Here is a 129526-nt window from a genome sequence, read left to right as displayed (position 1 = left end):
GAAAATCCTCCAGTGAACATTTTGGGAACTTCCCAAGCTGAGTGATACTGGGCTTTGGCTGGTGTCCCGCAGACACACGCCCCGTCACACCTACCCACCTGGTACTGCCAAAATGTCACCAGCACTGCTCAGTGCAGACTATTTAGGGCAGGGGTAAGTTAGTTCAGATATAAACATCAATCAAGATAAGCTTGTCCTTCAGCTGCTTAAACCTGCCACCCCTGGCCTTTGAATGCCATTTTTACTTCTGTAGCCACTTTGCACAGCCTGGTTTTGCCCAGAGATAGACCGCAAATCCTGCTCTTACTTCTGTGGGAGCAGGTCTCAGCAGACCTTTTGGGAGGTGTCTGCAGGCAAGAGAAAGTCAAAAGCTTTGTCTCAGCAGCTGCAGACATCCCTCATTGAGTTCCTCAAGTAAAAAATTGGTTAAAACTTCTCATCCCCATTCAACAGTGGGGATGCTTGCAAGATTTTACATCATTAAGTCAAATGAGAGAAATAAAAGCTGGCAGAAACAGCAATTGAGAGGGGACTGTCTGTATTTCACACATCACAGGGCGCCTTTTTGTGCAGGAAGGAAAGTGCTTCTGATGCCTCACCACAATCTATCTTGCTGCAGGTGGGCCAGGTGTTGTCTGCAGTACCTCCTTCCTCACAGAAATCAAGTGTGTCTCCAGCTTGACAGCACAGATTCACCAGCAGCTCTGTTCCCTGTCCACCAAGTCTGCAGAAACCAAATAAACACAGGCTCAGGCTGCAGACACTCTGGCACTAATGCACCACTGCAGGAACCAAAGCCTCCCTCCTTTTCCCTTCCACCCTTCGGTGTGCCCCCAGAGGTACTCCCCACATTGCTCTTGCATTTTATCTCCTGTGGAGGAGCTTGGATGTGAGTTTTCCTCCTGTTCCTTCCCCTTGCCTACTCCTCCTGTTGGTTTCCCCCTGAGAAGTCATGCATGTTACTGCAGTCATCAAGGAGGAGATGATGCTGTTGAAGTCAAAACATAACTCCATATGCCTTTTAGCTTTGCAGTTAAGCATTTTCATCCCACCTTGAAGGGGAAAACTCTGAGGTCTAGCTCATATTAAAAAAAAAATACAACTAAATCTCTTTAGTCATGGAAGAGCAAAATCCTTCCCTTCAATGGATTTGTTCCCCCTGAAGAGCTGATGGTGCCGAAGGCAGAGCCCACAGTACTGCAGGGCAGGCTGGCAGTGGCTGTGAGCTCCACGACTGAGTCCCCTTGGGGCCATGGCCTGGAGGGAAGCTCAGCCTCACGTGATGGGCACCATGGAAGAATGGGCTGAGCTACTGCAGGTTCCACAGTTAGTTCATGGGGGCTTCCCAAGCAGATTGCTTCACTTGCTAGCAGACCAGTCCCAAAAAAATGCTGTAACCTGAGTGTCCATGGCTGTGACTCACAACTTCCTGTCTCTTGCTGAAGACTCTTAGTCCTTCTCTACCATCCAGCTATGGTTTTCTCCACCAGCTCTCTATGGATAAGAATGCAAGCCAGAAGACCCACATGAGAGTTGAGAAGGATGGGGATGAGCAGACCTGTCTCCCAACTGGGATGAACAAACTCCATCAGGTCTGCAGGACCCAGGGAGCTGGCAGCAGCAAGTGTTCCTGGCCCATCGCCCCTGCAGCAGCAGCACTCCAGGCAATGCCAAGTGGATAGACTGAATCAGCACTGATTGGGAATGTAATTTCTTGTGAATTCAGTCCTCCCATCTATCCCTTCCCTGCAGTTTCTCATGTTGCTTCAGGAACTCTTCCTCAGGCTATTTTTAGTACCTGGTTACATCACTGCCAGCATCTTCTGCTTTGAAACAGGCAGTGGCTGCAAACATCCAGGCATCAGCAGTCGTGAGCTGTAAGGTTGTAAGGATGGGAGCTTTATCACACAGCCAGCAGACAACCAGGCTGCACCAGCCAGCTGCTGGATGGAGCCTCTCAATCGTGTCCAGCAGGGAGGAGGAGCACCCTGCTGCAAGAGCCCCCGCTTCCCTTGGGACCAGGGGATGGATGGAGCCTCTCAATCGTGTCCAGCAGGGAGGAGGAGCACCCTGCTGCAAGAGCCCCCGCTTCCCTTGGGACCAGGGGATGGATGGAGCCTCTCAATCGTGTCCAGCAGGGAGGAGGAGTACCCTGCTGCAAGAGCCCCCGCTTCCCTTGGGACCAGGGGATGCTTTCTGACAGCACTGCCATTGCCTAGCTCTGCAACACCAAGCAAGTTAATTAATCCTCTGTGCTTCTCCTCTTTCCAAAGAGAGTGTTTATGTTGACCTACTTCTTATAGAGAAATTTGCAAAGGGTTTCAATGCCCATGATGAGCAAGTGGCACCAAAAGCACTAATTATGCCAGCTGTTCACAGAACCCAGACCACTGCTGAGCCAAAACAAGAACATCATGGCTCTGGGGCAAGTGAAAGAGAGAGCTGCTACAGCAGGGAAGTCATGATTTCCAGCCTGGCAGCTGGCTCGTGCTTTTGGGCAAGAGCAGTTCACGAGCTGACTGGCCACGTGGAAGGGTGGCTCAGCTTGTAAGGTGTCACAAGCAGCCACGTGGCAAAGAGGAAGCTTCAGCTGACACCTCTTTGCAAAGAGGACATGGAGGTCCCTGCAGCTCCTGGGTGGACACCTGTGGGCAGCTTACCCAGGGCAAGTGATAGAGGCCTGGGGCAGCAAGGAGGGGTAGAGGATCTCCATGAGCTCTCAGCATGCCAGAGAGGCTGCAAATGCTTGGCGTGCCTTCCCAGGCACACTGACGATGTCACCATGTGTACCAGCACCTCAGGGGCCCTGCAGGGGCTGTCTGAGCCACAACGGCTTTTAACCTCTCTCCCCCACACCTTTCCATCTCAGAACTTCCCTGGTAGCCAGCTACAGAAATCTGTGCCAGAGCCATTAGCAGAAATTAGGAAATAAGGGGATCCAAGCTCTCAGCACCCTTACCCAGGGACATCCCGTCCCATCTGCCCTCCTCCTGCTCCTCCTGCATCCCAGCTGGCCAAAATCCCTTTCCCAGAAGCATCTGGCCAGAACAAAGGCTGAGCTCTTAAGGAGGAAATTCTGAGTTAAATTCCTTTCTCCGGAGTCATTCGCAGAAGGGAACAGCGTGTTCTCCCAGAACAGAGATGACAAATTATTGGCCTCCTGCTGCTCTCCAGCTGCCTGTCACCAAGGGGCTAAGGCTCTCCCAGTGAGGCAGCAGGAGGGGTTGGCCAAGGGGGAAGGACTGGAGGGTGTGTCACCGTGCCTCTGCACAGGGAAGGGCTGGCAGGGGGTGCATTGTCTGTGGCATGGGGCAAACACCTCACCAGAAAAGCTCAACATCCCCCAAAGGGGAGAGGCTATAGAAGGTCATCAGAGAATTACAAAGATCCTCTCCATCTCCCAAAGGAAAAGGCACAACAGGAGATTACAGATTATGTGTGAGCCCAACATAAAGCAATTATCACAAATTCATAGAATAATAGAATATCCCTGAGGAGTGGACCCACAAGGATCATTGAGTCCAACTCCTGATCCTGCACAGGACAACTGCAGAAAGTCACACCATGTGCCTGAGAGCATTGAGAACTTTGTGATCTCTGGCAGCTTTGGTGCCATTACCACTTCCCTGGGGAGCCTGTTCCAGTGCCCAACCATCCTCTGGGTAAAGAACCTTTTCCTAATGTCAAACCTAAACCTCACCTGACACAGTTCCATGCCATTCCCTTGGGTTCTGTCACTGGTCATCATAGAGAAGGGATCAGTGCCTGCCCCTCTGCTTCCCCTCGAGAGGAAGCTGTAGATAGTGATGAAGTCCTCACAGTCTCCTCTTCAGTTATTAGTGAGGGATCAATAATCAAACTCAGAATTAAGCAGAAGAACTGAAGCCTCATTCAGTTTAAAACCACAGCTATATGAAGGCTTGACCTCCATCCCAATTCATACCGAGTTCCTCTGCAGGAATACTGAAACAGTTAAAGCAGCCCAAGGAAGCTGTTAGTTCTGAATTTACATTGAGCTGCTTAAAAAGTAAACACGGCGTAAGGGCGTGCAGGCTAGCCAGCAGCTGTCACTGACCTCAAAATCAAAGATGCTGTGGGCTGATCCAAAGTAGGACAGGCTTCATAAGCTGAGTGAGCGCAGCAGCCGTGCCGGAGATGGGAGGAATGCGAGTTGTGTCTGGCATGGAGCAAGGCAGCTGCCCCCCTTCCTAGGCCAATCTGTCAGATGGGTCACGGAGATGATGAAGTTTGCTGAAAAAATATTCCTGATGGTTTTCTCTGTCTCTCATCTCAGAGATGAGGCAAATGCTGCCCTGATCTGGGCAATCTGTGCAGGGATTATTAAACCAAACTCTATCTGAGCCAAGGTTAATGAAAGAGCCTGCAAAATCCTCCTGGCTGCTGTGTTTTGGTTCCCTCGTTGCAAGCAGCTTGGCTCTGTGCCAGTGGGGAGGCACAAGACTGGTGGCGTGCACACGTGCTGGGAGCCACAGGGATCTGAAGGGGCTGGCACTGGCTTTCCCATCCTTGGGAAGCTGACAAGAGGCTCACTTCATGCTTGCTTGTGAAGCCTGTGGCACACCTCTGCTGACAACTGGCAGGGATTGCTGTCACCTGTTATCACTGTCACCCCACAGGGGCACAGTTTGTGTGGCTCAGCCAGGGCTGCTGCTCCAGTCCTATTTGCCCTATCCACAGGCTTTTGGAGCACAGCTTGTGCCACCCTGCCATGGTTGGTGCCACAGAAGCAATCCACAGCCAATCAACACCACAGACAGAGCATCTGTGTCACATGCAGGTACTCATCCAGGGGAATTTTCCTTAACCTCCTGAAGAGTCCCAAATCCTGCATCTCTACTGGGGCAGCTTCAAGGCAGCCTCACTCTTGTGGGCTGCCCTGGGGAGGATGGGAAAACACACTCAGGCTTTTTTGCCCCTTATTTTAGCTGAACAGAGAAGTTCTTCAAAGTGTGAATTTGTGGTTCTTCATTTTCCTACCTTTCTTATCACTGAGGGCTTTGGAAAGGGTGAAGTGGGGACATCACTGTGTAAGCAGGAGCTTACACATCTCTGCCCTGACAGACTCCTTATCACTGGAGCAGTTTCCAGCATCTCAGTTAAAACCAGTACATCTGTGACCATCAATGAAAAGCAAAACTAGGAACAATGGCACAGCAATCATAAAGACAATAAGGAATTCTGCTTCTACCAGCTTGAGGCTGCCCTGATCCTGCTGCCTAAATCTGCTGGGAAACCCAGGCTCTCTGGTCCCAGCCTTTTCCCCAGGGCTCTCACCAGGGTGCTTCCCTTCCAGTGCCAGCACCTCAATAAATACTGGTTGTTCCGATCAAATTTCTCTCACATTGGATGGTGACGCCTGTCCTGCTGGCAAGTGATCAATTCCCTATTCACTGAGTCATGCAAATTCGTCAAAAGTCACCCCAGATCCATAGAGACAGGTTCCTCAAAGTGTTGTAGGAGGTTCAAGGCAGAGCTTCAGTGGTGGCCCATGGCCTGGAGATGCAGCACCATTCTTGGTATATCAGCCATCTGCCCTCATGCATGGCAGGTCCATGAGGAGGTACTGCAGTTGAGATAAGCAGAGCCCATACCCCATCTTTTGTCTCTTCAACATCCTCCCTTCAATAAGGCACAATTATCTGTTTACTTAAGAGCAAGGGTAATTAACCACCCAAATGGTGACCAAGGAATGCAAGAGTCACAATAGTCCCTATTATGGAACACATGCACTTAATGGATTTTTTTTCTTCCTGGCCTTAAAAACCTGGCAGTACACCCCAGAATTTTCACCCACTGAGACTGGCATCAAAAACCCAAGGGAACTGGTATCACTCAAGGACAGTGCTGGGAAACAAGGCTAGCTGGTCCACACTTTCTGTGGCAAGACCAGAGCAGGGCAAAGCCACCAGCTTATCAACATTTCTGTTCAACATAGGAATCGGTGCTCAAGGTTTCCCAACGTGGCAGATCACTGTGCTAGTTTGAATGCCGTAAATATTTGACTTTCATCTGCAATTTAACCCCGCCTGCATGCAGCTGAAAGTAATTTCTCAGTAAAAAGCTGACTTCACTGTGCCTCAGGCTCGGAGCTGCACCATCAGCCCCCAAACTCTGCAAAGACTGCTACCAAGCAGATATCCCTGGCACCACAGTGCTTACTCTCAAGGTCAGCTCAATCCCTGCCATCATTTTCAAGGTCCTTAACTTCCCAGGTGTGGATTTGTATGGAGGACAAGGAGACCAAAGGCCCCATAATCTCTGCTAACTCTGCCCTTCTGTCAGAGCTGTGGGCTTTGCTCATCCTGCTCCCCACCTCGCAGCCATGCTGAGGATATTTATGTCACTGGGCCACACTTGTGAGATGCTGGTGGTGTCATTGAGCTGCATTTGGCGGACACAGCAGCCACCTGTGTTTACCCACTCCCGTCTCGTGCTGGCACATACATGATTACAGCTTTCACTTTGAGCCGCCCATCTATTTATATCAAATGCCTTTGAGCAATGTGCTGATGCTTCCTGGGACTGTTGCTGTGCCAGGCCAGCCAGCCTGGCACCTCCTCATCAGAGATGGCTGCAGGGTGACTCGGTGCACCTACACAGCAAAAAAAGCTCCTGTGATGGTCTTCCTGCCATCCATGACACACTTACAAGGCTTTGAAGCCACGCTTGGGAAATATGCTGGATTCTGCAACTGGAGCATGGGGCACCAAGTGACTGCATCGTCTCTGTCCACAGGACAGGGATCTGCCATGCTGCCCAGCTGCTCTCAGCTACTGTGGAGCAGCCTGAATGGGTCTGCTCTGCAGTTCCAGGACAGTGGGAGCCGGGCAGTGGGGCCTGGCACACAGCAGTGGGATTTTGGGGTCAGCATTTGGTGGTCAGAACAGATGTGAGCAGCAGAAAGGGATGCTGTGATGAGATTTGGTCAGAGGCACCCTCAGAGCTATTGCCATCAAAAATAAAAGGAGGAGACAGCCCCAGACAAGCTCACCCACCCTCTCCCATTCCCAGAACCATAACGAAATGTTACACAACCATGCTGGGAGGCTCTCTGCTGACGTCACACCTGGGCAAGAAACAGTAAGAGCTGGGCACATGTAATCAGGAGCAAACCCTATTTATAGTGCCATATAATAAGCTACATCTGAGAGAGAAGATGAAAGGGAAGATGAGTCAACAGGGTAAACAGGAATGAACTTTCCTCCTAGCGGGGCAGTCAGATCATGTAATGAGAGACATTACCGGGGGAGCTCTCCCCAGCAGCATTACTTCCAGTGGATTAAAGCTGACAGCCACATCCTGCTCAGGACACATCCAACTCCCACAGAGGCAGCCCTTGATGCACCCCCGGGGAGAGAGGCAGAGGCTGGAAAGACCCAGCTATTCAGTTATGGCTCCTTAGCTTCATCCTGCTCACCAGCTCCTAACGTTCTCCTTTCCGGAGGTAGAGAGAAGGTGGGGGCTTCAGCATCCCCTGATTAGCCCTGCCTTGTGCACCCATGCCATTTGCAATGTTCCTGTGGGGATTCTGTGTCCTCATCCAGCCATCAAGAGCTCACACAAGGAGAGGGGATATCTCAGGAGGACCACATTTCAGGAGAGGGGATGTCTGCTCCTAATGCAGCATAACCAAGGTTAGCTCCAGCGAAAAGCAATCCTGAGCTTGGCCGGTGAACCAGCCATGTGCTCCAGTGAAGCAAGGGTTAACCATTGACAAGGGTCTCCTTGGACACAGTCCTGGGGACCACCAAGTCCCCTCACCAGCTCAGCAAGCAGCCCCTGCCCAGCCTAGTCACTCACGCAGCTAGAGGCTCACACGATGCTATTTTTAGCCTTCTCACTCAGCCTTTCATTCTAAAGCCACCCATGAGAAACATTTCCATTTTATCATGAAAACAACTTTGCTGCAAAAATAAATTATGATGACATCAAAGTGCTAAAATAAAATAAGAAAAGAAAGGCCTCCTTACACCAGGGAGCAAGGAGAGCAGAGGGGTGGCTCTGTTTCTTCCCAGCAGGATGGGAAGAAACAATCTCCTGAAGTTCTTTCAGAACAAAATAACAGTGTAGCAAATGAGGAAAGCACATTAAAAAGAGAGAGGAGAGCTGCAGGATGAATGGATACACTGGCACCAATGCAATGAGCCTTCACGGGGCAGATGCATCTCCATCCAGGCTGGGGTGGCTATGCATGGATTTCACCAGGTTGCATCCCAGGGTAATGTCTGGCTGCACATCACCCCTACTCTGAATCCCCAAGAACTAATGAGCACCAGCCCTTGGCTTCTTGCCCCTTTCCAGGTCACGAGGAAGATGCTCTAGTTAATGCCAGAACTATTGCTAACCCATGGCATCGGGAATGCAATGTTTCTGGGCTGCAAAAACAGCTGGGATCAGGGAGGGGTTGCAGCCAGTGCTGCCATCCTGCTGCTGTGCCAGCTAACAGCATGTGCCACCTCCCTCAGCTGGCAAAAATGGGAACACCCCGAGCATGGGCTGCCACTGGGGTCACCCCGACCTCTGTACAGTCCCCCATGCCTTGAACTGGAATGCTGGGGGATGTCCTGGAGACCCTCTGTGTTCTTTCACCATCCTTGAGACCCCAGGAGCAGCTGCTGCACCACAAACAACCATACCACGCATGCCAGTCCCACACCCTAACACCTGCCCGTGCCAAGCACAGAGCAGGCAGCAGAGATGCTCTTCTGCCCTCATAACAGCCCCAGGCAGCACAGCCCTTAAATGAGGGCAGGGCATGAGCCAAGAGCCTGATCTCCATTTGATCTCACAGTGGGTGAAACCAAAACCTCAACCCAAAGTGTCCATTACCTAATTAATGAGTTATAATATGCCTGAGGAAATACATCGTTCCCAGTCCAGTGGCAAGGGCTCTTGCAGGGGAGAGGAGGCAACTGCCCAAGTCCCCACACCAGTATTCTCATGTACACACAACTGGGCAGGAGCAAGTTCTGGGTTCAACTGTGCTGGTTTCAGCAATTCAAAGCCTTCAGCCCTCTGCAGAAAACACAGGGGAAGAAATTCCGAGAGGAGCAAGGCGCACTGCCTGGGCCCCCAGGACATACACCTCCACTCTCACAGCACCCAGGGCACAGCAGGGAGGGGGAACAGACAAAATTGCCTGTCAACTGCCAATGTTCTGGGGAGAAACCACAGAGAAGTCACCCCCTGGGCTGGTGACGCACAGAGCAAAACCCAAACCCTCTGTCCCCACACACTCACAGCTCCACCCGGCGTGGGGCCTGCCTGCCCCGAGCTAAGCAGGCGAAGCAGGGACCACTTAATTGTGGTTTGTGAGACATCCCACTGTGCTGATGCAGTGGGAGGCAATGGTGTCCCAAACAGGCTCGTGATCCCAACAGATGTGATATCTCCTCCCTGCTGTGCAGCTCACTGGGGACCAGGCTGTGCTTGCTTCTCTCAGGGCAACTTGAGTCAAACATGTAATGATTTTCCAGGAAAAATCCCTGCAATGCTCCCCCTCCACAGCCATCTAATGCTGGAGCCAGCCAATGGCTCTCACAGGAACTCACCTGCTACAGGGTGCTCTGTCCTGGGCAGCCCTGTAGGGCTGAGTCACTTCTTTTTGGAAAATGTTACAAATTTACCTGGATGGGAAGGGAATGTCGAATTACCCAGGCTCCCTCCTTCCCCCTGCCCCTCCTCTATGCATCAGGGCTGGCACCCCTCAACTCCCTGCTCCTGTTAGCAATTAACTGTACTTAGTGGAAGGTCATTCCTCAGTCCAATTTCTCAAAGAAATGCCCTTGGGGAAAATGCCCATGTGTTGTATTACTAACAATGACGTCAGCCTATATTCACCCCAGAGGAGTAGGCTGGCAGCGACACGGGCATGGACAGCCATCAGAGCAGTGTATGCAGTTCGGCCTTGAAAAATGTCTGCGATGAGACTGCTGAGGGGCACTGCTGCAGCTTGGGGGGTATGTCTGCACAGTTCTCCTGTAGCCCTCTACTTCAGGACTGTGCCAAAGAGAAAGTGAGAAACTGCCTTGGTTTTACTCTCCTTGTGTTAAAGAGACATGCTATCTGGTTATTTTAGGAAGCTGGCGTGGTCAGATGTACATGTGCTTTCTCTGAAGTACTGACCTGTGCCAGCTGCCCCCAGAACCATCCAGCCCTGTCATTAGCAGAGGTGCTGATCTCAGGGTTGTGGGTAGCTCTGTTTGCTTTGGGTGTTGTACATGCTCCTGTATTCCTTGGTATCTGCTCCTGCAGCTCAACCAGCTACCCCTGAGGTTCTGACCTCCCTGCTTCCACATTCCCCTTTGCTCCAGTTTCAGATAATTTCAGACTATAGTGGATAAAAATGTAGACAAGCAATTAATCCCTTTCTGAGAGGTGGGACATTCCCCACTCTGCAGAAAACAGGTGAGGATGTGAAGCCAAACCCTGCCAACAAGAGAAATCCTGAGCAAGTAAGGTCAGACTGACAGGTCCTGACTGGCAAGGCAGCACATTTCTGCTGGCAAACACAGGGCTGAAGTTCACCCCTTCCCAAGACAAGTCCTCTGTAGCTCAAAACCCTTTCACCAGCCGGATCCCTGTCCCTGCACAGCCAAGGCTCAGCTCCAGCATTAACTCAGAAACAGCAGTTTCTAGTGCTTGATGACATGGGGCTTCTGTGGCCCTTGGTGCTGGTACCCTGGTGTCCCACCATGCAAAATTACTTTGTCCTGCTGACCATCCTGTTATGAAGTACTGACCCCAGAGGCAAAATTTCAGTTGCTTTTGACCACAGGAAAGCTGCAAAGGGGCTTGAGCTGAGCAAGACTGAGCACCACACCTAATGGAGAATATCCCAGCAGCCACACAGATGCAGCCCCGGAAAACCTGCTGGCTGGTTCCCATCCCTGTCCTGCCCCAGCAGGCTCGACTGGGTTCCATCCTCTCCAGCACACTGTAGGGGCTTCTGTCGGTGTTTTGCAGCACTGGGGAATCCCCTCCTGGGAGAGTTGACGCTGGGGGCATTTCCCAGGTGCCCCTCAGAGCACACAGAACCTTGCCAGAACAGGTTTGCAGCCCAGGACAGCCCGTGCTGTTCCCACAGCAGGCACGGATGTGGCACGCTCCTCCCCGCTGCCCAAACATCGCCGCCCTCATTAGAGCAGCTGGTTTCGTATCCGGCTCCCTGTGGTCACATCTCCGTGGGCGGGTGCCAGTGGCACGGTGACCCGCCGGACGCCTTTCAGCAGCCTTGTGGTGACGCTCAGCATCAGTCGGAGGTGGCACTTTCTGCCAGCTCACCTGGCAGCACCGGGAGCTGGAGCCACCTCCGTGCTCTGAACCACGCAGCAGCATTGCCCTGCTCGGGGCTTCCCTGCCTGCCCGGGGCACACCAAGGACCTGCAGCAGAAACACAGCTCAAGGGAATGTCCTGCAGCGGCAGCACCTGGACCCCTTCTACAGCATGTCTGCTGCCAGGCCAGGGGCATCACCACCCCACATCCTTCTGCAGCCTTGGCAAGGGGGTTCCCAGGGTGTGCTGACCCCCAGGTTACACTACCAAGGGTGGTGACACGCTACCAGTGCCAACATCCATGCTGGGGACAACAGCCCTTTAGGGTATCATGAGAAAGGTGGGAGGTGACACTTCTCTTCCTGCAGTTCTGGCCACACATATCAGTTTTGGGGGTCTGTGTGTCTCCCCACACGGCCCATTTGGGTCCCAGCATTCAGTCTTGAGCACAGTGGGCAGACACACAGACATGTAACCCCCCTGTAGAGCACACAAGCAGATCCCTCCCTGCAAGCACCCCAGCCATGCCCACCCAGGATGCAGGTTGGACTCGGCTGCTGGCACTGGGCTCAGCACAGAGTGAATTATTGCACAATGTTGGAGCGCAGTGGGTTTCCTCCCTCCTGCTGCCCTGGATTTCACCCCTCCCACCCAGGCCTGCCCCAGCTCCTCCAGCTCCAGCTCACTGGCGTTCCTGGCTCTATTTTAGTGCACGAGACCAGTTGTTTCCCTGTCAGATGTTCATGTTTTTATTTGACTCCCTTTCAGCTTCCCAAATTAGCACAGACAGGGCCCTGCACTGTTTGCCTTGGAAGAAGATGCATTGCCACAAATTATTTTTGATTCAAATAAATAAAACCTTTTCTCTCTTTTTTCAACCCCTGTCCTCTTTGATGTTGGTGGTTAATTTCAGTGCTCAGAGAGAAGCACAAGGGCGCTGGCAGAGGCCCAGCATGAGGCACTGGGGACACCGTGGGCTCCCTGCCCTGCCACTTTTGCAAGGCCCAGCAAAGGCCCAGCCCTTCTGCAAAGGGCTGCTTGCAACCCCAAGCCCCGAAACAGTCCCAGGCTGTAGTATCACTCCAACAGCAGCACCTGCACCTCTGGTTTCCAAACCTACTGGCCAGTGGCACAGCAGCTGGTGCAGTGCCAGCCTGCTCTGTCCCTCCAGCACTGCTGCTGCACGCGCCTGCTGGTGCCGGGGCAAGGGCCAGGCTCCCCACTGGCACACTGCAGATCACTGCATCATGTCCCTCACCCAGCACGCCACCACAGGCACTCCACAACCTGGAGCAGCTGGGGAGAGAGACAAGTGGGCAGACCTGTGGCTGCCACTGCCATCAGGCATCACCCAGGTGGGCCAGAGGAAACCACACCTTGGAGCTGCTCTAAAATGAGCCAGCTTGACATCACTGCCTGGTGACATGTATGAGGACAGATGGCCATACTGTGAGGGGACAGCACCCATTCCCAGCAGGTACATACAGTTGTAAAAGAAGGGATTTTTCCCAGTTTGGCTGTTCCAATTGGCTAAGCTAGGAGATTAGCCTGTGTATCAATTTCTTCCTAACCTGGAGGGAACAGCACAGGTTCCTATTCCAAATGCCCAATTAGTTGCTCACCCACTTCACTGACCCACCCAGCCCTACCATGTTCCCCACAGACAGTTTTTTTTTTTTTTTTTTTTTTTTTTTTTTTTTTTTTTTTCCTGCCTCCATCCTAAAAATTATCTGCATTTGCAGCCAGGAGAATGCACAACTCCCTGGGGATAGGGACAGTTGGCACAGGGGAGTGTCAAATTCTGGGGTGAAAGTATTAAATTATAGGGTGCCGGGAGCCCACCCTTGGTACCATGGAGCACCGCAGGGGCTGCAGCAAGCCCTGGATGGCACAGCACGGCACAGCACATCAGTGTGGGTGAGACCATGGGCAGCAGGAGGCCCACACAGCAGGACCCACACAGCAACCCCTCCAGGCCAGGCCCTGCAGCTGTAACGGTGCCAGAGGATTTTTGGGTAACGCGTTGGGCAGGCCCCATATCAGAGAGAGTGCATGGCGTAGTGTTTATCCAGCTATTTCTGGGACCTGTTTTGCAATGGGACAAAGAGCCTCTGCCCCCATTGGCATGCAGCTGCCTTGGGGGCACAGCCCTTCTCAGCATGGCCAGCATGGGGGGTGCCAAAGCAGCAGCTCTGCAGCCTGGTGCAGAGACCCCCCCTTGCAGTGGGGTCAGCCCCAACAGGGGACAGTGCCCCCACCGTGCTCCACACCCTGCAACCCAGCTCAACATGTGCATGGCTATTTATAGCTGGGACTGATGTTGATTTGGATCAAGTGGAAGATAACAAGGTTATTTTTAGTTTTATCTCTCAGCTTGTGAAGGGAAATAGGCTTTGCTGGCTCAGACAGGTGCTGCCCAAGCTGTCGAGGCACAGTCAGGTTCTGGGACAAGTGACCCCAATGTTGGGGTTGGAAAAGGGGCACACTCCAGATACAACGAGGGCACAGAGGACACAGTAGAAGAGGCTTTGATGCACTGGTCTCCATCGTGCCAGCCTGCCTGCCAACTTCACTGAGGGAGCAGCAGCACAGGGACCCCACAGCTCCAGAATCTCAGTTGTCAAAAAAAAAAACAAACAGAGCCCACCATGTCTGTGCCCCTCAAGCCCCTCCATCCCTCCTGACAGGGTGGGCAGGTGCCCAAGGGGATCCTGTCCCTCCCAGCATGGCCATCCCCTCACTGGGACAGGACGCTGGCATTGCACATACTTCTGGGAAGACGGTTTCAAACCAAGAGCTCCAGCTTGGCAACATCCAACTGCCAAAACAGTTCCTTTAATTACAGAGTCCTGACACCAGGCTGAGAGGCATCTGAGGCATCTAAAAATATCAAAAAATACTAACTCACCCTGTAAGGCGGCATTTAGCAGAGACAGCCACCAGAAAAAAACAAAGCAACAGCAAGGGAGGCTTTTTCCATTGGGAAAGCTCATGAAGTCACCATGTTCTCCTCTAAAATGCTCCAGTGAAACCACAGCTTTGGAGTGGGGGCCAGACAACTTCTCTATGTCTGCATATTCCCTTTGCTTCAGCTCCCTGCATGAACCCTGGGGGCACAGGGTCCCAGCTGAACAGGGTCTGGGAGAAGCAAAATGATGCCACAGGTCAGGCCAGACTCATCCCACAGGGTGTCAGTAATGCCATAATATCTTATATTTCCTTTTAGATTTTAGATTTCCTTTCTGATTGTGCTGAGGTGATGATGTGACTGGGTTTGGCCACGTATAAAATGATTTCAGCAACAACTGCCTCAGGCAGTGACCTGTCTCATATGCTGCCAGCCCTACAGCCAAGATGGGCAAAAGCAAAGGGCAGTCGCAAATAAAATTTCAAAAAGGCAATTTCTGGGCCATTGTAACACCACATGGTGCCAGTCAGCCCAGCCTGGGGCAACAGGATTGCTTTGCAAGTGCTGGGAGAGATTTAATGGTCAGAATTTGGTCACGCTGAAGGCACACTGGCAGGGCTGCAGGGGGATGGGTGTCCGTCACCAGGTGTTGTCAGCTCTGGCATGGGACCTGGAATTACTTTGGGGCAGATTTCTGAAGGACATGGTGATCATTAAGGATGGGAGAGCCTGGAAATGGGGAACCAGCTCCCACTGGTGACAAAGCTGGAAGAGTCACTCTAGCTGCAGAAATGGTCCCAGCAGTCTGATCCCCACCCCCAATGACTAAATCTTACACAAACTGCTTCTGATTTCCCCAAAAGAACTCTGAGAACCTCATTGCTGCTGGTATCTGGGAGGGAAAGAGGGAGACCCCGCTCCCACCACCCACCAACCTTTGTCCCTCCACAAAGAGAAGGGGACAGGACACCAGCTGTCCTCAGCACAGGGAGAGGTGTGTGTATGGTGGGACCAAGCTTTGACTACAAACTTGCTGCAGAGGAACACCAGTGTCACATCCCATCCTTGCAGCCTGGGACTCAAGGGCTCAACATAGGAGAGATCCTGGTTGTGGTTCAGCTTTTGATTTATGGCAGCTCTTATCAAGAAAGCTTGCTGTGCTCTTTAGAATGGGGAAGACACAGATAGGACCGTACAAAGGTTCCTGCCACTTTTTCAGTCCCTCCCAGCACCACCACTGAGAGGCTGGCACTTTCCAGGGCTATCCTCACAGTCATCTCCCTAAGGGTTTGTGCTCTCCAGAGCAGTGTGATGTTCCCATCCCAGGAGCTGGCTGAGAGCAGTGCAGTAGTTTGCTCCCTTTCCTGGGGATCCCTCAGTTTCTTGAAGCAACGTGAATAACTCCAGCTGAACCCACTGGCACAGTCAATAACCTTCCTGTGTGTAGGAGCCACTCACTACCCCAGTGCTGACACACAGAGTTTTAAATACATGGTCTCACCTGTGCAGCCCTGAGCAGGCAAGAGCATGGTGCCTGGGCACACTGCCTGTCAACCCTTGGCGGCCTTTTGTTCACCAGCCTCCCTCGGTCATCAGGGCAAGATATCAGGCTCCCTGCTTCCCTGCCTGGCACAGGATTGCACGCAGGAGATCTGGAATGACCCTGAGCTGACTGTTGGCAGGCACCTCACTCACTCAATTAAAGGCAAACCCAGAGAGAGCAGTGTCCCAGGGCTGTGGTGAAGTCAAGTGACAAGTGTTTGGTTTGTGGCATGCCCAGCGCATGAGGGCACAGTCACCTGGCTCTTGGGGACCCTAGGGATGACCTAAAAAACAGCCTGAAAAAGCTTTTTGCAGGCAGCTACTCACTGCCTCATCTGATCCACCATTCCCACAGACACCTCCCAGGAGCTGCCTTGCATGGTGGGCCACTGGCATGGTGGGAAGGGCTGGAGGTGGTGAGAGGGGAGCACTCCTTCCCTGTGGCACCCACCCAAGAGCAAGAGGCCAAGGAGAGCACCTGCCCCATCTCACAGCCCCTCAGTGCCAGCCACACACGGGTCACTCTCTGCAGCTGGCGATGCCACCAGCTCTTGGTGCCCAGCACATGGAGATGGGGAGAGGGTTGCCCTACACCTCACTGGTGACAGAGCACCCCAGCCCAGGGATGGCGCATGTGCCAATGGCACCATTGTGGGCTTTACCCCTCAAGGGCCAGGATACCAGGCTCCTGCCAGCATTAGCAGCCTCTCCAGGGGCTGTTTTCCCAAATGCTGCCCATGCCCTGATGCCCTCTGAACCACGGACAGCATGTCAGCCACACATCTCTTGCTCTGGCCTCTGGGTTTTGCAACTTTTCCCTGTTTTCCCCCTACTCATCACAAACAGCTTCACCTCGGGAGCTCAATGGCCACACCCTACATCCCTGTGCCTGCTCTGGGAACCACAAGCAGAAGCACAGTGAAATCAGGGATACACACAGAGAAAATGCCTGAAATCCAGTAAATATGGGTCTTGATAGAAAGATGCTGGTTAGAGCACAGTGCTGTGCCTTACTCCTATCTCCAGCTTCACCCCAGGACCAGCGAGGAGAGGACCAAACTGGAAGTGGGGAGTAGGGAAGTGGCATTTGGCAGGTTTCAGAGCAGAGTGGAGCTCACACCTCAGTCCTGTCTGACCAGGAGCCTGAAGCCACATGGGCAGGGCTCACATGGGGCTCTACACCAATGGAATGAGATCAGCTGTCCCTTGCCTCCAGCACAAGGTCTGGAGCAGGGGTGCTGGTACCCAAAGCCCAGGGCCCTGTGTGTGTAGGGGATAGATGCAGTGAGCTCATACCCTGGGCTGAACTATTACATAAGAGCAGAAAAACATGCGGGCTGCCAGGCAAAACTGTAAGTGATGTTTGTGCCAGAATCCCAGCTCCAGAGCCAGTGGGACTGGGGAGTCGTGCTCAGGAGAAGCCAGGGCTGGGCAGGTGAGGGCAGCTGGGGTGGGCACAGGGAGCTTCTGGAGCAGGACACAGCACTTCAGGGCAGGCTAGGCAAGGTTCATGCCCCCTCTCAGCCTGTACTATTTAAATTCCTTGTTTGTGAAAGCAAGACCCAAAACAAGCAAATAAATATTAACTGAAAAAACAAAAGCCCTGACAAATCTCCCAAAAATTCTCTACGTGGGCTGTGCAGGAGTTGCACAACAGGAAGAAGCTGTTGATCCCATTTCTGTGTGCTGGCGCCGCACTGGCCTCCACCCAGAGCTGCCTGCTCGGGTTCAAACACAGCTAAACCAAAGTCAGGCACAGACAGAGAACACTGCCAGGTAACCTGTGGACAGGTGTGTCTGCCACTAACTGAATCCAGGTCGGTAGCTCTTGAGCACTGCGGGGAAAAATGCAGGAGCCCTTCTGACCACTGAGAACCAAGTTCTCTGGTTGCTCAGATAGGAACTGTTGGCAGGGGAGTGGATTCTGAAGAGAGATGCAGAGAGGAGAGGAGAGGAGAATGCTGCAGGTGCTCTCCTGGGCCATGTGGGATGGGAGGCCTGGCATAATTTCGCCAGGGACAAAGGGAGTAGATACATCACCTCCACCTCCTCCAATCCCCCTAGAATGGGATGCATGAACTGACACTATTCCCAGCAGTGGTGGCCTGGCTCAGCACCACCTAATTTTCTTCTTTCACATCCCTCACATCACCCCCCTCTGAGCCAGAACCCACGACCAACATTTGTGAGCTGGTGACAGCATCCCCAGGAGCACAGAGGGGTTTGCTTGCAGGCCAAATTGAAGCTCTTGCAAAACAGGTTAATTATTTAACTTCTTGCAGGGGTGACTTGCCCTTAAACTCCAAAGTCTGGTCCTCTTATGGAAGGAGAGAATTTGGCCCCAAGAGCACTCAGTTCCAAGCATGAGACAGGAATGCTGGGCTTTGCCCTATGGACGGGTCACACACGGCTTGGGGACGCAAACAGGACCCAGCTCCTACAGAGAGAGACCAGACCCTGCCCGGACATCAGCCCAAAGCAACGAGCTGGACCCCGTCTGGGGGCAGTTTGGAGCAGGGGGAGCAGCATTACGGCTCTCCCTGCTCCCCCCAGAGTGCTGCAGCAGCTCCCCATGCTGGTCCCTTGCTGCCACCTTGTGCCACCTCGCCACAACTGCTGGGGAGCTGGGATGCTGAAATTTGGGATGCCACGGGCATCGAGGATGAGAAGCCCCTGGGCACAAAAGCACCGGTGAGGTCCCCATTCTCTACACCCATGGTTCCAAGCAGCCTCGTGTCCTCCAGCCTTCACCTGGATCTGCAAACAAGCCAACGACCTCTCCTGCCTACGGGGTCAAAGGCAGGACTCCAAATATTTCCCAACCTCATGGACACCACCAAGGGTTATTTACGCTAAGGCAAATACGCTGCAGGCATTGGATCTGGTCTCCATGGCATCCCCGAACAGCTTGGGAACGGAAGTGCAGAGCACCCAGAAATGGTCAGGGTAGTCAATAAGAATTAGTCATGCTACTCCAAATCAATTTTCTTTTGCAATAGGACAACAGGTCCCAGAAGCAGAGAGAGCATCAAGGACTGTATTTCTTTAGTAGGGTTTTTGCTCAGTAAGACTCTGTCATTCCCACTGGGAAAACAAAGAAGCTCAAGATTAACTCAACCTGCAAGATGGTTGCAAAACATGCAGCAAAATTATTTTCATTAGTTACCCATGGTTCCCTGTGGAAGGAGAAGGAGGTAGTGGGAGATTCTCCACAGCTCCATCAGTGGCTCAGCTGAAACTGCCCCAAGGGGATGTACTGGAGGGCTGTGGTAGAATGCAGATGATCTTGGCAAATAGACCGAAAAAAGGGGTGGCCAAAGGAGGATGTAGTTTTGGAAAGACTTCTGCAGTATTCTGCTTCCAGGTATGAATTACCCGTGTGCAAAAGCAGGCTGGGGATCAAGGTTGCACGAAAGGGTGACTCATAGGCTGAGCCACCTCATTTGAGGTGGTGGAGGGGTTGTTATTGTTACTATTTATTTATTTTAAACCAAACTGACTGGGATGTTTGCCCTTGAAACACTGTCGCAAGATGCCCGCTGTTTGAAGCCAGCAAAGTGTAAGCCCAGGTCTTGCGCCCAGCTGCCTGCATTATCCCTCCAGGTACAGCAGCAGCTGGCAAAGCCTGCAGGGTTTTATTCTGGACACAGGACATCTGTGAACGTGAAAGAGGGAGCTGCAGGGAGCTGTGAACACTGCTAGCATCCAATGGGAACAGGAGAAGTAATAAACTTAAATTTCAACACAGTTTCAAGCAATTCATTAGGATGCCCTCTGAACCCATCAGCTCCTGGGGAACTGTGGTGGAGTGTCCAAAACCAGTGGGATCATTCAGGGAACTCCAGGGATGGCCTGGATGGTCTTGCAAAGATTTCTCCCAGCTCTACATTACTACTATCCCATGAAATGGCTTTGGGGCAGCATGGGCTGCTCCTTCAGTGCACAGACACTGACCTAGTACTCAGGCTCTCCTGGGCATTCCCAAAGCTTGGGTGGCAAAGGCAGAGGCCATGGCAGACCTGAGTGAAGCCTCCCTTGCAGCTGAATGTGCCTGTTCCTTGAGAGGACTTTGGATTATCCACCCGGGAGCACAGGTCACCTGAACAGAGGCGAGCCAGAGCCGGGCCAAGGAGCTCTGCAAACCCAGGGGAAGCACAAATCCCGGCGCAGTTTCCAGAAACCTGCCCGCTCCCCCAGCGCCCCCGCGCAGCTTTCCCGGAACACAACCAACCAAACAAAATCAGCAGGGCAACACACCAGGGCTGGCCAGAGCAAAACGGAGGTTTCTGGGAAAGAGCGGGGTTCTGAGAGGGTGACATGGCACTGGCTGCTGTGTGCTGACTCCTGGGGACCGCCGGAGCCCTTGTCACCTCGTCAGTGCACCCTGCTCATGGCTATTTGCTCCCACCACCTCTGTCCCTCCACAGACCTGCATGCTCAGACCCGTTTGCTCAGAGGCAGTATCAGATTTTTTTTTCGAGACAGCCCCGTTGTGTTTAGGAACCTCTTTCCAGGATATAGTCAAACAGCCTTAGCAAGAGTCATATCAACCCAGGAGCCTGTCTTTGTATGAAAGGAAAGCGGAGGTTTGCTCTCCGTGTCTGGAGCTGCGGGCAGAGGCAGCAGACAGGCAGCGCTGTCGGGCGGGGAATGGCAGGGAGAAGTCACCGACTGCCAGCGCCTCAGCGAGTGTTTGCTGAACAATCCCAAACCGCCCCCAAGAGGCTCCTGTTCGGAAAACGACCTCCCAGAAGGAAAAACAACCAAACCCGAGCCCCCTGCCAGATCCTGTATGTTTTTTCTTTTTCTTGTATTGGCTGCAAGTCTCAGCTGGAGGGTCCTGGCAGGGGACCCTCGTCATGTCACAAGGCAGCACAGGGAACACGTATCTCCACCACTACAGGGACAGGGGTTTGGGGCTGCCGTGCCCCCTCTGCAGTGGGTGAGGGGAGCCATGCTCCACGACAGCAGCCAAACCATAGTGCCAGACCCCCTGAGCATCACTCTGCCCTTCAGAGGGTGCTCTGTGCAGACGTGTGCTGGTGAAACCCTCCCACAAGGCAGCAAATGTTAATTAATCTCCTTTGCTAGTGGAAAAATGCTTTTCTACTTCAGACAAGCATCTGTCTGCAGCCGTGTGGAACAGTACCCAGCCCAGGGTTCCCTGAATATTCATGTTTCAAGCCCATCACATTTTCCCTTTCAGCATCAACTGGGCACACACCAATTAACCAGGTACTTGGTTGCCACCAGCTCTGTCCCTCCTGCTCCCAGTGACACTCCAAGAGCAGGTACCACCACAGACTTGGATGATCAGCAGCAAAACAGCTTGCTCAGAGGCAGTATTAGATTTATTTCAAGCCAGCCCTATTGTTTTGGAGCCTCTTTTCAGGATACGGTGCAACAACCAAGGGCCTACTCCTCACTTAGCTTTTGTGTGAACCTGTACCTCCATGAGCCTCATAACCCAGCCCAGCCCCACTACAGACCTGGTTTAGCTGCATGGTTACAAGGAAACTTGGTTACTTGGTTTAGCCACATGGTTACTTTTACATCGGGCAACAAACTAAAAGGACACCTCCCTCCTGCCAGGCCAGGATGCCCAGGCTATGTGCAGGTTCCCAGTGCCTGGGCTCGCCACACCTGGGATCCAGTAGTTTCCTTATGGTTCCATCAGTTCTGCCCTCAAGACACAAAAACCCACCAGGAGCAGCCAAATCCTCTGCCCCCTCCCAAGCCCCATAACCAGCCTAGAGCCACATCTGTACCTGGATGGTGACAAGGACTCACTGGGAGCTCAGTGCCAAGGGGACAGCAGCCAAAACCAAGGGAGTAAGCCTTGTTTGGTGTGGGGCTTTTCTGGCTCCCAGCAGGAAATGAGGGCTAATGGGAGCAGCAGCCAGGTGAGTTTGCAGGTGCAGGCAGTTTACATCCCTGCCTCTCCAGTAGGCTCAGCTGCTGTGGGGGCCCCTCCAATACAACCCCTGAGGGTTTTTATTGCTGAATTACAAGAGGCTGCAACACATGATGCAGATGCCCTGAACTGCCCCTACCTGTGGGGGAGAAACCCCCTCCCACCTCTGTGCTGCGATCATTAATAGGGTCACCTTGATGCATGCATCACTGCAGCAGTGGAGCAGTGGCAGGGCACAGGCAGGGGGGGCAGAAGCCAGGAAGATACTCCTCAGCCCTCCCTGCAGCTCCTCTGGCAAACAGTGCAGATGCTGAGCCTCAAGAGCCTCCTGGGGAAAGGAGAAATGCAAATACTTTTGCCTGCAAATTGATGTAATGCTAGTCCTAGCACAGTGTATGAATTCAGTAAGACTTGCAATAATAGATGAAATTGGTATTTAACATGCTTGCAAGGGTTTTAAGAGGAATCTTGGTGCTTAAAACCTAATTCTCTTGCCTGTTGAGGTTATATTTTCTTCTTGAGTGTTTGGTGCCACCTTCTCCTGTTAATATGAAAAAAAGGAAAATGTGTGTTGTCATTGAAGAAATGAGACTTGAGCCTTCTGTGTGTTCAACATCTCTTTCCATTATGAAATATTCCTTGAGCCAAAACCTGCATCTAACAGAAATGTGGGGAGGAAAGAAACAGCAGAGCAAAATCCCTGTGTCATCCCACACCACAGCCACCTTCTTCTTCAAAAGAAAAAATAGTCATTGCACCATGGACTCCTTAAATCACTAGATTTTAATAGCCATATAAATCCTTTGCGTACAGCAATCTGTGGCATGAGAAACCATATAGATACTAAACAAATTTTTCTGGCTTTTACCACATAAAACTACCAGCAATTTTGTTCTTTAAATCAACTCCTGTAGTAGAAACAATACCAAGCAATTAACAGCAAATTTCTATTTTTTCTAAAAGATCAATGTTTCTTCTCTTAAAAAGAGCCAAGAAGCTGACAGGGAGTTTCAGATGTATGTACAGATCTGGGTACCTCAGGAAGCTGTCAGCACCGCAAGCCCGTGTTCCCAGTCAGGGGGGGACACTCTTAACAGCACCCACTGTCACCCCTGAGGAGGGCTGGGGGTGACTGAGGGGTGACAGCCGCCTGCTGCTTTGCCTTTGAGGGCACCACACACTGCCTTGCCCTCCAGCACCCACTGGTCCTGCCTGAGACCTGGGCCAGCGCTCTGTCCCTGGACAGGCAGGGAGGGACCATGCCTGGAGAGGTGCAGGATCCGTCCCTGAACATCACCTTGCAGCCTGTAAAGTGCAGCTTGCCTGTATTGCCTGTTTCTCCCTATAGCTTCGCTCGGTCAGGAGTTGTAATCATGGAGAGGATGCAGAAGTACATTGTACCTTTCCTCACCACGGCCCAGCACCTCGTGGGTGAGCTGACCCCTCCTCACCATTCCCTGTGCTGGTCACACACAGCCCCCTCCCACCCCTCACACCTGTTCCTGGTGGCATTGGCTTTTGCAGAATTCACAGAATTCATTAAGAAAATCGTTATTTACATCCAGGTGTTCAGCAGCACGATGTGATAGAGGAGCCGAGACAGGAGTTCACCCTAAGTGGCTGAATCACACCCTGGCCATGGGCTTATTGCTGACTCGGGCTCAGGGGCTGGATCACCCTGGGTGGTTCCCATTGCCCCAGTTCCACAGCGCTGGCAAAGCTGCTGCCTGCACCCCGTTGCCACTGGCTGTGTTCACCCTCAGGTAGAACCAACCCTGGGCAAGGTGGGCTGTGCAGAGACACCACGCCCTGGGCAACGTTAAGGCATTACAAATACACAGGAGCAATTCAGAGATTTAGAAAAACCCACTCAGAGTGTAAACATTTTTGCACATACGGTCATTGGACTTCCACACATGAAGTTTTTTGTTGTTTTCTGGATAAATCATGAGATAAGGAGCTACACAAAGAGCACTCAAGCAGATGCCTGGAGCACTTGGGGGTTCTCTTACAGCACAGCAGCATGCAACACGATGGACTCTAAGTAGTAAAAATATTGTTAAGTCTCAGTCCAGGATTCCAAATATCTTCCTACATTTCATATATAGTTTATGTAAATGTGATGAACAACTATGTGCTGGTAACCCAGGTAAGTTGGGTGGCTGTGTGACGAGCACTGGGTGATTTCAGCTCATTTCTACCTTACCTCTAAGTAGAAAAGGGAGATACTCTGCTTCTGTTCCTGCATCTATGGAGGCTGCTCAATGACCCCAGGTTGCTGTGCCAGTGGTGCTATAGGTTTAGGTATCAGTGATTCTGCCTTCCTCAGGGACTTTGGCACATTGACCCCAATTCGTACAAGATCCCTGAGAACGTATCAAAGCTTCAGTACTTTACAATTTAACCTGGCATGGGCACTTGGCTCCCTGCCACGCTCACGCCTGCTTCTTGTTGTTGTCTATGCTGTGCAGCAGCGCCAGGAACTCCAGGATGAGGTTGGCTGTCTTGCGGGGCCGCTCCACCACCACTGAGTGCCCACAGTTCTCCAGGATGTACACGTGGCAGTCTGGAATAGCGCTTGCTAAAACACTGGCACCAGAAACATCCAGGACCTGGGTGGCAGGGGAAAAAACAGTCACTGCCACAGTCAGAGCTGGGTTTTGCTGGACACTGCAGAAACCCTGTTGGGGTCCAACCGAGATGTGGAGCAGGGATGCAGACACAGTCCTGCCTGGGGACAGGGCAGGGAAGCTGCAAGGTGCCAGCCTCAGCATGCAGCAGGGAACTCTCCTGTATGCTTTTCAGCTGCTGTCTCAATGCAAAGGTACCATTGCAAGCAAATACTTGCATCTTTGCATTTATAGAGCCCTCTGCATGCCTGCAGCCTGCTTCCTCCCACATCTTCCCTCCTACTCCTGCCTTTAAAAAAACCCTAAGATTTTACCTCGAAGCCTGCCCACAAACAGCACATCTCTTCCCAGTTGCCAGGACAACTCTTTTCACTTTATTCTTCTTCCCAGCCCTTGCCTGCTTCAGTGCTGGCACCTACCCCCCACCTGCCCCCTAGCACTCCCCAGCCCTGGCACTGCCCTCTCCTCCCTCTGGAAAGCTGGCTGTCAGCTTTCTGCCCACCACCCTGCTGAGCTCCTGTGTCTAAACCCACTGGGGACCCAGGCACACGTGCCAGCTCCCTGCAGAGCAGTGCACAGCTCAGCAGCACAGCCCCCACCGTGCCTCCGTGGGTGGGCACAGGCAGAGATGGAGACAGGTCTGTGGGGGATGTGCAGGGGGCTGCCTACCTGGTCCTGCTTTCCCCAGATGACCTGTGTCGGTGCTTTGATCTTGCTCATGTTCTCGTGGAGAGAGTGCCTGGACTTTTCATCCACGATTTCTAAAAACACTAATGGGGCAAGAGAAGAGTCAGTCCTACAGGGAGATGTTTTGCCTTCCTGTCTCAAAGGGGGCCATGTGGGCCAGTCCTGCTAGTATCCCCTCACTGGGAAACCCATGCAGAGATGATGGGCTGTCCTTGCCCTGCCATCAAGCCCAGCTGCAGCGGGGCCCTGAGCCAAAACATCTCCTTATAGGTACTTGTTAACCCAGATGAAAGGGCGAGGCTGAAGCAACAACCCTGTCACCAGTGGGGGTGGCAGTGCATTGCTACTGGTGACCAAGGTGTGTCCCCATATCTGTTCCCAGCCCCCTCCCACCCTCAGCAAGAAAGCACAGGGATGCTGGGGCCCACCCCTGTGCCAGGGAGATGGGGGCTGGGACCAGCTGGTCCCCAGGCCCCGGGGATCCTGCTGGAAAGCCTAGTGAGGAGGCTGCCACCGTGCACTTACGTTTCCGGTAAAATTCATTGTGTGGGATGCGAACGTCAACAAGGCCCTGGAGGATCTGCAGGGAGAGCAGAGGAGAGCTGCTGGAGGGGACCCATGCCCTGCACAGGGCTGAGCCTGCCCAAGAGCACTCAAGAGCAGCCCTTGTCTCCCCAGCAAGTCTGGCCCCAGCATGAGATTCTTCCTAAGCATGTGGGGCTGTTGAAACCACGCTTAAGCAACATATATTTCAGCAACAAGTAATATTGTCTTTTATGATGCAGACCCAATTTCTGCCCCTGGCCAGCAGCCACCTCAGCCATGACTGCACTTTTCTTCCTTCTTGTATTCTTTTGCCAAAACCACAAAAGGTCTTGGCACTACCTTACATTTTCTTCTTACTCTCCAATCTACTCACTCCAGACTTCCTAAGGAAAACTAGTTTAATAGCCAGCCCCTCACCAAGTTCCTCTCGCTTGACAATGATGCAATTAACATTTCCATTACTTTTACTTAAAAGCAGCGAACAATCTCCCTCCACATCAGACAACAGCTGCCTTAGTTATTTAATGCTTCCTGCCAGCCATATTTACTAAAAACCCTTCCACATCCCAGCCTGCTGGCAAAAACTTCATGGGAGGAGGAATTACAGCAGGGACTGCCAGAGGGAGCTTGGAAAAGAGGATTTGAAGGAAAAGTGCTGGAAAAATGCAGGGAGTGAGGCTGGGTGTGTCTCACCTGGGTGATGGCAGGGTTGGCAGCTCTAGCTCTACTCCCAGCATTGCCTCAGTTGCCACCATGTAGGCTCAGGGAGAAGCAAACCTTCTCACCACCTCCAACCTCCCCTTTCCCAGCCTCCACAACCAGTGCTGGCTTCTCACCTGCTGTGGCACCTTGAAGCGAACGTAGGAGCAAAGCTTCAGCATGTCTGCCATCTCCTCGGGCGTCGAGGGGATTAAAGGGATCCTGTCAATGCATTTGGACTCTTGCAGCTCCCGGAGCTGCTTAATGAACTTGCTGTCAGTGGTACTTGGCAGGCCTGGGTGAAATGAGAAAGGGTGAAATCCAGATGAGATCCCCCAAACAGACCAAATGAAAAAGCATCCTTGTACTGACATCCCTCATCCCTGCCTCTGGCTTCCTGCCTGCTCACTCTTGGAAAAAAAAATGATAAAAAGAGGGGAAGAAAACATCTGCACATACAGCCACTTCACTATGCATCCAGAGGTACCCAGCCTCCCTCCTGCTCCAGGGCTTGGCACCCCCACAGGCTGGCATGGCACGAGGTGTAGACATGCACAACTACTTCAGCAAAAGCTATAGTGCTTATTTTTATGTGGTCATCAGATGCAAACACTAGTGCCCAGGCTGCCACTGCACTGGCTTGGACAGAAAATTTCAGCAGCCCCATCTGCATGCACCACTGAAGAAAAATTCCCCAGCAATTGAATCCTAAACCTTTCTGCAGCCCCCACACAGAGGTTTCACATCCAGAAACAGCCAGAGAGGCAGTCAACACTTCTCCCAGAGGGGAGTGGGAACTTGACGCCCCCAGAGCCTGGTAGCTAGGTAACATTTGCTTTGTTTCATTCCTTAGTGCTTATTTGGAAGTCACTTTCCTTGTGTGGGAGGGGAAAGGAGCTGCTATGACAACTGGGATGCTGGGATGCAGCAAAGCCTCCCCGGCAGAGGAGCTCTCTGCCTGCTATGCCTCCTGCAGCATATCATGTCCAGGCTTTCCTGAGCCCCCTGTCCAGGGGATGCTGGGGATGGAGGGGATAAAGGGGACACCCTGCTGACTGTGCCCAGCCCTGAAGTGCTCTTCCCACTGCAGGCACCCAAAGGTGGGAGGTCAGAGCTCTCCAGTTCCCAAAGCCCTAGGCCTTCAGCACACCAGGGCTTTCAGGAGGCCAGAATGGGGAGGCCATTCCTGTTGCAGTCTTGAATCCCACTCCTGAACTGAGAGGCTGCAGACATGCTGTGTAAAATGCCTGCCATCCCAAGGGAAAAGGCATTTTCCTCCAGAGCAGAACTTGTCCTATTTTCCCTAGTCCTGACTCTAACCAAAGCACAGTGGGGCAAACACCAAACCCCTGGAGAAGAGTAATCAGCACAAAGCTGTGATTTTCTCTTGTGTCTTGCCAGAGATTTCCAGAGTGTAAATACAAATTATTTCTAAATGCTTTGCACTACACATCTATGCTGCCTCCAGAACTGCCCTGGGCTTTTGCACCAGCTTCTGCTTGCCCTCTGTCTCCCCTCCTCTGCCTTGCCCACCTGCAGGACAGATGAGGGTCAGGCTGCAAATATCTTCTGGGTACTGAGCAGCATAGACACCAGCAACATTTCCCCCCATGGAAGTGCCAACCAGATGAAAGGGCTTTCTGTTCAGCTTGATGCACTCCACGAACTGGCAGGGAGCAGAAGGAGCGTCATTAGGAGAGAGAAAACAACAGCATGGGGTCAGGTCATCAGAGAAATTCAACTCAAAAGCTTGAGGCTGGCAGCTCTGGCTGCCTGGGAAGGGAGAGAGTGAGGCCACACAAGGCAGACTCACAGGGCTTAGCATCCCTCTCATCCCCACGTCCCTCACGTCCCCACATCCCTCTGCAGAAGTGATGTGATGCTGGAGCTTTACCTGGTGTATTCTTTTAGCTTGCCCACTAATGGAGTAATCATCCAAGTCTGAGCGGGTTGTACCCTCGTGCCCAGGCATGTCCACACATACCAAGTGCAGGTTCTTTGGCAGGAACTGAAGAAACAAACCAGGAGTGGTTACAGTGCAGGGAAACTGCTGCAAAGCTCAGGCATGGCAAGTGGGAAGCCCAGGTGGGAGCGGGGGGGGGGGTCACTCTCCTCCTGGCAGCCCTGGTTGCTCGTGCACCAGAATAAGTCAGCTCGTGTACCAAGGATGACATGAGGAGAGAGCATGGCCAAGACTTGCTTCCCATGGAGGCAGCAGGTGTGTACTGCTCTTCCCCTGCAGCTCTGCATGTTATAGGGTGAAGAGATGCAACAAGAAATGGGCATGGAGCTAAGCAGTGTGTTCCTAGCGTGTTACAGCAGTCATCCCCTCCCATGCATGCAATTATTGGGGCCCCCACACTGCCCCCAAGCCCAGGACCATCAATTCTCAGTAAGGAGCAACATGATAGAAAGAGAATCCCACCTTGACTATGGACAGCCACATGTCTTTGTGGGCTGAGAAACCATGTAACATCAGGATGGACGGTCGGTATCCAGGCCTTCCTCTATAGGAGTAACAAAACTGATAGTCATCGTAGTTTGCATATCTAACCTGCATGCCCAAGGCTCGGCGCCAGTACCTGGAAACAAGGAGAAAACACCAGTGAGAAAGACAAGACCAGGGCCCAGCCATGATATAAGCCAGGTGACAAGTCTGAAGGCAGGCACAGATTTTTTGGCTTACTAAGGCCAGTTAGGTTGGGCTCTCACTGGTGCCATAATGGGACTACTGGAATTAACCCTGTGCATCTGGTCCCTGGAGAGGTGTAGTACTGGCTGCACTGCAGATGGTTTGTGGAGACACTCTTTCTGTTAAGAACTTTAAAAAATACCCTAAATAACTCATTAAGCAATGGAAATGGGCCAAAATAAAAATGTTAAAAGAGAAAATGCCCAAAGGCTGGTATGAGGACAGAGACTCAAGAGAGAGGGGCAGCACACATGGCAAGGCAGTGTACAGGATGGGCAGGCCAAGGGAGACAGTTCTCCCAGGTGGATCTGTCACAGGGTTATTTGGACACAGTCCTGCATCAATGGGAGTACATCACCCCACAGATAAGCACATCAGCTCCCAGCCAAAACAACCGTGTCATCCTGGAGCACCACAGAAACCCAATTCCCATTGACCAGCTAGGCAGCCTCTGAAAATATATTTATACACACACAAAAGACTGGAGTGGACCATCCTTACACTGGGTTTAGCACCCCAGAAGATAGCAGGTGAACCCCAATGCTGTTCTTCTAAAAGCAGAGGCAGACAGTCCTGCCAGCATATGCTTGCAGCCTGCTCAGAGGATGCAGCAAAACTGCTGGCCAGAGGGACCTGGACAGAGATTATCGGTGACACTTCGGACACATGATGTGTACGTGCAGCCCAAGGCAGAGAATGGGGCTGCTTTGTCTGCAATTCCCCTGTGCTCAGATACAACCCTTGTCAGGACAACTGCTGGGCTACTCCTGGTGGCCAAGACACTGGCAAGTTCTTTTATATGCCGCATCAGAGTTTATTTAAGACACAAGAGCAAGGTCACCAACACTTCTGGACTGTCCTACCTCTCTGCCCACTCAAAGCTTATGCATAGTGAAATCCTCTTTTAGCATAATCTCTTTTTCGAGGGAGTTAGTGGGACTTAACAGTATCTCAGCTCTGTGCTGGTCCTACAAGGAGAGGTGAATTTCTCCCTAATAAGTGTCTTAAGAGTCCTTGCCTCAAAGGCACTGGTGTGAACTACCGATGGGCAAGATGATAACATTTTTAGCAACTGATCCTAATGGATCAATTCAGCAGAAGGCAAAATAATCTGTGCAAAGCTGAACTGATCCCTCACAAGGTGTTAACTCACTTAGTGGCAGCAGCTAAACTGATTAACTCCTGTCACAGCACAGGCAGAGCAGTTCCAGGGCTGGGGTCAGCGGGGCAGCCCTGGATATCCTGCCAGGCAGGAAGGCGCATTAGCGGCAGGGAAAGCAGTGAGGCCCTGGGTGAGGGGCCCAGCATGACCCTTGACTGCGCCAGCTGAGGACACAGACTGGCAGGGAGAAGAAGGAGGGAGCAGGGAATTATGGAAGAAGGGAGAAGCTCCCCCCAGGATCTCCCAGGAACAGTGCTGCAAAGCTGGAGCTGCACGGGGCTGAAAGAGGAGGGCAGCATGGCATGCTTGGATTTGGAAACACCTCTGAGCTGAACTGTAGGAGCCACCATCTACCAGCAGCACATGAGGGCAGCCCGACATGCTGCCTGCTCTGCCTGTGCTGTCTGCTCCACGCTGGGGGATAAGACTCTGCCCTGACTTCTGAAGGGAGTTACTCCAGCTTTTCCTTGCAACAAACCCAGAGAGGAAAGCTGCCAGTGGGCTTATCACTGATTTCCAGGGACAAAGGAGGAGTGAAGGATTTAGTGCTTGCCTCCTGGTATCAGAAAGGACAAGATTCAAGGGGATAAGGAAAAACATCCCTCCATCTTCTTTGATGCTCCATTCCAGAAGAAAAAGAGAGGATGAGAAAAGCCTCATCCATAACTACTAATGAGGGACAAGTCCCTGCCTGCTGAGCAGGCTGTCAGCTGGGATGGAGCATGTGAGCCCAGGGACACCCACACCACAGCCACATTGATGAGGTGGGAGGTCACCAGACTGCCACAGCCGCCAGGCTGGTGGATAGGCTGCAATGGCAGTGCTGCTCCCAGTCTCAGTCCTGTCCTTGGGGAAAGCAACCCAAAGAGGTTTGAAGAGATCTTGCAAGCTGACACTGCAATGGCACCCTGGCCAGCTGCCCCTTGGCACAGTCAAACCCCTGGGACAGCAAGAGGCCTGACAGACATAGGCCTCCGCAGCAAAAATGCAATAGGAAAATGCCATTTTCTTCTCCCAGACATGTTTAAAGCTGCACACAGCCTCAGGTCACCTGCTGCTATTGCCGTCAGGGACAGGAACACCCAGCTCTGTCCACACCACTGTGACCCGTGTGTGTGGGGACCCTGCTGGGTACAGGTTCCACCCCACCACACCGAGAGGAGCGGGGCTCATGCACTCACCAGTAGTAGATGCGGATAAGCGCCGAGGGCCAGAGGAGGAATGAGGCCACGAAGGCCAGGATGGGGATAGCCAGGGTGCCACCAGCGATGACAAACATGTTCAGCATATCCAGGTCCATGCTGCTCTTTACTATTCAGCCTCACCTGCCTGCATTTAGGGAAGGTTCAGAGTTAACCACCAGAAATTATGACAAGTCATTGCTAAATGAGAACTCTGCTGCCAGATGAGGAGGAAAGCAGCTCTGCAAGAGGCAGATATCCTTCAGGAGCACAGCAAAGTCTCATTCAGTTTTAAAATCCACCTATTTCTTCTGCCTCCTTAATGGATCTAATCACTGCAATGTTATCTTCTTAGGAGAGCACATCTCAAACGGGCAATGAGCCTCCTAACAGGCACGGAACACGCCCAGGTTGACAGGGCACAACATGAACCTTGGCACACTTTGCAGACACAGGAAGCACAGCCCCCCAAGGGGTGCAGGCAGCCTTTCCCCTGATGGGTGCAAGCAGGGCCAGCTTCAGGCAGGCTCCACGCTTCTTTTTGGAGGCAGGCATCCAGCTCTGTCGCCCTTCACTCCCCCTGCCTGATCCCAAATCCCCAGCACACAACCACTGACCTAGAACTGATGGGTTGAGCCCAGCTCTCATTACCGCTCTGCACAGGCACCAACTAATCAAGGAAGCAGAGCCTATTAATGGACTCGGGAACAGAAGGAAACAACTTGGCAGGGCACTCTTTAGTGTCCAGCCCTCATCAGAAACAAATTTATCCCCACCCCCACATCCTCACTTCTGCCCCACATTTTGCACTTCCTGTGGATAACAGGCTCCCATCCCTGCTCCCCAGCATCCTTCAGACAAGGCTCAGGGACAGCAGGTGGAGGACACTCGGAGCAAGGGCAAGCTCTTGCACAATGTCATGTTTGTCCCTGAACTCTCCCTACTACAGGCAGCTGGGATATATATTTCTCATTAAGAGATTAAACGCTGCCACACACACATCTCCTCTAATTCCCCCTGCTAACCAACTCATGGCTCCCTCTTTCCTCGGCACACACTTTTGTCCCACATTTGTAAAACGAAACCTCCTCAATGCCTGCTCTCCCACCAGCCACTCACCCCCCATCACCACCTCCACATTTCTCCGTGTCAGGACAGACAGATTTTTTCCAGCTTCCTGCAAGACTCCCAGTGGTGCGTGTGCGGTATGTGATGCCATGAGACAGAACACAATCACCACAGTCACAGCGTCCCGCCCCCAGACACCGTCACACTGGATCACACTGGACCCCCACGGTACACACAACCCGGAGAAACGGTGTACAGAACCTCGGAAGCATCAGCCAGAATTGCCCTCTTCCCCCAGGGAAAATAGGAATAACTGAAATTTGAGGAATACTGTAAATATTTCCATCAGGCACCTCCTTAACAAAGCTAAACCTCATTTCCGTCTTCAAGCCTCAACAACACGTCGTTAGTCATTTAATTAACATTTTGTAGAAAGATCCTTGATGTCAGCATGGCTTGTTCATAGATAAACATTTTATGCAACCGATAAACCTCATCCATGCGAGCAGGGCTGCGAGGGAGCCCACCCCAGAGCAATCGCTGCCTTTTGCTATGCCACTAAAACAGGGCAGAAATTAAGCACGGGAAATCGCCATTGTTCCCATTGGTGACCCGTAACGAGAGAAGGCTACAGGAAGCAAAAAGCGCGGGATGGTGGAAGTCCCCGTGACACGGGATCACCACCTCCGCCTCCATCTCCACACCACTTTTAGAAAGCTAAACGAGGAGAAAGCCTTTAAAAAGCTCGGCTTACCTTGCAGAGTTCCCCTCCTCCTCTCGGCACAAGTCCTGCTCGCTGTGGGCAGCGGCAGTGTCTGAAAACACTGTCAGAAGAGGAAAAGAACACGGTCAAAATCGCAGTCCTGCTGCTTTCACTCCTCCCTTCAAGCTCGGCGGCCCGGTGAGTTTGGGGTATTTAAGCCACCAGCTTCCCTTCAAGACGTGTCATATTCACCTTCTGACCACCCTCTCCCCTGTTTATGTAAATATGGTCTTTTGTACAATAAAGCCCGCTGAGTGCACTTGTTCCAAGCAGGAGCAAAGTGCAAGCTGCCATCGGGGAGGAAGCGAGAGCCGCGGCGGCGCGGCGGGGAGAGCCGAGCCCAGCAGCCCCGGGCAGCGCTGCGCGGATCCAGCGCCGCGGGCTCATGCTGGCCCTTCAGGTGATTACTGCTATTAGAACAAAGCCAGCTAAGCTGCTTCTCATCCCCTTCCTCTTTGTCTTAAAGGTAATTTTCCAAGCGCTCTCCGTGCCCCTCCCCTCCCCCCCCGGAGCCTGCCCTGTGTGAGACAGGCTGAAGCGGAGCGCAGCCGCAGGAAATTACCGGGGAGGCAGCAAAATTCTGGCCTGAACTCGCTGGCAGATTTTGGCTGTGAAATTCACGGGGAACGATCAACAGGTGCACCGGAGCCACGCGGCATGAGTTCTGGGGGCTGCTTCAAGCCAGAAAATCCCTGAGAGGTCCCCTTGCCACGGCCGCAGGTCCAGGGGCAGTCGGGGGCTGCTGTCCCCATCGCGCCGGAGCATTTCAGCAGGGCCATGGCAGCCACCCCTCACCACGTCAGCCCCGGTGCCCAGTGCCGGCCACGCACACCCGGCAAGCCCCGCTCAGGGCCCCGCTGGCCACGGCTGCCTGGGGAGGTCAGGATGCGCAGGCAGCCCCATGGCGCTTCCGAACCCCCTTCTGCGTGGTCAGAGCATCGTCACTGATTTCCATGGCTAACTCCAATGCAGGAGAATGTCAGCAGGCTCAGCTATGCAGGCAGGGCCAGCCACCATCACCACAGTTCCCAGCACCCGCTGCCCAATAAAGCCACCCCTGCACCCATCGGTGCTGCAGGGACACTGGCTCACCAGCCCGTGGGAGCACCCACAGTGGCAATGCCCTGCTATGGTGCTTTGCCCATCCGGGAATGATAACTCTCCCTGCTGCACTGAGACCAGGCACCATCACCCCAGGCCCCAGCACAGTTCTTTGCTACCAGCTAGAGAGTAGATTTTTAAGCTGCTGTGGGTTTAAAAATAAAACAAGCCCTCTGGTAACAGTCGTAAGTCTTCATACCGCAGCTCATCCATCATTCTGAGGTGCCCTGTGACCAAGAGTCACAGCAAGTGGCCCCAGGCGTTGCTACTGCTTCTCAGAAGGATCTCCACACACTTCATAAATTAACTTGGAAACATCAATTAGGCAACTCTGATAAATGATGTGTGATCATGGTGGTGGTAACGCCGAGCACACTGAACACATGGCAGGGCATGGGATGCCAAACCAGGAGCACTGGATCCCATACTGGCAACAAGCACTAACCACCACAGCCTTCATCCCACCTGGGAGGTTCCCCAGAACAAGGCACCCCAGGTAATGGGATGGTCCCAGGACAGATGCTAAGGGGAGGCTCCACATCTCCATTTGCTGCTTCCTCCCCTGTGTCAGATTCAAGCAAGGATCTCAACACCTGCAAAGAGAGGGGCCAATAGGTGGAGGGGGTCTGTGGGTCACTACAGAAGACAGCATGTTGGGAACATTCCTGAGGCCATGGAACAAGGATATTTTTCCTCTTTCAAGCTCAGTGTGTTGCTCCAGGGAGGCTCCAAGAATGCTGCTCAGGTGTATCTTTAGTTTTTTTCCAAGCCCCACATGAGAAGCAGCAGCAGCAGCACAAAACCCACCCCAAGGCAGAAGGCCCTTGGGTTGGAAGAGGAAACTGGCAGCTGATGCACTGGGCAGCCCTGAGAAAGGCCAGGCAGGGATTTCACAAAACAGGAATCACATGTATGCTGTCACTGCCAACATTCAGGCACAAAGACTGTCTTGGGCTGTGCTCATTGATACTGGGCTGCACAACTGCTGTTGCACCCAGGGTTTTGCTCAGCCCACCTGCACCCAGTGCAGTCCATGCTTCACTGATCACTGAATCACTGAAAGCTAAGCAGCACAAAAACATGTTTTTGGCTTTTTTTTTAAAGATCTGAAAAGGAAAAAGCATCAACCAATTTCAAGATTCCATTGCAGAAATAAGGGGCTTTGAGGGACCTTGATGACCCCTAGAAGCCCTGACTCACAGCACTAACCATGTAAAAAGAAAAACCCAAAACATGCAAGTGAACCCTTTCCCTTGGAAACTCCCTCACCCTTGCATCATCTGCAGCCAGAAAAATAATATTGACTATATATGATGACATAACAACTGTTATGATTCCCAGTGGTGTAGTTTGCTATGGGATCCTTTAGGTGCTAATCACAGTGAAGTTGTAATTTAATATCTATTAATATTTGAAAGATCTCTGTCTGTCAGCCAGCTTTCAGTCTTAATCCGGCCTCCGATGAGCCGAGAGTGGGAAATGTGCCCTTTCACCTTCATTTATTAATAGATGGCAGCAATGTGATCATTATTTCTGCAGCAGTGTTTCACAAAACGTACATCCCTGAGCCTTTTGTATCTGTGCAACATGGCTCCAACATGAGCCAGTGAGTCTGGGCTGGTCCCTGACCCTGCTGCTGTACCCCAGGCTTGAAATATGCGGGCACAAGCTATCAGCATCACTGCTAGCCAGCCTGGGCACAAGGTGGATGAAAAGCGTGACCCGAGCAGGCTGTGCTGCCAGTCAGCTGCTGGTTTGGAAATTCATAACGTGCCCATCCTCCTTCCGGACCCCGTCGCCATCCTCATCCTGCCGCACACGCACGCAGCAGAGCATGCACGGCACATCTGATGTCACGAGTGCGCTCGGACTCAGCCGTCTCCTGGGGAGGGGGTAGGAAAGAGTTGGGCAAGGATGAGGTAGGGGTATCCAGGGGTCACATCCTGGCCCCTTTTCTCAGCACACAGCCCCCCTAGCCCCCCCCCAAAAGCATCCTCCTCCGGCAAAATGACAGCATCCTCCGAACAGCAGCAGCTGGGACCACAGAATCCTTTAGTCATAAAACGGTTTGCTTTGGAAGGGACCTTAAAGATCATCTTGTTCCAACCCCCTTGCCACCAAATGATTAATTGTTGGAGGAGGGGGGGGAAATTAAAAGCAAATTAATTAAATCTTTGAATATATAGTTTAATGTTTTTCTTGGATTTCGTCTTTGCTCGCGATCTTCTGCCCACCCCCTGCGGTAACACAGTTGGGACTGGGGAGACCCGGACGCCGGAACGGCCCCCCCTCCGGTCACTTCCCTCCCGGTCCTGTCATTGCCACCGTCAGCCCCGCATCCCGCCCCCCCGCCTCTCACCGTGCCGATCCGAGCCGTGCCTGGCCGTAATGGCAGCGCCGGGCGGCGGAACGCGGCGGCTCCGCTGCGCCCTCCCCCCGCGCCGGTGCGGCTCCGCGGGGCGCAGCGGAGAGGCGGGGATGCGGCTCCGCGGGGCGGGATGCCGAGGGGTATAGGCGGGACACCGCTGGGTGAAAGGGGGGTGAGAGAGGGGCGAAAGCGGGGCTTACAACGCGGTGAAAGGGGGGGTGTGATGGGGCTGCTTTGCCGATGACAAAGGAGACAAGCGGGAGACAAGGACTGCAAGACGGCTACAATGGGGCATGTAGAGGGACGTCAGTGGATATGCAAGGGGGGGATGCAACGAAGCTGCAAAAGGAATGCAGGGGAGAAGTAATGGGGCTTCCATGGGGATTGCAACAGGGGTGCAAAGGGGATGCAGTGGGGGGATTCAGTGGAGCTGTGATGGGAATTCAGTGGGGTTAAAGCAGGGGGTGCAACCGGGCTGCTGTGGAAGTGCAAACGGTATATACGGTATAACACGGGTGCTAGGGCGACAGTGTGGGCGTACAGGAGGGGACACAGATTGGCAGCAGAGGGATGTGATGTGACTTTAGTGGGGTGTAAGGGAGCGGTGCAAGTGGGCTGCAGGGGGTGGGCAGTTACACCAGGGTTTGGTTTACCTTAACCCTGGGAAGATGATTCACCCCGCCGAGGCAGCGTGCAGTCACTTGTAGGATTGCAAACAGCCTCCCCACGTGAGATGTAAAAGGGGGTATTGCAAGGGACACACAGCAGGGAGCCAAGAAGGATGCAATGAGGCTACAGAGCTCTTACAAAGGGGTTGCCATGGGGATGCAACAGGGATAAAAAAGGGAATGTGATGCTGTAGCAACAGCGTTACAACAAGGAGACACAAGGGTGGATACAACCGGGGGAGGGGCGGGGGGTTTACAGCAGGGATGTCAAGGGGATGCAATACAATTGCCACAAAACTGCAAAGGAGAGTGCAGTGCTACACCCCACAGAGAAACCTCACAGACCCCTTGCATGAGGCCTGGGAGCAAGCTTGGGGTGGGGGACAACTGTTCCCAGGTCTGGGGTGGGGGGGCTGTGGTCAGGGATGTTCCCATGGGAAGGACACAAAGGTTGAAATCAGAGCATCCCACTTATAAAAATCCCATTTCAGGAATTAAAGTAAGTCTGTCAGGTTACAAATCTTTTACCTTCCCAACAGATTAATGACACTGCTCTCAGGAGCTGCATTTCAACTTGTATTGTAAAATCTACTCCGATTTTTCCTAAAACTGCCAATTGAATCCTTTTGCTATAAGCAAAATTACTTTCATTCCCCCTGGGTCACATATCAGGCTGGTGTGTACCTTTAAATTATGCCAAAAAATTATGAGAAAACTTAATTAAATTGGAAATGAGATCAGCTCCTGAGTAAATGCAAACTGGGTCAAATCCTCACCCCACCTGCGCTCTGATAAAGGCTGTCCCTTTGATTTGGCAGGCTGGGGAAGGTGAGATAATTTGTGTAAAGGGCTTTCCAGGTCAGAGTTTACTACAATAACCATAAGCTTTTGATAACATGAACTTCAGAAGAGATTTATAACCAAAAATCAAGGGGTTTAGGTGGCCTGGTGAAGTTGAGGCTCAGCCTGTTTTGGGTTTTCTTTCTCAGTCAAGCTAGGCTAAACAAAGCTGAGTTTCCGCTAAGGTGACCTAGGTGGACATTAGAGGTATTTCACAAGCCTTCAAACACTGTTTGTAGTTAGAGTTGTTTGTTCAGCTTTCTCATGCAGGGCCCCAGGCTGCCCGGGGCACCTGCAGGGCAGTGCTGACTCAGAACAGAACCATGGATTACCCACCCGATGGTTATTCCAGGCCACCTGGTGGGGAATGCCCCTGCATACAGTCACAGCAAATGATGGCACTTAAAATAGAGAAGCTGAAGTAGAGGCCTGTGGTGGTTTTGTGTCAACATGGCACGAGCTAAGCAGGGAGCCCAGTCCTGCAAGCTCAGTGTGCAACCACAGGGAAGAGTCACTGAGAGTCTCCTTTGGTGGTGATGGGCTCCTCTGATCCAGGCACTACCAGGACACGGCCACAGGTTCAACAGGTCCCAGCCCTGCTGAGGGAGGCAGTCTGCAGTGCCCTGATCACTGTGCCAGGCAGGGGCTGAGGCTGCTCCTCTGTCCCAGCACAGCAGAGGAGATCTTGGGCACTCGAGATGGCACAGGGGAACAGGGGAGAGTGCAGGGCATGGCTGGGCTCCCTGTGCCTGCAGAGAGCAGATGAGCCTCAGGCTACAGAGGAAACCCCAGCAGTTCTGTGGGCACCTCCTTAGGACCCTGCAAGGCCATGTTTGGGATGGCTGCAATATGGCAAGCCCAAATTAAAAGCCAGTGCCTGCACTGACCTGCCCCATGAGTTTTGTTTCTTTTCTCAGCCCACAGACAACTCATCACACAGCTGTGGCAGCTGGCAAGGACTGAGTCACCCCTTGGTCACCCTCTGAGGCTGCTGGCACTTTGGAGCCCAGCGCCAGCTATGCTGGCCCTTAGCTGAGAATTACTCATTCCTAACGCCGGTGTCAGGAGCTGGGCTTCCCACTGGCACAGGAGCACAGCTTTGATGCTGTGAGCAGGACAGACAATGACCACAACGATGACTTACGATCCAGTGAGAAACAAAATGTATCTCTAAAACAGAGCAACCACGTGATAAAAACCTATTAAAAATAATCGAAAATAGCTGTTGCATGGCCCCAGAAACCAGGACATGAGACTTTTATGTAAACAGTCTTATTTTCCATAGGAAGGTGGAAGCTGTGGCTGGATTCAGTCCAGGATGGCTGTGGAGAGCTCAGACTCCTTCCTCACCAAGCCGAGAATCGGCATTGCTCCACTAGGTGAAAGGTTTCCATGTTTTTTTCCATTGCTGGGTGAGGAATCCCCAGGGCACATGGTGAGGCTGTTTGCAATCATAACAAGTGACTGCACGCTGCCTTGGTGGGCTGAATCATCTTCCCACGGTGACTTGTCCCCGTCTGTTTCCACTGGCACGGTGGTGGCCCTGTGGCATGATCCATGAGCAATGCCCAGGGCACTGTGGGCATGGGAGTGTGCCAGGGCAGGTGGGTGCCCCAGAGCCCACCATAGGAGCTGCTGTTGAGGAAGGCCTTGCCATGCCCTGAGCAGTGCCACTTTAATAACAGAGCTACAGAAATTCATCCCCCAGGATAGGGATAAGATCTCGGCTCACCTTGGTTGCAAACCGCAGCTCTGGGTGAGCACAGAGGTAAAAAACTCCTCGGTGCACCACCTTGAGCAGCCACCCTGTCACTCTTCAGGGGCTTCATTGCACAACCTGGGACAAACACAGGAACGATGCTCCTGCCATTTAAAACATTATAAAGCAACCCCTGCTTGCCTAATAACAGCTTTAAAAATGCTTTGTTAACTCTACTCAAAGTTAATGCATATATTATGCGTATTTTAATTACATCTTTAACTGCTAACAATATGGGTGTACTTATTGGCACAAAACCTTATTTGGTGGCTGCAATATCTTTAAAGAGGATTAACTTCAAAGTCTCATCTTGTTGTCATGCATGAAAGCCTGTATTTCAGATTACCTCCTGCTCTTCTACAGCTCAGCCAAGCAGTGTCCTTCAAGAAACAGAAACATCACAAGGCATTTTTCCTTGGACTGCCTTGTAGTGGGCAGGCTGTTATGCTTCAAACCACTAACTGAACAATACTGACATATTAAGTTGAAAAAGAAAAGCCTGTCAGAGTCCTGGACCAGCAAAGGAATTGTGCCTTGACAGTAACGAATTAGGTAGAATACTTACCTTCCAGAATTATAAATAAAAATTGAGTATCAAAGACTTGATTCAAAACATTCCACGTATCTTGCACACCAAATACTTTTGCCCTGAGTTGCACTGAAATGCCTGAGAGTCACAGCAGGACAATATTGCCATTATATTGGCACTGAAACCACTTCCCAAATGACCATATACGGCCTGCAGCACAGCTATGAACTTTAGCAATCCAAAATGGCTCAAGTGCTTTGCTACTTATTAACTTGAAAACCCAGGAGACTGTGATAAAATACTCTGCCTGATGGTTGTGATGAGGTCACAAAGAGCCCAAAGGTCATTTCATTTGCCCAAAGGAACCCACTTTTATGGTGATGGCATCTTTGGGGCTGGCCCTTTATGGACCTCCCCCCATCATAGCAGATGTTGTCAGAGAAGCAATTTGTGTAAAAATTGTAAAAATTAAGAGATGTGCAACACTTTAAAGCCTGCTACATGGAAGTGGAGGCCACTTGTCCAGAAAACAGAGCTGTGCTGGCTCCTGGGGAGCACCAGCCTGCAGGTGTTGGTCCCCACACTGCCCCTCACACCCAACATCACCTCTGCCCGTGCTGCCCCTGGTTCCCTGGAGCCAATCTCCTCTTTGAGGGAGCAGGCTAATGGGGATGTCAAATGGGGCAGCAGGCACACCCCGACAGACTGGGGCTCAGGCAGACCAGGCCAGTCTTTGTACCCTTCATTGAAAGGCCACAGCAGCACTGGTGTCCCCGGTGCCAAACCCCTGAGCGGCACACAGACACCACATCTTTCCTACGGAGAAGAAATGAAGCTTCAGCCAAGCCCCAAACACCCCATGGGTGCTCCCCCATCATGGAGCATCCCGTGAGTCATTGCTGCCCTTCAAGCCCAGAACAGGCTTCCTCTGCCAGAGCAGAAGGGGATGTGGGCTGACCCTGCAGTGTCTCCCTCCAGCCCTCCCAGGGAGGCACAGGAAACCTCAGAGATCCTCTCAGTCCATCTCTGCCAACAAAAACAATTCTGTATGTTCCCTACAGGCAGCCAGGGCTGCAGCCAAAAGGAAGCAGCTGCGCTTGAGGGGAGAGGAGAAGCTCCCACATGGCTGCAGGACCCTGACACCCTGCTGTCCCGTGGGCACCCTAAGCAAGCATGTGATAGAGGGACACATCTCACCCCAGCCATCCCACAGCACCTTCTGAGCAGTGGGAAGAAGACAGAGGGCTGAGCTGCTGCTCCAGGGGTGGTGACACACCAGCCACAGCCCCCATGCACCCAGGACAGGCTTCACCAAAGGGCCCTGGGCAGCCCCTACTCACTGCTTGGGGCTCTTGCCCAAAGTGGCTTCTGCCTTACCCTCCGCCTCCTTAGCTGCCTCCAGTGTCCTGGGATCAGGGAGAGGCTCAGGAGGGGCTTTATTAATGCATGTTCCACAGGTGCTGCTCAGCTGGACAGGGTGTCTCTCACCTGCCATCGTTCCAAGTGGGGACAAGAATCCCCGACTGTGTGGGTTTCACCAGCAGCTTCTTGTGCAAGAGCAGGGCAGCCCTGAACTGTCAGTGCTCGTGCACTCACATCAAGCATGTTTTATGATCTGATAAGGAGCAAAGAGGACATGCACAGAAAGTGCAGTAAACAGGGAGTAAAGTGCTGCAGAAAGGAACATGAGCTCCCTGTGTCACCCCCCACAGGTCGACTGGCTGCTGTTTGTCCCCCTGATAATGCCTGGGGTGGAGGAGAAAGGGGCAACTGATATGCCAGGAGCCCTGAAGATAAACACAGCACTGACAGCCATGGTTCAGGGTCAAAGCTTTCATGGGCACCACAAAAAACACTTGCTCTTTGATGCCAGGGTAGCCAAAACAAGTCTGATTTTGGGAAGAGCTCTGGGTTTTGATGACTCTGACCCTGAAGCTGCAGCTGCTGTCACAAGTGCTTGCTCAGGGTGAGCTTTTAGCAAGGTTAAGCTGGAGATTTACACCCCTCCAAGGCTGTCACTTTCCCTCCTCTCTCTCTTTGTTTCTTCCAGAGCCAGTCCTGTCTGGGGACAGCTCACTGGGGACCCAGAGTAGAGGAAGCACCACCTAATCCCTGTTATTTTGGAGGATGGCCTGCCCACTCCCCAGGTAGCTCTGTTGGTTGGCAAACATTGGAGTAATGTGGTGACACGTCCCTTGCTGGCAGCCAGTGCTCCAAGATCCAACAATGCCAAAAGGGATTTGTGGTGCCTATTCCAACACCTGCAGCACATTCCCTGGGGAGCTTGCCTCCCCAGCAAACCTAAATCCCACTGCTTTCAGCTGTGCCATGTCTTTGGGAGCCCTTCCACGTGCTGTGCTTTGTGCTGTCTCCATCTGAGCCTGTTCAGTTGGTTCAGTGTTGGCAGCCATGTCCTGGTGCCTCTGGATCTAGAGGCAGCAGGGTGCAGGCAGGCTGGGTGTTCCTAGAGAAAGGAAGGAGGATAAGAAAGCACCCTGTAAGCACAGGGAGAAAAATTCAAGACGCTTAAAGATGTCATTTAACTTGAACTCTTGTTACACCTCCTGCCTTTGTAGCTTGATTGAAGGCCAACAAATGTGTCTCTGGCTGAGGGCTGACACATGGTGGAGGATTAAGAGGGTAGGGGGTGATTTCCCTGCAAAAGCTACCTCAGGGGACCAAGCCATCCCACCTGCAGCATCCTCACTCAGGTGTTGTTTTAGCCAAACTCATGTGTCCCCTTCCACCACACAGCACCAGCCAGACTCACATGCACAAACCAAGACTCCTGTGCTGGGGACACTTGGCCAGGAGTTTGAGGGGCAGTGTTGGGGCATCATGTATCTTACCATGGCTGCCTGGCAGTCCCTTCCAATGGGTTTCTGGTGCCCTCCAGAAATCCCAGTCTTCCCCCCTGCTGCTTCCCAGACCCTTTCACCATCTACCTCATCCATGTCCTGGTCTTGACTGCTGTCCTGGAATGGCCCAGGGAGCCTGGTCCTAGTCTAGCACAGCCCAGAGTGCTCCCAGCTGGTGCCCACTCATGGCAAGCATCTCACAGCTGGTGTCTCCCTGTGGGGAGGGATAGTGGGTTCTGCTGGAGCCTTTGCTCTGCCAGGATTCCGAGGTTGGCTCAGAAGAGCCTGTTTTCCCCTCAGGCAGAAATTCAAAGTTTCCATGCTGCTTTGTGCTGGGAGATGGAAGTGAGGGAAAGGAGGAAATGGTGATTCCTGTTCATGATTGACACAGCTGACTGCTGGGTTTGACCTCCCAGCCATAGGGACGGAAGCATAAACACACACACGTACTTCTTTATAAGCACGCTCGCAGCAACTCATTTTGCCCAGGTCCATGAAGATGCTGCTCTTCTTCTTACTGTTACTCTTCCATTTCAACCCATCTCTGAGCCTAAAAATCTGCTCCTTCAATGTGAGGTCTTTTGGAGAAACTAAAATAGCCAGACCTGAAGTCGTCAATGCTGTGGTAAAGGTACGTTTGTTTGCTGGGATGAGACAGACACTGAGCTTTCTAGCATTTCTTAGATGCACAATCTTGCGCTTTGTTTATCTTTCACAGTTAAATATAAAGCAAAAAAAAAGGAGCTAATTATTTTAAAAAATATCGTACTCTCGAAGTAAAAATCAGCCTGAACAGTAAAAATCAGTTTGAACAGAATGTATGTTGTTATTTTAGCCTTCATGCAATATAACTGAAAAAATATTTGCTGTTTCCTTTGGAAATTGAGTTACAAAAGGAGGAAAACCTCAATGCACAGTAAAAATAATTTTCACTTTGAATCCACAAGACTTTGTTTTGTGATACATTATTTACCTTCCTTATGTGTTAATTATTCTCAAATATTCCTGTCTAATTAAACCTATTCTCAGGACAGCAAATAGTATCTGTCAAATTAGAGTCTGGTAGAAATTTGAAAAACCAGTTTCTGTAAGCAAACCCTCACCATCAGGCTGCCTCCACAAAAGCTGAAGATAACCCTGGTTTTAAAAAGAACCACCTTTAAGACTTGTAGCTTTGCCCTCCAAGATGCCACAGTGAGGGAGGACAAGGGGCTTGGCATCAGTGAGGTGGCTGTGTGTGCAGAATGGCACCAACCAGGAATGGCACCATATCGCTGGGTTGTATTCCCTTTATTGCAAACTGGCAGAGAAGAGTGGTTTGCTTGGCTTTGCATTCCCAGACCGTTCTTCCTGTACTGTCATCACTGTGGGCAATACATACTAAACACATATTTATATATGTAAATATATATACTGAATTCTGAGGTCACTTAGATAATTGTGGGTCAGTTTCAGGGGGCAAAGAGGGGCTTTTTTTCCTGACAAAAATCAACTGCAAGGTTTAAAGAAAAATGAAACCAGGGGCAGAGGGAAGCCCCTGAGAATGTTGGGCTTTGGGCGAGCGGGACTTTCCCACGGGGAATCCCAACAGCAGCTGTGGGAGCTGAGCCTTCAGTCTCTCTGAGGTGTGCAGTCCCCTGGTGTCGGGTCTCCATTTTCAGGCAGGGTGTTTCTTTGGGCTCCAGGGGCTATTTCAGAGGAATCTGCTACAACCTGAGACCGGTGAATGCTTACCGTGGGGAGGGAGTGGGGCGGGGCAGAGGCAGCACCCTGCAGTGGTGGTGATGCTGGACTCAGGCTCACGGCAGTGCCTTTTGCTGCCCCTTCCCCTCCACTCTTCCTCTTCAGGGTCAGGTGCCGAAGTTCTTCGCTAAATCTGAAACTCTTCTGCTCCCGGGTTCCCTCTCGCAGTTCCTGCTGGGGAATGCAGCAGCTCTGAAAGCAGAAAAGCTTCGCTCCAGCCCCTGCTCCCCTCCCACGATCCCAGGCTGCGTGCCACTTCTTTCTCAAAGGACTTCCCCATGCCTGTAACCACTTCTTTCTAACCCCTTCCAAATCCTCTAAACCCAGGCGTGTGCAAACTTCCTCCTACTCCTTCCCTTTGCAGATCGTTTCCCGCTGTGACATCATGTTGCTGATGGAAATAAAGGACAGCAAGAACCGTGTTTGTCCTCTCCTGGTGGAGAAGCTCACCAGGTAGGGTGGCCATGGGCAAATGGACAAATATTAGGAAAGCTGCTTGGCAAGAGCCTGTGCTCTGCCCAGTGCCACTTTACTGGGGCAAAATCTGAGGCTGTGGGCTCTGTCCCAGTGTCAAGAAGGACCAAACTCTGGCAGTCTCACTGAGGGACAGGAGCAAGGGCAGCTCCAGACCACTGTAGAACAGGTTTTTAAATCAGTATAACCAAGTTAAATTCAATTTACTACAGAGAAGCTCCCGAAGGAGAAAAAGAATAAGGGGAAATGCCCTCACCGGGCTGGCATCAGGCTGCAGCAGGACAGCCACCTTCCTGCAGGACTCGGAACTGCTTTCGTTAGGGATTGCTTGCCTGGACAATCCAGACATCCAGAGGAAAGAGCCGTGTTCAGCTGGCTGGACATGATAACCAGCTGAAGGAGAGACAGAGGCTGCAATGAGCAGGGAGAGGGTGAGGAGCACATGATAGAGCAGGGGTCCAGCTCCTGAGAGGGGTTTAGTGTCTGTAGCCACCTGCTTCTGAGGTCAGGCAGGCAATGCCCAAACCCCTGGGCACAGGCAAAATTATCTCACTCTCAGCCCCTTGTGAGTGCAGAAATAAACTCAGGAACATCCCTTTCCTCCCAGTCAGCTGAAGGGGCCAAAGGAGGAGTACAGGTGTGTGGCCAGCAAGAGGCTGGGAAGGAACAGCTACAAGGAGCAGTATGCCTTCATCTACAGGTGGGTGACCCTCCCTGCTCCCTGGGGCACAGCTGCTGGAGATGGGCTGGACATGGTGGTGGCTTTGCTGTGAGAGAGCCAGAGAGGTGCAGACTGTGCAGGTGGGCTGGGCTGTGCCTGGATGTGGGGATCATCCCAGCACAGGCACCTGTGTGTCTGTATCCATCCCAGATTATGGCCCGGGGCCCAGGTCAGGTCACGGAGTCAGTGTTAGACACATCTCAATGAGCCACGAGTGTGACATCCCCTATCCCGTTCATTCTGCTGCAGGCAAGATCAGGTATTGGTGAAACAAACCTACCAGTACCCTGACACCCAGCCTGGGGATGAGGATGTCTTCTCCAGAGAGCCCTTCGTCATCTGGTTGCAGTCTCCCAAAACCGGTGAGGTGTTTCAGAAAGAAGTCATTGTTCCACTGTGAGCCAGCACAGCAGCACTGGCTGCACCCGAGCACGTCAGAGGGCAGGCTCCAGAGGCTGCATCCAGACCCCACACTGCTTTTCCTCCCAAGAGCAACAATTTCCCTTCAGGGCTGCTGCCTCTGTGAAATCCCACAGCCCTGCACATGCCCTGCTGGGAAAGCCTCTGCTGCTGCCATGGGCAGTGGGTTGGTGGATGCATTCCATGCTGCTGCCATGGGCAGTGGGTTGGTGGATGCATTCCATGCTGCTGCCATGGGCAGTGGGTTGGTGGATGCATTCCATGCTGCTGCCATGGGCAGTGGGTTGGTGGATGCATTCCATGCTGCTGCCATGGGCAGTGGGTTGGTGGATGCATTCCATGCTGCTGGCATAGCCTGGGAGCAGTTCCTGTCTGGGTGCTGGTTCAGGATTTGCCTGCACTGGCACAGCTCCTCAGGCCCAGCTGAGTACCTGGAGGAGCTCACTGTGCAGCCTCAGAGATCACCCTGGCCTACAGTCACAGCAGAAACTGTTTCTCCCTCAGAAAAAAACCCTTGCTTACAAGTCAGTAAGCCTTCCTTTGTGACTCATTCTCTGTTTAACCATACCTTTTTCTTGTTCTTCTGCTTGTTTTGAAGCTGTCAGTGAGTTTGCTATTATCCCTCTGCACACCACACCAGACACAGCAGTGCGGGAGATTGATGAGCTCTATGATGTGTATTTAGATGTCAAACAGCGCTGGAAAACTGAGGTTGGTTGCCACATCTGTGTCACCAGTTGGGCTTTGGTACTGAGTCACTGGCCACGTTATTCGCTATTCAGAGCTGAAAACCTTAAACCCATTGACAATGCGCCCCAGGTTTAAAATATCTCTTTGGTGTATTTTCATTGAGCTCTCCACATTTTATACAGTAAACTTGATCACCTAATAAAACTATTACCAGCATGCCCTGGTGTGCCCAGCAGAAAGGAGAAGCCCCACTGCATCCATGGACCATAAAAATCCTCAGTGGTCTTCTTTTGAAAAGCTGTCCTCATGTTTACATTTGGAAACCCTCCTACCTTCCAGAACTTCATCTTCCTGGGGGACTTCAATGCTGGGTGCAGCTATGTTCCCCAAAAGCAATGGAAGAACATCCGTCTGAGGACTTACTCTGAATTCCTCTGGCTAATTGGTGACAAAAATGACACAACTGTGAAGAACAGCACCAGATGCCCATATGACAGGTAAAGGGCTCACTGCCAAACCACACACTGGTTTTGACTCTCTGAGAGAAAAATTGTATCAAGAGGTGTCAGTGACCAGCAGAGGAAACAAATGAACATGAGGCCATCAAAGACAAAACAGTGTCGAGGGGAAATGTGATCCAAATGCTTCTAGTCAGGAGCACAAAGCCCGTTCCAGACCGGACTAGGCAGGATTTACACAGAACCAGCCATTGCTGTGGCTCAGGTGGGGACAGAAGACAGGACAGCCAGCAGCACTTCTCATCTGCAGGGAGCCCTGCAGACAGCTGGCAGGAGGTGCTGCTGCCTTCTCCATGCCAGCTTTGCACCATGGCTTTTGCTCTTGTGTTTGTAACTTGGATTGACAAATGCACAGTGAGGCTCCGCTTGGAGAGGGGACACCTCACCTTGTCCTGGACATGTGGCAATCCTGCTGCCACTGCAGTTCCCTTGGCAGGGACAAGAGTACCTCTGCTATTAGAGCCCAGAGTCCTCTTGAAGGATGAGTTTCTAGGTGTCAGCAAGCCTTCACTAGTACCTCAGTCGTTGTCCTGTGATTTTTGCATCCAAAGCAAGGCCTTGAAATTTGCAGCATTGTTGGGGGGGATTCAGACAGAAGTCATTTCATGTTGGCTTCCGAGGCCAGTGCACACCAAGATATTTATGTGCCTCGCTGCCAAGGAGGCACCTAAAGGAGCTGACATTGCTGGGTGGGCAGTCCATGGGTAAGGACAAACCACACATAGCTGTGACTTCATCAGAGTCACCTCTCTGGCCACCAGCTCGGTGCAGTGCAGCCACCCTGGGTCACACACCCCATCACAGCACCCCATTCTCTTGCTCCTTGCAGGATTGTGGTCAGGGGACAGAAGCTCATCCAGGCTGTGGTGCCACACTCTGTGAACATCTTTGATTTCCAGGAGGAATTTCAGATGACCGAGGAGCAGGTAGGCACAGCACAGCCTCTGCAGCAGCAGGGAAGGGCTAACACAGGAGCACAGAGCCAGCAGGGTCCGGCAGTGCTGAACACAGACCTGGCTGTGAAACCAGGTCACTGGTGACCATCACTCCCCATCTGCAATGCAATGCTCACGTGCCACCACCCCACATCCAAGCAGGGCTTGCACAGATCACAGGTGGCTCCCAACCCTCTGCGCTGTTGTCTTGCAGGCGCTGGGAGTGAGCGACCATTTCCCGGTAGAATTCGAGTTAAAAGCAAAAGGTGGCTTTATCAACTGGCTGAGATCAAAGTTTTCAAGGAAGAGGAGACCAAGAAAGAGCCGCTCATCAAGACCATGAGCATGCCGAGTCCTCCTATTTGGCACAGAGATACACAGATCCCAACAGAGCTTGTAGAAGACTGGTATTGAAATGCTCACAGCAAGTGGAATATTTAGTGGGTAAAAAACCACAAATATTTCGTTAAAGTTCAAATATTTTGAGTGAGAAGGCAAATTAAGACTTCACGCTGTTTTTTCTTCATTGTATACAGAAAGAAATCAGCTAGAAGCAGCATATTGTACTTGCTGTACTGGTCACAAATGCAAGGAGCTACTGCGGGGCTAAAATATTTCTGTGTGCTTTACCTGCAACACCTGAAGGGCAGGGAGCTCCACATGTTCCCATGGGCTCTGGAGCTTTGTCATTCCTCTGTAGGGGCAGAAGGATTAAAAAAGACCTTTTTGCATTGTGTGTGTGTCTGTGTGTGTGTGTTAATGCTTCAGAGCTGCAGCCAGTGGGCATGATGTTGTACCTGGTGGTTTGCAATGTGGAATATTGCTGAATTTAGAGATTTCTCAGTGCGGGGTTTAAATTGGTCACAGCATCCAGGGATATGGGAAAGACAGAAAGAAAAGACAGAGGGGCAGGCAGTGAGAGCCCCTTTTCTGCACTGCTCAGCTCAGAGCAGCAGGAAGCTGAAGGTTCTCACCCCTGCCCACCTGCAGACCTCAGGTGAGACATCCTTAGGATCCCAGGTGACACTGCTGCCAACAGAATGTCATAAAATTCACACAAAAATCTGATTTCAGCATCCTGGCATGGAAGTGAACTGCACCCCCCTTCGAAAAAAAATCTCCATGGCAGCCCAAAGTCCTCTGATAAACCAGACTTTAATGATGATTATTTAATGTAATGGTGCAGCAATCTGTTTTCCTAGTTCAGCCCACAGGCAGTATTTAGTGCAAACCAAACCCTGTCACACAGATGCCATCTGGAGAGTGGGAATGATCCAACTGTTAGTAGAGACAAATATTCATCTCCCTTCATCAGTGCACCCCAGGTTGCCTGCTGAAAGGGCAGGGAGGCCAGGTGAGTGAGAGAGGCTTTGTGGGGAGGAAAACAGCATTTGTGAAACCCACTGTTCAGGGCGAAGAATTTGAGGAAAGAAACTAAATTAGGAGAAAATTATCTCAGGAGGTTGTGTGCAAGGCAGACAACAAATCCTCCAACTTTTAGTAGCAATTAAAGTAGAAATGATACAGCATTTCGTATGCTCCCTCACACTGCAGTCAACACAAAGGAAAAAACCTGATTTAGAACTAATATTTACATTGGGATTTTTATAGAGATGCCACTGTATGGCGGACATCAGTGATGGTTCACATGGAGGCTGAAATCAGTCTGAGTCTCTGGCCTCACATCTTGCTTCTATGTAAGTACTTTCTGTCTCCTGGCTTTCAGAAAGGAGTAGTGCACAGAGAAAGAAATCACCCTCCAGAAAAGCAATAATGGACACATTCAGTCATGAAAAATATGTAATTACAACTAAGTTTTACTGGAAATATTTGTCCTTACTTGCAATATTTGGTATAGCCCTTTATCCAGCACTTGAAAATAAGAGATGTGGCCAGAGGGCAGCCTCAGGAGTGATGTCAGCGGCTGTTGGTCCAGAGCAGTGTGCTGGGTTTGGCTGGGATAGAGTGAATTTTCTTCACAGTAGTTGCATGGAGCTGTGTCTTGGATTTATGCTGAAAATTGTGTTGATAACACAAGGATGTTTTTGTTGCTGCTGCACAACACTTACACACAGTCAAGGCATTTTGTGTCTCTGACCCCATCAGTGAGCTGGCTGGGGATGCACAAGAAATTGGGATGAGATGCAGCCACAGCAGCACTGACTCAAGGGCTATCCCATACCAAATGGAGTCCTGCTCAGCACTCAAACCTTGGGAGAGAAGAAAGGTTCATCTTGCAGAGATGCTGAGCTTCTGACCAACAGAGAGACATCTTAATGCAAAATGATGCTCCTCCATGGAGAGCTGGGACAGTTTTGTGGGATTCACAGCAGAGAGCGTCTGCACTCACATTGTACATTTGATAGGGGCTGGGAGGTGTCCCAAACTCCTACTGTCAGCACAGTCTGTCTCTCTAGATATTCATTAGACAATATTATAATTACATTCTAAAATATTTAACAGCTCATGTTGTCTCTAGATCCCCCCCACCCTGAGGATCATTACCCAGCTGTGCCAATTGCAAAGGGGTTTTAAGTTGTTCCAGCCTGCAGGAGCCTCAATATATTCTGCAGCCAGAACAAAGTTTCTCTTTTTGATGAATAAGGCTTCTTGAGCTTTATTTATGATCAAACAGGAGTTTTTCACTGGGAATCCAAAATTCCTGGAGAGACTTTGTCTCATGCAAGCCAGATCTCAGATCACGGCTGGGAGAGAAACAAAGAGGCTCTTCAGAAGCAGAAAACTGTTTCCTCACCAGCAGCCCTGTTCACAGAGAACACAGAGCAGGGGGGGTCAGCTGAACAAAAAGTGCTAAGACCCCAAATCCCTCAGGTTGGGGTCCTTGGGAAGCCCTTCTCCAATGTACGGCACCTGGAGGCATCCTCACTTCCCACAGACCCAAGGTCTCCACTGCCCCGCAGAGAAACCCCTCCCCAGCCTACAGAGAGCCTAAGGTCTCTCTGCTCCTCACCACACAGAAACCCACACGAGGAAGGGTTTTACTGCCCTGGCTGTGTAAGTCTCCTGGCAGGGAAACCCCCAGGCACCCACAGCAGCAGCCCAAAGAAGGACTGCCTCATCTCCACAGCCTCAGTCATCGCCGCTGGATAGGTTTGTCCATCTGCACCTCCACCTGAAGAGGGCTCCTGGCCTCTTCCTGCCGTGGCACTGCTCCCCACTAACCCACAGCCCTGACACCTCTGCCTGTGCCACAGCGTGAGAGACCCTTTGGCCCAGAGCAAGGCTCTGCCTACCTCCTTTTGCCTCTTCTGAGCCACTGGCAGCAATGAGGACACAGGGGAGCTGGTACAAAACCCCACAGGGACCCACCTGGCTTCTTCCTTCAGGGCCTGTACCTAATATCCAATCTAAACCTTCCCTGGTGCATCTTGAGGCTGTTTCCTCATCCATCCCCCACCTGGCTACACTCTCCTGCCAGGTATTGTGAAGTGACAAGGTCCCTCCTGAGCTTCATTTTCTCTAGGCTAAACAACCCCACCTGCCCCAGCTACTCCTCATAAAAGTTGTGCCCCACACCAGATGTACACATGTACAGATGTTTGGCCACATACAGATGTGCAGCAAACAACTGAGCTGCAGCCCCCAGAAGGGCTGTGTTGTGCCGTCACACAGCAGGGCTGGTGGCACTGACAGCAAAGTCAAAGGCAGAAAAATCAAAGAGCTTACCAGCGTGATAGCAGCAGCTGGTCCAAGCTCGGCTGGTTCATGGCCCCCTCAGCTTCTGGAGGGATTGTGAGGAGCACTCGTGGCCCAGGCTGGAGCTGGCCACTCACTGACCAAGCATTTGCCACGGAATAGGACCAGGAGTGGAGCAGGGGCTTCCTGGGGCATGAGTGCTCATGTGGCACTCTAGGGGAACTTCTCTCAGTGCCCCTGTAGCCCAGAGCTCAGCGGTCCTGTGTGGGCTTTTCTCTGCCAGGCAAGCCTGGGAGATGGAGAGAAGGAGGTGAGGGCAGCACTCACCTTTCTCTTGCCTCTAGTCAAAAGAAAAACAATTTTAAAACCCACTTTTCCCCCCTCCATCTATGGATGGTTAAAAGCAGCTGCAAGCTCCATCAGCCCCCTGCCCAGGGTGGCACGGTTTTGCCTCCCTTAGGGCTCCTGCCCGGCCGGCCGAGCCAGGCACACACGAACATCACCGGGGCCCCCTCTAGAGGCATCGCTTTCGCCCCAGATGTCCGGGGGATTCCCAGGGAACTCACACCCACACCCCCAGCACGGCCAGCAAACCCAGCCACGGCGAGGACAAGGAATTTCACCCTCCTCAGCTGGGAGCTCATGGGTCTGCATCACCCCACGTTCTCCACACAGACCTTTCCATTCACTGCGGACAGCCCATGGCTGACCCCAAGGAGGCCCACCGTGTTCCTACATTAATTTTGCAATAAAAAGGGAGCACTTTGTTGGCTTGAGGTCTGGTTATTCATTGCCCACAGATATTTAACCAGGAAACATGCTGTGATGAGCCTCCCGAGGTGGCAGCAGCTCCCAGGACCAAGTGCTGGCAGGTTACGGGACACATCCACCCCCGGGACCCCTTGGTGTCCCTGCCACACCTGCACCAGGAGCACAGGGGCAGCTGGCTTGGGCCAGCAGTGACCACAGCCTTTCCTGCCTGTCCAACCCCTTGAGATGTCTCCTAGAGACTGTGCTTCTGCTCTTTGGTGGTTTGTACCTGGTTTTGGAAAGATGTGAGGCTGTTCTGGCACCAGTGCCAGCATCCCCTGTCTGTATCAGATGCCACCAAGCCCCTTTCCAGTGTCAGGGGAAACTGCAATCAATTTGGATCAGATGCTGTTTCTGCAACCACAGAATCACAGAGTATTCTGAGTTGAAAGGGACCCACAAAAACCATTGAAACCAACTCCTGACCCTGCACACAACCCCAAAATTCACATCATGTGCCGGAGAACATCGTCTGAAGGTTTGTGAACTCTGACAGAATTGGGGCCATGACCACTTGCCTGGGGAGCCTTTTCTTGTGCTCATCCACCCAATATATGAAAAAACTTTTCCTAATATCCAACCTTGACCTCCTTGAGCTGGGTTTAGCTCACATTCCTCTCTATCATCCTGACGGTTCAGGGACACAACCTCTGCACTTTCACCTAGTATAAAACCACAAGTGCCCTTTCTCTGCAGGCTGGTTTTCCAGCCACTGTGAAAAACAAGGTTAAATACTTTGTGTGTAATTTTATATATAGAGCTGTCACTGTTTGCAGGGGCAATTTTCTGGTAGAGAGAAGACAGATTTATAAGAATTAATTTCCATATTGGCAAAGTAACAAAAAACCTTCCCTGAAAAGCTCTGCAAATTCTGGCATTGAGATATGAGGGCTTTCTGTGCTTCTCTGTTGGGAGGAGAACCTGACCCCAGCCATTTTTGAGGAAGCCAGATGCAAAATCCCACCCCCCAAACAAAACACCCTAGAGCTGGACATCACTGTCAGAAGGAAATATCCACCCTGGCAAGGCCAGCTCCTCCATGGGGCCCAAAGGACTCAGCCTTCCAACTCAGGAGGGATGTAAATATTTGCAGTACCAAGGTCTTGCAGAAAGGGAGCTCAGCACAGGAAAGAACTGTCAAACATACCTCTAGGTCCTGCTAGATCATTTTTTCCTATTATTTTTTTAAAATCATATATACTAGCCTTTCATTCATGCCATTTAAAAAATGTGCTTTAAATCTCAGTCAAATTAACAGCAACAGGAGCTATAAATCCAACCTGATTTAGTGACAATATTTCTTCTAAGCATGCAATATAAATTCACAACTATGAAAATTAACTCCCAAAGTCTGAGAAATTCTGAAAAGCCATTTAAAAGGCTTTTCTCAGGAGGCCCTGGGGAAACAACCCCACACAAGAAGGGGGGCCTGGCAGCAGGGCTGTTTTGATAACCTTCAGTGAAAGGGACCTGAGAATATTAACCGTTACTGAAGGCTGTGGAGGAAAAAAATTCTGTAGCTCTCCCTACTGCTTTTTCAGCTCAGATGGAGCTGTGAAGGTACGGTAGCTGGGATAGGAATATCTCCAAGTTACTGTAACACAAGGAAAAGTTACTTTTAAAATAAACATTTGTCTAGAGAGTTTGGGAGTTTGATGCTGAAATGTTCAGGTACCCAGTGGGTTTTGTCCCAACAAGGCTGGATGCTCCAGTGCAAGTTCTGCACCGCTGCTGCCGGCAGCAAAATTCCAAATACTCCTTTCTGCTGCTCTGGATGTGGACAGGAGATGCAATAAATAAGGGAAAAAAGTAAGAAATAGAAGATCCTCCGAGCACAGATAAACACCTGGGGATGCTGCCAGCAGCTGTCCCTGACCTGGCAGAGGACAACCGGGCAACCAGTTTCACTTGGCTCATGGGAGAGCATGGCACAGCCAGCTGTCGTAATAACAAATGGTTTGGAAAGTCTTTCCTCAAACAAATAAAAAACACTGTGTAAAAAAGTATTGTGCCATTCCCTGAATTAAGTTTCATGCAACTCCTTCCCAGTTTCTGTCAAGCAATGTCTGTAAGCACTTTGGATAGGCTTTTCCATGTGATTTACACATAGTTTGTTCCCCTTTTTTTTTTCAGGTGAAAAAAAGTGCATTGTCTGCACTGCAAGTACATTTCAATGTGGAGTAAAAAATTAGTTAGAAAAGAAAAATAAAATAAATAATGCAGAAGCTAAAAGTGAATAGTGGAAAAAAAAAGTTTCTGGATTAGAAATGTCACAATCTCACTTTCAATAGACAATTAGAGGGAAAAGTAATTACAGGGTTTGCATAATCTTACCAAACCCAGAGCCCTGCTAAGCAACAGCCCTAGCACCCACTCTGTCAATGCACCTGGCTGATGTCAGAGCAGGTCAGGGCTTTTGGGGGGTGAAGAGAGATCCAGCTTGGACACACAAAGTGCTCTGTACAGGCTCAGGCCTGGAGACTGACCACTGCAGCAACATGGACAAAAAATTTAAGTATATACTGGAACACCTTTACACATATAAATATATACACACACATATATATAATGATTAAAGGATTAATTATATAAAAATTTAAAGTAAATATTAATTATGTAAAGATTAAATAATTTGAACTATTAAATAAATATAATATTTAAATGCTTTAAATAATATTAAATATTTTAAAGTGAAAGTTATTAAAATAATTTAAATTCATATATTTAATTTATTAGAGATACTCAGAGCTGCACAAGGCAATATGCAATTATCAGTTTTGCATGCAACACCCCAGTATATGAGGAATTTGCCATGCTGGCTGCAGAGATGGCCATCAGAAACACAGAGCCAAGGCTATGGACAGCCAGAGTGGTCTGAAGAGGGAACTCCAACAGCTCCCCAAAGCAAAGGACAAGGCCAGTGGGCAACCAGTGCGATCCCAAGGTACGGCAGGAACAAGCACAGCCCGGGGTCAGGGATGGCTACAGGGCAGACTTGAGCTGCAGGATAAGGACAGGCTGAATGTATGGATTGTGAGGAGCTCCAGGACACCATCTCCAAAGACCCCTTCTCTTTGGCCATTGAGACGTACCAATGCATCCCACCAGCACCAGGCAGGGGGCTGGAATGCTCTGGAGTTACCATCCCATGGCAACTGCTGTCCTGCAGGGACTTACCTTCCACCACCCACCAAAATACCCAGTGAAGCTCCCAGACGTGCCGCGGGTCCCAGCATGTGCTCCCATGAGGCAGTGCCCTGCCTTGGGGCTGCCCAGGGTCACTGCCAGCAGCAGGCAGGGCTCCAGCTGGCTACCAGGCACCGCCAGATCTAGTGCAGCGCTCGCAGGACAGCACGGGCCAGTTCAGGAAGGATGAAGTTCCAAGTGACACTCACAGGTTCTAAGTGGCCAAATCCTACTGCAAACCACCACCAAGGAGAGAGACTATGAACAAAGAAAAAGAACTTAAGGTCAACTGAATTGATAGAAAAGCACTTCCACACCTAAAGGCAAAATACGGATGCTAGTCCTCTTCCTATACTGAAGAAAGCGCATCTTGTACCATTCTAAGTCTGCCCAGCAGGAGGCACTGGGACACCAGGAACACGTACACGACACCCCAGCCTGCTAAGGTAGCTGCTGCACTTAGAAACCTTTGTCAAGGTGCCAAAAACAGAGCAGAATGTCACCCAAAGCACGGATCTGTGCCCAACACAGTCAGCTCTCAGCTGGCAGAGCTGCTGGAGGTAGCTGAATGTTCCAAAATCAACCCTGCCAAGCTCTTCTCATCCCCACCACTGGGGGCTTGCTGTCCTTGGCAAGGTCATTTTTGTGGCCACTCCACAGCTGTCAGTGCCCAGGCCAGGCAGAGTTGGTCACTTGAAGCAGAGCTCAGCTTTTACTGGAGGTAACCCCAGCCACAGTAGCAACCAGGGTCCATCAACTTCACAGACAACTCCTGCTAATTTCAGCCAGTGTCATTAAACCAAGACAAAGGGCAACAGGCAAGAGAAGGCCAGACAAGCACAGGGTGGACTGGGACATAGGAGTTATGCAGGTGAGATGCTCTCAAGGTTTACTCACACCAACAGCTGTATCCAGGCTTGTTTTGTTTAAAAACATTGAATAGGAGGCTCATGCTGACATACCTACCACAAGGCTAATGAGTTAACTATAAAAAGGAAATAATCTGATAAGCCTGGGGCAGGAAAGTCCTTGGCAGCCACTGCATCTCAGGTTTCACAGGGGCTTTCAGCAGGAGAGTGTTTGGGAAAACATCTGCTGGTTTCCATGGCTGTGCCTGGAGGTGCTGGCCCCAGGTGCAGGGAGACACCTCCTGCAAAGAACCCCAAGGATCCCGGGGGGAGCAGCGGGTGCGGGAGTGCTCCGGGATCGCAGCCCAGATGGCAGCTCCAGGGACACAGCGCTGCCCCCGTGCCTGGGGTCTGCACAGGGGTGAACCAGCACAGCTGTGCAATGCTCCATCCCCACTGTGCCCACTGGCTGCACATTTACTGGCTTAAAGTTCTGCCATTTTGTTTTCAGGAAAAAAAAAAAAAGTTTCAGGGGAAAAAAGTTAATGGTGTTGAGGTTCTGCCCAAATTTCCATGGCTACCTGCACAGTCCATAGGCTATTTGGTCTGCCTGAAGCTGCTGTGTGGTGTAGTTTCAGCCTGAATTTTACTGACTACATATGAAAAGAATCCAGTGTTGTTTTTAACATGCACATTTTAATGAAGCAAACATTTCTATTTAATAAGTTATAAGATACAATTTTACAATCCTGCATTTTATTCCAGTTTATTTTATTTTAACTTTCTAGTTTACAATGTAGTGAGCATTTCACATTAAGGCACTAAAAAAGCACAGTAAAAAAAAAAAAAACCCAACCTTCCTTTTTCTCCCAGTAACTGTGCTGGAGAGCAGTACACATCCACACATAATTACAGAACCGTAAGCATGAACTTCTCCCAAGGGACAGTGACATGTCAACAGGTTTTCAACAAATCCTACCTTCTCCAAAATGCAGAGTTTGAGCTCATCAGGAGAGTTTACTAAAGCCCCAGCAGCTGACAGCAATTCAGATATGCACCTGGGAAGTAGTATGGAGTAATCCGGGACAAACAGACAAGTTACAAGGAAGTTTCCACTCCCTAACCCTCAGCAGCAACGCCTGTTGCAGCACAAAGGGGATTTCAGGGGTGAGTTTGCTTCAGGCATGTCCTTGGACTGAGATACAATAAAACACTTTGCACCAAAGAGGGGTTTGTTCATTGATATTGCTATTATTGGTATTGCTATTACTGGTAACTTCACAGACCCACCCTGTGTCCCACTGCAGATGTGGGTCCCATTCCCAGGATGGCTTCTTTGCCTCATCTCAGACACCAGCCTGGCCTGCAGCCTCCAGGGAAACCAATGGTCATCTTCTCAACGCATCTTGGTGCTCCGGACCGCAGCGACTCTGGGTCACACAGGTGACAGCCATGCCTGGCTTGGCAAGTTCAGGGGCTTTATTTAACCCAGCCAACCCAGGGCTTGTTCTTAAATCAAAAAGAGTGTGTGGGGGGGTTACCTGTAAAGTTGAAGAAACATCACCAGCATCCCAAGCTCATTAAAAACCGCATTACTAGCATTATGGCCAAAAAGCTATCTGTCTCTAGAGTTACAAAGCATTAACATACAGAGGCTGAAAGCTTACAGGTGAAGTAATTTTCAATCTGCTTTTGGTTTGCTATAAAAGATAAACTCTTCCTAAATGTAAACCATTGGCAAAGCATTTTCAGAAACATTTTAAATTTGAGTGGTAAAGCTACTTCTAATAGCTTTTTATAATGTTAAGCATTAAAATTGATCAAGTATACAAAGGCACCTACTATAGTACCAGTTTTACCTCATTTCTTTACAGAAAAGAATTTGAACTGGGGACAGCCCAAGTCATATTCCATAACGAAAATGTAAAGTCTCCAGTCAAATAAAATCAGTAGTTAAGATACCCAATTACAAAGACAAATTCCAGTTTTTAATTAACATCTAAAGTCTTTAACATCCGCAAGGGAAATTAGTGTCTAGTCATCCACATGATTCTCCAAACATTAACAGTGACCCAGACAGTACTACAAAGGTACAATTTGAGGAGATATTAAATAAATTGACATTAGGTTGGTAAGTAGGATAGAAGTGAAATGCTTGTAAAAACAGTTAGAATTTATGTCTGACTATTGAAATGTGAGCCGTGTCTATCTAGAAACTGCATTTTGCAACACGGCCGCACCCAGTACAACTCTACGTCGGAACTGCGAACGCAGAGACCACCCGACAGCGCGTCTATGGAACGGTGACGTGGAAGGGACTCCCAGGAATGTGCTCGTCACCCCACTTCACTGCCAGGACATAGTCCCCCCTTTCCTTGACGACATAAGTGACATTGTACTGATGGCTGCCCAAATGCTTGATGGACACCTCTTCGCATGGTATTGTAGGTCCGTGGACACCAACTAACAGCATGTTGGAACCTACAGCGAAACACACAACTGTAAATATCCCTGAGCTTAAACAAGGCAACGTGGTTGTATCATAATATATTCTCTCTGTAACACATGGACTTTGTTATTTTAGTTCACAGAGTGGTAGCTGAGCCATACCTCAGATTAATTTGGTATAAGAAGGAATTTTATATTAAAAAGCTTTCAACCTCATAGAGGTGAGGGTTTATCTGTGCTATTTGCCAGATCTGACAGGTTACCACTAAGTAGAGCACAGGAGCCATCAATGCTGCTTGTGAAAACAAGCTGGCATTGCTTTACAAGTACTTCATCAGAATAGCAGGGGCCAGTGGACACAGCTGGCCTGTAATCCATCCACCAAAGAGCTCCCAGATGGTGATGATGATGAGCATCAAAAGGCAACAGGAACACCGTGCATTACATGCTACAATGTACCACAAGGGTTGCTTAAGTTCAGCAACCTGTTTGTTCTCATGCCATAATCCTGCGGCTCTTTCAGGTGCACCTGGCTCAGACAAAGCCATTTGGAGAGGAACTTTATGGCCTCTGTATTAGGACTGACTTGGTGAGCACAGTATAGTATTTAGCATTTTTCTTTAGTACCAGATCATTACCTCAGGCTCTGAATTTTAACTCTGCAAGTTAGTTTAGGGAAAAAAACTCAGCTAAACCACTGATCCTGAACACCCATCTGGTTCCTGCACCCATACCTGCTTTGCTGCAGTCCACAGAGAAGGAGCTTTTCTGACCCACAAAAGCCTTTGAGAGTCCTGCTCCCCGGGAAACCACTTTGCTGGCATCCGAGGTGGATTTGGGAATGGCGCTATAGCAAGTTTCAGTCGACGACCTTGTCACTGACTCTACCAGGATGGAAGAGGTTTCGTTGGCACTGCCTGGACTAACCAGTCGCTGCCCTGGAAACAGAAAAGGTTTCTGACATTCAGATTTGCCCTATCTGAAAGACATTCAGAAGGAGGTTTCAAAACCCTCCTAATGACTAGCACGCATTCTGCATCCAAAATGCATTTTTGGAGAGGAGCAATTTCCTACTTGGGTTTTAAGATGACATCTTCCAGCACTGCTGGCAACAATCCCATCCCAGAGCCCACAAGTGGCTAAAGGACCACAGGAACTTCAGGATTCATTAAGCAAAGCAGGTTGCTTAAGAAGAGTTAATTGTGCTCCAATCACCAAATGCCAAAAATGACTTGAGTTGGCAGAAAAGCAGGTGCAATTTTGCAATAACCCATTTTGAAAGCAGAGCATGTCCCAGCCTGGGGGAGCGCAGTCCTTGCCACCCTCTCCCGAGAACATCACCACGCTATGGGCACCACAAGAGGGTTTCACAAGCTCAGGGGGAGGAGTAAAGATGAGCTTCAGCCTGTGCTTAAACACAGTGCTGGAGAAAGAACAAGCTTCCTAAACCAGCCTTCCTGACTTCACCTAGGAGCCTCCCAGACATTACTGACCTTTGGCTAGGTGATACCTGCACCAAAATGAGAGGCAACACATGCTACAGGTGAGCAGGTTTCAGGCTTTGAGTGTGGGGGGAAATGGGTAAATAAGCCGTATTTCCCTGCGACCCATGCAAGACCCTAGCACTAGATCAGGACTTAATCTTACCCCATAAAGCTGTTTTATGGCCCATCACTGAGTCAAGCTGCCAAGCTCTGTGACTACTGCTTTTGTAGTTGCTCCTGAGACCCCTCATCTAGGCTTTGGAGGTGATGGGGAGAGATGTTTTGCTTCTCATGGTTTTGGGCATCTAGACCAGAACACCACATTGTCTCGGGAGGATTTTTTCACTGAATGACATGACCTACGTCAGGCACAGAGTAAATACTAGTTAGCTTTTTACCTGTAACCTTTGCCTTGAAAGGGCTGCCCACTATGTGGTTAGGTCCACCATATTTAACTCCAATTAAATAGTTTCCTGGAGCCATGGGTGTGTACATGACTTTGTAACCTTCTGGAGTTTCCTGGCAGTCCATTTTCACCTTTGATGGCCCTTCAATTGTAACAGAGAGGGTACCTGGACCAGCCTTGGTCGTGTTAATGAAAAACTCCGACTGCAGTCCTAGAAAGACGTAGCACAGTGAGACACACTCTTCCTCACACCCGACGTTACACACGCAGCCTCAGGCATTAAATACGGGGTAATCCGGCGCAAGATCAGTCTGCCCAGGGCTGCAGGCAGGGAGGGACGCCACATCCACCCCAGCAGCCTTGCTCAGGCCAGCCCCCAATGGAGCTCTGCACCCCTGGCAGTCTCCCCAGCTTCATCCTGCTCCCTCTTCCGGTTAAGTTACATAACTGTGTGGGAGAAGGGGTCATGAGAGCCCTTCAGGACTCAAATGGAAGTAATTTGGTATCAAAAAACTGGCTTAGAGAGAAAACAAGAGCTTTTCTGCTGGGTATCAGAGTCCACACCCACACAGCTCCAGCATGGCTAAGTTTGGGAGAGCTCAGAGCTGTCTCACTGCCTGGACTGCAAATCAGCAAGAAGGCAGGAAGGACAAGGGGCAGGAGATGGCCTGGAGGAGATGTGTGTTTGAACTGCTCGGCAACAGCACTCCAAGCAGTTTGTGGAAACAAAAGCTTGTTTAATTATAGCATCTGGTTAACACAGCTGAATTATTGCTGCTAATACTAAGCCAATGACAATGCCAGCAACAAAAGAAAAAATTAAGTAAGGCTTTCAGCCCCCAAATAATTTACTGTCAGACTCTGGCCTCAAATATTTATGATCTTTGGGCTGTTGCATGAGACACTGTTGAGGCGGAATAAAGTGCTCAGGCACACTCAAAACCAGGATGGCCATGGGAAAGTTTACTGCTGCTGTGATGGGAGCATGAAGACGTGGGAATAAATTCAGGAGAAGTTTCTAGCCTCCCCACAAAAGAGGCTGCTGTGTTGCAATGCTGGAAGAGCCCAGCTCCCACAGAGGATTATGCCATTTTCCAGTGCTCCAGCAGCCCATCCCCCTGGCACCACTGGCCCGGGGGGCCAGGCCTCAGCCCGCAATGCCCTGCTCAACTGGAGAGAAGTTAATTCCCAAAGCCAGCAAGCTTCACAGCTTCTCGCTAAGAGCTCTTGCTCCAGAGGCACTGCTCTTTCCTGTGGCCCAGATGAAGGCTCGCATTGTTGGAGGCTGCAGACGCTCAGCCCTCCCAGGGGGACGGTTCAGGTGCTCAGCCCCTGAAACCCCTACACTGGGTCATTGTTCTGAAACGCTGCTCAGCAGCTCCCAGGGCACTGCGCTTTTGGCAGGGGCCAGGATTCAACAACGGGGCACAGAGCAGCTTTGCTGAAATTTAACAGTCTATTTAGATTAAAAACAACCCCAAGCACCTTTACAGATGAAGAAATATTCCCCTGTCCCTGATGCATCACTGGTGGGTATTAATGAGTGCTTTTGTTTCCACCTATTAAAGGAGCTCAAGCTACATCTTTATTTTATAGAGTGTATCTGCATGTTTCCAAAACCAACTGCTTGGTTCCTCCAGAACAGCAGAAGCTTTGACTGAATAACTGCAGTATTTTTTTTTTTTCACAAGGAGAAAAAGAGGTATGAGATGGAATCCACAGGAGACAGCAGTGGATAGGACAAAACGAACTACCTATTCCCTTACACTACAAAAGGAGAGAAAAATAATCATTTTACTGTGCTATTTACCTGTGTGTGTGGCCTGAGCAAGAACACAAATAAATCAAAGTGCATATCCTGGAATGTTTTCGTACTTACTAAGGCCACAAATCATAGAAATGAAAAAACAAACCCTAAAGCCTACATTCTTGACTTGAGAACTATCAGATGGGACAGCCACAGCAGACAACGAGGTGCCAGATTTCCAAGAGACTGTTCACACTGCATCTGGAGCATGAATAGCACACTTCCAACAGAACAACCCACCTCCTCCCTACTGCATTTCACTTGAGATTTCTTGGAGGTGCAAGCACCAAAGGGAAGCTAACACCCTCATACCCATTTAATTAACACAAGATAAACAAGATTCTTTCATCTCTAGACAGCCAACTCAGACATCGTGTTCATGTGTGGAAGGGAGCCAGAGCATCTCTGGAGCTCGAGGGACCACTGACGTGGAGCTAAGCTAACCAGCAGAGCTGTAGCCCAGCTGCTAACCAGCAGTTCAGTGAATGCATGTTGCAGTTACTGATTTACAGAAGTTTTAAGTGTGTTACGGCTCAGTATAGGCTGCAGACTTGTGAGTGATGGTTATAAGACATGAGCATGCTAGAAAGCAAAATTAGCCTGCACTCAGGTCAGCAGAGAATGTGGGTTAGTTCAGCTGCCTTAGCAGGTGAAGTCATGTAAAAGTATGCCTAGAAATAGGTTCTGTACGTCCCAAAGCCCAAGTGCAAGCAGGTCTGCAGGAGAAGGGTTACCCGTGGTGCCGCTCTCCAGGCCGGATCCGTAGGCTGTGACAAGGGCAGGGTTGCCCGCCTGGCCAGGCTCGCCCACGCGCACTTTGAACGGGCTGCCCACCACGTGGCTCCCGTTGAACTTCACATCGATGGAGTGGATGCCGTTCTCGTGGGGGATGAACCGAACGGCGTATTTATCTGCAACAGAGAAGGGGCTCTTCTGACAAACCAGAGGCAACAATCCAACCATGAACCACCAGCTAAACCCAACGCAGGGCTCATTAGCAATCCGAGCTTCTGAAAGCCTTTGACATATTTTGGCCCCAATTTAAGTGAACTCAGCTACATGAGCTGCTAAACTTGTATTTAAACAGGGAAATGCTGTATGTATCACAGAAGGTTTTACAGCTTGTGCTTTCACCTTGTTCACTAGGACCTGATCTCAACTGTCATCTAGTCTGAGGATTATTTGCCTCACTCACACACTAAACATGAAAACTGAATCACAGCCCAATCTGTCGGCAGCTGAGGGAGCCGTGTGTAGAAGAAAAGCAGCTGGTCAGAGCAAGCCAAATCTTACCAGCAAGCTGTGTGCTGTTCTGACACCACACCTTTATCTAATGAAGTAATTTAGCAATTTGCTGATATTACACATTTTTGATTGCGTGTTAACTCAGAGGCGGGACTGATCTCCCCCAGCTGGACAGCTGCTGTTTGTTCATAGTACAGACCATAACTCATACAGACTTCAAGTGAAAAAGAAAAGCTCATTGCTGAAACAGGTGTTGAGCTTTCTGTAGTGTTTGCTTATATACAGCTTCCTTGACATTTCATGTGAAGGAGTGAGTGTGAGTTAAAAATAAACTATTAGTCAAAGATCGAAGCACAGCTCTGAGAAATGAACGTCTTTTCTGGTTAAATTCAACAACCACATCATATTTAATTTATTACTAATGTCACTGTACCTTCACTGGCAAGCCAAGACTTAAATCTTACACAAGCTGGGGTTCAGTCAGTTCATGGAAAAATATGGAAATAACCCTGATTAAACAGCTCTTGACACCAAAAAGTAATTTTCCAAGCAACATGCTCATCCTTGGGACACGCTATTCATAAGCCAAAGGAACCAAATTCCCTGTGCGGCAGCAAGTGCTTTGGAGGTCACGCAATTGTTTTATCATCATCAAGCTGTGCTCACCTGGCTCCAGCTCAGACACATGGCACTCTTCGACAGCTCCAGAGGGGCTGTGGACTTTAGCATCGATCTTGCCCTTTGCCCCGTTCAGCCTTATAGCAAAGGATGCTGGCTGATTAACTTTTAATCCAGACTCCTGAGAATGCAACAGTCAGATTATCAAATTCAAACAGCACAAGATTTGTGGCAGGGAAATAACCACTTCAGCATGAGGGGTTTTTGATTTTAACAGAAGGTACAAAGTTGGGACTTGCATTAACGCTCAAATCAGATGCTCTCTCCCTCTTACAGGGTGGGTCACTGAGGAGTCACTTAGGTTGGCTAGGCTGACTTTTCCCATGGTGACAGACTGTTTTTGGAAGCCAGACAATTGCACCACATCAAAGAGAGGCAGGTTTACAATACTAGTCACCCATTATCACTGAGGTCAGTCCTTGGTATTCAGGCACTTGATTTAAAGGATGCTTAAGCTATAGCTCCATTTTCAGCCCATTCACTCATTCCAGATTCATTCAGGGAAAAGCCTCTTACAACCCAAATGTCTGAAAGAGTAATATGCATGTTTATATTTGCCACAAGAGGCTGCATTTAGAATACCACCCCCAAAGATGTCTCAAACATGAGAAAGTAATTTAAAACACGAAAGCAGATGTTGTGGTGCTGTCAGGCCATTGGTGGAAGGCGAGGCAGCTCCACATCTGAGCCACAGTGGTCCTCGACCAGCACAGCCCATGCAGCTATGCAGCAGTAATATCTCACACTTAACATACTTTACCTCATTTTGTTTTCAACTAAATCCTGAAGAGGGAAATAAATGCAACTGAGTAGAACTGAGGTACAATGTATAAACAAATCCCTGATGTGGGTTTACTGGAGGCTGATGCTGCACAATGGACTCTGTTACAGAATACTCAGCTTTATCTGCCTCTCCAGGACTTAACTGAAGTGAGTATTCCTGTCAAAGAGTCTTTAAATGAAACACAAGGCAAACATCAATACCACAGTGACTAATTAACGCCCTTGTAACTCCTGGGTAGAAGAGATACTACCAGATCAGGCTGTCATGGTTCATTTACACAGCTGAGGTGGAGAATTCCTGCAGCCCAGGCAAACTCCTGGGGATCACAGCTGGGACATAACCAAAAAAAGCCTTAACTGAAGTACTAATCACCACTCAAGGAGGACTGAGATACAGTATATTTAGACACAGATTCTCAGTCTCACATCCAAGCTTCTGGCTTTGGAGATTTCAGTCAGGCCTTTAATGTTACTTATATTTTAATGCCTGTAACCACACACATACACAAATTACATGGTGAGGTTACCAGATGAGCCCAGACCAGCTACAAAGCTGTGATTCACTCTGAGATTCACTACCTTTCATGAATCATCTGAGCTGTGACTCTGTGGTTTTGTGGCATCGGCCAGAGCAAATCAGTACCCTGACCTCATGGTGGGGCCACCTCTGTCTGCCTGGCCAGGCTGCAGTGATGTCCCAGCCATGCAGCTCTGTGCTACCTCACCCATGGAAATGCAGCTCTTCATGCATGTGCCAAAGGAGGAACTTGGTCCCAGCATGATCACTGGTTGTTCACCTCTGAGCTTCAGTTCTCCTTGTCCTTCCCCTAGCTAATGGCATGGAAAACATGTCTTAGCTCCTCCAATGCTATTTCTGGAGCCTCTTATTCCTAATTCCCAAGTGTTATCACTTGTAACAGTCTCGATTGAGCCTTCTGCCTTTGAACTCTGGCTAGCCAGAGTTACCCAGGGGCCAGCTGCCAAAAATCTCTCTGGCTGCAAGCTGAGCTTGAAAACAAGGACCAACCAAGACAAGGCTATTACTTAGAAGAAAGGACAACCATTTTGGTTTTGGAGAACAAGGACGAAATCAGTCTCTGTGGTAAGTTGTAGAGATGTTTCCTTATGTCTCACCTGAAGACTAGTGACAGTGAGCCTGCGAGCATCATCGGAGGGGGCGATGACAGGAACCAGGTAGGGGCTTTCAGGAATGTGCTCATCATTGAACTTTATGGACACCTCATAGTTGCCTGCAGAGAGAAGAGAAGCAGTGAGTGTTCTTAGTTTCTTTGAAAGTCACAGTGTTGTTTCCATGTGATTTGGTCTCAGTACATACCTGGCTCTTGAACTATATATGATGCACCACAAGATCCATCTTTATGGTCATCAAAGGTGATTTCTGCTTTACTTGGGCCTTCTACAGCAATAGACAGCCCTCCAGCTCCAGCTTCCCGTGTCCATATGCTGAACTCAGCTGTTGAAGTACACAAGAACACACACGAGAGTAAGTTTGCTGCTGCTGCTGGGTTGCAGCTTCCTCCTAACAGACTGTAAAGTTCCCCACTTGAGCGTATTTGAAAAATGGTAGCTCATCCCATCATCCTGGGACATACTGCTTAGCAGTTTCTCCAGGAGGCTCCTGCTAGCCAAAAGACTGCACTGCAGGACCTGCACACAGCAGATTCTGGAGCCCATGGAGAGCAGAGGACTCACCTGGAACACCTGTCTCTCCACGCTCCAGCCCTGGGCCTCCAGCTCTCACTTTATGGGCTCCTCCCTCACCCAGTGGCCCCACGGTGAACTGGAAGGGGCTGCCTGGCACCGGCTGCCCTTTGTATTTGACATCCACAGTGTGGACCCCCATTTCTTGTGGCACAAAGCGGACACAGTAGGTGTTTTTGTCACACTCTACAATTTCGGCATCGAAGTTTCTCCCAGAGGGACTGGTTACCTGAGCTGTCATATCAGCACAATCAATTTCTAGCAAGAGAATAAAAAAATGCAGATTAGAAAGTGACAAAGCAAGACCTGAACTCAAGTGATTACCCAGTACAAATAACAGAAGAGGCACACAGCTATCTGTGTGCTTCTGGCCAGCTGCAGCTTCCCAGGTGCTACAGAGGCACATGAAGTGGCTGGATAAGTGCAGCCAGCTAAGCCTGGCCTACATGATTCACAGTTTCCAGACAGCAGTACAAACATTTAACAGCCAACATAATCTTAAAACCCTGGAGCTAAAGTGAGCTGTGCAGCCCATTCTCCAGCAGGCTGTACACAGAATGAATTAAATTACAGCCTCACCAGTATTTATTTCTTCATGTGTTGATCATGGTTATGCTTATTTTTAATGGTTTGAAAAGACGCGTTACCAATGTTTCTTCCCTAAGCTATGTTAATATGAGGATGTCCTACAAAACTGAAATTTGTATTTTCCCTTTCTCAAGTACCCCATGCTATACAAGTACAAGCTGTGGTTTTGGGGATAAGGATGTTGTTGCTTACCTGGGATTTTTAGGTTCAGATCACATATGCTTCCTACTGTTGCAACAGAAGGAGCCCGTCTCGTTCGTGTGATGCTCTCCTTAACTCTTCCTTCACCACTTATCTTCACACTAAATGGGCTGCCTGTAAGTATCACAGCAAGTCATTCCTCCTCTGCTTAATACACATACCATTGACGGCAGAAATGAAAGCTACCTCTGACTTGTAGGGAATCATAGGGGAACTTTTATACCCAACTAACAGTCAGGCCCAAGTCAAATACATGCACGTAACCAGAACAGTTTTGGATGCTTGCTGCCTGGGAAGAACCTCCTTGAATCTTTGGGACTTACAATCCAAGCCAGATCACACAGCCCAACCCCAGTTCCAGAGCAGTGGTCAGCCAAGTAAGACTTCTGTTGTACTAATCAAAAATTTGCCCAATGCTTCTGCTTACCTGGAATATGTTCATCTGCAAATTTAGTGGACACAATGTACACACCAGGTACGGTTGGAAAATAGGACACTTTGCAAGTTCCATCTTCTAGATCTTCAGTTTGGATCTCTACCTTGCTGGGTCCTTCAACTGCCAGTGAGATCCCACCATAACCTACAATATAGATAAGTTAGCCTCAAATTTCCAAAGCTCTACTCTAAATCTGACAGAAAATAGTCCAAACCCATAGCAGGCGCTAGTTAGTAGGTTTGTATCATAATGGGCACAAGGGAGTTGCATGATGCCTTAATGGCATTTCTGCACTCCTAATCAGTCAGAGACATAGCATACATTCAGCTCCTAAAATTCTCTGACTATATCCCTTTTTCTTTCAATAATGTTGAAAAGTTATCTACCAAGCTAAGAAGTTATCCAAGGCTCCACATTAAACTAATAGGGAAACAAGCATCTTCCTCATTTCCTTCTTGCAATACCAAATGATACTAGAGCCAGCATCACCTCAGTGACAGTCCCTGTTACTTTTAACAAAGACATGTGCCAGGACCTTACAAAGCATATTCTAAGTTAATAGCACTGTCTGTGGTTAGTAACTGACAACAATGACTGTGCTTAATGGCCGCTGCTGCTATGCAGCTTGTGGCCTCATGCTTGCACTCTGACGGAGGCAGTGCTCTTGTCTAGAATCAATATATATCTCACAGCATCTCATGCTCCCTTTGTGAGGGAACTAACCAGCATCTCTTGTGTCTACAATGAAGTCACACATTTCAAAGGTTCGTCCTTCTACCAAGCCACGTCCAAAAACTCTTGCCCGTCTGGCATCCCCGATCTCAGACTGGACCACCATGATTGTTACAGGGCTGTTTGGTACATGGCTCCCGTTTTTCTTGATGCTAACCAGATGTTCTCCTACTTCCCGTGGAATGAATGAGATGCCTACAAAGCAGAGAAATATGAGAAATTTATTCAGTTTTTATTCATGTTATACTTGATTTAAATGCCTTAATCACACCAATAAATGAAATACTGGAATAGCAGTCTCTTTACTCTTGTTGAAGCGTTGCTCTCAAGTGGACCACAAGGCCATATATGCTGACAAAACCCACTTCAATTGCAACCTGGCAAGTGACATGCAAGCTAAGACAAGAGGCCACTCTTCATACTTTTCTGTCTTTGGACAAGTGTAGCAAACGCTATCAACTACTTGGTTTGACAACACTCTTCTGGGAAGGAGCACAGAAGTCAGTCATTTTACAAAGCAAAGCAAACTGGAGTAAAGACTATTACAGTAATCTCTCAGATCTTACCAATGTGGTTATTGGGCAGCCTCTTCAGAAGACAAGGCTCATCACGACCAGATGGGGCCTTAATGCTGGCTGTTAGGAGACTGAGATCAGTCTCATTGATATCCAACATGAAGTCAGCAGCAGAACCAAGCTTAACCTGAGACCGTCTTCTGTTATCATCTGAATACATGAAGAGAAACGAGTCACAAAACATTACAAGGTTAAGTGCAGAACAAGTCAGAGGACTTCAAATTCCTGCCACAAACCAGGTTCCCCATGCTATCAGAGGTTAATTTTTAATATGAAGTGCTTCCAGAAGTTTAAACTTTATACCTGTGATCTTGGCTGTGAATGGACTGCCTGGAATGTGTTTGTCATTGTATTTTACCAGGATGCTGTAGTTCCCAGGTAGAGTAGGCAGGTATGTGACTGTGCATGTCCCATCTTTGTTATCAATGCAACTGATCTCTGCTTTTGAAGGTCCTTCAATAGCCAAGTCCAGCCCACCTAGGAAAAAAGTAGAGTTGCACTTCTGTAAATCTTTGTGAACACCAGGTCCAAAGATTTGGTCCAAAGAGAAATATCCAGTACCTGGTACTAAAAACGGAGCTTAAATGTGTGTTTTCAGAGGATAGCAGCAGCTCAGACCAACCCACTATGGCCACAGTTCTATTCAGTTTTTAGATTTACCAAACAGTGATTCCACACCTAGTCATCATCCCCTAGATTTAAGCTGCCTTCAGTTTATTTTTAACTGAACAAATAATTTGCAACCAGTACCACAGGGTACCTCTACTGCTCTCAGGAAGGTATATAAAACCAGTTTTTACTGCAAATTACAGCCTGATATTTGCATAGGTCATTTGTGTCACATCACAGAGATTCATAGTTGGACAGATGAATGCAAATCAAAGCCAATGTGCATTACACTACCAAGAAGTTCCTCGTTTAGGGTAGGATGGGTTCAAAGAACTGACTTACCCTCTCCTGCATCTTCTGTGACAATGGTGAAAGTTGCCGGTTTATTTGCAATCCCATAAATGAGGCCAGGCCCATAAGCAGACACACTGCCGCTGTTGGGGTAATTGACATAGAACTGCAGAGGGCTCTCTAAAGGGAAAAAAACCCGAAAAGAAGCACTTTTAAGGATGAGTGGTCTGGACTACAAGAACTGATACCCATGTTCCTGAATGTCCTTCTCATTATGTTGTACCTGAAAAAACTTACTGTGACTGTAATGCACTTCAAAACCAAATAAGCCTCCATTTCCATCCTCAAAAGACACTTTTCCACAATTTGTGCCACATTCAGTAATGGAAGAGTAAGTGTTACTCTAGTTACCAGAGATAAGCTTAAATGATGTTATAAAGGGTCTTGTTCACTGCAAGTTTATTTTTAGCACATTTAATCAGAACATGACTCAGAATCAGGCTTTCAGTTCAGGCACTGATTCTGAATTTTGGTAGCCCAGGATTAGGAACTAGCACAGCACACTGTCTGACTCAATCAACCTGCACAAGCAAATTTGAAGGGTATCCAAAAATGTATTTGCCAGCCTCAGATTAGCTAAGCTGGTGCCCAAGAACAAAAAGTAGTCACTAACAACCAATAATGGTTTCAGAAAAAGGCACAGATAGCTCTTCAGTCCAAAGTTAGATTTTGCAGCTGAGACAGTAAAAAGTTTGATTCATGACAACCTTCAAGAAAGAAACATTGTGGCACATCATCTTTCTATCCCAGCACAGGGTAATGGTCTTAGTGAACCAATATAGCAGACAGGTCAGCACCTATGGGGGTGCTATACCCATGAAGTGCTGAAGAGACTGAAGCAGCACCATGCATCACATCACTGAGCTCCCTACTTCAGCCTAAGTTACGCTGTGTTTCTGTACAAACAGAACCAGCAGCCCCTCTCAGGCAGTGCTGAAGGTATTTTGTCTCATAGCCACACATCCCTTTACAGGTCTGCCCCTTTCTGCCCAGCCCCCCAAAGCCAGCATGCCTGGAGAACCACAGGGCAGCCACAGCCTCCAGGAGAGGCAGTGCTTCCACTGGGGAGCTGGTGAAGCAAGGACAAAAGAGAAATGGAATGAAATGCAGTGGTTTCTGTTTGTTTTGAAGCAGCCAGGAAAAAAGAAAAATTTCAGCATAATATGCATGTGTGTTTTATTTTATTGCAATCAGATGGAAAGAGTAACTATAGTATTTCAACCAATCAGTTCTCACCACAGTTTTGAGATTTTTTGCCAATGCAGTTTTAAGGATAAACACACACTGTAACCAGTAGTTTTGCTGAGCACCATGGCAGTAAATTTCAACCTGAAAAACTAGTAGTTAGAAAATTGTATGTTTCTTCTTCATAATAAAATGCCACAAAAGCTAGTTTCCCCAAAACCAAAATCCATTTTAAGCCTGGCTGGTACTATTAAACCACAATGGAAGCTCATATGTGCTGGCACTTACTCCTTTGCTTTAGTTCTCTCTGGACTGCTTACAGAGAAAGGGCTGCTGAATGGTAAAATATCCTGGGCAGATCTTTCCACAGCACACATGACTCAGCTACAGAACCTCACCAGGGAGCAGATGCATCAGCAGGACTCTGCACTCAGATTTGCATCGCCTGCTTTGTCAGACTTACCTGGGATGTGATTTCCCATGTATTTTATGTGCATTTCATGGAGCCCAACCTCAGTAGGAGCATATTTCACTGTTACTGTGCCATCTTTATTATCCACGATATCTGGTGTATCCATCTTTCCAGAGGGCATGTGTACTTCACCTACAAAAGGCCACCATGGGAGTTACAGAAGGAGAAGCTGCCTGCTTCCCCTCTCCCACCCACAGAGAATTGTCTAGCCATTTTAGAAAAGCATTTTAAATTGTTAAATTCCTTACCCACAGGCACAAATAGGAGACTAATGGGAACACTAACCAGACATGTTTTCTGCTTAAGCTACATGAATACAATGCAGTGGTAGACATCTGGCAAACAGTCCTGTGACCTTACAAACTCTACAGGCAGGGCTGTTTGCTGCAGCCATGGAGCTTTTCACAGCAAGCTGCATAAAAAGCGCTGATCTACCTCGTAGCAAGATGCTCCCTCTTCTGCTGCACTTTTGAAAAGGAAAGTTTGACTGTTCCTCAAGCGGGGACAGGCCAGCTTGAAGGGTTGGGATTGCTGAACTAAAGGGGAGAGGGGACACAGGCCTTGTGTGCAGGAGCTTAGTGCAACCAGGGTGCTACTGGAGCGATGCTCTCAGCTGCCAGACCTGTAGAAGAGGGGTCACCTGCTTTGAAGAAGGTATGTATAACAGGAATGCAGAATTAACTGCTTTATAGCATCTGCAGAAAATAAATAATGGAGCTTGGATGCATGTAGCTGCTCCAGAAGGGAAAAAGCATCAATAGGCCCTAAAGTGCAGTAGCTCACAGCCTGGCACGGAAGGCCACAGCAACACACCAAGAATCCCCTCACTTAACTCAAACCATTGAAGGGGTATATCCTACTCATCCTCAGCGCATGCCACTCAATGTGAAATTAAACAGCTATATTGCTGGCAGGATACAAACCTCCCACACACTGTGGTCTAGACCACCCAGTCTGTTAGCTGCAAATGGATAAACACGCTAACAAAAAGCATCAATCTCCCTGAGAGGCACTCCAGGTACCTGTGATTTCTCCTTTCCTTACAGCAAATGGGATAACCATATCAAAGGGCCTGAACCCCATGCCGTTCATGTCTCCAACGGGGACATAAGCTTCTTCCGTAACCTAAAGCAAGCAAAAAGATGGGTCACTTCAAAAGGACTGGTGAGCCAAATGAGCACTGAGCAACTCCACTGCAAGCATAAGCAGAAGAGAGTGTGCGGTGATTATTGCAGCCAGCCAAGGACTGGGCTCCACCAGAGCAGTGTCCGGCCAAGCTCTCCTTTACAACACCACACCGCAGAGCAGAGCAAATCAAACACGGCGCAGATGGAAGACATGCTGGAAAAAAGTAAGAGATAAAAATGGAACACAAAGGGATGGAAGACAATGTAGTGCACACAAGACCCAAAGTGGCTCCATCTGAAAGGATTTAGTTGCTTAAGGCCTGGAAGAGAAAGTGATTTTTAAATGGGGCAGAATGATTGCAACACAAAACGGACAAAAGAAACAAGTTTCACAATGCGACTCTGAACTCAAGACACTGATTTTACTGGGAAAACAAAGCAGTGCACTCAGGGTGCTTTTGCCAACAGCAGACATTTCAGAAGTGGAAGCTGTGGGTGCAATGATCCTCTTCATGTTTACATGAGTTTATTTGGAGACTCCCTTCAAGCAGCAAAGAAAAAACAAGGTCTGGATCCCAAGAACAATTGATGAAACAGAAAGAATGAACACAATGACCAGAGAGATCAAGCAGTCCCAAGAAGCAGGCTGTCATCTGAAATGGAACACAGATGGGGAGCTGAAAAATGTAAAAATTGTGTACCCAAGGGCGGAATCCGGGGGGGGAAGCGCCCACTGGCTCCTGCGACTGTGCGGCGACATCATCTGCATCTACAGCCTGGGCAGGGGTAGAGGCAGGTTAGTTGTTATTAGATGTTATTTTGGCATGGAGGCATTCGCACCTTCCACAGTTCAGAACACACTGCTCCTTCCAGTTCAACATCTTCCTCCCACTGTGAAGCCCTCCCAGTCCTCTTGCCATAGCACAGACCCCGATCCACTCAGGGAAGCTGGGAAACTGCCCTTATCTGTAGGTACTGGAGGAAGCCACCAGTAGCACAGCAAAGGGACAAAGCCAGTATGTGCCATTGTTGCATGCTTGGGAGGGGAGTGGAAAGCTGTGCCTGAACACTGGTGGGACTGATGCAGTGAAGGAAGGGAAAGGTTTAAACCTAAGATGAGAGTCCCTGAGTGCTGTGCAGCACGACATGCCAGATGGGAGGCAGGGTAGATGGCTGCTGTGGGAAGGCTGCTCTGGTTCATGCACTTGGGTGAATGACCCAGCCCACATCCAGCCATAGCAGCAAAGCCTTTTTTCTGATTCATAGCTGGGACTGCGTCATCAAAACACCAAATGTATTCTCCCCTGGCACAGCCACTCTTCTCACCAGGTGTGCCAAGAGCACGACTTGCAAATTCCCATCTCTCCCATTAAGCCAACACGAGTGGCTGGGACTGACACCCACACAGGGGGCTCCCCCAGGCTCAGCCATCCCAGCCCCTCCTGCCCATTTACACCACTGCAAACCACCCTAATGAAATAACCCACTGGAAACTTCTGCATGGATGGACTCCACTAAGAAAACCAATGCAAAATAGAAGTGCTGTTTCAGTGTTCTCTTGTCCCCAACTGAGACACCCAAGTCAAACACATAATGTATCAGTCAGCTAGGAAGTGGAAATTTTGAATTTCAGGATTGGGCTCCCTGACCTCAGGAGGCATTTCCTGTGGTGCACCTTGAGCAGTGACCAAGGGAGTAGTTTCTCTCAAGGAAATCTTCAGACACCCATAGCAATCTGCCAGGATGACAGGCAGGAAGAGCCAGAGTAGCTGGCCCCAGGGACTCGCCTGTGAGCTCCATCTGGACTCAGTACAAGTACAGCCCTGTGATTTCAGGGACTGAGATGCACCAGAGGCTGCTTGGGCTGAGATTACAAGTGTGAGAATTGTTTTGCCAACACAGAGAGATGTTCTTCACAAGAAGGGCTTCTGTAAGCCCTGAGAGGCACCTACTTTGCTTCTCAGGGGACTGGGGTATTGTTTGCTAAATGTGGAGTACTGCACATAGAAAGGAAGATAATTAGAAGGAGGGGGAATTTGGCTGTAACAGTTTAACTAGCACTTAAAAATGATTTTTAAGTGTGAGCTAACAGTCTGCTTCCCTGGGATCTGTCAGCAGACCGTTCCTTATTTTGGGATCAACTTAATAAAAAGTGAGAGATAGAGAAGGCAGAGCACTGCATCTGACAATGACCAACATAGTTAGTTGTAGAAGCTGATTACAACCACCCTTATATCATTTAGAAAAAGAACATGGTCAGGAAATCATTTAGAACGTGGTCAGGAAATGAAAAACAAATTTCTTCAGAAAAGCCAAGTCTTCATCCTCTGATGACTTCTATCCCACTTCACTTAACTGTATTGCCTGCTCAAAATAAGCTCTGCAGGAACGAGGATTCATTAGCTCCTGCTAGCCTAATAAATATCTGAACAAACACACAGAGTTAACCTATTGCTAAATAAAACATGGCAGCAGGGATCTGAGTGGGAGGTACTTCTGGAGCCGAAGTGGCTTACCATGACAGTGAAAGGACTGTTGGGAATGTCCACCCCACCAAAGCGGACATAAATCACATAGGTTCCTGGTTTGGCAGCGGTGTAGAAGATATCATAAGTCCCGTCCTCATTTTCAACAACATCTGCTTCGGCTTCTGTCCCATCTGGCGTGAGGACGGTACACGTCACTTTTCCCTTCCCTGCTGATTTGGCGTCTACCACAAAACCAACCTCCTCACCAGTCTTCACAGTGGGTGCAATTCCAGGACCTACAAGGCAATTTTAATTACAGAAAGTGTTCACAAGACAGTTTTCCCAGGCAGATCATCTGTGAGGTGCCTGGGGAGTATGGCACCAAGACATTGGTCCCAGGAAACCACAGATATGGTTTTGGGAGCAGATGTACAACAAGGGACATTTGTAAAACCGGTCAGCACAGTGGTATGCTAGAGCTGGCTACCAGTTCTTCTCCTCTGCAATCAGAGAGGCTGGATGGGAACAGAGAGGAAAAAAAGCTAAGTTTGAAGAAAGCAATGCCTTAACCCATACTCTTATCATCCTCCTTCTTTATGCAGAGCCAAAGGCACTTTCTTCTGCCAGCAACTCAGCTGCACTGCTTTAACATAAACCTCCCTATGTAAGCAGCTCTAAAAGGGCACAGTAGCAGCCATGGCCACATTTTCTCCACCATTATCCACATATGATTTTCCATTGTTCTGCCACACATCACAAAAAAAGAACATCATGCAACAATGCCAAAATTGTAGCAATCAGATCTAGCTTGAAGAACACTGTGTTTAAATGAGAACTATTATGTCTTATTTGCAGTAGTACATATTGAATACTCCTGCTTCTGACCCTCACTTGTTACCAGGTAAATGGCTCATTTTGAACTGGCAACGAACCTGCTGGTTTAATACATTGGCAGTATTCCAGCACTTACTCCTACAGTGATTGTATTTCAGCTTTACAGCACTGAATCAGAAGCACTTCTTGGAAATGGGAAATTTTAGCTGGCATCTGGCAGTAATCTCCATCTCAGTTACTTTCAATAGTTTGTGACTTGCATTACTTTGAAGAGTATCAGATTTACCCATTAAGGGATCTTTTAAAGAAACTTTGAGGCAAAGAGGATATCTCTTTTTTTCTTCCATTGTGTCAGGAATGTATTTCTGTTTAAAACAACTTGATAGCAGCTAGCTCATGGACAGGCTTCAAGTGCACTCTAACTGCACAATGCCCACACACTCTCACAGGTCAACAACAACAGATTAGGTTTCCCTGTTCAATTTGGCCTTGCCTAGTTTATTTATTTATTCTACAATCAAGGGACTTAATGTTCAGCGGTATTCTTGTAACTAGCTCCTGTCACTTCTGCTCCCTGCCACAGCCTCCTGGGAGGTGGGAGCACGCCATGGTGACCAGTCCAAAGCCACGTGATGAATACCCATCCTTAAAACCTGTGTGCTCCTACAGAAAAAAAAAAATCTGGAGTGCCCTACACCAAGGCAATGATTTTTTGAATAATAGTAATATCTTATCTTTAGGTTCTCTCCTTCTCAAAATCCTGTTCAGACCCAGGCCAGTGGACACACACACATGTGCTATTTTTAAATCAACCTCACTGAAGTTCTCAGCTAGATTTGTTGATGCCAAAATAAGCATCAGACAGTTGCATCTGGCTGTCTATAACATCCCAGGCAGTCTGACAGATTTTGCTAGAGGCTGCAAGAAATCCCTGCTCACCCACAGGGTGGACACTTCTTTATCTTTAGGAACACCCCTTCTGTAAGAGCAGCCAGACTACACAAGTCTCAAGCATATCTTCTGCACCCATCACATCTACTGTACCATGCTCAGAAGGCAGCTTTACACCCAGAACAAACAACAGCAAAAAGAGGAGTTGAACACTCACCTGTGGCCAAACACTTGCTGGCATCCCCAGCTGGAGATGCCCGGATCCTGTAGGGGGAGGCCGGGATATCATCTCCACCATACTTCACGCCAATCGTATAGCGGCCAGTTTTGTCAGGGACATAGGTGACCGTGTAAGTGCCATCCTTGTTGTCATTAATGTCCACTCTCTTGGGTTTGCCCTCTTGGTCCTGAGGAATGCAAACCACAAGATTTAAGCACTATGAAGGTTTTGAAATTCCTTAGCTGGACATCAAATCTGTTCACAACCATACTTAGGTGGTCTCAAACAGATATAGAACTCTAGCTTTTTGAAGTTTAAAGATATTTTGCTCAAAGACATTGTAACCAAAACAGAGTATTAGGAGCAGAAAAATATCAGACCACTATAAAATAATCACTACTATCATTAACTAATCTTTGGTTGATATGAGAATGTTTATAAGACCAGCAAGCCATTTTAATGAACTTTATATTAATTGTAAGAAGTTCATGCTGAGGCACAAATGGGCAGTCACACTGTGCAGCTCTGTCCTGAGTAAGCACTAGGTAGCCTTGGGCAGCTGCCCCCTGAAAGGTCTGAGGGCAGGGGGAAGCATTACTGGAGTCTGCTGTCAACCCTTCTGCATCAGGCATCCAGCTGCTGGCACACTGCAAAGTCTACAGTTAAAAACAGGGCTATGCAGCCCCTTCAACTACCTTTTCTCATCAGCTGCAAAGCACAAAGCATTTTAGAAAGTCTTCCAAGCCTGCTTATAGGGAATCACATGTTGACTCAGTTTTGTATTTTATGACTGAATGCTGCCTAGGGTATAAGCTGCAAAGGACTTGAGATTTTAGGTACAGCATGAAAGAGCTTACTTCTTTCAGGAAGGCTTGTGAAACATTTGATGTTCCACAGCTCAGAATAAGAAGCAAACAAATGCTGCCAGAAGGATCAACTAGTGCACTTCTACCATAAAGGACTTGTGGAACTTGATCTTTAAAGCCCCAGCCAGGCTGGGAGCTCTGATAAGCATTTTGGATCCTTCAAGAGCACACTTGCACACCAGAATTAATGGCAACTGCTTTGGTGCACCTGAGCAGGCATTGAGACAGGACAGGAGCAAGAATGCAGAAGCGCAAGTACAACCAGGCATGCCATGACCTAGGCATCCCAGAGCTCAGCTATGTGCTTTATGGTTCACTAACCAGTCACCTTTTTGCTGAGGCCACAGAGTCCAGGCACCAGAAACTTTGGAAAGAGCAGTAACAAAGATAAATCAAAACATTCCTGCAGTACCTCCTTAAGCAACTTATGACTTCTGGCAACCTTGAGGGAGACGTGTGTGGTAATTTATCATAACATGATGCTCAGAGTGGTCATTATCTCATGACCTTGCTGAACACTGCTAGAAGACTGTCTCCATTTCAAATGCCAGTATTTTCATAATCTTACAAGAAATTACTTATCTCATTTTGGGCATTTGCAGAGTGTAAGGTTAGGCAAGAGCCAAACAGAGCATATCTGATGACTTTAAGACAGAAGTTTTGCAAAAGCACTCTCAAAATGCAGAGTGCAAGACTTTCCTGTACCAGACCTTAGTGTCCAGTCAGCAGCCCAGTCTCTGGGACATTGGGTATGTTAGGATAAAGCTGTGGACACTTCTGAAAGGAGAGACTCATGCCAGCTAGAAAACACGTTTCCTCTCCTGCTTGGTTTTGTTACTTACCGTGATCTGTACAGCCAGAAGTCCCTGCCCAGCATCCTTAGTGTCCACAGCAAACTCCACAGGCAGGCTGGCTAGAATGCCATAGGAACTGAGCCCTGGACCACTCGCTGTCACTTTACTGGCATCATACGTAGGAAGCACCTTCACCTTGAAGGGACTTAAAGAGCAACCCATTATTTTCCCTCCTCCCAAGTCAATGGCTGATAGTTGCTGCAGTACATGCTATACAGCCCTCTTACACTGTCTGCTGCAGGTGCAGTGGGCTCAAAACACCACTGAACCCTGAAGTCATGCAAGGATCTGCACTGGTTAAGTAGAAAGGACCACAGCCAGTCCTTGAATGGTGCTTATGTGCTGGGAGAACACCACTGGATTGTTAATTTTTCAGTTTCCCAAGGTTTCTCTTTTCACCTTACCTTCGAGGAATCTCTTCATCAGCATATTTGACAGTGATCATGTAGGGTCCCTCCTGCATAGGGGTGTACACCACTGTGTGGGTGCCATCTCCATTGTCTACCACATTAACAGGTCCCACAACTCCTAAAAAAGCAACACATTTTTTTCTCAGCTATGCTATTAAAATACAGTCATTTGCTGCACAAAACTACAAGATGGACTGCTCATTTATAACAAATTTCAAGTTTGTTTTTTTTTTAAATGAAAGCAACAGGCATGGATCAATGATCAGTTTCCCTTATTTTATATCCAAAGCCATTGACTTGAGATAGATTTTTTTATCCACTGCTCTCTGGGCTCCCATCTTCTTGCTGTAAACAAAAGCTAGCATGAAAATACTGGAGAAAGATCTGTCATTTGGTACAGTCTAGGTCAAGACAAAATGCTAAAAGTGCACTGAAGATCTTTCAAGACAGAAAATGAGTAATGCTTATAATTGTCTGAACTGTCATTTACAAGATTACTTATTATTACTGGGATTCACTGCACAGAATTGAGCTCTAAAGCCAGTTAGTGTGTGGCATTCCCCAGCTGAGTCTTTCACAATCAGGTGTTTAGAAAGGCAGGTTTGCTGCCTAGGCAAGAGCACCCTGCAAGCTGCCAAAGACCTAAGAAAGCAGAATCAATTATTTCAATTTGCATTAAGCTAAATCTACAACAGATTATGTGACATATCAGTTCAGATCAACACACAAAGCAGTCTACAATTACAAGTTGGCTTTAAAACACAGAAAGGATTAGTAGTAAAGCAAGCATAAAAGAAATGTATATAGCTGCCATGCACAGCCTAAAAGCAACACCGTTGGGTTCCCACTCCCTCCTGCAGATGATTCTTGCTGTTGCCAACCGGATTTCCAAGAACCAAAACTGCCAGTAGTTAGTGAGAGTTCAAACCTGTCTCAGAGTCACCCTTTGGACCACCTTTAAAGAAATCCGAAATTGCTTTCAATGGGGAGCGCCATCCCTGGGAATCCGTCTCATCCGCTAGAATTAAAGAAGTGTTACCTGCAGGGCACCTGCACAGCAAGACCTGACACTCCAGTGGGAGGGCAGCTCTCGCCTCCCAGCAAGGTGAGACTTGCAGCCAACAGGTGCTCACTGACAAGATACTGTGCCACTGCTTTCCAGGTTAATGCAAGCACCATTAATGCCATCACTCAAAGGGCCTTGCTGCTCTCTGGGGACCCCTAAGCAATTTCACCATGATTCAGAGACTCCTGCAACCCACTGACTCAGGTTTCCCAAGTCACTGTCCACACATTAGCCTTTGGATTTACTTTTTGATGTCTAAAATTTAACACACAATTGTTCACCAGTAATGGTTACTCCCATCACTTCTCCCAGCCCTGATGATTAGGCTAAAGCTGTCAAAGACACTGACCAAAGCAGCACTGCCTAGGACACAGCTCTCCTGTCACAGCATGACGTGGGTCAGCTGCCAGAGGGCACACGACACGTGAACAGGAGCAGAGGGAAATGCTCATTCAAGTGGCATTGCCACCTTTGCAAGCTGGGCCACGACCGTGTTACCTGCCCAAACACAATTATGGGCACAGCCAGATGGAATATTTTGGTTCTCACCTCTGGGTCCTGTCACCACCACTTCAAGAGGTGCTATTCCTGCCTTGCTGGTGTCTACAGTGAAGGACTGGGGGATTTTGGCTCGAACAGCTGTACCCAGACCTGGTCCTGCTATCTTCACCTTGCTGGGATCCACAACATCCTTCACAGGAACCTTGAAAGGACTGCCTGGAAGTTGACATGGTAAGTGTTAAACATCACAAGGTTAACAGTTACAGAGAACAAAAGGTCTTTTTTCTCTACCTTTCCTTAGGCTTTTTTATTACTATCCCTCTGCAGCAGGCAGGAATTGCAACCCCACAGCCTCCACACTATCCCTCTGCTTCTGCAAAAGCCAGAAGTGTAATGATGGTGCTTCTACAGTTTCACAGAATTGGTGTCAACCATCTGTGACCTATCTACTTCTCACACCTCAGGAAAAAAAAAAAAAAAAACATGAAAGAAACCAGAAGTGAAAATGAAGCATCATGGAGGCACTACATTTCCTTGTATCTTACTGTGTTCAGTATGTCAACAAAGAGAATGGGAACAACAGGAAACATCCCTTCTTACTGCAGGAGAGGATCTTTAATGCATCCACATACCAAAGGGCTATTTTCATGACCTAAAGTATCACACACCACTTGTATATAATACCAGTTATTTGTAAAGGGTTAGTGTTCCTTTTCCTGTTCCACTCATCTGTACCCATCTGAGCAAATGCCACTCCCTTTTCTGCCTGAATTCTGAGGAAAAGCAGAAAGCCAAAATCACATCAACATCCCACAGCACAAGGGAGATGCAGCCAACTGAGAACTCTGAGTCCAAAGTTTGACTTCATCTCTCTTCTGAAAGCCACTGAGCAAGAGCTCTTACCAGGAACATGCTCTCCCCCGTAAGTGATGTTAACATCGTAATCTCCTGGAACATAAGGAATATACTCGGCACTGCAGCTCCCATCTTTGTTATCTTTACAGCTAATTTTAGATTCTGAAGGTCCTTCAACAGTTATTCCAAGGCCACCAATTCCTGCCCCTCTGCAAGACAAACACATTGTTAGAATCACCTGCTTTTAAAGCAACTTTGTAGCCTTCACATGCTCTGGGGTGGCATTTTCATTCTTTTTGGAAATGTGGTATCCTGACTTCCAATGTTCAGCCTTCTGCATGTGCTGCCATGCAAAGCTGTGTCAGCATTGCCTCACTCAAATTTTCCAAGAATTTTCTTCTCAGTAGCTATCAATCCCTAACGTCAAGTGTTTGCAGAGCAGAGTGGATGACTGGATGATGAGGTAGCACACACAGTCATCAGCTGGACACAGCTTGGCCTTTTTATAAATATTTGTACTGAGTTTAGCATCCTGCATTGCACACACCACTACACTCCTCCCCCTCCTCAGATATTCCTTCAAGATCAAACAGGCCCCGTCACCTGGTGACAACTGAAAAGGCATTGGGCTGATTTGTGAAAGCTTCTGTAAGTCCAGGTCCTTGTGCCTTCACACGTGATGGATGGCAGCCCTCTGTGACATTCACTCTGAAGGGACTATTTGGCACAGGCACACCGTCATAAGTCACGCTGACTGTGTGTGGACCTGTTAAAAAGAGGCAAACATTTCCTCAATTCCCAAAAACTGCTCATGACTTCACATAACTCTACAAATGCTACAGGCTTAAATGTCAGTATATGGATAAGTTTCCTCTTGCATTTCACAAGACTTCACCAGTGTTTTGTAACTGAGATTCCATCTACAAACTGTTCTTCTAAAGACAAGTTACCAGAAAAGCCAGTTCTTCAAGTTAAAATAGAGCTACTTCCTGCAGAATTAGCTCCTCTACTGGCAGACCTCTTGCAAAGATGCCAACAAGTTACTGGCAGACCTCAGGGGTTTGCCAAATGAAAGTGGTAGAAGAGCTGCTTGCTCTTGGTTTTCCCCTTTCAAGTAAAAGAAAACAAGCCCCAAGGTTACCCTTTTCAAATGGCGTGTACTCCACTGAATATGTTCCATCCGCGTTGTCTTGGATGAGACAGTCTGTGGGGGAGCCAGATGGGCTCATGATCTGTGTCCTGATGTGGTCACCACCAGCCTTCGTTAGAGGTCGAGCATCCACAGTGAACTCAGTTGTAGCTTCTCGGAAGACATCTACAGGAAATGTTTTGAAGAGTCACTTCAGTAAGTGCAATATATTCCAACAACAAAACATTTGGTGAAGCAGCATGATAAACAGCTTGTTTGGGAACATGAGACTCCTGTGGTCCAAGGATCACCATGGAAACACGCATGGCTTTTACAACTTTCAACGCTCAGAATACACGGAAAGGACTGCAAGTCCTACAAATTCAGTAACAACAGTGAGTCTCACCTTTTCCTTCAACTCCTGGCCCAAACACTTTAACTCTGCTTGTGTCCACAGCTGGCTCCACTTTGACCCGGGCTGGGAATTTAGGCACTTGCTCTCCTCCGTATCTCATCTTGATTGTGTACATGCCAGCTGAGAGTGGCACGTAGGTAACGACATAGGTCCCGTCTTTGTTATCATCGATCTGGACCTCAGCTTTGGAACCAGTATCTGACACCATGTCCACCCGCAGGTCCCCGGGACCCGCTTCCGTGCAGTCGACATTCAGCAGCCCTGCCTCGCCTACTTTACCACGCTCCAGACCTGGGCCTGTGGCAATGACTTTAGACACATCAAATGGCATTTCTATATCTGCCTTAAAGGGCGAACCAGGAATGTGAACTTCTTCAAAGAGGATGTTTACAAAATACTCTCCAGGCTTTGTAGGCAGGTAGGAGACAGAGCAGGTTCCATCGCCGTTGTCCGAACATTCAATTTTAGCTTCGCACGGGCCTTCCACTGTCAAACCCAAACCTCCAGTTCCTGCCCCTTTGGTATCTATTGTAAATTGGGCTGGTTTTCCAACAAGACCCCCTCGAAGACCTGGACCATGAGCTTTTACCTGAAAGAGAATATGCAGTTGAGCTAAATGGCCTTTTCCATGTTATTGCCAGAAGACTTCCTAGTTACACTTGCTTGTATGTGGGACTTGATTAACAGGCTCTTAAAAATACACAGAAGGCACTGTCTCCTTTGCCACTCAGCCCATTTTTACTCTAAAGCTGATACTTCTCCTCCAAAGAGGTTTCTATGGGCAAGGATATTTATAATCTCACCATAGCTGTTTCTATACAGCCATAGGAAATAAAAGGTGGAAATGTTAAAATATCTGATGGTTGTACATGTTTTTCTTGAAATCGACTTCCTTAGAAAAACAGCATCTTAATACATCAGAGATGCTTATCAGAGAGACTTCTATTAAATTAGGAGCAATACTTAAATTTGCCACACTAAACAGGATATTTGCCATATTTCTGATTATTTTTTTTCAAATACAGTGTTACAGCAATGAATTCTACAAGTCATGGAGGCTGCAAAAGGAATCACTAAGCACTGTGAGTAAGGATGTTCCTGGGTATGTTTTGGCCCAGACCAAGGCAAGTCTCATGCAGTAGCCCACAATTCAGTTTTCAGGCATCAGTTGCTGTTACAGCCCTATACTGCTCACTTACCTTGGAAGGGTCTGGAGGTAATGTGGCCTCCACAGTGTAGGGGCTCCCTGGGATTGGGTTGCCATCATAACTCACATCCACCACATAGAGTCCTTCTTCCCGTGGGATATATTTTGCAGTGCTGCACTCCTTACCCAGAACTGGTTCCACCAGACATGGCACAGCTTTCCTCATAGGACTGGAAATATTAACCTCCAGTTTACCTTGCCCACCAGCTCCTTTGGTATCAATTACAAATTCCTGATCCTTCCCTACTTCCACTCCTGAAAAAGACAAAACCCGTATTACATTACTTACTTAACATCAGACAGCAGTCCAAAGAATCTCCCATGCACATATCACTGGCAGAGCCCTACCCAGTCTGCATTCCTCTGCAGGCAAAAAACCCTCCCAAGCCAAAAAAAAAAAAAAAACAACAAAAAAAAAAACAAGCTAAACCAAATGCTTTGGTTAATTGACATTACAAAGCTACAGGGGAAAACAAGCCTGTAAGGTGTGGTCTGATAGTATCAGAGGCTTGTTTCAGGAAAGCAACAATATTTCAGAGCCTTAAGTTCTTCCACTTTTGGAAAACAAAAAGACTGTATGAATGACACTGTGCATTGTAAGAGTTTGATACACTGGAACAATCATCTAGCCCTCAGGGAAACAGATTCCATCAGTGAGTGTTCAGCCTGGTCAAGCATCCAGCTCTATTCACCACAAATGACCAAACTCCAAACACATGTTTTCTCCACAGTACTATGTAAACTTAGCAAAAAAGAAAAAAAAAAAAAAAAAGAAATCTAAATTGAAATTCAGCCTTCAAGAGGACCACCTAAATAAGTGTGGTCAAGTTATAAAGTTGGAGCTGGTTGTTCCCCAGCTGTAGCAAGTTAAAAAGGAGATTGTTTTGCCTGCTCCTGTTCCAGCAGGACATGTTGGCTATCACCCAGGCTCCAGAGACCCTTCAGAGGCTTCCAACCCACAGGTACTTACTGTTTTCGAGTCCATTGACTATAACTTTGCTTAGGTCTAGAGGAGCAGCAACGCCCACTGTGAAAGGGCTTTTAGGGATAGGATCACCACCGTAAGTTACCAAAACCTTCATTGGACCCTAGATGGGGAATTTACATGTTAGCTCAGTCCCTCACTTCACACAGACACACCGACACCCAAGCAGTACATAACCACATCAACTCATCTATTTTATCTGGCCACAGCCAAACTTACTGGTTTATGGACATTAAAGCTCACACCAGTGCAGCCCTTCAAAGTACTAAATGGTTTTTATTTAATACAGGAAGAGCAAAAAAGACAGTTGTTTCCAACACTTAATTAGAGTATATTCAAGCTGCCTGGCAAAGCCTTCAGCTCAGGCTGGCTCCCTCCGCCCCGGCGCTCAGACCCGACAGTTGAATGAACGTCCCACTGCTCCAGACCAGGTATCCCCTTCCACCACATGGAGAGGCCAAAGCTAAGACTGCAAAGAGGCCATATTATTACAACATCTGAAATACCAGGGGTTTAAGCTCTACAAGTCAGAAAGATTAATGCTCTTGTGTATTTTGGCTGGAATGCTGCACAGCCATGGCAAGCTCCAACCCATGATGTGTGTTCCTTTTATTCTCTCCTACCGCAGTCCATATTTTAGCTATATTCACTGTTTGCTTACTTTTCACTCTTGGCTGGTTCTGCTCCCAAGTGAAATAATCATGGATGTTTCATGCAAGCTAGTGAATAGCTTCCATGATTATTTTTGGTTTTTTTTAGAAAACACACACACGGGTAGCTGTAGCAACACCACGAGATAGATAAGACCAAATAAACAGCATTAAACCAAGGCTGCTCTTCAACTGACGCTGCCCCTCAGGAATTTAACTACCTACTCCATCCTTCCCCTGCTCTGAGGAGTCCACAGTCCCATTCATAAGCTACTGCTTAGGAACCTGAGAAGGACAGGGTCCAGGAAAGACCTATATGCTCAGAGCATGGAGGGACAACAAGGCTACTCTAATTACTGAGCAGCCTATTTTCATCTCTTAACCACTGCTCTCCTGCCACTGCTATCCACGAGCATCTCCTGCAAGCTCACAGTGCTTCCATAACCCATGGTACTTCTGCAGATGGAAGACTCAACAGAAAACCTGCTTTGGGCATCCTGGCTTGTTTCACCAGTGATTTTCAGGTGAAGCACAGAAATCTGGTACTGCTCATGAATGCATGGAGTACAGAGGAGTGCTCCCTTCTGCGTACCAACCCTGACCAAACAAGCCAAAGCCTCTCCAAACAGGCACGCCAGCCACATCCTGAGATCATGCAACTGCTTTATCGAAAAACAAACGCTAGCTCTATGGTGCTTCCAAGAATTATGAACCAGCATTATCAGTTAAATAATACTGCAGTCTTCCTTATCAGTTCACTTTTACATAGCTCCACTCAAGGAAGCTGGGGCAGATGACCGAGTAGTACATTTGGTTGTTCAGGAGAACAAGAGTAGCGAAATACTTTCATCTCAGCACCAGAGCACCTACATCCTCAGAAATACGAGATTTGTGCATTCTGGTGTTTAGTGGCCCTTTACAAACATACAAGTACAGTGTAAGGAAGAATATTTCTAGTGAGTAGGAGCTTCCACTTTCAGCTTTTTAATGGTGTTACTAGAAAGGCACCAACTTCATCACTTGCCTACTGGAAACTAGTGCACCATCACCCAAACTCATCTTTTTGTCTCTGCTCTGGTTTGCACTCCAGCTCCTTTGACAGCAGCAGCCTGCTGACAGGCAGCACACCACAACCTCAGCTCTGCAGGACTGCAGCACCTGGGGCAAGAGTCAGCTCCATTGTGGAGTCCGGGAAGGTTTGCCAACTTTCTTCTTCAATTGATAAGGTATGGAATGATGATGTGAGCTGTGTGCTACTGTGTCAGTATCTCTCCTTGCCACAGAAAACAGTGGCAAGCTATCAATAACTACACCAGAAAAAGTCCACTACTGCTTTCCAACTCCCACTGTACTGCAGGTATTAGGGATCCCAGGGAACAAGATACCCTGGCAAATTTTTTCTGCTTTTTCCTCTGTGCACAGATACTAGGGAAGGAGGTCGTTGCACTACAGCAACACGAGTTGTTCACTCTTGTACTGCTACAGGAGTCAGACCTACCTGCTGTATGGGCGTGTACCTAATAGTGTGGGAATAGTCATAGTTGTCAATGATATCCAGATCCATCACTGCCTCTCCTGGCACCAAGCTGCTGAACTGCACATCCAGCGGTGCTTTTCCAGCTCCCTTGGTGAACACAGTGAAGTGTGTTGGTTTGCCATTTTCCACACCTGAAGAAAAATGTTGATTCTAATTTACACACAGCTCACACAGAGAAACTCTCCTCAAGAAGCATTCAGTATCAATAAAGCCCAGCCAAGCAAAATACCAAGGGGAAGGCATTGTTTGAAACTGCCTGACACCCCACCCTGCTGCTGCATCCCAGCAATGCTCAGCCAGGCTGTGACCATTCTGCTACAGCTCAAGATCCAGTATTGGTCACACTACATGAACCCAGCTCTCACCAGTTTTGTTCAGCCCAGGTCCTTCAGCTTTCACTTTGCTGGCATCGTGTGAGGGGTCCACCTTAACTCTGAATGGGCTGGCAGGAATTTCCTGCAACAGAAACACCAAAAATAACCAGGTCACAACAGAAACTCCAAAAATAACCAGGTCACTCTACACTAGCCAAAATTAAACAGATAATAGTTTTAAGATAATTCTGCTCTAATTCCAGCATCTTGAGTAAAATTTCACCTCACTTAAAATTGCCTTACTGATTAATGTAATTCAAAATATAGGGCAAACTTAGCAGCTGGAAGTCTGAATCTATCTGTTTTTTATTTTTAAGGAAAACTTTTTTCCCCAATTTTTCCTGAAAAGTCACTTAGGTATTTTACCTATTGAAGGCAGCCTTGTCCCATGCCTCCACCACGGAGACCACATTCATTACACCAGTCCAACACATTACACAAACTTCAGTGTCCCCAGCCAACTCCTCTCACTTGCATACATGCAAATATTACCAAAGAAGTTTCCATTTTTTACATTGTTATAGAAACAGTGACCAAACCAAGTGCATGTGAGCTGATGTGGAAAGAGCCAGCTGTGAACTGGCTAATGCATGGTGATCAAAGAGCAGATAAACAGATTCTCAAAACATCAGGCTGCAAAAAGAAGATTACAAACCTCTCCTGCAAAAAGTACTTTAATAGTGTAGCGCCCAGCAGCAGGTGGTGAGTACTTCACTGTGAATGTATCATTAGCATTGTGGATGATGTCAAAATCTATGTCCTCTTCCTCACTGCTGACCACACGAGCATCACATTTGATTCCAACACTGACATCACCTAGGAAAAGCAAGTGGAGGATTTGCTACTGGACAGCACAGACACTGCCAGCCAAACAGCCAGACCATTCCCATTTCTAGCTGAGTCACCAGGTTAACTAATGTAACAGATCAGATCACAATTCACTGCAATGTTCTGCCTCCCAAGGTTTTTCCACTAAATAAGGAAAACCAGAATGGAACAGTACATTATCCCCTCCTTGCATGACCTGTGATTTAATACCGCAGAACAGCCCAGCCTGCTTTTACCTTCTCCTGCATCCGTGCAGTCCACAGTGAAGTGGGTTGGCTCACTTGCCTTCAGGCCAGTTCTCTCCACGCCAGGTCCAAACACTTTGACTTTCTGAGGATGACTCCCTTGACCTATAAGAACCTACACAAATTCACAAGGGTCAGAATCACACATCTTTCTCACACTTGAGATCGCAGCCAAGTCAGAGCATTGCTTGGAGAGGAACTACAGGACAACAGATGCAAATGAATAGCCCCAAATCGCCCAGGCTGCAGCTGGGCTGATAGATCACCATGTGAGCTTGTAAAAACAGGAAAATTCATACAAGTGGACAGATTTCTAAAAAAATGAAGCAGAAGGGCACACCTCCTTGGAGTTCACAGAAGGGTTTTATCATCCTAGTTGTACTAACAAGTAGTTGTGAGCACCAGTGTCCTATTTGGCTAGAGCTAAGTATCAATTCATCTCTGTACTTACCCTAAATGGGCTATTGGGCACATTGGCTCCTCCCCAGACAACAGAAATTGTATGTTTGATTGGTTTAACTGGCACATAGGAGCAGGCAAACACACCATCAGGCTTGCTCTTTATTTGGATATCAATAGGGTTTCCTTCTCCATCCTAAAAAGCAATAATACAAGCAGAAGGTTCAGGTAATTCAAAAATGTTTGCACAGTTTGAACAGTGCAAGACTGTTCCAAAATGTGTCAGTTTTTTTTTCCCCAGAACTGCAGCTCAGAAGTACTGAAAAAACATGCAATTTACACTCCTGCAAGTCTTCCTCATCTAACACCTGCTCATTCATACACCATCCTACAACACATAGAAAATTCACAGGCTCAGAGACACTTCAGTGCTTCCAAATGACAACTCAAGGAAATTACACCTTGCTTTGCTTCCAAGTAAGGAAGCAAAGCCATGTACTTCATATACTTCAGAGCAGTCACTTTGTCTTCAGTTGTTGCCTGACTGCATTACACAGATCAAAGCAGAGAGCTTTGAGTGAATTACACATGCCTAGAATTAAGTGGTACATAAGTGAGTAGAAATACTTAAGGCATTTTTCTAAACAGTATTAAAGTCCTTTTGCTGCAGTTTCACACAGCTGCCTTTGGGTTTTTACCTGTGCATACATCTTGAGAGGTGCTTTCCCAGCATCCTTGGTTTCAACTGTGAACTCAGCAGGATTGTTCACTATACAGCCAGTCCTCTCCAAGCCCGGGCCATAAGCCTTCACCTAAAAGAGCACCTCAATATTAGTTTGCAGCTCAGAAAGAGAAACAAAACGAAGTGATTTATGTATGAAGACCTGCCCTCTCCACAAGCCCCATGAAGCATGCAATACTACTTCAGCAAGTTTTCATTATATTAAATCAAAACCACAACAGTATTATTCAAAAAAGCTGGGGAATATCTGGCTGGGTAATATCTTGGCAAATTCAGAGCTTTAAGCAGAGGCACTTTAAGAGTCTGCTACCAGAATCCTTTAGAAACATCTCTACTGGAGTTACATCCAAGACATGCTGTGCCATGGGTGAACTCCTGTGCCTCACCTTATCCGCATTGAAGTCTCCTGAAGCCGGTCGAATGAAGGCCATGTAAGGGCTGTCTTTTATGTCTTCATCATCACACATGATGTGCACAGCATATTCACCAGGCTCTTTGGGCCAATACTTCACATCACATGAGCCATCATTCTTGTCATCACACTCAATTTTAGCCTGAGAAGGGCCTTCTATTGCAAAGCCTGAAAAAGGAACAAGTAGGTTCCTCATGTTAGGTTTGTGGCAGCTGCTAATTTAACACCACTTCCACAAATAGCTTTTTGCTAGCCAAAAACATGCCTGATCTCTCAGTCACTCTTCTTCAGCAATACAGGAGATTATCCATTCACCCTTCTGGATCTCATCCCACAAAACCACAGATTAACACTCTCCATCACACACTTCTGTCTCTAGGACTTGCCTTTGATAGATGTTTGTGTTTAGACCACAACGTCTTAGAGACTTTTTTTTTTTTAAAGTGTTTTTACTGTTGGGAAACCTATTGTTTCTCATGAGTTCACTGCTAGCATTGCAAGATACAAATATTTCAGGGAAACTAAGTCAAGTAACATACCAAGAGAGCCAACTTCTGTGCCAATGGACTCGACCACAAAGTCAGCCGACTTGCCCACAACTCCCTCGTGCAGTCCTGGCCCCCAGGCTCGCACTTTCTGAGGACCTGCTTCATGACCCACCTGAACTTCAAAGGGACTGCCAGAGAAAAACAAAGCATGGTATTAGAAACGGGGACAAATACAGCATCTCTCTTTTCCCCCAAGCAATTTAATGAGGCGTTACATTGAATTTTCCAAATTAACAGATCCTATCATGTGGTGGCACAGTGCCCAGTAGTGTCTTTCTGGCAGAGAGGTCATCCAACTCATCACCATCTTCCACCACAAATCCCGAGTGTCAAATACTTGCTCTGCTTGCTGTAGCTATGGACACTGAAATAGATCCCTTCAAAGTCTTACAGCAAAGTCCAAGGTGCATGATCCACCATGTTTTATTAGGTTTTTTAGTCATGATTTTGTGTTAGAAAGACTGACGCAAATCACCCTTCAGAGCTTTGTCAAGCCGCTGCAGCCTGAAAACAGGCTGTTAAAAATAAGATATTACAGCGACAATCTGCCACTAACTTGTCTTCCCAGTGTTTCTTCAAATCAGTGTTGCTTTAAAAGCCCACCAACACAACCCACTGAAGGACACAAAAATGCCCAAAAAGCTACTTTTGACTCACCTTTTTGGGATGTTTTGCCCACCCCATGTAATTGTGACAACGTACTTCCCTGGTGTGGCTGGATAATATTCAAATGCATATATACCATCCATAAAGCCTTTTTGTTTCACCAACTCCTCCAAGCCCTCTGTTGAAAGATCAATTCAGCATTGAACTTAACAGTTTCCATCCTGTTTCAATTACTCAGACAAGTTCATGTTTTCTAGTATTTATTTTAGCTTGCAAGAATAAATTTCTTCCACCAGAAAAAAAAAAGGTCAGGTTATAAGGGAAGTTAGTTATAGCTGCCCTCTAGGACAAAGACAGCAAACACTTCCAGAAGAAATACAGCAGAAAGTATTTTAAGTTACCAGACTTAATAAGTTCCCTTGTGTTTTATTTTCTTAGTCTGCAGTATGATGCATGTCATATGTTAAAACAAAAAAGCTTAACATTTGTCAGACTCTCTAACCACAAGTATGCAGGGAATGCCTACTTTTCATTTTCTTCAAGATGAAGAATTTAGGAAGAAAAGCTTAATACGCTAAAATTTACGTTGATATGTCTGTTGCTTTTTTTCCCCCCAGCCTCATGAAGCCACACAGTCAGGGCTCTGTGTGTGTGGAGGAGGTGAAGGCAATACAATGCACCTTTGAATGCCGCCCCAGGCGGGGGGAGGTGGCGGGCTCAGAGTACCACACAGGGACTGCTGCTGGCGGCCGCATGAGCCAGCGGCCCCTGTGCTCCCATCCTCCCAGGCAGAGGGCCACATCCAGGGCTCAGGACCAAGGAATCTGGGGATGGATCCTCAGAGATGGTCTCTGTCAGCCCATGGGTTCCTTTGCTCCTCTGTTTATGTGCCCAAGCAGCTAGTGCCACCAGGAATACTGCTCTGAGTCATTCCCAGCTTTATGAGAGCAGGATTTCCATCATGCCAGAGACCCTGGCGTTTGACTTGCTTCCTCAGACTGGATGAAGATGCAATGTGTACCCATAAAGCTTGGAGGCCACGGCAGGCAGATGCACGGATTTTCTGTTTTGCTAACTGATGCATTAAAATGGAAAGAACTAAAACCAGATATAATCTTATCCAGCCCTGCAGATCAAAACCTCCCCAATAGACACAAAGTACCGAAAAACCATTCTGAAATCTGGCTTTTTATACAGATCCCATCAGTTCCATCTCCTTCCTGCTCTTCCTTTTCCCAGGCTCTGCTCCCCACCTTCTCCAAAACACATGCACAGCACAGATTCACCCCAGCACTCACTTGGTCCCTTGATAGTCACTCCAAGATCTCCGCTCCCTGCTGCTCTTGTATCAACCTTGAAGTCGGCCGTCTCCCTGATACGGACGCCCTTGGGCTGCAGACCTCGACCAGTGGCGCGACACGCGTTGGGGTTGCAGGCTGCAAGGCAACTTCAGGCATTACTACTGTCTCTGATCTCAACATACAGGTAGCCTGGCCAGCTGGGACAACCTTCAGTTTAAGGTTGACTAGGGCAACCACAGCTTAGCTTTCAGCACAAGGTGATAGCATTAAGACAGACTGACGTGAGTCTGCCTGGCTGCTGTCTATGCCCCCTGGCTTTTAGGCAACAGTAGTCAGTGCCACCAGTCAACACTGACCCCCTCCAAGACCATTTTTTAGAATGATTGCAAACACTGAAGCCCTTCTGCTTTCCAATTCAATGCCAGTTATCAGTACAAGACTTTTACACAGCTATCACATAGAGATATTTGCCACAGACACAACCTTCCTGACGCCTTTCGCATTGAGGCCCACTGCAGTGTAGGGTGAAGGGTCCCTTTTGCAGATAAGTCCCAGTGAACAGTATTATTCTTCTGGTCTTTCGGAAGCATATGACTGGGATAACTGCTATTAGCAAAGCTGAGTTTTGCCGGTGCTTCGTTACAAGATGTCATGTCAAACCCCCCCGTCCGATTGTCACAGTTCACACTTTCACAGAAGCAAAGTCACCAAGCCTCTGCAGACTGAAGCAGGGTGGGGCAGGAGGGTTACACATGGCTTAGGCTTATCTTGACCTCTTTACTCCAAGCACTTTTCTGGGCCTGCAGAGTGGCTACAGAAATTTTGTGCACTTAGGAATAGTTTTCATTACACAATCCCAGCTGTCATGAGGTTTGCAGCGCCAAAGACCTGAGAGGTTTGAAGAGACTTACAAACAACCACAGCTTCCCAGCACTGTAAACCGAACGCGCATTTTCCCCCAAGCATGCCGTGCTTACAGCAGGAGCATAAGTCTGCCAAGCAGCTTGTTAGGTTTTCACTCATTATACAACAGCTTACAGGTTTTCCCCTCACCCCTGCAGCAGCCAACATCTCCCCGTGTCCTACTCCGGATGGTGTGAGTGGGGACTGTGTGCCATCTGCCAGCTCTGAAAGCTCAGTGGGAACACACAGGAGCATGGCTGACGTGGAGTGGACACAGCTTGCAGAGCACTTACACAGCTGCCTCAGGCAGCTTGTGGTTAAGCCAGTTTCACTGACTGGGTCACACAAAGCTTCAGTTTGTTTGCAACTTTCCTCCCCAGCCCCAACAAAACCAAAAATCTTTTTGGCTGGGACAAGCTGCAGGCTAGAAGCTTACAAAGAGCAAACATGATGGAGCATCCTGCACACCTCTTACCAACTATGAAGCCATTAGCAGTGAAGTCCAAAATTCCACAAATGGAGGGTAGCTCAGGAGAGATGAGCAGAGATCTAAAAGCATAGGAGCACGTAAGGATGGAACAGAAAGCAAATTAGGTGTCCGTTAAGGAGGAAAACAGTAAATATAGTCATTTGAGGAACAAGGGTGGAAAACAGCAAGACACTGCATAGCTGCATAAATTACTCAAAAAAATTCAAAGGGCAGCTTAACATTTGTAAGTCTAGGCAGAAAGGAAACTAGCAACAAAAGCCATATTACTGTTAGAGAGCACTGGTTTACCCTAAGAGTACTCAGGCGACCCACTGAAACAGGACCAAGATGTTGAAAGGTACAGGGATTATAAAAGGAATGATCCAAGCCTATTCTGTGATCACATCCAAGGAGAAAAGTGCCCATCTACATTTATATGCATTTTTTAAAAACATACCCTCTCCAACGAGAACAGTGCAAGGAGTTTTGGGAATTGCCTCCCCAGCAAAAGTCACTTTGACAATGTGAGGACCAGCTTGAACAGGTTTATAGGTGCAACGGTAGACCTGGTTGCCTTTGTCTTCCACCACAACTTCAGCAAGGCTTCTTCCCTGAGGATCCTCCACTTCCACAATCACGTCACCCACACCAGCACCTGCAAAGGAAACAAGCCCAGCTGAGCCTTGGCTTCCCCACCAGCATCAGGCACCCTGTTTCAGACTACCACAGTTGTCTGGGCTCAGCCAGCCATCCTCTGCTGCCAATTCTAGGCACAGCCTCTGCATTCAGCTCTTGCCGACAGGAAACATTTGAGCAGGGAGTGGGCAAGACAGCATGGTGGCATTCCATGAAGTCAAACTGACAGGGCTCTGCTGCTCCAGCCACAGGGTTTCACAACACAGTACTGAATATACATACAGCCTGGTTACCCTATGGATACCACCCTGTAGCACCTCTATCGCAGATCAGCCCACACTTTTACCAGTCAGTTCAATCTCTCAAGCTTTGAAGTGGTTTAGATTAAGAGATTGGACAAATGAATGCTGGTCTGACAAGGATCCTCTCTGCTGGACTATATGTATTCACTTTTGTTCAGACACCTGCTCCTCTCACATCTTATTCAACTCATCATACAACAAAAACAGTTTTCTATACAGTTTCAGAGGCCAGACATGTCTTTACATGATTCAGACCACTCCTTCTCCCAATTAGAGGCTGAACAGAATACTTGCCTCACTATAGCCACATTTAATTTTATTCCTAAGCTCCCTCAGGCAAAAGGCAATTTCAAATATGCTACTCAGCATATTTTGGTGTTTAAATGCTACAAGTAACTATCCTAAGTAGTTTCACATTGTTCTAAATGAATTAACATTTGTAGCAGCTTATTGACTCATTCCTTTAGGCTAAAGCATTGGCCTAATAGTAGGTAACAAATAATGTGATGGAGATGCCCTAATGAAGATAGTAACCCCCTAATAATTACAATAGAGGTTGAAACCAGTTCATCATTGAAGTATGAACTCAAAGTAGCACTGCAGCAGGTCCTTTCTGTAGAGCTAAATATAGAACACACTACACATTTACATTGGTCCACAGTTTATCCTTCACACTCATGTTCAACATGTCACAGTCCTGTTTAAAATGAGTTGGGGAAAGAAACTAGCCAGGAACTGGACTACTGCCATCCAGCAAATTCATGGCAAATTTCTGGGTCAGGCTGAGCACCCTCTTGCCCCAGCTCAGCTCTGCACTTCAAATATTTCATACATAGGTGAAGCCTTCTGAGCAGCCCAGCTATTATTTCACCTATGAGCTGGATGGGGCTACAAATCCTCATCCACTTTACAGCTATTTTTCCAAGGCCTTAGGTTATCACATTTGAGGAAACTGCAGGATTTCCATCATCGCTCATCCTGCTTACCTGCTGTGTAGAGGTCAAAGTAGGTAGGTTTATTGGCAATGTTCCCTGCTGCCTCCAGTCCTGGTCCCTTTGCTGTCACTTTGCTTGCATCTCCCTGGGCTTTGTCAACATTCACTTCAAATGGACTCTTCGAGATGTGCTGCCCAGCAAACAGGACTGAAACCTAGGGACAGACAGCATCAGCTTGGACCCATCAGGCAGAGGCAGAGCTCAGATCACTACCATAAAGCCAAGCGTGGGGTCAAGCACCTGCATTTGTAACACAAAGACTCTTTCCCTCAGAGGTGAGGGACCATCCATCCCACAACCCTCACCACATCCATGCTAACTGCTGAATTTAACAATTCTTAAAATTCTCTTGGTTACAGAATCAGACACACCAGCATGGAAGCTTGAATCAGGATATGCCAATACAAGGTGGATCTCCATTCAGCAATAAAGTGGCAGCAGAACTTGCACTTTATCTTTTCAGGCTGGCTGTAAGGACCAGCCACCCTAGGAAGTGTCAAAGCAACAGGATCACCCATCATAAACCTGTGTCTATGGGCATCCAGGCACAAAGGGAGGGAGTCCTTCTCTGCAAAATCCCTACACTGTACAGTACCATCAGCAAAGGGATATAGAAACAGCCTGTTGTTTTCATCTTCATCTCTTGTGACAACCCACAAAACTGGCTGTGTGAGTTGCACAAAGTGGCCCAGCTGTAGCACTTGATACCCAAACACAAATACACTTTCTCCCAACACACACCTCTTTCCCCCTTGCAAAGGGAGCAGCCCAAAAGCCAGATGGAGAACTAAGGCCACATCAATTTAACTTTTCTTCAGGATGCCTGAGGCGGCTCTTACCCGTCAGTGAACAGGGAATCCTGAGGGGCTCATGTTAACAACCAGAAGAGCAGTGTGTCTAGCAAGAAAATACTGTTTTTTGACACAAAACCCACCTTGTGAGGTCCAGTAACCCTTGGAACATACTGTACTGAGTAGGTCTTGTTTTTGTCACTGGATGGTGTTATCTTTGCCTAGGAGAGAAAACACATCCATCGTCAAGCTGTGCCTACGCACGCCAGCAGAACTCTTTACTGATACTGCAATCTATTTCCAGAGCCAGCAATGTTAGACACTTGTTGCTGTGAGAGCAGGGATCCTTGCTATCCTCCTATTCTCACACGGAAAAAATCCCATTGGTTTTGTCTTTACAAGAGAAGAAGCAAGCTACCTTCTCCCCAACCCAGCCCTTTCCTTTGCTGTTAATTGCTCTATTGAGGCAGGCCAAAAATGAGGAGACAGTAAGTCCAATGTACAGCTGTATTTTTCTGGAATGCTGTAACATGATCAAGTGGAACACTTGGATGAGAAGTTTCTATAAACATTAAAACCAGCATTTTAACTCAAAATGATTCATGGCATCTAAATAGTTGCTTTAGCCATTCTTGCAGAATGAGTAAATGCAGACAGTGATTTACTGATGTATGTTATCTAAAAGCAGGTCAGAGTGTACTTGGCCAATCAAGCTAAAGCTCTGCAACTACTGGACACTGGAGCTGTGTTGCTTAGTTGCAGGCAGTTGACTGTTTTTCAAGGCAATCATGAAGAAAAGCTTGAGGCTTCTTGCACTTTAGATAAATGGTATTTTGCAATTTCTTTTCAGAACTCACTTGTGAAAGATGAAGGTTACCGCAAAAACTACAGTGTTCAGACCAATTTGACTTTTCCATACGAGACACTTAACGTACATACCTCCTCTCTGTTTCCTTCTGGATCTTCTATGAAGACCATCAGGTCACCCTGCCCAGCACTGATGGTGTCCACTGTGAAGATGGCAGGCTGCTTCACCATGTTCCCATGAGGCTCAATCCCTATGAGACAGATACAGAACAGCACATTAGCTCATTAGCTGCTGCCACAAAACCCAGAAGACAGTTTGGAGGCTACCCAAAGGCTGTTCAACCCATTCTCCCTTGCAAGCTATCAGAATCAGTTTCCCCAGACTTCTGCACATCATGTCTTTATCCTCTGCCCACAGCATGATGCTCACAATAAGGCCTTTTCTTACAATACAAGTATTTTTAAAAATTGGTTGAATCATTGGCACTCAACTCATCTTACAATCTCTGACCAAGTCAGGAACCCAGCTGCTATCTGGATTTAGGTGAAAATCAGTTACCCTGACAGGTACTGAGGGTCACTCCCGCTGCTGGCAAGTACAGGGCTGATGCTGACAGCAAGCAGGATATGTGTATTAGCTGCTCTTTAGGAGCCTTTCTGCTTCACACAGTTAAATGTTTAAGTGTGTTGCACCACAGGACGGGTGACTAGAGAGGCAGGAGAGACATTTTGGGAAGCATTTAGGTGAAAGCATTACTCTAGAGCCACGAGTAAAATACTTACTTTAAGCCAGACAATGTTTATCTGTACTGCCCCATCTTACTCCATTTTCAAAATCCAGCAGTACAGATACTGCTCAGATTCTTTGAAATCTGCTCAGACTACCTGGCCAGAGTGTACACTGTACAAATGGCATGCAGGAACCTCTTAAAACAGTAAAAACCTTGCTACTCAGTGTAGTCTCCACTTAACTTTTAATCAGTTTCCTTATTCTACAGCACAGGGCCTGCTACAGCACGCATTTACCAGCAGGGTTTCATCATTTCTCTGTACACAGTCCCAGGTCATGACATCTGTCATGGTGGTGTCAGACTGAGTGGGTGGAAGAACTTCCCAAAGTTGCTGATTCCAGACTAGCCCAAACACATCCATACCCTTCCGTCCAAGGCAATTACTCCCTTGGCTGATTCATAAAACCGTGGGCACTGCTGCTCCATAGCACAATTAGTGGAAAGTGCAACGTCTGACAGATTATAAAGGAAGTGGTTGTGAACAACAGAATTCCTGAACTTGTTTATCTTCAGAAAACAGTAACTGGAGAGTAATGCAAGGAAGACCATGTTTTTGCTAGGAAATCTGAGCATTCTGATAAGGTGTTAACAATTGACATATTCATTATTTCAAACTAAGCCCTAGATTATCATCTAGCTGAAACTGCTACAAATTTGCTCTGTGTCTCTCCAGTCCATCCCACAAGCATTAGGGTATGGTATTCAAGTTAAATATCACACCTTCTGCAAGCATAAGAAAGATTGATTATCCTCCTCTGAAGACAATTTCAGCCAGGACACCATTAGTTACACAACACTTTCTTAGCCTACACTTCGTCTTCTAAATTTTACTATCTTATCAGTGGCCGGCTTTGGATGGTTAAATGAGAACTCCTAGTCCACCACTGATGACCTACACAACTCTGTACATCCCCTCTGCAGGCTCATTTCACACCAGCTCTACACACGGCTGTCCTCAGCACAAACCCTCACAGTGCTCAGGGTGGTGTCCTACAGCTAAGACTCTTGTTGGGAGGTTATGAAGAGCTTACATGAAAAAGGGCAATAAAAAGAGCTAAGACTGACCAACTTAGCACTTGACAGTCATCTTTTTCTGGAAGCATGAAAACCTGTTTCTCACCTGTCCGAAAGACCCTGCTCAGTCAAGGATTGAGCCCCTTGCTGCTGGAGTCACCTTCCAGTTCTGACCTATCTTTGCAGTCGGAATTATCAATTAGTACATTTAGTGACTCTGTTTTGGCAATTAACTTAATGAAAACATCCATCTTTCAATAAGAGCCACTCAGTCTAAAGTAATTTTCATTACAAAGGTTTCAGAGACACATGAAAGCAGACAACAAAGTAATTCCCATTTTTGAATGACTAAAAACGTGACTAAAGCCAGACTTGACAGATTGAGGCAGGCTGATCAGCGGTTTACACATTTGGGGCCTGAAAAATGTGTCTGTGTATTGTGGTTTGCTGTGGAAGGCACCAACAAAGGACATAAACCCCACGTTGGATAGGTGCTAAACCCACTCTGACTGTAGGAACTGCTCTGAAGTGTATAAATAAAGTCCATGTCCCTTTATTCCACTAGTTAAGTTTCAATGGAAAATCAAGTTTAAAAAACCCCAGGCAAGTAAGAAAACCAGAGAAAAAAAAAAGGAAAGTTTTGTTTCTTTCCATATCACTCTTGTACACCCAATTCTGAAACACACTCATTCTAAAAATCTTGAAGGACAAACAGCAGCCCACAGACAAAAAAAAAAAGGTGGAATGGAGAGCCAAGTGTAATGCTGAAGAGATGTCTTCCAACATGCCAACCATATTAAAGGTAAAAATCTGTTACTTATTCAGTTGCGACTGTAAACCAATCTAGAATAGAACCTCATCAATAGTTACATGAAATGATCAATTTAAAAGGTCAGTTAAAAATAAGAATGCCTACATAGATCTACAGCTGCATAAGCATCTATGGACAATCAGCAAATTCAGCCTTCAGTTCTTCCAATCAGGAAATACAGCCTTTCTAACAAGACTCAGCACTATTTAAAGTCTCAAGGGCTACCAACCCATCTTTGTACATGTGCAAAGTATTCAACACTATCAATTAACTCAAGTAAGTAATTTAGAATTACCCCACTCTAACATACATCAAGCGTGGGAAATGGAAAACTGTCTCTACAGAGAGCCTGCCAGAGAGACAGTGAGGTGATGAGGTTTTTCTTCTTTTAAGGAGTGCTTTATCACAAGAAGCATTCACTGCTAGATCATCACCCATCAGCAGCAACACTACTGTTCTGTATTCCACGCCAAGGTTGTTTTAGCGCCATATCATGCTACTTCTTCCAGCTGTGGATGGGAGGCTGGCAGCTTGCAGAACAGGTTCAGACTGGGAAATTTACATGTTAGAACTAGGAGTGCCTTCTGGACTATATCCATGTATTTCTGAAACCAGGCACCACACCAAGAGTATACAAGTGAAACTTTGAAGTCAGTTAGTTACAGTAGGTCTGAAGTTCAACATAAGCAGAAAACCCCACCCAGCTTTCTGAAGAGTTACTGCTCCATGCAGCTTCAGCTCACCAAGTCCTTACCTCTGCCATAAGCCCTTGCTTTCTTTGGATTCAGTTTGGGTTTTAAAGGAGCACCTGGTTTCAGCTTGGCTTTGGGGAACTGGGACAGGTAAGTCATCACAGAGTGCTCATCCACATCAGGGTGGATAATTTCTTCAGGGGTAATAACCTGAAAGACAGTGCAATTAAGCATATTGTACCAGTGCTTAGTTACCGCAGGTCAACACAGAAACAGAACTATGACACAGACTTAGATTTCAAAACTCCCACATGCTAATGGGATTTCTTACACTTATTTTCCCTTTGATAAGAAAATCAAGAAGCTCATTATTGTCCCAGTGTGGTTTGGGGGCTTTTTGTGCCTTGATTACTAGGGGCTCTCAGGAGACTGCAACAAGCTTAATGGTACCAAGGCAGGACAACAGCAGTTCCCCTTGAAAAGTGACATGGGGATAATTGATACTGAAAAAGTTAGTAATTCATAATCCTGCATGCTTACAAGCTCTGAACTGCAAGGTTTGCAAAGTAAAACTTGTGACCAGTCTCTCCTCCTGCTTCCACAATACAAGCTGCTTCAGAGACTTCTGGAGCTCTGTCCAAGTTCATCAGCATGAAAAGAATCCAGTTCATAAATACATCGCTCTCTGTTTGAACGTTATCATCACAGGTGATTTCCTAAGCCAGTAAATTTTTCTTCTGTGGAATTCAATGCAGCAAAACAAACTCACGCCATGGATTAACATGTCAGGCACCACCATATAGGTCCTTTCCTCCTGCTTTACCTGCTGCAACAGCAGCTGTCTTCACCAGAGACACCTACACAAATACAACCAGAGCTCTGAAACGTAATAGTGTGTTTCATAACAATGCACCCTTTCTCAGGCAACTCTACATGAGTTAAGAGTAACTTTTGAAAGTTTCCAAGCAGCTTCACCTGCTTTCCTCAATTTAAACTCCAGCTACACACAAGACCAAAGCTGGCCACTGTGCTCCCCACAGGCAGCCCATGTGTTGGTGGCCTTACCTGTGGCACACCCAGCCAGTCATCCGCCTGCTGCATGGCTTCCCGGGCGTTGTCCACGGGCTTCTTTGGGTCCCAGGTCTCCCAGTCAGGGCACAAACCTGCAAGCACATTTCAGTTATTGTGTGTTATCTGCCAAGGTGCTCCCCTAGCTGAAGAAGCCAAGTATAAACTCCACATCCCCTTGCCTTACACTGCTTCGCAAAAAGACATTCAGAGCTTTGCACAAGTAACTGAAACAAGACAAACACATGCTGCTTACTGAAACAAATCTAAGGCACAATCAGTGTAGAGTTATAGAATGGTTTAGGCTGGAAGGAATCTTTAAAGGTCATCTAGACCGACCCACTCCTACAATGAGCAGTGACATCTTCAACAGAGCTCTGTGCAACCTGACCTTGAATGTTTCCCAGGATGGGACATCTACCATCTCTCTGGGTAGCTTGTGCAAGATACCACTCTAAATTTAGCACAAATACATCTACCATCCTTTATGTTTCACTGGTTCTCTTGCAGCATATTTGGTAAAGAAAATTTCAGCTGCTTGCCACAGCAGCCTAGATTGCATTAGATGAGCACCAGCAATCCCACTACCAAGGCTGTTTTATAAGAAAGTGATGAAATTTTGCCTTTTTCACACTACATCAAATTATTTGCCTTAAGCAGCTCAGTCTCAGCTTACTAAACACACTGAAGTTTCAGTCACCATGCAGTTCTGACTACTCTGTGCTGCCTCTGCAATCCTAGTTCAGGAGAACACATGAAGTCTCCCACTGCACCCTGAAGTTGAAAGGTTGTTGGCACTTGCCGTGGGAACAATCCTTTCTTCCATTTAGGAGCCAGCATTTGTGCCTTTGTCCCTTGCACCCAATACAAAGCTTTATGGCACCTCCCATAATGCAATCACACATTCTGCTACAGGCCAGAATTTCTCTTGGCCAAGAAGTTTAAAACTTGCTGCTTCCTGCAGCTGGTCTCTTTGGACTCTTTTGGTTTTCTTGAAAGCCTCATTCCCGTCTCAAGCTCAGCAGTGAAAATCTCCTCACATAGGAAGAGCAACCACAAGGATAACAAGCAAGGAAAACATTGGTCATCAGAACAAAGGACTTACCTGGAGCACAGCTGTCAACAAGAGCACCCAGTGCTTTGCCATCCTGCCAGTTCTGATTGAAGTTTGTGATTGGCAAGTAAGGAATTTTGTTCTGGATCCAGCCCAGCAGCCTCTGCTTAGGGGTCTGCTTCTTTGCATCATCATCACCTTCATCCTCCCACACTGGCATAGAAATGGAGTAGTGAAGGATAAGGGTCCATATCAGGCCAAGGATCAGTTTCAGGTTTCCATCAACTATTGCTTTACTATCTGGAAGACAAATACATACAACTCATTACCTGCCATTCTAAAGAAAAGAGGTGTGTTTTTAAAACAGTGTGCCTGCACTCATGCAGGTAATCAAGGACAAGGAAACTGACCCAGGCCACTTGCAGGCATTTGTTCAAGTAGAGACACCATTCCTCACAGGAAGCATTAGACAGGACAAAAAGAAGAGTCAAAGGACTCAGTGCTCTCCAGTTGTCACTTGCCCTTCAGCTTTATGATCTTAGCTTAGGAGAAGTGGCAGTTTAAGATCTCTAGTTTTTTGATTTGGATAAGTACCACCTCATATTTCATAATGGCATTTGTATCTTATGAAAAAGGCCAAACAGCATGTGATGGAGGTCACAAAACCAGTATCCCAATAGGCATGATACACTCCAGGGCATAGATAAAAGCATCATTTAGGAAACAGCATTTATATACAGAAACATGTCTCCCACACACATCAGTAATTTGCCTTTAAAATGGTAGGGAATAAAATAAAATGCTGCTATGTAGTGAAGACAAGCAAATACAAAGTTTGGGATTGGTCTGGATATATCAAGACCTGTGTACAATCAGCAAAGTGGGCAGTGGAAGTCCATAGACAATCCTTTGCACCATCACACAAGACATCACCCCTTCACACTACAAATTCAGAGCTACAGAAAAGAAGAGCCAGCTTTGGCTTTTCCATATCATGCTCCAGCTTAAGTAAAATTTATCACCAGAGTGGCCATGCTGCTGTTCTGCTTTAAGATATACTATGGAGCTAAGTTTAAGGCTGCTGGGTATCAAAATCAGATTTTCATAAGCAAGGTCTGCAGGGGCAGGATGCCTTTCATGCATCAGTTTGGCCTTGTGAAATGACCACTACAGTTCCGCGAATTCATGCGCAAGTTACTTTAGCTTTAATGAGTCACAGATTGAATGCTCTCTGTTACAATCTGTTACTTCTGCTTTATTGATTTGTCCCTTACTAAACTCTTGAAATGCTGAGGTGTGGGCTTCGTTTCTCACACCTCCCTCCCTTTGAGCTTGTAGTTACTCAGGTTGTATTACACTGCTAACAGCTCCAGTTTTTTCAAGCTCACCCAAATCAGAGCTCTTCTGTTTCAGGATGCTCTCAGCCTGACAATTCCTCTTATTCCCAGCAGAATGTTACAGCACAGCATTTTTTGGTTCTTTCCTCCATTTCAAGTGCAAACTGTTACAGAAATCCCTCTTCAGTCAACAGAAGTTACAAGTGACCTGGAAACTTCTGCCTACTCTCCAGCTCCTGCAGCATATTCTGGAGTAAAGACAATTACAGCTGCATAAACTCCCTTTCATGCCACCAGAATTATTGTACAAAAATCTTACAGAGTCCTAGCTAGCAAAGTAAAAGTGTTCTGTAACAGGATTGCATTCTCCAGTTCACATCCAGAGTGTTAACAGGCAAAGTCCTCCAAGGTGACCCTCCTTGTGCCCAACACCCACTGGGCATGCCTTAGCTGCTCCTCTTCAGCTGTGGAGACCACAGCAGCAATCCAGCACCATCTTATCAACGCAAAAAGATCTACTAACTTTCAAAACAAGTGTTTATACAGAATAGTGACCAAGAATAGTAATCACCCTTTAACCCAATGCTCAGGCAAAGTGGTTAATATTTACATGGTTTCACAATAGAGCAGTATGTCCTAAACAGATAATGCTGTAACTTAAGACCTTGAAAGGCTTTTGGACTTTCTGGGTAGTTAGTGTCTGGTTTCTACTCAGATTTATTTGTATGGGATTTTTTAACATCACTTTTGACTAATATTACAGGATTATGATATGCGTCTGCCACTTGACTGCTTGCTGCTGATTACACATCAAGTCCAAGATACACAATAGATAGCTATGGGGTGATTAAGCCCTACTGGGTTTTAATTACAGGTTCCAAGGTAAAAGTTTACATCACATAAACAGTGGGTCTCCTAGCAACAACTAAACAAGCCCTACTGTTACCCGTTTCTGTCCTCTTTCCAGCTGAGCTACAAACAGGTCAGTGCCTTCCCTCCCCCGTGCCAGCAGCTCCTTCATCCCACTCCATGGCACAATTACCAGGTCACACTGTGGTGCTGGAGCACACCAATGGCCAGCCCATCTCTGCTCCAGAAATGCCTCTAAGCTTCAGTTTCAGATTTATATCGACATCGGCATTTTTACTAGAGGGACACAGCGATGATTTAGTATGCTACAAGCAAGCTCATTTCAGAAAACTATCCAGCATTTCCAGGGAGGAATGCCAGCAGGACAGAACCACCTTGAGTACAATGCTACACACACATTACTTGAGATAAGGAATGGCTCATTTTATATTTCTAGCACATAAATAATGTCTGTGGTTGCACTGTGGTTACTGCAGCAACCAGCTGTGTCTTCAGAGCTTCCCCCAGCACCCCACTGCCCTTTCCAAAGGCACAGCTGGGCTGTGGTCCTTGATCACAGCCTGTACAGGCTTCACAGCAAGACCAAGAATATCACATCTCACCAGCCTCATCCAGAAAGGCTGGGCACAGGGCTGCTGCCCTGATGACAGGAAAAGGTCATCACAGGAACAGGACAGCTCTTCCTCTCTGGGGTTGGTGCCATTGCCACGACTGCACTTTGTTAGCAAGTTAGCAAGCTCTCACAGCCTCCCAGCTTCCTGACAGGCATAGGGATCTCATGATGTCATTTTTTCCAAGCTAAGGAGGAGGGTTTGACTGCTTTCATTTGGGGTGGGAAGTAGGCAGGGAGATCTCCTGGGCAGGACAGGAGACCTTATCAGCACCCAGCAGAGCTGCCCACATACCCTTCTCACAGGCACCCCACTCCCAGCACTGGCTCACAATCTCTATGACTGTATAAAAGAACCCTCCACATTCAAGAGAAGACCAAAGTCCAGCTCAAAGCACGCTTAGCTTCCACGCACTGCTGTAAAGCTCAGCTCCACCTGGGCACTCAGCCTCACCAGAAGAGCTTCTTTAGTGCTTTTTTCATTAATTGGCTAAAAATATTCAGTGCATCTTGGGCTTTAAGATGAATGTGACAACCAGGAAGACATGCATCCATTCAGGTCCATTCAGGGAGCACAGAGCTGGACTTGAGAACACTTTGTACAACCAAATTTGCAAGCATCCACCACCAGCTCTGAGTGCACGCTCTAAGTGTAATACTGCCAAGGTGTAGGGATAGTGGAAAAAATAATATATTCCAATGACACTTAAGCACCAACAATCTTTACTGCAGGCCCTGCTTGTACCCCAGCTCAGCTGGCTTGCCAATGAATTCCCTCTATTCCCTGGTCTGCTTCAAGACACTTTCTGGCCATCTCAACCTGGAAAACAGATTACATAAACAGCAGATTTCCACCACTGCTGTCCTACAACAAAAATTACTTTTAGGCATACCTATTACTCACACAGTCAATGCTTTACAGAGCCTTTAAAGTCATGTTTCTCAATTGTTCCACTGGAGCTCATAGTAAATTTACAACAGAGACGCACACTTGTATCAGTGCTTCTGAACCAAACAGCCTGGCCCTTGACAATTCATCTGCACCACCCCCAGCTGCATTTGGCTTTCAGCTTCAATGAGTTAGGTGGACAGGAACAAATTGCCTGCCTTCAGCTTCGAGAGTATGTTTACTCCATAGCACCAGCCACGTTTCCGCAGATTAAAGGAGCCCTCTCCATGCAGGAGACAGCCACTGGTCCCTGCCTTCCTGTGGCTTGGAGGAAGCGAGTTGCTGGATCTCATCTGCCAAGATCATTTAGCAGGGCTGAACCAACTATTTACAGCATCACTGCAGACAGCTTTAATGTAATCTTTCTTGAAGAAAGCATAGTCATCTGCATAATTTGCTTTATTCATGTCATGGTGCTTATGTTAACATCTACAAGATGCCCTTACAGGTGTGTCAGAGAGCAACATTCCCTGGTTTCCAGTAGGAGATGGGTGCTTTGGAGATCAAAGTCCCTGCACAGCTGACTCATACTTGCTAACAGTGACTGGACTTCTACTTTCAAAGGGCACATTTTTATGGGAAGCCCAGGCATGAAGCAGGAATCCATGCCAAAGGCCCTCCCTCTTGCTTTACACTAGTACTTGGGAGGACTTTAGCTCAACTGGAAACAGGCAACTTTAGAGATGCCATCTAAATGAACCAATAGATGAAGGGTTTGGAAAGAGGGTTTTGTGCTAGTTTTGGTGGGTTTGGGATTATTTTTATTATTATTAGAAATAAGAATTTTGTGGGTGTGATATGCAAGTTCTCCCACTCTTGCTGTGGACTCCAAATCTTTGAATGCTGTAAGGTGACCACTTTCAGATAGTCTGCAAGTTCTTAGGCTGTCCTAAACCACCAAGAAGCAAAAAACACAGAAACGTTTTAAGTTCAGATTTAACACAAACCCTCCTTCTCACCTACACTGTTCAACGTGCATTTTAATTTCAACTCTCCATCTCCAACTTGCTTCCCTCCTCTAGAGGTACCCGATGACAATCCAACATCAACAAAACAGCAGCAGCCACCAGCAAGACGCAGCCCCCATTCAGCTGCAGGCAGGCAGGAGCTGTCTGCAGGGAAGGGCTGCTATCAGCCCACTGCTGAGGTCCTGCTGTCAGGGTGCATCTCGACATGACATACATGCTGACTGCGGGGAAAAAACCTTCCAGCCAGACTTAAGCTGTTCTGCAGAATCAACAACAGTACTGAAAAAGCAAGCACACTTTTTCTTAAAAAAAAAAAAAAAAAAAAAAAAAAAAAAAAAAAAAAAAAGCATCTATATATAGTCTACAACATTAAGTTTTATGTAGAAGTATCCTGCTTCCTAGTCAGCTATTAAGTGGCTGCCTAGTAGGGTGAACAGGAAAACAGGCTGAACCAGAGCTTATTTGCTTCCATCACACCTCTGAGTCTAGATTGTAATTCTTCCACTTTTATTATCCTATTAACTAAATGGCAACCAGCCCAAAAAATGGATTATGGCAATTCCATAGGCCAGCAGCACATACCACCAGTCTCAGTCTTGAAAAGGAACCAATTTTCAACTGCTCAAACTGGTTTATAACTGTTGCTCTATACTAAAATACTAATACAATATGTTACACTTGGACTGCTAAAATCACACTCCTCAAAGCAGAAATAAAGATGTCCAAGTGCCAGGGCTTCAGCTAGCAGTGTGACTAGTCTGAGCCAGCAATGTGACCATTTTGAGACAAATGTGTGTCATTTTTATGGCTTGGGCCAGGAAAAACTTCCCAACCCAACCTACCAAGTAGAAAACTGCCAATGCTTGGTCCTCTGCATTTGTGTTTATAGCTGCCCCAGAAGCCAGTGCCAGAACTGAAACCTGGCACTGGTTGGAAACCTGCACATTTATCAACTCCAGCAGAACTCCCGAGATTCTACTTGGAACACATGGCTTGAACAATATGACCTTTATTAGGTCTGTAATTGTACAATAAAAAAAAAAAAAAAAACAAAGCATTATAAACAAGTTTCTGACTAGTATCTCCTGCTCATGTGCAAGTCTGCTCTGCATTCAGATTAAGCATAAGTACTACCCAAACTATGGTAATGTTCCTTGAACTCTGCCCTACAGCAGAGCTGCAAGTCATTCTCTGCTGGACAATTAGTGGAAACAAGCTACCGAAGCAGACGGCTTCCTTACTAAATCAAAGCTAGTCATACAGACTGTGGAAGTATTGCAAAACAAATGAAGGACTAAAAAAGCAGCTTTTGAGTAGTGAATTTTATTTTTTTTTTAATAGTTTCATGGCTGAGACTGCAGTCAACACAGCTTTTTCACTATCTCACAGAGCCATCTCAGAAGCTTAGCTGTTGATTTTCACCCTGAGAAGTTAAACCACAACCAGTATTGATGTTTGCATCCACGTTCTCTAAAAAGTGGTCTTCCTCTTCATTTTTTATGTCTTCCATATTTGAACTTTTGTTCTATGCATTACATGTAGGGAGAAACCAAATCCATGGTTTGCAATACAAAAAAAAAGTCTCACCAACAGCCCTTACTCCTTATTTCCAGGCATGGAAGGAATTTTATATAGCACATAAAGTTCATATCAATTATGGATCAGTTATGAAGAGACTGGAGGAATTTTAGATCTTAGTGTCTTTAAGTGTCTGAGCATTTCCCCACCTCTAGTTATTCTCACCTATTGTTAAATAGCTATAGCAGCTATGGGACAGAAAAATTAAGCAATGATTAGGGCTTAATCTTCTGGAACAAAGAAAACACCACACTGAGCGGAGCCACATGCCAAACAGAAGTATGCAGATGAGATGGAGCTGAGCAAGCTGCCCAAGGAAATTCTTTGCTGAAGCATCCAGTATGTGTTCACAGGCTTACTGTGTCTGCTAAAGACATTAGCAACATCCTCTGTAGGGATAATATGTCTTTAAATCAATTACAGGGGTTCCTCTGTGCTTTGAGAACATATGCAACCATTTCCTCCAGTGTCCCTTAAGCCCAGGTCCATCCCAGCTCCTCAGGGCCAGCACATCACTTGTGTCCTGCCATGTGCAGCCGCTCACCCCACGGAAGCACAGGCTGTGCCTATCACAGAGCTGGTTGAACTTGGGCCAGTTTTGTGGATACCCAGCTGTGACCTGCCAGCCTCTAACTGCCACGTGCTCCAGTCCCACTGCATCTCTGCTTCTCAGCAGCATTTGCAGGCAGTGCTGTGATCCCCAGGACGGGTGATCCTCAGCAACCAGCTTACCTGACTCTCCCTGGGCTTTCAGCTCACTGGCTCTCAGCTGAGCACCACGTCCTGCCAAGGCACAGCCACTCCTCAGCTTCCCTAATGAGCCTCAGGGATTTCATCACCTGAGGAAGTGTATCTTCAGGAAGTCTGATACACCATGTACGCTCAGAGATCCACTAAGCTTTTTACAAGGTAGGTTTTCCAGAGAAGGAATGACTGGAGGGTTGTAAGAACAGTAACTAACTGGTGACCTAGACATGGGCAGGAGGATGGAAAAGATAGGGTTTTTTTTTTTTTTGCAAGGGACAGAAACCATTTTCTTCTAGGCTTACCAGGGTGACTGGTTATTAAATGAAAAAAAGTAGTAAGATTCCTTTGTAAGACAAATCTTCGGATTTGAGATATTAAACACTACATTTCAGAGGATTTTAAACTATTAAAATAGTGTTTACTTCAACTGGATTTGAAACCAATTATGTCAGAACTTCAGGCCACTGTTGCATACATCACCCTGTACCACCTATTGGTGCATGCTGGGCCCCTAGAAAGGATGTCATGAGGTGGAGCTGGCAACTGAAAAAGTAAATTCAAATCCAGTCCTTTTAGTGTAGGTTTGGCAAAAAATAAAAAAATATCAGACTTTTAATACAGTAAAGAATAAAAATAATCAAACCAGTGGAGCTTTCAGGAGCAAAGTACAGATTAAAATAGCTCTACCCAACTTCTTAATAGGTACCCAGAGGCCACTCATGTCTCACATCCAGAAGAGAAAGGCATAACACAAAGCAAGTGTAAGCCAGAAGTATAACAGCAATAGCAACCAACCCAGCTTCTCCAAGAGAAACTGAAATCACTCAAGGGGGCATGAAGAAGTCAAGAATTTCAAAATTAGGAATTGTTAAGGCAGATGGGGAAAATAGTCAAACTGTGGGTGGCTCATGATCAAATTCCTTAATACCTTCAGTCTGAACACACCTAGGTTTCTGCTGCCTTAAGTGCCATATTCCAATTTAGGATATGAGAAGGCAAACACACTACTCTTATGTCCAGGAAGAGCTGCAAACAGGTGTTATGCACATCCAAGCCTTGCTGTGAATACTGCCTGTGAGGACCAGGAGGGCTCCGCACTGCTGGCACACTGCTGGGATGGGATTAGCAGTGAGCAAGGATGCAATATAGAACAATAAGAGCTGCCTTTCACAGTGGCTGTTTCAGACCCGGCTGCTCCCGGCCAAGCAGTTCCCCACTCACAGCTGCAGGACTGCAGCACACAGCATACAGGAATGCTGTGCCCATTATCTGAGATCCTTTTGGTGCGGTGGGAAGAAAGGAAGGCGTCTGAATGTTCTGCCTTTGTAGAGCAACAAGTTGCCATGAGTGCTGCTTTGTCCGCAGCCAGTGAGCCCCTCGCCAGCCTGGCGGGGCAGAGCGCCAGCGCCACACTAACCCCAAAACCCCGGCTCACCTCGAGAACTGGCACAGCCGAGCACCCGGTGGCCGGGGGACGGGAGGCATCACAAGGGGGTTCCACCAATCCTGGAACCCCCGTGCCCCACCTGCAGCTTTCGCCCCCTACATGGGCAGCGTCACAACAGGCTCAGGGCCTGCCACAGCACCACTGCCGCCCACGGAATCACTGCCAAGAGCACGGCCCCTGCACCAGCAAAGCACATTCCCCGCTGCTGAGCTCATCCCAACGCCCCTCCGGTGCTGCTACCAGCCCCAGGAGTGGCTGGGACACCGCGGCTCCCACACGCCTGTGCTGGGGACAGACGGTGCAGGCATCCTGCATCGGCACCGAAACAGCAGGTGACATTCAACCCCTTCGATGGCAAAGATCCATGTTTCCAGGGAGGAATGAGTGGAAGCTGGGTGGCAGAGCAGCCAGCCTTCATGCTTCACTATGCACAGGGAGCCCAAGCCTGCATGGGACAATTGTGCTCCTCATGGGCTTGAGTCAGCAGTATCCCATCCTCAGGACAGCATAGCCGGCACCATGCCAAGACTGACTGCATCGACCTCACAGACAACAAGCGGATTGGGAAAGCCTCCAGACAGCACCTGGCAGCATGGGATGGGGCTGTAGAGAGGGGCTTCAGGATAGCAACCACACAGACACTCAGTCCCTGGTTCAGAGGCGGGCAGAGGGAAGCTCCAGGAAGCCATGGGGACAGCACAACACATGGTGCCCAACTGCTAATTAATCATCCACGAATAACTTGAGAAGGAAAGTCCCTGCAGTGGGGAGTGAACATGCTAGAACTGGATTTCTGCTAAATGATGGAGGGAGGAGGAAGAAGGCATCCTCCTGCCTTTGTCATACTCTGCTGAGAAACACTTGGCTCAAATTTGAAACCAAGTGACAAGACACAAACTACATCTCCCTCCTCCAGTCATGAGACAGGAGAGAAAAGGGAATGATCCTACACCCGGTCTGCGCTTCCCAGGAATCAGTACATTTACTGCCATGGCACAGGAAGGCTTCACCTTCCCATCAGAGCAGACAGCTACACCTGAGTCAGCAATACCACTAGCCAATTCACAGGAAAGGAGTTTCAGTTTAAGCAAGACATTAAAATTTTAGTCAAATGTAGAACTGTCTACACCTCACAAGAAACACTTCTCTAAGAGTCCAATCAGCTCAAGGTTGCTTCATTCACATGTGCAAACAAAAGAAGCACATTGTCACAACACAACTTGTGCATACACAACTAGAAAGCCAAGCCTCAATCAGAAAGGCTGAACTGAAAAACAACAGAATAGTGTAAGTGACACAACAAAGCTACAAACTGTCTCTGAAGCCTAAGAGTGCTGTAACCCTCTCTGTAGGATTAAGGTAATCCTAAATCTCACAGGTTACTTCAGGTCTCATCAAGGTCACAAACCTGTCTAACTCTTGCAGAGACCTCCCAAGGGCTGGCAGAGGCATTAGGTGACAAGCCATTAGTGCTGTCCTGTATCTCACATTACTGAATGAATGTTACCAATCTTCAGTGCAGGGGACAACAGCAAGGTCCACCCTCAGGCACCTCAGGCATTGGAGGGGAAAGAATTGGAAGACAGGGCTACAAAAAGAAAAAAGATGCCTCAGCAAGACCAAAGAAGCAATATAATAATGCAGAGATTTCCAGGCACCAAAGCGACCTCTGTGCTACTAACAACATGTTTATTCACACTGGGGGTAGGTCAAGATAGTTATATGAAAGAGCATGTAAAATCTTGCTGAGATAAATGAGCCTATTCAGATAGGGCTGTCCAACATCTCCTGTGTAAAAGACGCCAGGCTCAAAAGCTGCAAGGGATGGACTTTGTGAAGCCAAAACCAACACATTTGAAATTATCAGAACTGATTACTGTTTGGGGAAATCCTTGGCCACAACATACACCAAGAGTCAATTTTTCCATTTGAAACCAGAATTGCTACACTGACTGTGATTCACGGCGCACAGGGCTGTTCAAAGGAAATTCCCATTCATGCAGCCCTGCACAGCTCAACCCATCTCCACTCCACACTGCAGCACCAAAGTACTGAGGATTGGAGTACATTTTGTGGTTTGGGGTAAGTAACACATCAGAAAGTAACCAACCAATTACTTTAGCTTTGCAAAAGATTTGTGGTTTGTCTCAGTTTTGATAATCTCTGATTCTGAGCACTTAACAGCACTGCTCTATGCAGGCTTGTTTTGAAGCATATAAGCCCAGGTACTATCCTACAGATGGTCTCCAACCCTTTGCAGCTTAATGACAGAGTTATTCCAGCTATCACTGTCCAACCATTTCCCTGAGAAGCAACAGGCAAGGTAATTAATTTTAACACACTCTGCTCAGTTTGGCTGGGATAGAGTGAATTTTCTTCACAGTAGCTGGAACAGGGCTGGGTTTTGGATTTGTGTTGAAAACCATGCTGATAACACAAGGATGTTTTTGTTACTGCTGAGCAGCGCTTACATAGAATCAAGGCATTTTCTGTCTTTCAACCCACCATGGAGTTGGCTGGGGATGCACAAGAAATTGTGAGGGAACAGCAGATCCTCAGTGAGTCAAGGGATACCCCATACTGTATGGTGTCATGCCCAGCACAAAACCAGTAGCCATTACAATGCGACAGATGGCTGAACACCTTCCTGCCCATAGGAAGTGGTGAATAAATGCCTTGTTCTGCTTTGCTTATTAAACTGTCTTCATCTCAACACATGAGTTTTCCCACTTTTACTCTTCTAATTCTCTCTCACATCCCTCAGCAGGGAGGGAGTGAACAGCTGTGTGAGGCCGAGTTGCTGGCTGGGCTTGAACTATGACACGTGCAATTGTACCTGCAGTGCAGATTGGAACAGGCACTTTGGAATTACCCCCCAAATCTGAATTTCATCAGTTCATTTTGACATTCAGACATAGTACTCATTCAACAACAAACACAGAGCACCAGAAGTAGCCCAACACCCACATGCCCCAACACCAGAACTGTCTCACCAGGCCACTGCCCTTCAGCACTGCTGTGATGATGTGAAACACCTAAAACGATGCCTTATCCTGTCTTCAAGCTCCAGCCATCACCACAGCGTTGCCATGTGAGTGTCGAGGAGGAGGGAGAGACACACAGCCAGGCTGCTTTCTGCAGCTGCACACGGAGCAAGGGTGTGCAGGACACAGTCACTACAAACACATGCATGGCCTGGAAAGCATTGCTACTTTTCCATGACCATTATAAAAGTGTCTTCAAGCTTCTGTGTGTAAGCCAGCTAGATTTAACTCCCCATGAGCTTTCACATACAGACACCTATCCTCCAACTCCACTGGAAACCATGACTAGTTTCTTGACTCTCCAAGAAGGAAAGAGGTTGCTTTCTTCCTGAAATTCCAATTCTTAAGTAAAAAATATTGTGTGCTGTATCTTGAAGGAAAAATGTTCTCCACCTTTTCTGGGGAAACAATGAAGCTCAAACACATTTCTGTATGCTTGTGCAACGCAGCCATAAGAACACTTCCATCTGCACATCACACAAGGCTCCCCCCTGCACCGTGTGGATTTGAGCCCTGTGTGTTTAACACCCCACACACGACAGCGCTGTGTTTATACAGTTTCAGCTACAAGCCGCTAACATAAGGAATAGACGCTTGGCTTAAGGCCCAGATAATTCATCCAACTGTGGCAGCCACTATCAGACAGACCTCTTTTGAAAGGAGCTTTCATGACTGGAACATGGTGCTGAATCTGTGGAGGCACAGTCTGCACGGGTGGTCTCCAAGCACCTTAAAGAGGACCATCTGGGACTAATGGCACAGCTTGAGCACACATTAGCCCCAGCTGTGTGACACCCCGCTCATGCAAACCCCATACCCACACCTCCCACTCAAACTCACTCCCTGCACAGCAAAGCTCTGCTTCAAATGTGTGGGTTTTGCATGGCCTCGAATAGTCCAAGTCCCCATCTCACCCCTGCTGCCATGGGCTCACCAGCCCCAGAGCTACCCTCCTGCACAATGGGCCCTGTGCCATGCCAGGGCTCTGCTCAGGGGCCATCCCATCACTCTCCTAGCAAAAGGCAGAGGCAGGTCTGCTCATCTGACACCATCATTCTAATCCAACTTAGTCAGGAGCTGCTCAGCCATAACAGGCTCTGGCTGCTAACAGAGTTTCCAAACTAGCTGGTGCTCAGAGGGATACTACCTTTCCCCTCCAGAGGCTGGCCTTCAAATCCTCCAACTAAAGGCCTCACACAAGTCTTTCCAAAGTTCAGAAGCTTGCCGATCTCTCCCTAGTCTTCAGGGACAGCACTCCATCACACACATGCTGACCAAGAAGGGTGCAGGCAATTACCCAAATTCTCACCAGCTGCATGATCCCATTTTTAATCTGCAGTCTCACACAGTTCACATTTGCAAGCTTATTGTATTTCACATTTTTAACACAGCACTAAATATGTAGAGCACAGGTTCTAGAGGCAATTTCTCTAGAGCCGGAAGGAATAGTTTGCAGCAACTTCACAAGCTACATTGCTCTGTCTGATCTCCCATACCTCTTCCAGGTACCTAGCAGGTTTGATGCAGCATTAGACGACATTGCTTTTTAGCAATTCCTCCATTTCACCGTGAAAAATGTTTACTGGCATACTGTTACGTCCATCCAGCCACAACAAGAGCCCCACAGGTGTTTATCTTACCCCTAAAGGATGTCTGGGCTGCTTCTCTCAGCTTCTATCATTTGAGCTTAAATACTGCTGCTAACCAGGTACTGCTTCAGAAGTCTGAGTTACTTTTCTTACAGACAGAATAAGAAATATTCTGCAGCTTGTTAAAGCCTATGTTTAAGTAATAAAGCTGGTTAATTTAAATATTTGCACTTCCTCTGCCTTAAGCAGTGCTTTCAACCAATAGCTGCAGCACTATGTGTGAAGCAGTTCATTTTTTTTCCCTTTGCAATTAAAACCTTTCAAAGGGACATAATTTTATTCAGTTATTTATCTATATCAGAAGAAATATTTCTTTACACAAATGCTGAACTCAGAGCTAGGCTACAAAACCACAGCAAAAATTGAAGTGTTGAAGTAGGGCTTTATGCCACTAACTTCAGAGGAGGGCTTCCCTGTTTGAGTCAAGAGTCATTCAAGCAGAGCTTTCCACCCAGGAAATCCCAGACATCTCCACTGTTTACAAGGCCTGAACTAGCAGCTCCTCACTGAAGTCTGCTGCTCATAGTGCTTTCACAGTAAAGCAAACCTTCTCCATGAGACAACCCTCACAGAGTAGCTCCAAACTGCCTCTTTCAGGAAAGCAGTAGATTGGGATATACCCCAGTGAGAATCCCAATGGCAATGCAGTTAATTCTGTGGGACAAGGTCTTTGTGATATCCTTGTCCAGTAGCAGATGCTTCTATCTCTATAACTGCAGATGTCTGCAAGTCATTAGCATGCTCAGCAATGCTCACTGAGCAGCCACAGATCATCCAGTGTGACAGCATCAAGGGCAGCGCTGAGCCACCCCGCTGTACAGTGGCTGTGAGCTGAATGCAATTAGTGTTTCTTCACTCATGCATTTGGAGAGAACCTGGACCACTAGAAGACTGTCTCAGGCTCTTCTATGTTTTTTGGATGCAAAACACATAACTGGCCACCTGGGAGCTGCAGCTGCTTCTGCATGGCTTTGGGGAGCCCCAGAGCACACACTGCAGCTTGAGGATCTGCAGGCACTCCTGGGTCACCTGACTTTGTGGCCTCCCACCAAGTAGACAATTCACTTGGTCATTGGCACCTTGGCTGATCTGGCAATCCCTGCTCCTGCTCAGCACTCAGGTTAGGCCAGAGAAATACTATTAGTACAGGAGCTGGTTTATCAACATGCAGCAACCTCTGCAAGCTGAGGTCTTCTCCAAAGCATCTGTATTGGGCTGTACAAGTTACCGTCCCCCCTTTGGCCACCCACATTCAATGTCACTGTTCATTTGTCCAGCACATATGCTGCATCCTCTGTTAAGAGCATCAAACTCACATAAGTCAGCACTAAATAGCACAGGAACACATGATCCCAAAGTCCTTAGAGCATTAAGGTGGCATCACTATAGAGGGTCCTCCAGTCCCGGTTTAAAAGCCTCCATGTCTTAGTCCTGACTTCTGATAGCAGCAGTGTCCAGCACTGGTGAGCTCCAGGTGCGGCACCAGAAGTCACTGCCCTTTCAAGTGTCACCACAAATTTTCCTGGCAATCATCAGTCTAGATTTTCTGCTTCTTCATAGCTGCATTTTTACTACATGTCTAAAAGAGCTACCAAAAGAAATAATCCCCAGAGACAACTAAAGCTGTTTCTATTTGACTTTCAATTAGATCATTGATCTTGTTCTAGCAGTTACATGAGCTATAGGATATTTGCATGCAACCACACTGGTAATCAACAGCCGGAACAAAACTGAAACAACATGATTAACATCCCAATTCTTCCCAGAGATGGTATTTTAAGTCTGCTCAGACACCAGCTTGTCCCCTACAAGGGAATTTGACAACAAGCCATGTCTTAGTAAGTGACAACTGCTCAGAGAGCCACTGCAACTAGAGTGGCATGAGCAAACAGCAGCCCTTCAGGAACATCCAAGTGCTGAAGGAGGCTCAAAGATGCCCAGACTTCAAATTATTTGGGACACCAACAAGCAGAATTACTTCTAGTTTTGCAGAGAAACCCTACAGAAATTCACTGTCTAGCTGTGATGGTGAGGCAACATATGATACCTTGCACCATCAAGATGACAGTTAGACACCAGTTTTGTTTAGCAAGCCAGCATTTCCTGTTCCGTAGCAAAGATCAAAAGCAGAAAGATAAATCCAAGATTTGTGTCTCACACCATGACAGATACAAGGTGTATTTATTATACTGTCAGTTCCCAGTGTGGAAGATGCATCAAAGACAAATGCAGAACCCTGCACATATACCCCAGGATCAGGCTCTTTGCTCCTGTAATCTGAGAGTAGGGAAATCTGCTCCTATCACTCACCTTATAACAAAGGGTGGATCTCTGCAAAGCTAAAGCTCACCTCCAAGATGTACCCATCAGTGTTTTAGCACTGAGACTTAAACTAGTTCCAAGACCTGGCTTGCCAGTATTTGCCTATGGAAAGTCTACTAAAACTGCTGCACCTACTTACTGCAAGGTTGTTGTGAGAAAAGGGAATGCAAAACAGTTAATTACACCAATTAAAGAAAACAGATAGAGCAAGTTAGTATCTAGCCAAGGGGAACAGTATTTCCTCTTCTGTGTTTGAATAACCTTCAAGTGCACATATCATGGGTGTTTGCTCAGCACAGCTCTGTACGCTGTGCCTTCTGCTGCAGGGCCACAGAGTAGGCACAACATAGTGTACATAACATAGCTCACCACTTGCTCATTTTGGGCCCACCAACTACGACAGTGCATTTTAAATAGGCTCAGAAATGCAGAATACATGATCTCCTTACAAGAGAGGCCACAGACTAATCAAAACCAGTAGGTGGCCACAAGCACACAGGGTAGCCCGAAATTGCCGTGGGCTGTGAGGTGCAGAGGAGAGCAGCCACCAGCTTCCTACTCCCAGGTCAGGCTGGGGCAGCCGCCAGGGCCAGACATACTCACAGCACCAATGCAAAAGATAGGAATTGGCATTTCAGAACAGCATTTAATAGCTCAGCCCAGAGCTCATCACACAAGTTTCAACACAAAAAGTGGGTGGAAGCACATGAGCCATGGACTAGCAGTTGCCTCCAGTGCTTTCAGCTGCTGCTCTGCAGCAGAGCAGCCGTGCAGAGGGCTGTGGCCAGTGTTGCAAATGCCTGCACCCCACCCAGGCAAGTAGGATGCAGGAAGAGCCACCCCAGCAGCACGGGGAGAGCAGAGGGCAGCTGACAGCCCCTGCTCAGCACAGCACCCACACCATGCCAGAACCAACCGCAGCAATGTGACAGTGGGATGTGCTGCAACAGCCATTGCCCCACTTGCCCCTCTCAGCAGGCAGGCAGAGTGTCTGCGTGGCAGTCTGTGCCCACCTCGCCTTCAGAGGACCCATCATTTGGGAACTGGGCTGCCACACAGCCTGGCCAGCTCATGCCAGAGTAATTCAGTGCTCTGACAAATAAGTGCGTCATGATTTACAGCATGGCCTGAAGCAAGGGAGAAGGAGCCACAGCCCATGATGTCATTGCAGCCCACAGTCATTTTTGTGCTGTTACTGGGTAACGTTGGCAGGAGCGTTCATGCAACCTGCTGCTGCTATTAGATGAAAACAGCTTGTTCCTTTGCAAGAAAGGCCACAGCCTGGATGGTCAAAGCTCTGCCACTACCAACTCACCAGCCTGATCAGTAAAGCTTGCTATATTTCAGTGACCCAAACAAATTAACTCTGAAATATCTGCTGAATTTATGCTTTAAAGTAAGAGCCTGCCTTCTGTATTTACAGGTTCCTTCCCATTAGTTTAGTTGTCTACTTCTCCAGGTTGTAAGGAACAGCAAAAGGCCATCACCTGATTCAGAGGAAGCATCCCATTAGTAACCAGACAGTGCAGCTGCTTGTGTGGCCATTCTTCTCAGACACTTTGGAGAGACATGGCTGTTTTCTTTCAAGGGCAATATCAGCAGGAGGTTCAAAGAACTTCAACCCATCACACCAGGGGAGACGGGATTTAGCCACTCCACCCTCTGCCCACTCCCAGGCAGCCCAGGGCAGTGTCTGCTGCCTTACTCACCACAAGGGAGGATGTGCCAGGCAACCCTTGCTTCCCCAGGAACTTGGGCAAAGCTTCATTTGGCTGCTGTTTGAAGTGCCTAGCTTGTATCCACTGACACAAAAAACCCAGTTTATTCTTGCAGTGGTTGTATCCCAGTTGCCATGTACAAGCACAGTAGGAACTAGACATAGCATACATCTCACTATGGATGTTAGACTTCAGCTGCTTACAGCAGAATAGTGCTTACACAAGGATTTGCAATCCAGTAGGTGAACCCAAAGCCCACCACAGCAGATCCAGTCCTCACTGTGATGTACGAGATATTATGTAGGCATCTTCAAAATTCAAGGTTAACTGCAGGAGGGACAGAGAGCCAAGGGAGGCTGACAGACAGGTTAGAGACCACATCAGAGCCCAGAGAACCATCTGGTTAAGATAAAGCATACACTTTTGCAAGGCTTTTGAGTACAGAACTGGGATTTATCTCCTAATGATGACCTAGACGAAAGTCCTCCCTATTAGATTACAGAGCACGAGTTCTTCCTTAGGAGGAACACAAACAAGCAGGAGTGCAACTACACAAACTTTTGTTTTGTGGGGAAAGAAAATCTGCACCAAGTCCCCAGAAGCAGAACCTAGGGGGAAAAACTCACTGGAGTTTCATTGCACAAATCCAAATAAACAGGCAGAGCTTGCTTAGCCCATTGCACAGAACCTCAGATCTCAGTTGACTCAACTCTGAACCTGAGGTCAAGTTCCCAGGAAGAGCAAGGGTAGCTCTAACTCACCCCTCCTGGCTGGGGGGGTTGCAAGAGGGTCGGGTGAGTATCCACTTTTACCACACGCACAGACAGACAAGTACAGCAATCGAGAAAAGATCAGAAGCAGCTAGCACAAGTTCCACAGACACAGTATTTGCACAAAACTGCAAATCTTATTCCTCCAAACACCACCTAAACACATATACTGTTCCCCCACCACTTTTGACCATTAGCAGGCATTCAGCCTGCAACAAGCTAAGCAGTGCCATATAGTGAAAGCTGTACAACACTGCTCAGATCTCCTAATGAGGGTAGGTGGTGCCTTCCCCTAGTCTTTTCTACATATATTTTGGGTTCAAGTCTTCCCACAGCAGTTAACATTCAGCTACACAGCATTTCCTTCCTCCGGCAGAAATACACTTGATATATCCAATTCTGTTTTTCTTGCCACATCCAAGATGATTGCAGCTACCCACCTCATCTACTTCCACCCACCATCACTACCATGGTGCACTCCTTCTCCCCAAGGGTGGGTACTCTAGAACAGGACACACAGTGCTATCAGAGGACACAAAAAAAAAAGCAAGAAAACCCCACAGGCACCTACAGTTTGTCTGCAGAAAGCCTAGCTACATCACCAACAGCCAGAGTCACTCTCAATGCTTTGTAAGCAAGAGCCACTGTGACAGGCTCTTCAGGCACACTGGTACCACCCCAGACAGATCCAAACACCAGTTCACTGAGCTCTGTGTCTTTTTCACTGTAATGACTTATGACTCAGGTGACATATTCATGAGCTCACTATCATGCCAGGCAATCAAGGAAGACAGGGCCACCTGATGCTGGTGGCAGGGACCTGGTAAGCATCACAGTACAGCAGAGGTTTGTTCATTCCAGCATAACTGGCAAAACACTTTCACTCTGGTGTGCTTGCTAAACATGGATTTGTGGTCTAAACTTGTTCAGGACCCAAACTAGCTGCTCATCAAAGTCTTTTTCTGAACAGCAAAGAGAAAACAGAATTCTTCTGCAGCCTGGGGGATTCAGAGACCATTGTTTTACTTCCCATAGCTTGGAGCAGGCACAGAACAATGCTGGCAGCATAGCAGCATGACCACACACAAGGCTAACCACATTCTTGGGTTACAGTTGTAGGCTAGAAAAGAGTTATCCTAACCCATTTAGATTTAAACATCCCCATGTAAATCAATACAGGACGTGGCATTAGAATATGGAGCAGTTAAGATTTCAGTCCATCCTGAATAGCTGGCATAGCCTTCAGTGCCTTAAATAAAAAAGCTGTTTAGCACATTAGTCTATCTGGCCCTAAGTAACTTTACTGAAGTTTGATCACTTTACAAGTTTCCGCTCATATGTAAAAGAATGCAAGAATAGTCTGTGTAAGCTACCTTAAAGTCTCCTGTAACTTGGAACTCCTAGTTCCAAGGCAAAGGCACTTTTTCATTAGACCAGCAGTCCAACTACTGAAACAGAAGGTCCTGAGGAGACCAAGTTCCTTCCAAAGCTGAAGCCACCTCCAGCGAAGAGGTTCACTGCACATCCATCAAAAATTATTTTCAAAAGGAAGGAGTGAGTGTCATATTTCCAAGAAGCAGAAATCTGCTTCCAAGACACACTGGATATTTTCCAGAAAGCAGCATCCAAGGAAGTCACAGATAAGTGGCAGACAAAATGCAAGTGTATTTTGACTACCTCCTTATGATGTGTTAATAGAACATAGAGTGAGACAAAACATACACAGGCTGAAAACACATTTTCTTTTTTCAGTTTTCAAGGACCTAGCTCTAAGCATTACACAACAACACATTTACTGTTTTACAAGAGATTAGTTTTCCCTCTGGAAATGTAGGGCTTGTTTTGTCACTCTTTAATGTATCAGCAGCATAGGGAAGGAAGTTGGTTGGTTTTCAACTATTTTCCTAAAATGAGATTTCTGTAAGGTCCTCAGACTCACAGGCCGTGATACTTTCACCTTTAGCACACTATAGACCACCGTGTGCATCAAGTACTTGATCATTAACCAAAACCCCACCCAATGCACAGGTTAGGTTTGGTCACTACACCTGCAGCTGGGCTATGCCACCAACAAACTCACCATGAGGCAAGTACCAATAGACCATGATTACAACCCTATCCTCTCCTCACCTATCTCCTTCCTGGCATAGCTTAACTCCTTGCATGCACTGCAATAGGACACAGGATCACCACAGAGACAAATCTGTAAACAAATCACACAACAGTAGCCAAGGCCAGCACTGGATCCACTGCCATGGCACAGACATGCCACTGCCCATCCATTGACTTTCACTGCCACTTCACATCCTGCCATTGTGAGGCAAGCCAGGTCAGCTCACTTACCTGGTAAAAGTGCAACCTGGCAGAGAAACAGCATTTTTCAGTTTTCTCAATCTGACTGTAGCAGCCCAAGACTGCAGTTTTACTCAATAAGGCAGCCTGGCACCCATCCTCCCTCTACCAGTGACACAAGGCTGCTGGATGAGCAGTGGCCATGAGAACACTGCCAACAGGTACTGAGCAGAAGAGTTTTCAACTAGCACCTGCTGGCTGCAAGCTTGGGTGCAACTTGGCAGGTCTCACCCCAAAACCATTTGCCAGGCTTCAGCCACCCAACTCCTCTGTTTCTAGGCTACATGAGCTGATTCCTACTACCAGTTACCAAGGTTTCTAGGGACAAGCTCAATGCCAAATTAGCTTCAACTCCCCTCCCTTCTCCACTAAGCAGTCTGTAGAGTTGATCAGCCCCTTCAGCCAAGAGCAAAGCCCTTGTGCTCTACATTCCTGGCATCCTACTCCCAATGCCTGTCATGCAGCATGCCACTCAGCACCCAGGAATTTGCAATTATCTCAGTCTAGCAGACAAAGAAAAAGGCTAGACTTAATACTTGTTAACACTTGAGCAGCACAGCAGCCACCTTACTTTGAGCAGAAGGCTCCATGAAGTCACCTGCTCCCACAGCAGCTTTTTCAGAGCATTCACTCCTATCTTTGCTGGATGGCACAAAGATGGTCTTTTTTCCAGTAGATCATACATGCAGTCATTTTGCATTGAAGTGAAGACACTTCATGCCCAGAAGAAAAGCTTCCTGAAACTAGCAAACCACTTTGGGCAGAGACTAAACGTGGGTTAACAGCAGCAGGAGAGGCTGGGCTTCTAATGTGCATCCAGAAAGGGTTGTGGTCAAACACTGCATATAGACAGACTTATTTTAAATAGACAAACATTGAATGCCAAAACCTTGCTACTGAAAAGATTTTAAGATGTGGTTGTAGTACAGCAGCAGTAGCTGAGCCATAACACATGGCTTCCAAAATGTTCCTGGAAGTTAAATAATAACTGGAACAGGCACTGCATCCACTTAGCAAAGGACTGATGGCATTATTAATGCCAGAAATCCAGCAGGCGCAGCTGTCAGGTTTCCCCAGTTGATTTGGCTCAGAGTTGGCCCTAAACACCCCAGGCCCTAAAGAACAACCTAGTCATAAAAGTTCTCCACCTAGAGCCTTTACTAGTTTTTTTTGGGTTTTTTTTTTCAGCTCCAGGATCTGCAATGGCTCTGGTTTTGTTCCACAACACAAAAGAGACTAAACAGTAGAAACAAAAAGAAAGCCTCAAGTTCTTCAGAACCTGCAGGGAAGAACACACCAGGGGCAGGTATTGATCCTAATGGACACTGTATCTGCAGGACAGGTGCCAAGGGCTTCAGCCCTTCAACCCAGCAAGGCTCACTCAGAATGTCTTTTTTGGAAAGGGCATTCAGAATGTTTTTTCAGGACAGGCTCAGTTTATCCAGGACCGTACAGTAGAGCTCCTGTGCTACTCCTTGGCTCCAGCTCAGGTGGCAGAGCACTGATGGAGCAGTGCACTCCTTCATGGAGAGGCTGGGATATGGCAAAAGCATTAGCAGTCATAGTCATTCCATTCTCTCAAAGCTTCAAGTTTTCTCAGGGTTTGGCTTTTTAATAACCAACACAAAGCAAGTAAGCTGTAAAACAAATAGACATGTCTTAAATGGTTACAGATACCCTGCAGTTCAGCCTAACCATGTAAAGGAGCTGTGCTGCTGCAGCAGCATTTCTAGAACGGAAGTCACTGAAAGCCAGACCTGCTGGAGTAGCCTTGATCTCCCAAGCCCGTCACCCTCGGGAAGTTCCACAGACAAAGAGGAAGGCAGCTGGAACAACAACATTTTTCTAGGGAAAACAATACAATAGGAGGGGAGTGCTGGCCTGGTGTTGGAGTTAGTCCAGCACCTGCCACAGAAAGGTGAGCTCTGATGTTAGCAAAAGCTCAGCCCAGGAATCAGCAGCTGCAATTCGAACCCCACTGAGTGCAAAGGGAATCCATCTCTAAGTAAATAATTAGCACCAGCTTCATTCCCAGCTGCAAGTTAGCTGTTCTGCCCAGGGAGGACAATCAGCCACTCGGGACCAACAGTCCTCATTTCTTGTCCAAAGCTGCTTTTACACACTGGCAGAGGGGAATAAGAGGGTACCCGGCTACAGGTTTCCAGAGAGGGACAGGTCTCCCCCAAACTGGAGAAGTTTCTATTTTCTTACTATTGTAGTTAAAGCCTTTGACAAGAAACAGCTTTTACCTTGGCCAAGCATTTTAGACAACTGAGGAAAGCTACATTCTGCAAATTCAGCTGTGCAATTCATTGAGGCCAGAGTCATCAGGAAGCAGTAGTTCTACTTATCCGGCAAAGAGCTAGAAAAGGCATTCACATTCCTTCCCAGAGATCTCTCAGGCATTCAAATTACTGCTTTACAGACTAAGTTGTGGCCACACCTGAACTATTCCCCAAACGGCCACCGAAAGCATTCCTGAGGGATCATCCGCACATGCCAGCAGCCTTCTCTCCAAATCACCAGCTATCAACCAACTGCACACTCCAGTATGGCATGGGCAGGCAAATCTCATGCCAGCCTGGGTGGCAGTAGCTCAAAGCACCCATTACCTGGGCTTAGCAGGGTTCCTTGAACATTTCCTGCCGTAACCTATCGCAGCAGAAAGACTGAGGAGAAAGTACAATCCTGTTCAAAAGCTGCAACTGCACTTAGGCATCAGTCCTCATCTGAACACTGCCATCATCTACCGGGCTGTGGTGAGCAAAGTCTCCCCACTCTCCTATATTACCTACAGTCGCAGCTATTTCCGCAGAGCCGTGAGAGTCTGGCTCCGGCAGCGTGCCGGAGCCCAGGTACGCCCAGCTAGAGCAGCATCGTCCTGCCGCATACTTCTGCCAGGCTGCTGGAGGGGGTCAGTGCCTGCAGGAACTGGCTGCCCAGCGAGACAACTCGCTCTGGCACTAGGTCTCTTGCGGAAAGACCTGAAAGCAAAGCTTCACCTATGAAGCTCGACCATGAGGGACGCTGAGGAGGACATGAGCTCACTGTCAGCCCCGACAGCCGGGCTGTGGGCAGCCCCACGGCACACAGCTCTTTAAAAACAGAAGCAGCAGAAGTCCCTCAGCTTCCGAGCCCGCAGCCCCTACTGCTCTGAGCCCCGTCATGGTTCCGCCAGGCAAAGATCCAGCGCAGGAAAAAACACAATTACACGAGAAAACAACAAAACGGCCCGCCGGAGACGCACTCACCGATGGAGACCAGCTTGATGCTCTCCCGCTCCAGGAACTCGAGGGCCACCGAGACGTTCTCCAGCTGCATCTGGCGGAAGGTGGGCCGCTGGTGGTACTTGCGGTACATGCGCTTCTGGCTGAGCACCTCCAGCAGCGCGATCAGCCGCAGCCCGTCGCTCAGGTCATGCTGCAGGTTGCCGATGCGCTTGTTGACGCAGCGCAGGTGCTCGTTACACCAGCGGGTGAAGGTGTTCTGCTGGATCCGCTTCCAAGGCGCGTCCTCCGCCAGGTCCTTCTCGGTGGCGGGCATCTCGCCGTCGGGATCGGCCGCTCTCCGCGCGCCCTGACCCCGCGCCTGCGTGCTCATGGCCAGCCCCGCTCCGCCTCCTCGATCCGCTGCGCTCCGCCCGCGCCCCGCCCGGCCGCCTGCGGGGAGGGAGGGAGAGAGAGAGTGAAGAGCGCCGCGCTCAGCGGAGGCCCCTCTACTTTTCCTGCTCTCACTGCTGCCGCCTCCCCCGCTATCCAACCCGCCCGCTCTGCACGGCCCCGAGCCGCCGCCCGGCCTTTATCCAGCGGGAGCGGCACGCCCTCCGCCGCATCAACCCCGCGCCCCGCCGCACCGGCCCGCGGGGGCCGGCCTGGGATGGGCTGGGCGCGGCTCGGCTCGGCTCGGCTGGCCTGGCAGAGCGCTTGGTGGACCGCGGACCATCCTGGGCCGACACTCACCTGGCCGAGGTGCCGGGCGGGGCTGCAGCGCGGCCCCCAGGCACGGGCAGGATCGCAGCTGGCCTGGCCCTAGTGCCCGGTCGGGGTGCAGCCCCCTTACCCCACAGACAAATAAAACGCGCAGTAGGAACAGGAGCGCAGCCCCCGACCCACCCGTACAGCCCCACTCACGCAGGCGACACAGGTCAGGCCGCCAGCCGTGTGACGGCCGTGGGTGGATGCAGCCACGGGTGTGTGACCTCTCGCCGGGCCTGCAGAGCTGTGCAGGGTGGCCGGCAGAGCCGGGGCTCTGGGCTGGGGGGATTCGGTTCTGCACAGCCCGTGCCGGGAGAGGCTGAGGGTGCTCTCACGGGGTGCGATGTGGCAACGGGACGGCAACCTCTGTGCCTACACACACGACTTTATCGACCATTTGAAAATAATAGAAACCTCTAAAAGCAGTCAATTACGGTTCGACTTCTTGGGGTT

General features: G+C 48.2%; 3 protein-coding genes across 6 annotated transcripts; 1 reads left to right on the top strand and 2 right to left on the bottom strand.

The window, feature by feature from the left end:
* Positions 1-22425: 22425 nt before the first annotated feature.
* ABHD6 (abhydrolase domain containing 6, acylglycerol lipase) lies at positions 22426-36677 on the bottom strand. Of its 2 annotated transcripts, none has more exons than XM_068201927.1 (10): positions 36549-36677; positions 33080-33149; positions 31258-31405; positions 28648-28804; positions 28117-28230; positions 27756-27888; positions 26360-26517; positions 25503-25557; positions 24960-25060; positions 22426-24272 (listed from the first exon to the last, which is right to left on the bottom strand). In XM_068201927.1, the coding sequence occupies exons 3-10, from the start codon at positions 31374-31376 to the stop codon at positions 24096-24098; spliced, it is 1014 nt and encodes a 337-aa protein (XP_068058028.1). In that variant the 5' UTR covers positions 31377-31405; positions 33080-33149; positions 36549-36677; the 3' UTR covers positions 22426-24095. The 2 variants fall into 2 exon arrangements, with proteins under 2 accessions (XP_068058028.1, XP_068058029.1); XM_068201928.1 differs by lacking the exon at positions 36549-36677 and adding an exon at positions 33281-33351.
* A 6943-nt stretch (positions 36678-43620) lies between these two features.
* Positions 43621-49271, top strand: DNASE1L3 (deoxyribonuclease 1L3). The gene is made up of 8 exons (XM_068201900.1): positions 43621-43842; positions 45319-45407; positions 46036-46128; positions 46399-46511; positions 47168-47280; positions 47599-47756; positions 48607-48703; positions 48927-49271. The coding sequence occupies exons 1-8, from the start codon at positions 43705-43707 to the stop codon at positions 49053-49055; spliced, it is 930 nt and encodes a 309-aa protein (XP_068058001.1). The 5' UTR covers positions 43621-43704; the 3' UTR covers positions 49056-49271.
* Positions 49272-58977: 9706 nt separating this feature from the next.
* FLNB (filamin B) lies at positions 58978-128770 on the bottom strand. 3 transcript variants are annotated; one of them, XM_068201899.1, is made up of 46 exons: positions 128351-128770; positions 104790-105038; positions 103682-103779; positions 102679-102826; positions 99441-99559; positions 98645-98722; positions 97702-97864; positions 96235-96432; positions 94403-94540; positions 93156-93282; positions 92490-92626; positions 91925-92118; positions 91495-91608; positions 90849-90992; positions 90389-90512; positions 89980-90140; positions 89316-89406; positions 88912-89081; positions 86749-86866; positions 85771-86033; positions 84563-85160; positions 84169-84342; positions 83631-83793; positions 83076-83236; positions 82221-82388; positions 80600-80723; positions 80184-80340; positions 78473-78662; positions 76579-76826; positions 74764-74838; positions 73958-74060; positions 72927-73067; positions 71270-71398; positions 70622-70795; positions 70310-70468; positions 69735-69938; positions 69003-69155; positions 68567-68689; positions 67778-68044; positions 67401-67538; positions 67199-67314; positions 65270-65402; positions 64093-64269; positions 61544-61762; positions 60396-60599; positions 58978-59694 (listed from the first exon to the last, which is right to left on the bottom strand). In XM_068201899.1, the coding sequence occupies exons 1-46, from the start codon at positions 128697-128699 to the stop codon at positions 59507-59509; spliced, it is 7869 nt and encodes a 2622-aa protein (XP_068058000.1). In that variant the 5' UTR covers positions 128700-128770; the 3' UTR covers positions 58978-59506. The 3 variants fall into 3 exon arrangements, with proteins under 3 accessions (XP_068058000.1, XP_068057999.1, XP_068057998.1); XM_068201898.1 differs by lacking the exon at positions 61544-61762 and having other exon boundaries at positions 128351-128739; XM_068201897.1 differs by lacking the exon at positions 74764-74838 and having other exon boundaries at positions 128351-128736.
* Positions 128771-129526: the final 756 nt, after the last annotated feature.

This window comes from Anomalospiza imberbis, chromosome 11 (genome assembly GCF_031753505.1).
Source record: "Anomalospiza imberbis isolate Cuckoo-Finch-1a 21T00152 chromosome 11, ASM3175350v1, whole genome shotgun sequence".
Classification (NCBI taxonomy): Eukaryota; Metazoa; Chordata; class Aves; order Passeriformes; family Viduidae; genus Anomalospiza; species Anomalospiza imberbis.
Note: the sequence above shows the minus strand (reverse complement) of the source record. Positions and strands in the feature narration are given on the sequence as shown.

Coding starts and splice junctions, on each gene's coding strand:
- FLNB (XM_068201899.1), bottom strand. CDS start 128,699: ATGAGCACGCAGGCGCGGGGTCAGGGCGCGCGGAGAGCGGCCGATCCC. Junction 91,609..91,924: donor GAGACTTCAATGCGGATAAG/GTGAGGCACAGG, acceptor GTGCTCTTTTAG/GTGAAGGCTTATGGCCCGGG. Junction 69,939..70,309: donor GCTGCCCAATAACCACATTG/GTAAGATCTGAG, acceptor TCTGCTTTGTAG/GCATCTCATTCATTCCACGG.
- ABHD6 (XM_068201927.1), bottom strand. CDS start 31,376: ATGGACCTGGATATGCTGAACATGTTTGTCATCGCTGGTGGCACCCTG. Junction 27,889..28,116: donor AAGCTAAAAGAATACACCAG/GTAAAGCTCCAG, acceptor GCTCCCTGCCAG/TTCGTGGAGTGCATCAAGCT. Junction 25,061..25,502: donor CAATGAATTTTACCGGAAAC/GTAAGTGCACGG, acceptor TTGCCCCATTAG/TGTTTTTAGAAATCGTGGAT.
- DNASE1L3 (XM_068201900.1), top strand. CDS start 43,705: ATGAAGATGCTGCTCTTCTTCTTACTGTTACTCTTCCATTTCAACCCA. Junction 46,129..46,398: donor CAGTATGCCTTCATCTACAG/GTGGGTGACCCT, acceptor ATTCTGCTGCAG/GCAAGATCAGGTATTGGTGA. Junction 47,757..48,606: donor ACCAGATGCCCATATGACAG/GTAAAGGGCTCA, acceptor TGCTCCTTGCAG/GATTGTGGTCAGGGGACAGA.